The 144,179-nt window shown below is 35.6% G+C and overlaps 1 protein-coding gene and 1 pseudogene across 1 annotated transcript; one reads left to right on the forward strand and one right to left on the reverse strand.

The window, feature by feature from the left end:
* Positions 1 to 6,374: 6,374 nt before the first annotated feature.
* On the reverse strand, positions 6,375 to 119,295 carry HTR2C (5-hydroxytryptamine receptor 2C). The gene is made up of 4 exons (XM_019949409.3): positions 119,261 to 119,295; positions 114,619 to 114,932; positions 44,060 to 44,260; positions 6,375 to 7,198 (listed from the first exon to the last, which is right to left on the reverse strand). Exons 1-4 carry the CDS (start codon positions 119,293 to 119,295, stop codon positions 6,375 to 6,377), a joined length of 1,374 nt encoding a protein of 457 aa, XP_019804968.1.
* On the forward strand, positions 63,860 to 65,981 carry LOC101320281 (mitogen-activated protein kinase 6 pseudogene; annotated as a pseudogene).
* Positions 119,296 to 144,179: the final 24,884 nt, after the last annotated feature.

A 144,179-nucleotide genomic window follows, 5' to 3' on the forward strand; every position in this document is an offset into this window, starting at 1 on the left:
AAGACACTAGTCTTAGAATGAATCCCCTGTTGAAATAGTAATCGTATTTTCTTTGATGTTAGAATGTCATCGGCAACATTATCTTCATCATCAAAATTATTCTATTGTGTTTCAAGCACCCCTTTCATCTTAAGCATAAACAAGTCACTTCTGAGAGAGTTGTCTTTGTCACTATGAATCTCATGTTAGTCGTTGTTTGTTCAATCCTTGTCCCCTTTTCCAACCTATTCAGGGTAAAACTCTCTCATAATAGGGATTCACAGTGGACTATACATGGCCATCCTTATTAATTTTAACGGCAGGAGTGAATGAATTTTAAAAAGGCTATTCCTAACTTGCACTCATCTACTTCTTTACCCCATTTTGAAGTGGTAACACTTGGAAAGATGCACTTTAATATGGGTTGTGCTTCCTGCCCTGGGGAAGCCAGTTTTGCCTATGGGACAGTGAAGAGGAGTCATATGGTATATTGGGAACAGCACAGCCTTAGAAACCAGATAGTTCAGTCTCTGCTCTTTCCAGCAGTGTGATTTAGGGGAAGACCCTTTACCTCACTGACCTTGGTTTCCATTATAGCAAAGTGGAGATTTTTAAATGTATGAACCACCTGTTTACATAAAACAAAGCACGTCTGTGTTTGGCCCCTTGTGAGGTTTTAAGACAGAGAAGTACAAAAGGATCAAGCATAAAGTTTCCTTCTGTGTCTTCCAGTCCAGCTTCTCAGACTCTTAACAAAAAGAAATTTTTTTTAGAATAAAATAGAAATAATTAGAGCTAGACCTGGAGCTTAGATGTAAGGTTAGAAGAAAGTTTATAGTTAGCCCTAAGGGAGGGGTAAAGACAAAGGAAGCATTGGAGTTAATAGTAAGTGTGAGGTTAGAGTTTTGAGTAAGGTTAGAGTTCGCAGAAGGCAGGATCATAGTTAGAGTTAATTTAGAAACAAGAGTCAGGGTTAGAATTAATTATAAAGTTAAGAGCAGGACAGGATACACATAGAGATAGCTTTAAGGATAAAGTTAAGAACAGAAATAATGAGATAGCTTTAAGGATAAAGTTAAGAACAGAAATAATGTTATAGGTAAGACATGAGGGTATGGATAGAGTTAGGATTAAATGGAAAGTAAACGGTAGGGTTAGTTTTGGTTTAAGAAATAGGTTCACTAAATTTCTGTCCCTCTGCTACATGGAAGCAAGTGTGAAGGATGAAGCCTTTATCACCATTTTTTCCCAGAGTAACTATGATGAGAAGAGGTTTCCTGGCAACCCACGTTAGACATGGAGTGTGAGAGCAAAATGAGTGTTTGTTTTGTTAAGCCATTGAGACTTTGGGATTGTTTTTTACTGCAGCTTAGCCTGAGCTATCCAGATGGGTTCAGAAATCTGTTGATTGAGAACACCTTTAGCATGAAAAGAAATCTCATATAAAAACATATATTTATTTTCACCTCCATTTGCCTTGATTTTGGCTTAAGTAACAGGCAGCCAGGTTCTTTCATGTTATTTGTATAGGTGCTGAACTAGGTGGTGAATCTTTTTGAATTAGGTGGTGAATCTTTTCTACTCAATAAATGTACTATTTGTTATAGATGCTATGCTACACTGACCAGATCCTACCTTCAGGGCTGAAGGGTTTATTCCCCAGGTGATGGGAGACTGTGGACTTGACAACTTTCAGGTATAAGCCCTCTTGGGGAGTTGCCTCTGTTGGAGAGAGTGACCTGGCATAAAGTCATATATCTCTCTTGGGGACAGTGGTGCTATAGAGGATTGGACCCTTGCTTCAACTTGGGACAACTCTGAAGCTTCCCATGAGAGTCATCTAAGTGTGATATTGTTTTTGTTGTTCACACCTCTCAATTGTCTTTCCGCTGGTGTTATAGTCTTTGAATACATGCAGAATTAGTCAGGAAAGGTGATACTTTTTGGTTAAGTATGTCTTTTTGAACTTATTTTATAGAATTCAATTTAACTTTCAAAGAAAATGAGGTGAAGTGGCATATTTTCCCTACCAAAGATGCAGGGGGAGTAAGTCCTTATTGTAACTACATCACAGCCCAACTTTTCCCTCTGGCCAGTCATCCTTTTTTCCCTTTCCCCGTGCAGATGGGTCCCAAGATCACTTCCTAATAAACATCCTGCACACTTATTTCCATCTCAGAATTTATATCCCAGAGGACCCATCTTAGAGCTATTTATGTTTAAAAGTGTGTGCTATATGGGCTTCCCTGGTGGCGCAGTGGTTGAGAGTCCGCCTGCCGATGCAGGGGACATGGGTTCGTGCCCCGGTCCGGGAGGATCCCACATGCCGCGGAGCGGCTGGGCCCGTGAGCCATGGCCGCTGAGACTGCGCGTCCGGAGCCTGTGCTCCGCAACAGGAGAGGCCACAGCAGTGAGAGGCCCGCGTACCGCAAAAAAAAAAAAAAAAAAAAGTGTGTGCTATGGGTCACATAATATTTGAGAGCCACTATGCTGTCACCTACTCCTGTTGGCATTGCCTATAAAAATACCTCTTTCTAATATATTCACCTTTCTGTGTGATATGTTAATATATGTCTAGGGGAATATACAAGGAGAAATGGGCCTCAACCATGGAGATTGCATTGACTTAAGGGGGAGCTGATTAACTGTGTGGAAACTGTGTGTTTCTGCTGTAAGCAGAAATGTACTGCTGCCTGATGGCAAGGAGCATCTTTCTTTCCTCAGACCATGAAGACCTTCCTGTACAATGGGATGTGGCACTCCAGTCTTCCTCTGCCCCTCCTTCCCTTTCATTGGTAGTAACAACTCCAGGTCTGTGCCATCAGAAATTTCAACCTTTCTCCATTGCCTTGCTGTTGGGGAAGAGTAGTCCCTAGCTTCAGTGGTACAAGATATTTCTAGCCATGGGCAGCAGTGACGCTGTTGTTTCAAAGTGGCCGTTCAACCTTTATCCTTTGACCCATTCCTAGGACTCAACCTAGTCATGGTTGCAAAGGAATGAGGTATTCCTGCTTTCTTCTCAGGGAACTGAACTCATGCCAGTGGGCTCACTCAGCGTCAGGAAGGTACAAATGTTGAAAGAAAAGGCCAGTGTATTTTGTCACCCATGGCTTCAGGTATGGAGGAACAGAGCAGCTTAGTATGGTGACCCTGATGATTGCACAGGTATCCAAAGCCATTTGGGATAGGGGTCAGTTAAGGTGATCAAGTCACACCACATGACTGAATAGTGGGGAGTTGTAAGACTCCTTCTGGCAACAGGAACAGATAATACAATGCCCACAAATACTGACGCTCAATACGTGTCTGTTGAACATAGAGTGGCCGCTATCAACTGGGGATAAAACCATCAATAAGGTAAACATGGTCCTCTCTAGGGGAGCTTAGAGTTTGATGGGAATAAGATAGCAATGATACCTATAGCAAAGAGACCATATGAGCCACCCCAGGCCCCTGCTCAGGTTAAGGAAAGTAGGATAATTTGAGACTGCAGTTATTCTGCTTACCAGGCATCAGTGATGTTGTTATTAATATTGCGTTTGTTGTTTACACCTCTTGTCTTTCCTCAAGTGTCACAGTCTTTGAGTACATAGAGAAGAGTAATATTTTCTGGTTGTATTTGTCTTTATGAACTTATTTAACAGGTTACAATTTAATTTTCCAAGAAATGAAGTGGTGTATTTTTCCCTCAAAAGATGCAGGGGGAAAAAAGACAGGTGACATATTAGGCAACATTTAATAAATTTAATAAATTAATAGGAAGTATCACAAAAACCTGGAATGGATAACATACAGGAACCAGGAATAAGACAACACTTTGCAACCACTCACAAAAAGTACCACTTGATGAAAGAAGACTTACAGGAAATAATATAAGGCAGTCTGTTGCATGTGTCTTAAACAGATATACATACATAATAGGACATCAAAATGATCTGTTTGACAGTAAATTCACCACGTTTACACTTACCACATGGACTTTAAAACATTTATAAAAGGTGTAGGTTTAACATTGAACTGTAAGGTTTATATCCAAATGAGTATACTTGTTTCATACCGAACTGCACAGAACTTATGAATAGCACACAATTTGAGAATAATTACTGTGTTGGGTACTATTAAGTACTACTACTTGATGGCATAAGAATTATTAACAAATGTGCTGTAAGCTATTATCGTTCAACTTATTGCTAGTGCTTTTGAAAATCTGTGGTTTATATATTATTTCTTTGTAAAACATGTGCTATGAGCTTGCCCCGATAGTTCAGGAAAGAAATCAGATGTTTCCAATTTTCTCTAACACTCACCATACTTCAGATCTGATTGCGTGGTCTTTTTAAAGACTGCTGAAGGATTTGCTTCAGTTCTTCTTATATCACCTACTCTGCCTTACATTAATACAAATCGATGGATTTATGCATCATACACGGCATACATGCAGGACACCATCTGTATGTGCAGAACTCATGCTCAGTGCATGGTGTGTTTCTTCAGACATTTTCATTTCAGTAAGAATTAGATCTCACTCAATTTCATATAACTGTTTTAACATGCAGTTCAACAGAGCCAACAGGCAGGTAGACTTTACTTTCATGTCATAATTGGGCATGCTCAAGCAATTGACCGGCATTTGGCAGTGTTGCAAATCACGTAGGGACTGTATGAGTGTCCTCAAATACGTCCGTTGGCTCTCCCACCGCCCTTGTGGCAGACTGTTGGATTTATCTATGCTGTGTGTTGAGGACACACACCAGGGATTTTAGAAATTCAGATTCTGCCTTCACCAATTTCAAGATACTCTAAGGTGTGTAAGTAACTGTCAGGCATAAGAAATAGCATCATGAACTCTTCAGAAATGGATCCACAGTTGTGTGACATGGACACACATGGAAATACAGTTACTGGAAACCCTTGTACACTCTGCACACAGCATAGACTTAATGGTCTGACTTTAGCAATGTTTGAAAACCTTTCACGGTTAACAAACTAGTAAAATGGTACTGAACTCTTAGAGAGCAGCAGGCCCAAGAATGAAACAATGGCCAACACTTACTGTAACGCAACACTATATTTTAACAAAGATTTAAACTTCTGGTACATAATTGCAGTACAATGAAGAGCTTGCCACTTTTACAAATTAGCTGCAGCCTTGCCTGCACTACAGAGTTTGGAAGGATCTGTAAATGAGATACATTTTGTTTAAAATCCAAATGGAAACTCTGTATTTCTGTTTTTCCCAAAGTTCAGTAAAAGCTTCTTTTTAATTACTTTTTTTTCACATTCTAAGGGCCCAGTTCTGTAGTCCTTAATCAAGCAAAACTTCCAAGCTTTTGATCATCTATGCTTCCAATGCAAGTTTTACTCAAAAATGGACTGCTAAATTAGGTCCTATAGATAGAGGTACCATAATTAATATACTATTTTAATAAGGCTCAAAATGCTAATTTCATTTTGTGTGTAGCACACAAACTTCCAGGATCCTGAGATCAAAACCCAATTGATGATGAATCCTGGATTGGGAAATAACTCTGGGATTTTGTTTCCCAGTTTAATCATGGAATTAGGTATTTACTAAGGACCAGAATGAAAACACTAATTCCAGTTTGCTTGTCATTATAATCGGAATTTGAACATTGTCTGTAAGAAGTGAAAAGCTGTTATTGGTGTATATATCTTGTATCATCCTTCCACTTCTGTAGTCCTGGTTAACCAGCTGCTATGTTAAAATACCACTATGTCTGATGACAGACATTGCAGTAAAATATCAACAGAACATTCTGACAATGTCAAAATTTCCCCTATGTGTGACAACAAGGCTAAGTTCTGCCTTTGACTCACTAATAGTTATGATAGATTATCAGAAGGCAGAACCTATCTTACTGTGTTTATGTGTGTAGATGAGCTGAGCAAGAATTTAAAGTGTATATTTACTGTTAACCCAGAAAATAGATTTCACTGAATTTGTTCAATTTTGGCGTGGTTGAAGTGTAACCACTGTCCTGTGCATCATTCTGGTCTCCTGCAAATGTCACCTGAGATGAAGATCAACACTTCCGTATGTGAAAAAGAAAAAGAGAGAGAGAGAGAAGAGGGAAAGAAAGAAAGCAAGAAAGAGAGGGAGGGAAGGAGGAAGGAAGGAAGGAAGGGGGGAAAAATCAACATGTTTGCATCAAACAACCAAAGTAAATTATTCTCAATCTATTATAAACAGTAAATACAGAACCCTAAATCTCACTACTGTAAGCATGATTGTAAAGTACAGGATTGCAAAGCTATATATAAAAACAACTTTTTCAGACAGCAATATTTACATTAGGTTATGACCGACAGAAGAATTATAGAACAGTTTCCTACATTTGTAGCTTTACTGTAGGAAAAGACTGCACCGCTCTTTCTTACACACTACTAATCCTTTCACTAACCACATTGGAGGGATTAACTGGTACCTCCAAATTCTCCATTTGCATCTCTATACCGGCCTCCTGGTCGTCAGCTTTCTTAATCACTGGTTCATTGGTGTGCCGGTAAATGTTAACATTAAGCTCCCTCCCAGACAAAGCAGTGGCAGCAACTCTCGGTATTTGTCTGATCGGAGGCTTTTTATCTGCCTTATAATTGCAGCGCAAATAGTTGGAGAAAGCCCTTCGGTAAACTTTGTTGAAAAGAGTGTACACCAGAGGATTAATTCCTGAACAAACATAGCCAATCCAAACAAACACATTCAGAAGTTTTTCCATTAGCTTTTGATTACAAGCCTTCCCACAAAGAACCGACAGGATATTAGTAATAAAAAACGGGCACCACATGATCAGAAACACAAAGAAAACAATGCCAAGGACTTTCGAGGCTTTTCGTTCATTGTTGATAGCTTGCATGGTGCCCCTTGGCCGTCTTTCCTTCTTCTTCCTTCGGCGTGGGTTCAAATCTTGGTTAGGGTTTGCAGAGTTCTCTTCATCAGTATTCCTCTTGCAGCACTTCAGGAAATCCAGGCTAATTCCGGGCGGTTCCTCCGTGTGGCCGTGCAGTAACATCAGAGCTTGTCGGCGAAGGACGTGGATCGTTAGACAGTATGTAATCACCATGATCGTCAGCGGTATGAAGAAAGCTACGAAGGACCCAATAAGAACGAAATTTGGGTCATTCAGCACGCAGGTGGTGTTGTTGATGAACACCTTGTCTTCATCCCTCAGTCCAATCACTGGGATAGGAACTGATACACCTACAGGAACAGAAAAGAAGGTAGGACATTGTTACAACATATTGAAGGGTCGCACAGATTTGTACAGTGGGATGCATTTAATTGCATTTCACTGAAGAAAATTTAGATCTATCTGTTGAAGGCTATTCACAGCATAAATGGGTAGTCACATGAAAGAGTAGCAGTATGATATCAGAAAATGACAGCTTTTTTCAAGTTAGGAATGCCTTCTCGCCAAATTTCCTGTAGAAGATGTGGAATTATCATTATTGAGATAATTATAGGTATGGTTGTGCATAAGAGTGGTTCGTGTCTTTTTTGTTTTATCTCCAATTCCTAGAACTGTCCTGGCTCATAGAAAGCACTCAATAAATATTTGTTGAATGAGTGAATAACTTCACATCTATACTCAATGACGTCAATAAATTCAACTGTTCTTTTTTTTTTTTTTTAACATCTTTATTGGGGTATAATTGCTTTACAATGGTGTGTTAGTTTCTGCTTTATAACAAAGTGAATCAGTTATACATATACATATGTTCCCATATGTCTTCCCTCTTGCGTCTCCCTCCCTCCCACCCTCCCTATCCCACCCCTCCAGGCTGTCACAAAGCACCGAGCCAATATCCCTGTGCCATGCGGCTGCTTCCCACTAGCTATCTACCTTACTACGTTTGTTATCAACTGTTCATTTTTAAGCAGCTTCCAAATGCAATAAAAATGATGTGTATGCCACCTACAAGAGTAATTATAGCATATCAGGGTTGGCTGAGCTTTTAGCCAAGGACATCTTTTCCTGAGGAAAGTGGTCAAGAAGAGGAACTTCTGTGTGTGTGTCCTTTGGAGACAGGGCCTAGGAGCTCTGGAGTTACTGGAGATGGAGAGGATAGTATGTCCCCCAAACAGGAATTAGATCTGACCACAGTGTGGACATAATCTATGCAGAAACTGAAAGGATTGTCTTTTTAGTAAGCATTTTCCTGAGACTCTGTGCTTAAGCAGGGTCAAGAGACAGATAGAAATGCTGAGTTGGGAAAGATACAGTCCTCCCATTTCTGTGTGGAGTTTTGAACTCTTTTGTTTTTTAAGAATACTGAGAGGTAGTAATTTGGTAAGCACTTCCATTAATAAAGAAGCTCACAGGCAGAAGATATCAACAAGGAGGTGGGAGCAGAAGGTGCTCGTATGCCTGAGCATAAGTAAGAAACCTAGAAATTTTTAGAAATCATTATGGTAGATCTCGAAGAGGTCCTACATTAATAAGTAGGGATAACTTGCAAGTGAAATTCAGATTTTAATGTTAATTTATTCTCTCTTGTGTCCACAGGAACTTGAAGCCTGGGAAAATTCAGACTGCATTTTTAGGATTCCATCAGAGATTATTATGAGGAATCCTGAGCTGGTGGATATCTGCACTATGAACTGTGAGAGGGGATAGAAGCGCACTCTCAAAGATCATTGTTGGCTTTAGGGAACAGTGACAAATCTGAAACTGAAAGTCCCTATAGATTGTCTTTTTTTTTTTTTTTTGCCGCACAGCGTGGGTGATGGGATCTCAGTTTCCTGACCAGGGATTGAACCCAGAATCCCAACCGCTAGGCCATCAGGGAACTCCCCTACAGGAGTCTTAACACACTTTGTCAGGTATACAGTGTTTGGCTGGATGATCAAGAAGGAAATAAATGGTAAATGTTTCTTTGCCAAGAGCTCGCTGAGGATATTGATTGGTAATTAATTTCTAGGAAGACATGAGGAAGAAAGAGTCTTTGGAAAGTGATCTTTAAGCCTTCTAACTCAGACCCTGAATTTCTTAAATGACCGTTTTTTTTTTTGTTTGTTGTTTTTTCTAGAGAAAGAGGCCAAGTGATGGTATGAGAACCAGTGATAGATGTGACAAGACTTCTTGGGGTATTGGTATATGCCTGCAACCCTGAACCTGGGCATGCCATTCAAGAAAGTAAAAACGGCTGTGAAAACTAGGAGACACTGCAAACAGAAAGTGTCCTCAGGTAATACAGTGCAGGATCCGGTGAAAAGACCTTTGAACTCTGGATGGGAAGAGTGGCAAGTATCAGAAGGTAATATTCACCCAGTTTGATGAACCATGCAGATTACATTTCTTAAGAGTTATAAAATGACAGGTAAGAATGTGGTCGGTTTGTACTGTTAGGATCTTTATTCCAAAAGTTATAAATATGAGGGAATATCTAGAAAGAGTGTAGATCCAGCTTGCCTGAAAAAAGTCAGTGTTGGCTTTATCCTTCATGAAATGTTTTAGTGAGGATTAGGCTGCAGGAAGTTTTCTGGAGTTAAGGAAGCTAATATGAGATTAAGAAAAGAGGGACGGGTTACTTAAACACAAATCATTTACAAGAGAAAAAATTAGAGAGAGAACCTAAGATTAAGAGAGACTTAAAAGACCTATCAAGCATTATAATATGTGGACCTTCTTGGGATCTTGATGCAAATAAATTTTAAAAAATATTCATGACACAGGTGGAAATTTTGAACAATGGCCTTTTGATGATATTAAATAATTTTTGTTCATTAATTTTTAAAAGTGATGTTGATATTGTGGTTCTGTAGAAAAAATCTTATATTTTTAGATATAGAGACTGAAGTATTTAAGGATAAAGTATTACGATTCTGAGGTTTATTTCAAAATAATATGGGAGGGAGAAGTGGATGGAAGTATGGATGAAAGAAGGCAGTCCATAAACTGATAAATCTTGGAGCTGGGTAATGAGTACATGGGTCTTTACTATATAATTCTATCTAACTTTACAATCTTTGGAAGTGTCTCTAACAAAAGTTTAATATTTTAAAAATTGAAGAAATTAAAAGAAGACATAGAAGTCCTTTCTGGAACAGAGAAAGAAATGGCTATTAGACCTCAGATCATAAAAGTCTCTAAGATTTACTACCACTGCTAACTTTGGAAGTGATTATTTCTAGAGCAAAAGTCTTGGCCTCCTGAGTGGAAACGCTCAACATTTTCATATAAATATAGAGAAGAAGGCGGTTTTCTGACAAAATGTTGGTAGAAAACTATGTTATACTTTCTCAGGATCCTATAGCAAGACCAGAGGAGGGGTATAGTGGAATGGCTCCCCTTCCAAACTGCCCCCCTCCCCTGCCCTCTAGCAATGTGAGAACCAGAGCCTGAGGCTAGAAACTTGATCTGGGGAGTTTGCATTCATTCTGGAGGAATCCTGACAAGGGTAGACATATCTACACTCAGGAAACAAGTGCTGGAGTGGAGATTCAATTCCCAAGGAAATGCTGCACAATATTTTAGGTATTTCTAGATATCTGAAGTTTCTAGGGAAGGCCTCACACTCTGATCAGAAGGTCAGTGGAAGTCAGCATTACTCAGAGCCCAGCTCTGAACTGGTATTAGCTTATTTCTGTTAAAAGATTTATTCACTTTCCTAAAGGATTCTTGGGCCTAAAAGTAAGCCTGTTGAGAGACAACAAGAGAGGGTAGCAGAGTGATCCCAGATGAGCTAAAGGAGTTATTGGGTATGTGACGCCAATTTTATCCCTGGCATCTATTTGTATAATTTTATGTACATTGAACAAAGAGTGATTCTAAGGCTGCCTTTTATTGAGTCTATCTTGTATGCCAGGCATTGAGCCATGCATATTACTGACATTAAAGATATAAAATGTATTATCTCAATTTGGTTAAAACTCCTAAAATACAGATATTATTTGGTGAAGGAGCTTAACCGTTTTACCAAATCTATATCATCACTAGTTTTATTTGTTTTTGGTTTTTCAGAAACTGTGAATGCAGTCAACAAAACAAGAAACTTAAGTTCTTTTGTCAGTATCTGGAAATGAAATGTAAATAATAGCAGCTAAAGCAGCATTAATAGCAGTACCTATTGTACAGATTATCTTAATCAATACTTAAAAAACAATTAAAAGTATATGTCAGCAGTTTTCAAAGTGTGGTTCAAGGACCCTGGGGGGCCTCTGATACTCTTTTAGAGAGTTTGCTATGTTTCCCTTTTCCAGCTATTTATCTTTAAAACTGCATTTTCTTTATAAACTTCAACCTAATAACATAAAACAGGTTGAATGCAGATACATAAATGAGAATCCAACTATATTTCCCTAAAACTAAATATTAAAGAGATTTTAAAACTGTAAAACAATGTCGGCCTTCTCTCAATTATTTTTGGGAAATATAGTTTATTTTTATAAAAAGTATTTACATTGACATTAAATGGATTCATTACTATTATTTAAAATGAAATGATTCATAAATATGTTAAATATTTCTCAGTTTTAAGTTATATTATAATAAATATCAATAGATATAATCCACACAAACAAAAGCTCTTTGAGGTCTTCAATTATTTCGAAAAGTATAAATAGGTCCTGACACCAAAGAGTTTGAGAGCTGCTGTTCTATATTAATGGATGAAGTTACTTAAGCCCTGGAGAGTTAAATTCAGCAAATTTATGAAGTCTTTCTCAGTATTTTAAATTTGTCAGCTAGTAGAAATTCAGGTGATGTTATGTCAGGGTAAACATAAACAACATCAGTAATAGCAACTAAATATTTTACATGCATCATCTCACTCATTGTCGTAAAAATTATGAAAGGCGCATGTTATTTGGTGAAGTTAACTTCAGAAAAGTTAAATTAATTTAGCAAGTATAATGAAGCAGTCTTTGATATTTTTAAACCTTTGATATGTCCAAGGAGAAAAAGTGAAAATGAACTCCAAAGAAGATATACAGATTGCCAACAAACACATGAAAGAATGCTCAACATCATTAATCATTAGAGAAATGCAAATCAAAACTACAATGCGATATCATCTCACACCGGTCAGAATGGCCATCATCAAAAAATCTACAAACAGGGGCTTCCCTGGTGGCACAGTGGTTGAGAATCTGCCTGCTAATGCAGGGGACACGGGTTCACACCCTGGTCTATGAAGATCCCACATGCCGCGGAGCAACTAGGCCTGTGTGCCACAACTACTGAGCCTGCGCGTCTGGAGCCTGTGCTCTGCAACAAGAGAGGCTGCGATAGTGAGAGGCCTGTGCATCGCAATGAAGAGTGGCCCCCGCTTGCCACAACTAGAGAAAGCCCTCGCACAGAAACGAAGACCCAACACAGCCCAAAATAAATTAATTAATTAAAAAAAATCTACAAACAATAAATGCTGGAGAGGATGTGGAGAAAAGGGAACCCTCCGACACCGTTGGTGGGAATGTAAACTGATACAGCCACTATGGAGAACAGTATGGAGGTTCCTTAAAAAAGTAAAAATAAAACTACCATACGACCCAGCAACCCCACTACTGGGCATATACCCTGAGAAAACCATAATTCAAAAGGAGTCATGTACCACAACGTTCATTGCAGCTCTATTTACAATAGCCAGGACATGGAAGCAACCTAAGTGTCCATCGACAGATGAATGGATAAAGAAGATGTGGCACATATATAAATGGAATATTACTCAGCTATAAAAAGAAATGAAATTGAGTTATTTGTAGTGAGGTGGATGGACCTAGAGTCTGTCATACAGAGTGAACTAAGGCAGAAAGAGAAAAACAAATACCGTATATTAACACATATATATGGAATCTTAAAAAAAAAAAAAAAAAGGTCATGAAGAACCTAGGGGCAAGATGGGAATAAAGACGCAGACCTACTAGAGAATGGACTTGAGGACACCAGGAGGGGGAAGGATAAGCTGGGACAAAGTGAGAGAGTGGTAGTGTATATATGGATATATATACACTACCAAAAATAAAATAGGTAACTAGTGGGAAGCAGTTGCATAGCATAGGGAGATCAGCTCAGTGTTTTGTGACCAGCTAGAAGGGTGGGATAGGGAGGGTGGGAGGGAGGGAGATGCAAGAGGAAAGAGATATGGGAACATATGTATATGTATAACTGATTCACTTTGTTATAAAGCAGAAACTAACACACCATTGTAAAGCAATTATACTCCAATAAAAACGTTAAAAAAAAAAAGAAAGAAAATGCCAGGTATAAATAACAACAATTGCAATAATAATAACTACTTTTTACTGAGTGCTTTTTATTTGTCACACGCTGAGTCATGTGTTTTATAATTATTACATACTTTCATATATTATTTAATCCAGACAAAAAACATAAAAAGAAGGAATTATTAACTAGAATTACTAAGTCTTTCTGAAATTAACTTCAATTAATCTACATCATCTTTAGAATTTTAGAAAGAACAAAGATAAGTTATAATTCACATTCGGCTGAAAATATCAGGTACTACTTCAACCAATAAACAGTCAAATATTTTGCATGCATTATCTCATTTAGTTCTCAGAAAATCCTGTGAAAGTGATTATTATTCATTAAGGTTACTTAAACTCAGAGAGAAAAAAATACTTTCAATAAACATGTGGAGTCTTAGCATTTTAGGAACACTGAATTCAGTAATAGTTATAGTTCAAGTTTTTATTGAAAATATGTGTTACTATGACTACCACGACTACTATCATTTATTGAGTGCTTACTAACTTTGGTACTGTATCTGCAGTATATACTTTATATGCATTATTTTATTCTAGCCTCATAAAAGCCATAAAATAACTTGGTGCAGTTATTTTACTTCAGATAAGGCAAGTAAGTTCAGAGAATGTATAAAGATGTTCGCATTATTTCTTGAAGCCTTGAATTCAAGCAACACAGATCAATTCTCTTCAATCAGATAATAATACCATATGCCAATCATTCTTAGATGTACATTTCTTTTAGATTTTAACATCTTCTAATGTGTGATGCATCTTACAATTGATAGTATCTTACAATCAGTGTTGGCCAGACAGTAGTCATTACATAGCGTTACATTGTCAGCGTATGTGTGAGCCTGGTCTGATAAACTTCTTTTGACATCTTCTGGTAAGATCAAAATTACCAGTAGCAAAATTTGCAAAGTGGCTATCAGCAGCATGGTAATAGTTCACTGTGAACGAAAAATTATGTCATAACAGGCGAAAAGAGGGAGTGTTCTGAACAAGGCATCCTCAACAGCATCAAATGTCACAGAAGGGTCTAGAATTTGAAACATTTCCTCTGTCTTTGAAAATGAGGTCACTGGTGATTATAGAGAGAACAATTATAGTGGAGTAGTGAAGACAGGAAACAGATTGCCAAGAGATGAATAATAAATGGTAATTAGATAGAGGAAAGAGAGATTATAAAATACATTTCCTGGAGCAGATTGACCAACATCAAAATGAAAATATAGATTAAGGGAATTTTTTACTGAACTGCAGGGCTATCTCCTAGGTATCTATTTTCATGAGTTTTTCATGGAGAGGAATTTTTTCAAGGACACCTAGGAGGATGACACAATGTCAGGCTGATGGGAATGGTCCCTTGCCTCACAGAGTAATAAGTGAGTCCCTTGACAATGGGAATTGACAGCAGAAGATGAAGGAACTATTTTCAGAGAAGAACATAGAAGACAAAACAAACACAAGCAGTGCTGCCTTAGTTCTCAGGTGACAAAGTGTGACTGAGAGTTGGAGAAATATTTTGCATACTTTGGCAGATAAATCAGTATTGTGATGATGCAGTGGGAATTTTAAGGAAGTCAGAATCAGGTTGAGAGTCAACTTTGAACTTAAGGAGTTTTTAGCTTTGAGAAGAGTAGGAACCTAGGCATGCATGAATGAAGGATATCGAGTAAGGAAAAGACCTTAAATGACTTTGAGGGAAGTGGAACTAAAAGAAGAAGATTCTTCGTAAGCAGGAAAGCATGAGAAGACAGTTCATGAGGTGACAAAAGGAATGCCCAGGGTTTGTAAGATAAACCTGGGTAAGAGTTTCTGGACAGCTGGGTGTTAAAAAGAAATAGCAAGCACCAAATGGAGTCATCTGCCTCCATGACAGCAAACTAAGGCTTAATAGTCTCAACTTCTCCCAATAATGTGACTTTTAAGCAATCTGAAATTTCCTGGTCAGCACTAATGAGGTAATCTGCATAATGACCCCTTCCATTACCTTTTCCCTCAAAAGAAGATGACCTAACCTGAAATAATTATTTTCTTTTGCTAATAACTTCCTTGCCCCACTCTCCTTCTGCCTGTAAAAACCTTCCATTTTGTCCAGTCCTTTGAAGTCCTTATTTATTCACTAGAAGGGATGCTACCCAATTCATGAATCATTGAATAAAGCCAATTAGATCTTACAATTTACTCAGTTGAATTTTATTTTTTAAACAGTGAGGGAGGTCCTAGGGAGGTCCAACTATAATATGGCTGAGTGCATGAGGAAGTGAAATTTGAGATAACATCGAAATATGGCAACATTACTACTGATGGGTAGCAGAATATGCCACACCAAAATATGCGTCTTTGGCGTAAGGATTATTTTGAGTTATTTTGAGAAATGACAGACACAAGAGAAGCTCTGAAAACAGCCTAAGAGAAATTTGCATTTACAAAGGAAATCTCCATTCGTAAACATTTTCCTCTCTGTACCTGGAAGAGAAGGATGACTAAATCATAAGAGAATCTTATCAATGGAGAAGAAGCCCACTTAATTCTGCATAACAAACCTAACCCTTGTTTACCTAGCTTTTCCTGGTCACCTCTTATAACTGGTTTCCCCCACCCCACATCTTTATTTGTCTTTAGCTGAAGATGGTATTTAAGGTGATGGCTTACACCATTTGGGGTAGTTACTTAGTTTTTCTGGGTATCTCCCATGTATACATAACATATACATGTTAATAAACATATTTGTTTTCTCTTTTTAAACTGTGTTTTATTATAGGAGTCTAAGCCCAAAACTCAGAAGGGTAGAGGGAAAATTATTTTTCCTCCCCTACATTGCTCACAAGCTAATGAAGATTGAGGAAACTAAGATTATATTTAAGGTACAATAATATGCTTACACATTAAAGGTGAAGGCCAATAGAATGGAAGAGCTTAAAGATACAGAAAAGAAAGGTTAAGATGTTAGATAAAGGTCCCTGAGGAGGCAAAGTTGGAAACAGTTGGAAAAATTACACTAGGTCTAAAGACTGGTTGTTCCTTTCTATTAGAAGACATAGTAGTATGAATGGGTGGCAGAAATTATTGGGCCTTATACAAAAAGGTAGAAGAGAGATGAGAAGAAAGTGTTAAACGGCAAAAGAACAGAGTTGTTAACTGGATGCACAAAGTGATTTAAATGTATATCTGTTGATTCCACAAAGCAGTGAGAAATAAGGAGAGTAAATGCAGATAGATGAGTGTGGATAGTCAGCTTTCTTAAAGATAAAATCAGACAGTTGAACACCCTTACATGCTATTGGAAAAATATTCAGGAGAGGGAGTTTGAAGATGTGGAGAAAAAGACATTGAGTAATGGAGCCAGACCCTGAGAACTTGAGAAAAAATAGACTCATGGGTTCCAGGAAGAAAGTCAAGACTTGGGTAGAGGGTGGCCTCAATTCTCTTGTAACAGGTTAAAAAAAAAAAGATTATTATACAAGGGAAAGAATTAAGGGAAGAGTAGAGGGGATTGGGAGAATAGACAGATTTTTTGAGCCATTTAGAAGTTCCATTGATAGGATATGGTGATTGATAGGATGTGGCATGTGAGGGAGAGGCAAGAGTTAATAAGTAAATGAAAATTTCTGTTTTGTGTCATTAGGTAGATGGGGATGCCATTAAGCACAAGAACATAGATGAAGGAGCAGGATTTTGGCAGTGAAAGTAATGGACTCACTTTGGATTGTGTAAAGTTAGAGATGTTTGTGAGTATCAATATGGAATTCTCTGTGAATATAGTTGTTTAAAACTCAGGAGACAGGTGCGGTTGGGAACAGGATCTTTCTTATAAAGGGAAACTTCAAGGTCATGATCTTTTAGGGAGAACTTTGGTGAAAAGAAGTCATACAAAAATCTAGGGAAAGGGTTCCAAACCTTTTTGTACCTAAGGATCTCTTCTTAGAATAATTTTTTTTTTTAGAATAATGTTTTTAATATATAAAATAACATACAGGAGATTGCAAAGGAAATAAATTATTTTGACATTCTGCTATCAAAATATTAAAGATAAAATTTAGAAACAGTAATATATGCAGGTTTTAATTAGCACATTAAATAACAAAATCTAGTAATGGGCCTAACAGCTCCTGAAATTTGAAATAGTGATGAGCATCTATCATATGGCAAGATATCTGCCACAACCGAATATGATTTTCAAGTATTTGTAATGACTATTGGTGATACTCTTACAGATATTGCAAATTACTATTTTGGTTTATTGCTTACATTTGTAATTGAAGTAAATCCCAAATTTCAGTTATAAGTTAGTTAAAATAAAGATGCAGGGAGGGAGTGGCCAAGATGGTAAAGTAGAAAGACCCTGAGTTCACCTCCTCTCATAGGAACATCAAAATTACAACTATTTACAGAACAACCATCAATGAGGACAACCTGAAGAGTGATAGTAAAGATCTTTTACAACTAAAAATGTAAAGAAGGAACCAAAATGAGACAGGTTGGAGGGGTAGAGACACAATATAGTCAAGACCCATCCCCCTGGGTAGGTAACCCACAAATGAGAGGATATTACAATTGCAAGGGTTCTTCCTAAGGAATGAGTGGTCCAAGCCCCACGTTGGGCTCCTCGCCCAGGGGGCTTGCACCAGGAAGACAAGTCCCCAGAATGTTTGGCTTTGAAGGCCAGTGGGGCTTACTTTTGGGGAGGGCTGTAGGAAAAAGAGACTCTACTCTTGGCACACACAAAGCCTCACAAGCTCTGAGACCCAGGGCAGAGGCAGTAATATGAAAGGAGCCTGGGTCATAACCACTTGCTATCTTAGCCTCCTGGAGAGGCAGGAGAAAACTTGGATCCACCCTGGGGACATACATGCTAGCAGTAGCCATTTTGGGGAGCTCATTCTACCATGAGGACAATGGTGCTGGCAAGTGCCAATTCTAGCACCAGAGATCACAGGACCCTACCCTGCCCACCAGCAGGCCAGCATTAGCCTCAGGAACCCCTGGACTGTGCCACCAGACATGATGGGACACAGCCCTGCCCACCAGCAACCAGCAATCTTCACAATAGGCAGGGCCCAGCAGCCAACCAGACTGGGGGCCAGCCTTACCTACAAGCATGCCTATAGTAGTCAGCCCACCACAAAAGAAGGGCCCATGCAGCTCACATAGATGACACCACTAGAGCATGTAGCTCTGGTGACCAGAGGGGAGTGCACTGCTGAAAGGCATAGGAAGTCTCCTACATAAGGCCACTTCTCCAAGGTCAGGAAATGTAACCCATCTACCAGAAACATAGAAATAAAAACAGCAAATTAGGCAAAATGAGGCAGCAGAGAAATATGTGCTTAAAGGAGGAACAAGATAAAGCCCCAGAAGAACTAAATGGAGATAAACAGTCTATCTGATAAAGAGTTCAAGGTAATGATCATGAAGGTGCTCAAATAACTCAGGAGAAGGATGGATAAACACAGTTAGACGTTAGAAGTTTTTAAACAAAGAGTTAGAAAATATAAATAAGAACCAAGCAAAGCTGAAGAATACAATAACAAATAAAAAATAAACCAGAAGGAATCAACAGTAGATTAGATGATACAAAGGAAGAGATCAGGGAACTGGAAAGCAGAGCAGTGGAAATCACTCAGGCAGAACAGAAAATTTTTTTTTTTTAAATATCAGGACAGTTTAAGAGACCTCTGGGACAACATCAAGCCTATTAACACTTGCATTGTAGGGATCCCAGAAAGAGAAGAGAGAGAAAAATGTGCAGGGAACTTATTTGAAGTCATAATAGCTGAAAACTTTTCTAACCTGGGAAAGAAAACAGCCATCCAGGTCCAGGAATCACAGAGAGTCTCAAACAGGATAAACTCAAAGAGGAACAGGCCAAGACACATTGTAATTAAAATAGCAAAAATTAAAGATAAAAAGAGAATATTAAAAGCACCAAAGGAAAAGCAGCAAGTTATGTACGAGGGAACTCCCATGAGGCTATCAGTTGACTTTTCAGCAGAAACTCTGCAGGTCAGAAAGAGTGGCATGATATATTAAAAGTGATGAAAGGAAAAAACCTACTACCAAGAATACTCTACCTAACAGGGCTGTCACTCAGAATTAAAGGAGAGATCAAGAATTTTGCAGACGAGCAAAAGCTAAAAGAATTCAGAACCATGAAATCAGTTTCAGAAGAAATATTAAAGGTACTACTCTAATTGGAAAAGAAAGACCACAACTCCACAACCAGAAAAATGAAAATTACAAAAGAAAATCTCATTGCTAAAGACAAATATATAGTGAAGGTAGTAGATCAATCACTTATGAAATTAGTAAGAAGCTTAAAAGACAAAAGTAGTAAAATCATCTATATCCACAGTAAGTAGTTAAGGGATACACAAAACAAAAAGGTTGTAAACTATGATGTCCAAAACATTAAAAGTGGGGAAGGACATAAAAATTCAGGTTTGTTAAAATGCATTTGAACTTAAGAGATAGCAACTTAAAATAATCATATATTTATATAGATATATATAAAGTTCATTGTAACCACAAACAAAATCTATAATAGAAATACACACAAAAAGAGAAAGAAGTCCAAACATAACACTAAAGATAGTTATCAAATCACAAGGGAAGAGAACAAAAGAAGTATAAATGAAAAAATAGAACTACAAAACAGCCCCAAAACAATGACCAAAATGGCAATAAGTACATACCTATCAATAATTACTTAAATGTAAATGAATTAATGTTCCAATCAAAAGACATAGAGTGGCTGAACAGATACAAAAACAAGCCCTATCACTATGCTGCCTACAAGAGACTTACTTGAGATCTAAAGACAAGAGAATGAAACTGAGGGAATGGAAGAAGTTATTCCATGCAAATAGAAATGAAAAGAAAGCCAGCACAGAAATACTTATACCACAAAAAAATAAACTTTAAAATAAAAACTGTTACAAGAGACAAAGAAGGACATTACATAAGGATCAAGGGATCAATCCAAAAGAAGATATAACAATTGTAAATATGTATGCACCCGACATAGGAGCACCTAAATGTGTAAAGTGAATATTAACAGATAAAGGGAGGAATTGACAGGAACACAATAATAGTAGGGGATTTTAACACTCCACTTACATCAATGGACAGATCATCCAGACCAAAAATCAATAAGGAAACACTGGCCTTAAATGATACATTATACTGGATGGACCTAATAGATTTATATAGAACATTCCATCCAAAGCAGCAGAATACACATTCTTTTCAAGTGCACATGGAACATTCTCCAGAGTAGATCCCATGCTAAGCTACAAAACAAATCTTAGTAAATTGAAGAAGATTGAAATCATATTAAACATCACATTGCAACACTATGAGATCAGAAATCAACTGCAAGATAAAAACTTCAAAAATCATAAACACATGGAGGCTAAACAATATGCTGCTAAATAACCAATAGGTCTCTGAATAAATCAAAGAGGAGATCAAAAAATACATGGAGACAAATGAAAATGAAAGCACAATCATCCAAAATCTATGTGATGCAGCAAAAACAGTTCTAGAAGGGAAGTTTATAGTGATACAAGCCTGCCTCAGGAAACCAGAAAATCTCAAATATACAACCAAACCTTACACTAAATGAACTAGAAATAGAACAAAACCCCAAGTTAGTAGAAGGAAAGAAATCATAAATATCAGAGTAGAAATAAATAAAATAGAGACTAAAAAAATAGAAAACATCAATAAAACTAAGAGCTTGTTCTTTAAAAAGATAAACAAAATTGATGAACCTTTAGCCAGACTCATAAAGAAAAAAATGAGAGAGGGTTCAAAACTATAAATTCAGAAATGAAAAATGGGGAGTTAAGTCAACATCACAGAACTACAAAGGATCATAAAATATTACTATGAACAAGTCTATACCAATAAAATGGACAACTTAGAAGAACTGGACAAATTCCTAGAAATGTACCTCCCAAGACTGAATCAGGAAGAAATAGAAAATATGAACAGACCAATTTTGAGTAATAAAATTGAATCAGTAATAAAAAAAATTCCAGGAACAGATGGTGACAAAGGGGAATTCCACCAAATATTTAGAAAAGAGTTAATGTCTATCCTTCTCAGACTATTCCAGAAACTTGAAGAGGAAGGAATGTTTTCAAGTTCATTCCAAAAGGCCAGCATCGTCCTGCTGCCCAAACCAGAAAAGATATCACAAAAAAGAAAATTACAGACCAATAGTACTGATGAACATAGATACAAAAACATCCTTAACAAAATATTAGCAAGCTGAATTCAACAATACATTAAAAGAATAATAGACTGTGCTGAAATAGGGTTTATCCCAGGGATGCAAGGATGGTTCAATATTCAAACATCAATCATGTCATACACCATATTAACAAATTGAAGAATAAAAATCATATGATCCTCTCAATAGATACAGAAAAAGCTTTTGACAAAATTCAACATTGATTTATGATAAAAACTCTCCAGAAAGTGAGTATAGAGGGAACATAAGTCAACATAAAAGGCCATATATGACAAGCCCACAGCTAACAACATACTCAGTGGTTAAAAGCTGAAAGCATTTCCTCTAAGATCAGAAACAGAATGATGCCCCACTCTCACCACTTTTATTCAGCATAGTATTGGAATTCCTAGCCACAGCAATCAGACAAGAAAAATAAATAAAAGGAATCCAAATCGGAATGGAAAAGGTAAAACTGTCACTGTTTGCAGATGACATGATATTATATATAGATGCATAAAGATTTCTACAAAAACTACTAGAACTCATCAACGAATTTGGTAAAGTTGTGGGATACAAAATTAATATGCAGAAATCTGTTGCATTTCTATACACTAACAGCAAACTATCAGAAAGAGAAATTAAGGAAACAATTACATTTATAATAGCATCAAAAAGAATAAAATACCTAACATTAAGTCTAACTAAGGAGATAAAAGACCTGTATTGGAAAACTATAAGACACTGATGAAAGAAATTGAAGATGAAACAAACAGATGGAAAGATATACTGTCTTCATGAACTGGAGGAATTAATATTGTTAAAATGACCATACTACCCAAGGCAATCTACATATTCAATGCAATCCCTATAAAAATACCAAAAGGCATTTCCCACAGAACTAGAACAAAAAATTTCCCAATTTGTCTGGAAACACAAAAGACCCTGAAGAGCCAAAACTATCTTGAGAAAAAAGAACAAAGCTGGTGGTATCATGCTCCCTGATTTCTAACTACACTACAAATCTACAGTAATCAAAACAGTATGATACTGGCTCAAAAAACATACACTTAGGTCAATGGAAGAGAATAGAGAACCTAGGAATGAATTCACAGTTATATGGTCAATTTATCTATGATAGAGGAGGCAAGAATATACAATGGAGAAAAGACAGCCTCTTCAATAAATGGTGTCAGTAAAACTGGACAGCTACATGTAGAAGAATCAAACTGGACTACTTTCATACCTTGTATGAAAATAAACTCAAAATGGATTGAAGACTTAAATGTAAGACCTGAAACCATAAAACTCCTAGAAGGAAATGTATGCAGTGTGCTCCTTAACATTGGTCTTAGCAATATTTTTTTTGAATAAGTCTCCTCAGGCAAGGCCAACAAGGCAAAAATAAACAAATGGAACTACATCAAACTAAAAAGCTTTTGCAGAACAAAGGAAATTATCAACAAAGTGAAAAGGCTTCCTACTGAATGGGAGAAGATAAATGATGTAACTAATAAGGGGTTATCTGCAAAATACACAAAGAACTCACACAACTCACATAAAAAGTAAATAGCCCATTAAAATAATTGGCAGAGGACCTGAGTAGACATTTTTCCGAAGAAGATATACAGATGGCCAACAGGCACATGAAAAGATCCTCAATATCACTAATCACTAGGGAAATGCAAGCCAAAACCACAATGAGCTATCACCTCACACCTGTCAGAATGGCTGTTACCAAAATGACAACAAATAATTGTTGGTGAGGATGTGAAGAAAAGGGAACAATTGTGTACTGTTGGTGGGAATGTAAATTGGTGCAGCCACTATGGAAAACAGTATGGAGATTTCTCAAGAAATTTAAAAATAGAACTGTATAATCCAGCAATTCTACCCCTGGGTATTTATTCAAAGAAAACAAAAACACTAATTTGAAAAGATATATGCCCTCCCGGTTCATGGCAGTGTTATTTATAATAGCCAAGATATGGAAGCAACCCAACTGCCCATCAGTAAATGAAAGGATAAAGAAGATGTGGTATACACACACACACACACACACACACACACACACACACAAAAGAACATTACTCAGCCATAAAAAAGAATGAAATCTTGTCATTTATGACAACATGGATGGACATAGAGGGTATTTTGCTAAGTGAAATGTCAGAGAAAGACAAAATACTGTATGATTTCACTTACATGTGGAATCTAAAAAACAAAATGAACAAACATAGCAAAACAGAAACAGAGTCATAGATACAGAGACCAAACAGGTTGTATCCAGAGGGGAGGGGAGTAGGGAAGGAGAGGATTGGTGAGGGAGATTAAGAGGTACAAACTTCCAGTTACAAAATAAATGAATCATGAGTATAAAATGTACGGTGTGGTATATATAGTCAACAATTAAGTAATATCTTTGTATGGTGACATACTGTAACTAGACTTCTCATGGTGACCAATTTGAAATGTATAATGTATAAATAAACAAACTCATAGAAAAAGAGATCAGATTTGTGGTTACCAGAGGCGGGAGGTGGGAGGAGGGGGAATTGGATGAAGACAGTCAAAAGGTACAAACTTCCACTTATAAGACAAATAAGTACTAGGGGCACAATGTACAGCATGATAAATATAATTAACTCTGCTGTATGTTATATATGAAAGTTATTAAGAGGGAAGGGGTTCTCATCTCAAGGAAAAAAACTTTTATTTTTTAAATTTTGTATCTATATGAGATGATGGATATCCACTAAACTTATTTTGGTAATCTTTTCATGGTGCATGTAAGTCAAACCATTATGCTGTATACCTTAAATTTATACAGTGCTGTATGTCAATTATATCTCAATAAAACTAGAAGAAAAATGCAAATTTTTTTCACCATCAAAATGTACAGGGCTTCCCTGGTGGCGCAGCGGTTGAGAGTCCGCCTGCCGATGCAGGGGACACGGGTTCGTGCCCCAGTCCGGGAAGATCCCACATGCCGCGGAGCGGCTGGGCCTGTGAGCCATGGCCACTGTGCCTGGGCGTCCGGTGCCTGTGCTCTGCAACGGGAAAGGCCACAACAGTGAGAGGCCCGCGTACCGGGAAAAAAAAAAAAATTAAAAAAAAAATGTACAAACTCCCAGCTATAGTCATGATTCAATAGCTGGTATCAGAGTCAGATTTAACTTCCTGCCACAAAAATCTATAAGAACTTGTAAGTAAATACTATCATTTTCTAATAATGGTGGAATAGTTTATAGAAGACTAGGTCTCCTGCTGACAACAATCAAAAGCTTGAACAAAATTTAAAACACCCAACATGCGAAGATACTTGAGAGTGAACAAAAAGCAGGTAGAAACTACAGGGGACTGTGCAATCAGAAAGAGGACAAGCTATAGGCAGGAGGGGGTTTAAAATTTCTGTACAAACTTCCCTCACATTCTTGTTTGACACCTGAGTCCTTTATTTGTGACTCTCCAAGGAACTCATGGAGCAAGCAACATTTGAGAGGTTGAAAATATTTAATAGAGATCTCAACAGTTTTCTACTGAAAAGGAAACAGAGTTGGGAGTTTGCATCACACCAAGTCAGGAAAGCTTAGTAAACACCCTGGCCTTTTCATCTATACTCAGAAGGAGCATGCCTTAGGAAAAAAGCCAATTTCTTGAGAATAAAGGATTTGACCTAGGAATAAAAGCAAACCTGGAACCCACCATAACAAAGCAAAAACAAGGCCTCCATAGAGTATGTGTATAAAATTACTAAATATACAAAGAAACAGAAAAATGTGACCCATAATAAAGAAAAGAAAATAGCATGCCACCCCCAAATTGAACACTCTTTAAAAGAAACAACACATTCCAGACTCTTTTCAATGTATCATTTCCAGTGCCCTGCATAAAATTACAAAAATATAGATGATAGGCTAAGAAATAAAGATATTAATTACACAAAAAAGCAGTCAATGAAAAAAGATTCCCTGTACCACTTAATATTGGAATGATCAGATAAGGAATTTATAGCAACTGTTATAAAGATGTTCAAGGACTTAAAGGCAAATGTGGTCCTAATGGGTTAAGGGATGCTAACTCTCAGCAGAGAACTGTAAATTGTAAAATGAACAGGATGGAAGTTTTGGAATTACAAGGTTAAATATTTGAATGAAAAATAAACTGCATAAGTTTAACAGACAAGTGGAGATGGCAGAAGAAAGGAACCATGAACTTGAAGATATTTATACAAATTAATCAGAAGAACAAAAAGAAAAAAAATTTAAAAATAGAGTTTCAGTGACCTGTGGGACAATATAAAGCACTCTGACACACTCGTAAACTGGAGTCTAAGAAGAGGATAAATAATGGTGCAGGCAAACATTTGAAGAAATAGTGGTAAAAACTTCTCAAATTTGCTGAAAAGCATTAACCTATAGATCTATGAAGCTCAACAAATCTCTAGTAGAATAAACCCAAAGGAAACAAAACATAAGAATATTATAATCAAAGTACTTATAACCAATATAAATAAGAAATCTAAAAGGTAGCCAGAGAAAAATGACACATTTCATAGAGAAGATTAATATAGAAATATCCAAGGACTTTCACATCAGATTCCATAGAGAATGGAAGATAATAAAACTTTCTTTTAAGAGAATAAATATAAATGATACAAACTCACAGCCGTCAAACCAGAATTTTATGTTCAGTGAACAGATCCTTCAAAAATAAGGGTAAAATTAAGGCGTTTTTCAGCTAAACTAAAGCTGGAAGAATTTGTTGCTAATAGATCTTCATTAAAAGAAATGCTATAGGAAGGTCTTTAGAGGTTGATGGAAATGATACCAGGTGGAAGTTCAGATCTACAAAAGGAAAGAGGAGCATGTGAAATGGTAAATACATAAGTAAATGTGAAAGACTAACTTTTGTTTTATCCTAATTTCTTAGAATGTATAAATGAGGTTTTGAAGCAAAAATAATTTAAATTTAAGGTTATGTCAGTAATATATGTAGAAGTAGCATACACGAAAACAAGAACAAAAAGAAAAGGCTTGGTAAATGAAATTATACTATTTTAAATTTCTTACATTTCTGAAGTCTGATGTGGGAAAGTGGTATATTATTGAATTTAAGGATGGTTATGAGCTAAGAAAGCATGTGGTAATTCCTAGATTAACCTAGATCAACTAAATATAATTTAAAAGATGTATGGTTAAAAAAACAATATAGGAACTGAAATGTAATGTTAATAATATTTGGTAAACAGAAGAGAAAGCAAGAAAAGAAGAACAGAGGAACAAAAATCAAATGAAACAAATAGAAAGCAAAGAACAAGATGTCAGACTTAAATCCAGTCATATCAATAATTATATAAAATGTAATTGGACCAAATACTCCAGTTAGAAGACAGCACTTTTTATAGTAGGATAAAAAAGCAAGACTATCACTGTCTAAGAGATGAACTTTAAATATGAAGACACATACAGTCATATCTTGCTAAATTTATTTATTTATATTAGTAGTTTTCTTTTTAGTATAATAGATTCCTTAAGAGTTTCCACATAGACAATTGTTATCTTCAAGTTAAAAAGTTTTAACTTTTCCCCCAATCTTTTTCTTTTTTTAATAAATTTATTTATTTATTAACCTAAATGACTATGTTACCCCTTGCTCTTTAATGTATGGTCTGTGGCCGGTGGCATTGGCGTCACCTGGGAACATTTTATTTAATTTTATTTATTTTTGGCTGCTTTGGGTCTTTGTTGCTGCACGTGGGCTTTCTCTAGTTGTGGTGAGTGGGGGCTACTCTTCATTGCGGTGTGTGGGCTTCTCACTGCAGTGGCTTCTCTTGTTGTGGAGCACAGGCTGTAGGAGTGCAGGCTTCAGCAGTTGTGGCACATGGGCTCGGTAGTTGTGGCTCATGGGCCCTAGAGCACAGGCTCACTAGTTGTGGTGCACGGTCTTTGTTACTCCGCAGCATGTGGGATCTTCCCAGACCAGGCTCAGACCTATGTCCTCTGCATTGGCAGGCGGATTTTTAACCACTGCACCACCATTCTCCCAATCTTTGTTATCTCTATTATTTATATTTGCCTTATTCACTGGCTATGAACAAAAGTGAGTCAAAATGGAAAGAAATAGAAAATTGAAAATTCTCTTCATCTATTAAAGTAATTGAACTAATATTTAAAAACTTCTCCAAATCCAAATGGCTTCATTGATTAATTCTTTCAAACATTTAAGAGAGAAACATCAAATTTACACAAATGGAAAAGTAAGAAATACCCCTCCCTAATGTTATGAGGCCAGCATAACCCTGATCTGAAAACCTGATGACTTTATCTGATAGGACTTTTATAGAACAATATCATTTATATACATAGATGCAGAATTCCTCAATAACACCTGTAAATCTGTATATAAACTCTACCTCAATTATTGACTGATCTTTAAACTATGCAGGCACAGAAGAAATATAGGAGGAATACACTAAAAAAGTAGAAGCTGGAAGCCAAGAAAACTGAGCAGAGGCATTAGATGCTGCATAATGTGAAGGACACAAGTTTTATAGTTTGAGTACAGAAGGGTAACTGCCTACTATAAGACAAAAACAATAATCTTCACAAGAGAAAACAAACTCCAGAATATCACAAAGTATAAAAATGTCCAGTTTTAAATCAAAAGTTATTAGCTATCCAAAGGAACAGAAAGGTGGGAACAACAATCAGTGAAAAGAGAAGTCAATATAAGTAAACTATATTTATTGGTCACAGATATTGGATTTAGAAGGGGAGGGTGGGATGAACTGGGGGATTAGGATTGACACATATACACTACTATGTATAAACTAGATAACTAATGAGAACCTCCTGTATAGCACAGGGAACTCTACTCAGTGCTCTGTGGTGACCTAAATGGGAAGGAAATCCAAAAAAGAGGGGGAAAAAAAGAAATCAATTGCATTTCTATACACAAACAACAAAACATCTGAAAAAGAAATAAAACTATCCCATTCACAATAGCTTCAAAAACAATAAAATACTTAGGAATAAATTTAATCAAGTAAGTGAAAGATGTGTTCAATATAAACTATAAGACCTTGATGAAAGAAATTTAAAAGGACACAAACAAATGGAAAATTACCCCATGTTCATGGATTGGAAGAATTAATATTGCTAAAATGTCCATACTACCAAACCCATTTATAGATTCAATGTAATCCCTATAAAATTCCATTGGCATTTCTCACATAAATAGAAAAAGCAATCCTAAAATTTGTATGGATCCACAAAAGGCCCTAAATAGCCAAAGAATCATGAGAAAGAACAGAACTGGAGACATCACACTTCAAGATGTACTGCAAAGTAATTTAAATGGTATGGTACTGGCATAAAAATAGACACATAGACCAATGGAACAGGATAGAAAGCCCCCAAATTAACTCCTACATATATGGTCAACTAATATTTGATGTGGAGCCAAGAACACTCAATGGGGAAAGGATAGTCTCTTCAACAAATAGTGTTGGAAAAATTGCATAACCACATGCAGAAAAATAAAATTGCACCCCTATCTTACATCAATCAAAAAGTTAACTAGAAGTGAATTAAAGACTTAAACATAAGACTTGATACCATAAAACTCCTAGAAGAAAAGGAGGAAGAAGCTCCTTGACATTGGATTGGGCAATAATTTTTTTGATATGATACCAAAAACACAAACAACAAAAGCTAAAATCAACAACTAGGATTACATCAAACTAAAAAAAGATTCTGCACAGCAAAAAATAAATCATAAAATGAAAAGGCAACCTGTGAAATGGGAGAGAATATTTGCAAGCAATATATCAGATAAGGGGTTAATATTCAAAATATATAAAGAACTCATACAACTGAATTTTATGAAAACAACACAATAAAAAATGGGCTCAGGAACCAAGTAGACTTTTTTTTTCAAAAAAAGGCATATAAATAGCCGTTAGGTACATAAAAAGATGTTCAGCATTACTAATCATCAGGAAAATGTAAATCAAAACCACAATAAGAGGGACTTCCCTGGTGGTGCAGTGGATAACACTCCGTGCTCCCAATGCAGGGTTCCCGGGTTCAATCCCTGGTCAGGGAACTAGATCCCACATGCATGCTGCAACTAAGAGTTCTCATGCCACAACCAGGGAGCTGGTGAGCCACAACTAAGGAGCCCTGGAGACACAACTAAGGAGTCCACCTGCCACAACTAAGACCAGGTGCAACCTAATAAATAAATGTATATTAAAAAAAACACAAAATAAGATATTACCTCACACTTGTTAGAATGGCTATCATCAAGAAGGCAATAGATACTAAGTGTTGGAGAGGATGTGGTGAAAAGAGAACTCTTGCACATTGTTGGAGGAAATTTAAATTGTTGCAGCCACAATGGAAAACAATATGGAAGTTGTTCAAATAATTCAAAATAGAACTGTCATGTGATCCAGCAATTCCCCTTCTGGGTATATATATCCAAAGGAAATGAAAAGAGGATTTTAAAGAGATATATTCACTACAGTGTTTATTTTTGTATTATTCACAATAGCCAAAAAATGAGAACAACTTGTGTGTCCATCAATGGATGATATATATGATATAATGGAGTATTATTAAGCCATGAGAAAGAAGGAAATCCTGCCATTTGCAACAACATGGGTGGACCTAGAAGGCTTTAAGCTAAGTGAGGTAAGTAAGACAGAGAAAGACAAATATTATATCATGTCACTTATATGTGGGATCTAAAAAAGCCAAACCTGTAAAAACAGAGAGCAGAATGGTGATTACCAGAGGCTGGTGGGTGAGGGAATTGGGGATATGTTTTTTAAAGGTACAGACTTGGAGCTAGTAGCTACATATGTCCTGGAGAGCTAACATACAGCATTGTGATTATAGTCAACAATACTCTATTATAAACTTCAAAGTAGCTAAGAGACTAGATCTTAATTGTTCTTAAAATGAAAAAAGTAATGACTGTTATATGATGTGATAGAGGTGTTAGCTAACACTATAGTGGCAATCATACTGCAATATATAAATGTATCAAATCAACATGCTGTGCATCTTAAACAATTTTATACATCAATAATATTTCAATTTAAAAAAATGGACATTTCTTTTTCAAATGCTATTTATGCATATATTGAGATGATCATGTGTTTTTTGTTTTTATTCTATTGAGATTAAATCAATCTTTCATATCTGGGATAAATTCCACTTGATCATGGTATGTAATTTTTTAAAATGTTGCCACATTCAGTGTGCTATTATTTTGGTATTCAACTATATTTCTATACACTAGCAATGAACAATCCAATAAATGAAATTAAATAAACAATGCAACCAAAGGGAGAAAGCGGGCGGGGGGCAGTTGGTGGGATGAACTGGGAGACTGGACTTGATGTATATACACTAATATGTATAAAATAGATAACTAATAAGAACCTGTTGTATAAAAAAAATAAAATAAAATTCAAAGAAAAAACCCAATGCAATTTATAATAGCACTGAAAAGAATAAAGTACTTAGGAATAAATTTAACAAAAGAAATCTAAAACTTTTAAATTGAAGAGTACAAAACTGTTGAATGAAAGTAAAGAATTTAAATGAATGGAAAAAAGCATATGTCTATGGATTAGAAGATTTAAAATTGTTGAGATGGCAGTACTCTCCAAAGTGATCAAAAGAGTCAACGCAATTCCTTTCAGCATCCCAGCTGACTTCTTTGTATGTAGAAATTGACAAGCCAATTCTAAAATTCACATGGAATTGCAAAGGACCCAGAATAGCCAAAATAATTTTGAAATAGAACATTGTATGAGAACTCACACTTTCTGATTTTAAAACTTACTACAAAATAATGATAATCAAGACCATGAGGTACAGACGTAAAAATAGACATACAGATCACTGGAATAGAATTGAGAGTGCTCAAGTAGACCTATGTATCCATAATCAGCTAATTTTCAACAAAGGTGCCAGGACCATTGCTATGGTCTGAATGATGTGTCCCTCTCAAACTTCATATGTTGACATCCTAACCCCCAAGGTGCTATTAGGAGGTGGGGCTTTTGGGAAATGATTAAGTCACGAAAGCAGAGTGCTCATGAATGATATTAGTGCCCTATAAAAGAGGCTAGATAAAGCTCCCTTGCCTTTCTGAGATGTGAGGTCATAGTGAAAAGATGGCCATCTAGGAAGTGGGACTTCACCAGACACCCAATCTGTCAGTGCCATGATCTTGGACTTCCCAGCCTCCAGAACTGTGAGAAATAAATATTTTTTCGTTTATAAGTCACTTAGTTTATGGTATTTTGTTACAATAGCCTGTAAAAACTAAGACAACCATTCGAGGGGGAAAGAATAGTCTTTTTAAATGGTGCTGGGATAACTGGATGTCAACATACAGAAGGAGGAAATTGGATCTTTACCTTTCACCATTTACAAAAATTAACTCAAAATGAATCAAAGACCTAAATGTAAGAGGTAAAAATTATACAACTTTTAGAAGAAAACATAGGGATACACCCTTATAATTCTAGTGTTAAGAATGTTTTACTAAATGTGACACTAAGAGCACAAGCAACAAGAGAAAAATAGATAAATTGAACTTCATCAAAATTAAAAACTTTTGTACTGCAAATGATGCCATCAAGAAAGTGAAAGGACAACTCACACAGTGATAGAAAATACTTAGAAGTCATATGTCTTCTGTGTGCCTTTCATCCAGAATATATGAAAATGCTTGCAATTCAATAGTAACAGATAGATAACTCAATTAAAATTGGGCAAATGATATGAATATGTATCTTTCCAAAGAAGATATACAAATGACCAATATGTACATGAAAATATGTTCGTCATCATTAGCTATTAAGGAAGTGCAAATCAAAATCACAATGAGATACCACTTTATACATACTAGGACAGGTATAATCATATATATAAACAGCAAAAAATGTAGGTAACAATGTGAAGAAATTGGAGTCCTCCTATAAGGGTGATGGGAATTTAAAATGGTACATCAGCTTTGGAAATAATTTGGCAGTTACAATGTGATCAAGGAATTCCTTAGTTATATACGCAAGAGATTTAAAAACAGGTGTTCAAAGAAAAATTGCTCCATGAATGTTCACAGCAGCATTATTCATGATTAAAAAAGACTGGAAATAACCCAAATGCCCATCAGCGGAAGAGTGAAAAAATAAGTGGTAGTATATACATACAACAGAATCTTATTCACACTTAAAAGATTACTGAGTGAAAAAGCCAGTCACATAAGACCACATATTATATGATCATAACTACATGATATCCCATCTATTGCCAGAGTAGGCACACCTATAGAGACAGGTAATTGATTAGTTCTTGCCTAGGCATGGGGGATGGGTAGGTAGGGGTGGTGATACTTATAAGGCTTTTTTTTTTTTGTGGTGACAAAAGTGTTTTAAAACTAATAAAGGTGATGGTTGCACACATCTATGAAATATTAAAAAACATTGAATTGTATACTTTAACTAGGTGAATTATATCTGAATTATTTCTCAATCAACTGCTAAAATCTAACAAAGAAAGGAAAAAGGTAAACGAAGTACTAATGTATGCTACAACAAGGAAGAATTGAAAAACATTATGATATTTGAAAGAAGGCAGATAGAGAAGGTCACATATTGTATGACTCTATAGAAAATGTCCAGAGTAGGCCAATCCATAGAAATAAAAAGTAAATTAGTGATTTCTAAGGTCTGGGGTGAGAGGGATTGGGAAATGACTCTTTTAAATACTTTTTTTTTGGTGTCATGAAGATGCTCTATAATTAAATAATGGTGATGGTTGTACAACCTTGTGAATACACTAAAAACTATTGAGTTGTACACTTAAAATGGTAAATTTTAGGCATATTAACTATATCATGATAAGAAAAAAGTAAACAGAAAGGTGGAATGGAGCAACAATAAAGATAAAAGATGAATAGAAAACAAATGCCAAAAGCAATATCAATAATCACATTAAATGTAAATTGACTAAACCCTCTAATCAAAAGTTAAAGGTAATCAGATTGAATAAAAAGTTTTAAAAATAAAAGAGATTAAATTTTTTGCTGCTAACGAGATATATTTTGATTATGAACATACGTATAAGTTGAAAGTAAAGAATTGAAATATATACTACATGAAATGATATGCATAAAACACTATAGTACATATTAATTTCAGATAACATATACTTAATAATATGATTAGTATTAGAGGCAAAGAGGGAGGTTGCATAACTAAAAATGGGTTAATATAGCAGGATGATATAATAATTTAAAAAAATATATGCACCTAATAACACAGTTCCAAAATACATGAAGCAAAATCAACAGAATTGAAAGGAGAAGTAGATAAATTAAGACTTTTAGTTGGAGTTTCAATATCAAACTCTCAAAAATTAATAGGATGAATAGAAAAGTAGAAGGATATAGTAGACCTGAAAAGCACTATGAACCAATTCAACATAATTAAGATTTATACAACTTTCACACAACAGCAAGATACAAATTCTATTCAAGTGCCTATAGACTATAAACCAGGACACACTGGAACATATCCAGGGACATAAAGGAAGGTGCAAAAATTTCACGGTCTAAAGGTATTGAAATCATACAGGGTCTGTTCTCTTATTACTGTGGAATTTTGTTAGAAATCACTATCAAAAGGTATTTGGAAATAACCCACATATTTTCAAGTGCAATGTGACATTTACCAAGAGAGATCTTAGACTTAGCTATTGAAAGCGTCAATAAAGTTAAAAGACTGAAAAAAACACAGAGGGTGATTGCAGAGAAGAAAGCATTTAAATGAGAAATTAATATCAAAAGATACTTAACCCCCCCCATATATTTGGAAATTAAATGTCCACTTTTATATGATGGGTGTATCTAAGAAGCCATAACAAGGAAAATTAGAAAATATTTGGAACCGAATAAAAATGAAAAGAGAATTTATCAGAATTTGTTGGATGCAGCTGAAGCTGCTCAATGCAACTAAATACAATGTGGAATCCTGAATAAGGTATGAAAACAAATAATGGACAGTAGCAGAAAATGTGAAATTTGAACAAAATCTGTACTTTAGTTAATAATACTGTACGACATGATGATTTCCTGTTTTTGATCATTGTACTATGGGTATACAAAATGTTAATATTCAGTGAAATAGGATGAGGGATGTAAGGGAACTCTCTGTGCTATTCTGCAGCTTTTCTGTAAGTCTACAAATTAGCTAAAAAAATAATAAAAACTGGCATTACCAAGTGGCAATGAAATCATGGATCAACTAGAACTCACATATGTTGCTGGTGGGAATACAGAATAGTACTGCCACTTTGAAAACTGGTTTGGTAGTTTGTTTGTTTGTTTCTTCTAAATAAAGATAAACCTACAACTTTGTTTTGACCCAGCAATTCCATTCCTAAGTATTTACCCAAGAGAAATAAAAACAGAGAACCTAAAATAGACTTTGAAAAATAATTCTCATACCAATTTTATTCCTAATAGTCCCAAACTGAAAATAATGTAAATATCCATCTGGAGATAATTGAATAAACAACTGGTTGTATATTCATGCAATGATAGTTACTTAGCAATAAAAAAGAGCAAGTTAATGATAAGTGCAACAAATGGATGTATCTCAAAATCACTATATTGAAAAAAGATGATAGACACATAAAAGAATGCAATGTTTATTTTCATTTATTTGAATACCTGGGAAAGTTAAAACTAAATATTAGTAATAAAGAACAATGGTTGTCCCATTACAGGTGTATTGCCTGGAAAGTGAATGGGGACAATTATTGAGTGGTAGAATTACTTTAAATCTTGTTTTATTTCTGATGGTTACATAGAAATTATCATTTTTTCTTACTCATCAATCACTATGCATAAAAATCTGTACATTTTATTGTATGTAAATTATACCTTGGCAACAAAAAACAAGGCTGCACCAAATACATTATACAATTGTTTCTATTTACTGGATAAGCTAAAGTGCAAAGCTACAATCTTTAAGAGACAGGAAGCCCATGTTTGAGCTCCCATTTACACAAGCTTCCTCCTGATGAGCAATTTTGAAACTATGTTTTAAGGAAATAGAGCCCAGTCAAAGTGTAGCACTTTTGCTGGGAAGTTGAGACATAAATAACATTTCAGAGCTGAATGGAGACTTAAATTTGGGTGTTATGCCAGGAGAGAATGGACAGACACACAGGGGATTCTCTGAAACTTGCATAAAATTTCTTCTCATGATTTTGGCCAACTCCTGAGATGCAAATGACCTAGGTAAGCCTCTTGGGGTCCTAGCATATAACAGACACTGGAAGGCTGGAAAGCAAAGCTGAGATTTTAGAGATCGTATACGCATAGTGGACCGTCTTTGGAAAATACTCAGGGCCTTTAGTTGAGACTGAAGTAAGTCTATGCGCTAGGAATCTAATACAGTATCCAGGTGATATGCTGATAATTTAACTTTCAGTTAGAATAAAATTTAACACTTACGAGAGAAAGATGACAAAATCAAGGGCTTTTATAATATAATACCCACAATGCTGGGCATACAATTAAAAGTACTAGATATGCAAAGAACATTGAAGCAGTAACTGCTGATCAGAAGATTAAAGAGTTAATAAAAGAGACCCTGAGGTGATTGAGTATTGAAAAAAGAATAAGAAAAAAAAAAGACAGAAAATAACAACAATAAAAAAGGGACAAATAATAAACAGCAAAAGATTAGTTTTAAACCCAACTATACCAATAATCACATTAAATATAAAAGATATAAATATGAGCAGTGGAGATTGCAAGATTAGATAAATAAACAAGACAACTATATTTTATCTATAAGAAACCTAGCTTAATTATAAAGACAAAAGGAGGTTAAAGTAAAGAATGATGATACAACTGAAGGTGACATTAGTGGAAATGGTGATAAAGACATAAAAATGCTCTTATCTATAAAAACAATGAGAACACTGGAAAATATTGTCAAAATCAACCTATCAGAACTCCAGAAATATGCCAAAGTCTTTCAGTAATTCGGGGAGTATTTATTCAAGAAGAAAGCTCTGGCTCGGTGCTTTGTGACAGCCTGGAGGAGTGGGATAGGGAGGGTGGGAGGGAGGGAGACGCAAGAGGGAAGACATATGGGAACATATGTTTATGTATGACTGATTCACTTTGTTATAAAGCAGAAACTAACACACCATTGTAAAGCAATTATACCCCAATAAAGATGTTAAAAAAAAAAAGAAGAAAGCTCTACTTCCGTAAGAACAGTGTTTTGTGGAATTTGAACTTGCCTTATTCTCATTCTTTCATTCAAAATTTGTACCATTTTTTTTTAGAATCCACATATAAGTGATATCATATGATATTTGTCTTTGTCTGACTTACTTCACTCAGTAAGATAATCTCTAGGTCCAGCCATGTTGCTGCAAATGGAATTATTTCATTCTTTTTTATGGCTGAGTAATTTTCCATTGTATATATGTACCACATCTTCTTTATCCACTCCTCTGCCAATGGACATTTAGGTTGCTTCCATGTCTTGGCTATTGTAAATAGTGCTGTGATGAACATTGGAGTGGATGTATCCTTTTGAATTATTGTTTTCTCCAGATATATGCCCAAGAGTGGGATTGCTGGATCATATGGTAGCTCTATTTTTTGTATTTTAGGGAACCTCTATACTGTTCTCCATAATGGTTGTACCAATTTACATTCCCACCAACAGTGTAGGAAGGTTCCCTTTTCTCAACATTCTTTCCAGCATTTATTGTTTTCAGATTTTTTTATGATGGCCAGTCTGACTGGTGTAACATGTCAGACTGGTGTAACATGATACCTCATTGTAGTTTTGATTTGCATTTCTCTAATAATTAGTGATGTTGAGCATCTTTTCATGTACTTTTTGGCCACCTGTATGTCTTTATTGGAGAAATGTCTATTTAGATCTTCCACCCATTTTTGGACTGGGTTGTTTGTTTTTTGGATATTAAGCTGCATGAGCTATTTGTATATTTTGGAGATTAATCCCTTGTCAGTCGCTTCATTTGCCAATATCCTCTCCCATTCTATGGGTTGTCTTTTTGTTTTGTTTATGGTTTCCTTTTCTGTGCAAAAGCTTTTAAGTTTAATTAGGTCCCATTTATTTACTTTTGATTTTATTTTCTTTAGGAGATGGATCAAAAAAGATATTGCTGCAATTTATGTCAGAGTGTTCTGCCTATGCTAAGAGTTTTATAGTATCTGGCCTTACAGTTAGGCTTTTAATCCATTTTGAGTTTATTTTTGTGTATGGTGTTAGGGAATGTTCTAATTTCATTCTTTTACATGTAGCTCTCCAGTTTTCCCAGCACCACTTACTGAAGAGACTGTCTTTTCTACATTGTATATTCTTACCTCCTTTGTCATAGATTAGTTGACCATAGGTGTGTGGGTTTATTTCTGGACTCTCTATTCTGTTCCATTGATCTGTATGTCTGTTTTTCTGCCAATACCATGCTGTTTTGATTACTGTAGCTTTGTAGTATAGTCTGAAGTCAGGGAGCCTGATTCCTCCAGTTCCATTTTTCTTTCTCAAGATTGCTTTGGCTATTTGGGGTCGATGCAGAGATATACCATGTTCTTGGATTGGAAGAATCAAAATTGTCAAAATGACTATACTACCCAAAGCAATCTACAGATTCAATGCAATACCTATCAAATTACCAAGGCATTTTTTCACAGAATTAGAACAAAAACTTTACAATTTGTATGGAAATACATGAATTAAAAAAAATACACATGCTATGAAGACTAATTCACAAAGAAAAAGAAAATATGAATAGACCTGTTACAGTAAAGAGATTCCATTTGACATTAAAAAAACTCCACTAAGTACTGCTCAGGCCCAAATGGCTTCACTGGTGAATTCTATCAAATATCTAAAGAATTAAAACCAATCATTCAAAAACTCTTCCAAAAAATAGAAAAAGAAAGAATGTTTCTCATCTCATTTTATGGGGCTAGTATTACTCCTGATACCAAAAAAAAGACAAAGATGTCATATAAAAAAACCACAGACCAGTACTTTTTCTTAATATAAGTACAAAAGTCCTCAACAACATACTAGCCAACCAAATCCAGCAACATATAAAAATTAGTATACATCAAGACCCAGGGGAATTTATCCAAAGAATGCAAGGTTGTATCAGCATGTGAAAATCGATCAATGTAACGTGATATTAATAGAATAAAGGACAAAATGCAATGTGTTTTTATGATAAAATAGTGACCATACAAAAAATAGAAGGGAACTTCCTCAACCTCATAGAGGACATCTGTAAAACACCTACAGCTAACATCTTCTGCAGCATGTGGGATCTTCCCGGACCGGGGCACAAACCCATGTCCCTTGTATCAGCAGGCAGACTCTCAACCACTGCGCCACCAGGGAAGCCCTACAGCTAATATCTTACTTCATTATGAAAGACTGAAAGAGGAATTTTTGGTGAAATTAAACTTTCAAAAATATGAAACACACACACACACACAGAGTGAGAGAATGATTATTTCTGGTGGAATTATTGGTAATTACAAAATATTAGAAATAAATGCTCATACTACACAGGAGACTGGTTAAATAAATTACAATATATCTTTAAAATGCAGTACTAATGAGCATTTAAAAAAGGAATTTCTTTTAAACAGAGTGTTTAGGTCATTTACATGATATTTGGGTTTACATCTACCATCTTACTATGAATGGATAGAGAGGGATTCCCAGGACATATTACAAAGTAAAGAACAGCAAAGTGTTAACATGTATGTAGTATTTTATCTTTTATCTAAGAAAGGAGAAACAAGAATATATATAGTTTTTTGAAAAAATAAACTTCGAAGTGTAGTCTAGAAATTATTGAATGGGTTAACCAAGGGAGAGAAGAAAGAGTGACACTTCTCTGAGTATACTATTTGCATACTTTGGAACATAATATTAAGGTCTTACATATTAAAAAATAAAGGCAGCAAGGTAGGGTAAATCAATACTGAATGCATACAGAAACCAAAAAAATCCCTAACTTTAAAGAATTGGTAACAGAACCACACAGAAGAAAATATCCATATTAATTGTAATATTTTGAACAGAATGCTTTGACATATAACCTCAGTGGGAAACATTCTAAAGGCAAAAAAAAAACCAACCCAAAAACCAAAAAAACAATTGCAATACAATTTTAAACATAGCATTTTATTTATTTAGTGGTATGAGGATAGCAATTCTGAAATGAATTTTCATATTGTAGGATTTAGAAAATATAAATATTAAATAAATATCTTGATGCTTTTGAGGATCAGGTTACTCATTGTGAGAAAGGTGAGGAATAACAAGGAATTGGGAAGGTAGCAGAAGAATCCTGTGTTACTGGATTGGAATTAAAGGCATAGATATAGCAATGAGTGTACCTAGATACCATATCTGTCTGTAAAACCTCTGACCACTAAAAAAACCCAAGGGTTCCTTGTATGAAATAACTGATTTCAGAACTGGGACATGGAAAATAAAGGGTAAATCTGGCAAAATCAACGACAGAAAGTAAGAAAGTGCTTAATGTGCTGATGGGACATAACAAAAGGAGTTATTGGACAAATCTGGGACAATTTGAGCGTCAAAATAATTAAGGACAGTAATGAATTAAGTTATATTGATTACAAAAGAATTCAAGAGTATTTACTAATATGAATAAATGAATAACAAAGTGGGAGGGAAAACCTTCCTTACAGTACAATGCCAACTAATAAAGGAAGAAAGAATAATAAAGTGAGAAAAAATCATTAGTTTACAATCACATAATAATAAATGGTTCAGAGAAGAGTCATCAGTGGATTCTAAATCCATTGGGTCATAGTTTATTGGAAAATAATTTCTTAATTTCCAAATATATGTAGATTTTTCTAGTTACCTTTTGGTAAACATTTCTATTTCATTTGAATTTGAATTACTTTATGATTCCAACACTTGAAATTTATTGAGAATTAATTTATGGCCGAATATATGGTCAATTATGATAAATATTTCTTATGCAAATGATAGGAATATGTATTTTCACTTGTCCATTAGTTCAGCTTTTTTCATTGTCCTCATACGATCACTGAAAAGGGTGTGTTAAAATTTTACACCATTATTGTAGACTTGCCTATTTGTCCTTACAATTCTGTCCATGTTTAATTTAGTAATGTTGAGGCCATAATATTATATACATACATTCATTATTCTGTGTCTTCCAAATGAATTAACTCCTTCATAATCATGAAGTAACCTTCTTTCTTTAAAATAATTGATTTTGCTGAAAAATCTATTCTGATAGATTACTACTATAGCTATACAATCTTTCTGTTGGTTAGTGTTTGTGTGGAGTACCTTTTTAATCCCTTACTTTCCTTATGATATATATGTGTCTTATAAACACATAGTTGGATTATTTTTTCAAATCTTATCTGACAGTCTTAGAATATTTAGTCCCATTTACAATTAATATAATTATGGATATATTTGGTTTTAATTTTGCCATCTTAGTATGTGTTTCTATATTTTCCCACCTGATCTGTGTTACTATTTTTTATCTTTTATTGCCTCCTTTTGGATTTGTTATATTATTCTCTAATATTCTTCTAAAAATTTGGAAGGTAAACGTTTCCTTTCTATTAGTGATTACCGTTGAATGGACAGTTATACTTTATTCATCAAAGCTTAATACTAAATATCATTTTTATTTTTCTCCTGGACAATGATAAAAGTTTACTTTCAACCCTCTGTTCTTATATGCTATTGTGTTGTGCATTTTAGTTCCATTAATATACTGAATGCCATAAGACATTATCATTATTGTTTTATACAGTCAATGTTTATTTATATTTAACTACACATTTACCATTTTCATTGCACTTAATTGCTTCCTGCATCTCCAACCTTCCTTTTGTGGCCATTTTCCTTTGTTTGAAGAACACCCTTTAGTATTTTGTTAAGAAGGAGACTGCTTTTGTCACGTTCTCTTAGTTTTTGCTTGATAATGTCTTTATTTCACTTTGATTCTTGAGGTATAATTTTGCTGAATATATGATTCTAATTTAGCATTCACTTAAAAAAAATTTTTTTTTCACCACTCCCTGTGCCATGCGGGATCCTAGTTCCCAGACCAGGGATCGAACATGCGCCCTCTGCAGTGCAAGTGTGAGTCTTAACCACTGGACTGCCCAGGAAGTCCCAGCATTCACTTTTCATCAGCACACTGACACTATCATTTTAATATCTTCTAGTTTTCACTGTTGCTGTTGAGAAGGCATTCATCCATCTTATCGTTGCTCTACTGAACTAACTTGATCTTTTTTTTTTAAGGTTGATATATGTTTTCTCTTTTTCTGCAGTGTCACAATGATGGGTCTAAATGTTGATTGTTTTTTATTCATTCTGCTTGAGACTTGTTGAGCTCTTTAAATGAGAGAATCGGTGTTTTTCATCAATTTGAAAAGCCATTATTTCTTCAAATATTGCTTTTCTGCCATTCTTTTCTCACCTTATGGAATTCTTCTCACTTTGTACTGTATGTCCATTATCTTCTTATTTTCTCTTTTATATCCTTCTGATTTTCCTTGCTTCATTCATCACAGTTTCTTCTGACTGACCTCCAGTAATGCTCTCTTTAGCCATGTCTAATCTGTCTTTGAGTTCTAAGGTTTTCATATGTTTGAGCTCCAGGTTTTCTCGTTGTTTCTTATATCTTAAATGTCACCCTTTACAGCTTGCAGTTTCTTGCTGAAATATGTAAGTTCAGCTTGTAATTTCCATGTTCACACTACAAATAGTTGTTTAAAGTCTATGTCAGGTAATTCAACTATCTTGAGTGCCTGTGGATTCATTTGTATTATCTTTTATTGTGTTATATCTAGTTCATTTGTCTTGTTTCTTCATGTGTCTGTTTATCATTGTATTTCAGTTACAGGAATTGAAAATTATTGAAAGAAGTCATTTGAAGCCTAGGATGATAAGGATTTTTTTGTTTATACCAAGAAAATTGGAAAGGTGAAGACTATGAAATCACCTTAATCCAATTTCCAGGCTCAAGATTATTTTGCTTAGATGGGTGGCTTGAACCAGGCCTGAACTCCATGCCAAGGGTGGTTTAACCCTGGTTCATCCTTACTTCTAGTGTACAGTCCTTTGGGATCCCAAACTAAACCCAAGTTCGTTGACCCTTGCCAGGCTCGTGAGACTTGAATGAGCTTCTCAACCTGTCATCACATCTTCAGGTTTGCAAATGCCTCATTAGCAGACGTGACCCAAAAGTCATAATCATTTTTCCTGGATTTCTGTCTTTTTATGGATGTCTCACTATCTTTTTTTTTAACATCTTTATTGGAGTATAATTCCTTTACAGTGGTGTGTTAGTTTCTGCTTTATAACAAAGTGAATCAACTATACATATGCATATATCCCCATATCTTCTCCCTCTTGTGTCTTCATGATGGAGAGGGTAAAATGTATAAGTCCTTGAATATGTAGGTCAAATTGTGTATATAGATTCACTTTTTTTCTTGGAGAAATTTCATTGTTTTTTATCTGAAGGGATGTGTGTGTGTGTGTGTGTGTGTGTGTGTGTGTGTGTGTGTGCATTCACCTATAATAGAACAATCTTAAAACTTAAATTTATTTTATCAATGAACCCAGAGTCAAGATCTTTAGATGATATCAGTAAAGACATCTTGATATTGTAAAATTTATCAGAATCTTTTACAGAAACATAACTTTGAAGAGGAATTATTTAATGAGACACTAAATGTACGTTCCAACTGGAGGAGAAAAAAAAGGAAAATATGGATTGTAAAATCCCTTATATTCCAATTGGTTAAATTTTGTGACTTGAATATTAGTATTGTTGAGCATGAATATTTTAAATAAAAGCAGTAAGATGATCATTTCTCTCCCTTTAACCTCCCCGAAATCTTTAAAGAAACCAATAGATGTTTTTGTTTCTGTATAACCAGAATTCAAGGAGATATTTAAAAGTGAAGGGGAAATAGTATATTTTAGGTTGATTAACAGCATAAATTTTGACATGTTTACTTTGTGAAGATTCATCTTGCACTATAAAGTTTTCCACTGAAGATATAGAATTAGAATAAAAATATTAAGATTAATATTCTGGGATAGATTGATCTCTTCTAAGATTTAAAAGCTGCATTTTAAAAATTTAGATTTTACCATGTATCTTTGTCATCTTCAAATCATTTTAATTATCTCAAAGGTTATGTGTCTGTGTTGCAGAATTCATTGGCATTTTTGACACATAAAATAATTTAGCAGGATAAATGGAAACTTTACATTTGCATATTTATATACTTTACATTTCTTACATTATTGTTAACCTAAATATCAGATAAATAGGTTAAGAATAATTATTAAATAGAAGAATCCCGATTAAACGCAAATGTTACCAGTCGACGTCTGTACGTTGTTCACAGTACATAATCCGAAAGTATTGAGCATAGCCGCTGCAATTCTACTGGCCAAGAAAGTTAATTACCTAAAGAAATTGCCCAAACAATAGCAATCTTCATGATGGCCTTAGTCCGTGAATTGAAACGGCTATGCTCAATAGGATTACGTATTGCTACATACCGATCCAGCGAAATAGCGCAGAGGTGCATGATGGACGCTGTAGAAAATAAAACATCTAAAGAAATCCAGACGGGGCACAAATATCTAGGTAATGGCCAGACATAATCTGAAAGAGAACAGAGAGAAGACAAGAACATGTTATGTAAATTATACCAACTGTAGTTTTAAATTTAGTCTACGTATTTTTTCTTCTCATAATCTAAGTTTATAAAAGAAAGTAAAATTTGGTAAACATTGTTTTCCATAGTAATGATATGACGATGATGATGATAATGCATTCAGTGTTACATTATTTTTTATTGAGGTAAAATTTACATATTATAAAATTAATCACTTTAAAGTGTACAATCTAGAGGCATTTAGTCCATTCACAACATTATGCAACCATCACCTTTTTCTGGTTCCAAAACATTTCATCATTGCAAAAGGAAACCACTACCCATTAGGCAGTCACTCTCCATTTTTGCCACCGCCCTCAGCCCCTGACAATTTCTTATCTGCCTTTTGTCTCTTGAATTTAGCTAATCTGGTTATTTTATGTAAGTGGAATCATACAATAGGCGACCTTTTGTGTCTGGTTTCTTTCTTTTTGAGGTTCATCCATTTTGTAGCTTCTATCAGTACTTCATTCTTTTCTATGGCTGATGCTCTTATCAGTTGAAATTTTTTTGCATGCTCTCATAAATGAAATTTTCTTAATTTCCTTTATGGATTGCTCATTGCTCTTGTTTAGAACTATACCTAATTTTCATGTATTAATCTTGAAACCTTCAACTCTGCTGAATTCATTTATTAGATCTATATTTTTGTGTGTGGGTTCTTTAGGATATTCCATATGTAAGATCACATCATCTGCAAAGAGAGGTAATTTTATTTTTTCTTTTCCAGTTTTCCTCTGCCTTTAATTTTCTTTCACTTGATTTCTCTAGATAGAATTTCCAGTACAATGTTGAATATAAGTAGTGAAAGCAGATATCTTGTCTTTCTCCTTATCTTAAAGAATAATCTTTCATTATTTCATTATTGAATAGGATATGTTAGCTGTGGGTTTTTCATACATGCCTTTTATCATGTTGAGGAAGTTTCCTTTTATTCCTAGTATGTTCTGTGTTTTTAATGATGAAAGAGAGATATTGTTAAATGCTTTTTCTACATCATTTGAGATGATCACGTGGTTTTCTTACCTTCATTCTATTAATGTGATGCATTACATTAATTGATTTTTTATGTGCTGAACCACCTTTCATTCTTGGGATAAGTCACACTTGGTCACGGTGTATAATATGATGCCGAATTTAGTTTGCTAGCATTTTGTTGAGGATTTTTGCATCTATATTCATAAGTGATATTGGTCTATAATTGTCTTTTCCTATGATGTCATTATCTGGCTTTGGTATCTGGATAATGCTGGTCTCATAGAATGAGTTACAAATGTTCCCTAATCTTTTATTTTGTAGGAGTTTGAAAAGTCTTGGTATTAGTTCTTCTTTAAATAATTGATAAAATTTGACCAGTGAAGCCATCTGGTCCAGGACTTGTCTTGTTGGAAGGTTTTTTGATTACTGATGCAATGTCTTTACTTGTTATAAAGTCTAATCAGAGTCTTTATTTCTTCTTGAGTCACTTTAAAAAATATTAATTTATTTAATTTATTTACTTTGGCTGTGTTGGGTCTTCATTGCTGCGCACAGGCTTTCTCTAGTTGCAGCGAGTGGGGGCTACTCTTTGTTGTGGAGCATGGGCTCTAGGCACACGAACTTCAGTAGTTGTGGCACGCAGGCTCAGTAATTGTGGCTCGTGGGCTCTAGAGCACAGGCTCAATAGTTGTGGCACATGGATTTAGCTGCTCCGCAGCATGTGGGATCTTCCCAGATCAGGGCTCGAACCCGAGTCCCCTGTATTGGCAGGTGGATTCTTAACCACTGTGCCACCAGGGAAGTCCCTTGAGTCACTTTTAGTAGCTTGCATGCTTTTACGAATTTGTCATTTGTCCATTTTATTTAGGTTATGTGGTTTGTTGGAGTACAATTGTTCATTTATTCTTTTATAATCCTTTTAATTTCTGTAAGGTCAGTAATAATGCCCTTCCCCACTTTCATTTATAATTTTAGAAATTTGTGTCTTCTCTCTCTTTTTTTCTTAGTATTTCTAGCTAAACGTTTATCAACTTTGTTGACTTTATTGTGCCTTAAATCTCAATTTCTCCATTTTTTGAAGGATAGTTTAGAGTTTTGCCATATGCAGAATTCTTGGTTGACAGAATTGTTGTTGTTGCTGTTGCTGTTGAGCACTTTATTTATTTATTTTTTGTTTATTTATTTATTTTTGGCTGCGCTGGGTCTTCTTTGCTGCATGCGGGCTTTCTCTAGTTGTGGTGTGCGGGCTTCTCATTGTGGTGGCTTCTCTTGTTGCAGAGCATGGGCTCTAGGCACACAGGCTCAGTAGTTGTGGCTCTTGGGCTCTAGAGCACAGGCTCAGTAGTTGGGGTGCACGGACTTAGTTGCTCTGTGGCATGTGGGATATTCCCGGGCCAGTGCTCGAACCCATGTCCCCTGCATTGGCAGGCAGATTCTTAACCACTGTGCCACCAGGAAAGCCCCTGTTGAGCACTTTAAATATGTCATCCCACTGCCTTCTGACCTCCATGGTTTCTAAAGAAAATTCATTATTAATTTTTTAAAGATCCTTTGTAATTTTGACCATAATGTCTTGGTGTGGATCTCTTGGAGTAATATATGCTTAGCATTCATTGAGCTTAGTAAACTTGATAGTATCTTGTTTCTCTCAGGTGCTGTTCATTTTTCTTCATTTTTTTCTCTTTCTTCTCCTCAAACTGGATAATCTAAATTGACCTATCTCCAAGTTCCTTAATTCTTCCTTCTTTCTGCTCAATTCTGCAGTTGAATTGGTCTAGTAAATTTTTAATTGAATTTTTGTACGTTTCATCCCCCAAATTTCTATTTGATTTCTTTTTATAATTTATATCCCTTTATTGCTATTCTTGATTTGTTGAGACAAATTCTGGTTTCCTTTAGGTCTTTGTCCATGGTTTCCTTTGGCTATCTGAGCATTTTTGAGAGAGTTGATTTAAAGTCTTTTTCTAGTAAGTCTAATGCCTAGGCTTCCTCAGGATCATTTTCTATTAATTTTTTTTTCCTGTGAATGGGCCATACTTTCTAGTTTATTTGCATTCCTCTTACCTTTGATGAAACTTGAATATTTTGAATTTTATAATTTGGCAACTCAGGAAATTTGATTTTGCCCCAGACATGTATGGTTCAGAGGTTAGCTAGAGATTTAAGCCAAGTTTATGGTTCCCCAGAGAAGAATCTATGGTTCCCTCTATCTCTACCCTTTCCTATATGCTCCCTCAACTTTCAGCTTTGAGATTTCCTCAAACTCTGTCCTCAGTTTCTTTGGGCTACAATAACTGCAGATTTTTTGGAGGTTTAGGCACTTGACCTGACATAGACTGCATCTTCCTCTTCGACTGTAAGTCATGAAATTTGGAAACTCAACCAGTGCTGTTCTCTTCTTCCAAGTCTTGAGACCCTCCAGAATCTTTCTGTTTTAGGTTTTTCTCCAGTACCTTTAGATAGTTGTTTTTGTATTATGTTTAGAGTTAATAGAGTTAATAGTTTTTATCTGCAGAGGTGTAACTAACAACCATTGGAATTCAAGGAGCACAACAAAGAAATCAAAGATATTATTAAAAATTCTTCTAAACAAAAATGTTTATGAAAGTCCATTTCTGTTCATCATTATCTTGTAATCTCCTCAGATTGTATCCACCTAGAAGTTGATTGTGTTGAGGGTTTGGGTATTCTCGAACTGTTTGACGTTCAAAAATTATTTTTCAAATTGTGTTTCAAATACACAAATATTACCTCACTGCCATTATGTGGAAAATTTTGTTGCCATAACCACTGGAATATAAGATGCATTGGGTCAATATTGTTATCTGTTTTATTTTTCTACTGTTTTATTTATAATGCTTAGGTCAATGCATGGCACAAAGTAGGCACTAAATAAATATTTGTTAAAGGTATAAAAGAATACATCCCTCTCAACAGATCATAACCTCACTCTAAACCCAGCTTCACCATATGCCAATATATAGCCTCATGAGGATACATGTCTACTCTGCAAAGTCAATACACTATCTGGTCATTTCTCAGCAGTTGCATATTTAATAATGGCAAAAATGGCAATAGCTATTGTACAGTACCTGTCATATACCAAGCACAGTGTTAGTTAGGTACTTCATTTTTAGTTATATTCCATACAACACAAAAAATTCTGTAGTGTCAGTTCTGTTATCCTACAGTGTGAGGAAAATGTGTCTCAAAGTTTCAGACTTGTTCAAGTCTACAGTGTGAGTAAAGAATTTTGCTCCAAATCTGACACTTTTTCCTGAACACTAAGGTACCTCCTATCACCATACACTATTTCTTATTGAATAATAAATTCAATTGCTTTTATAATAGAGGACAATATTCCTTGTACAGGGTTTTCAAGAAATCTACTTCGAAACATACAAGATGTACAATTATGGCTGATCACAATTATCCTCTAAGATTCTTATTAAATATATTCCTTCCTGGATTTCACTACAGACCTGTTAATTCAAAATATTTAGAATTTAGTTTTCATATTTGTCTTGTTAAGAAGACAAATGGATTTTTCTAGTTGTCTCAATGGAATTAAAGTGTATTTTCTTTAGATAAATTTATGTGATCAGGCACATTCCAGACAAGAAATATGTGAAAAGTTTTGTGGAAGTTGCATAGCAAAAAGGCCATATAGCATAATTTCCATGGGGGAGGTCAATTAGTTGAATGAGATTAAATCTTGTTTTCAGAGGTAAAAATTGTTAGTGTTTCATAAGACATTTTCCTACATTCAGTCATTCATTTATTCATTCACAGATTACGTCAGCCTTAGTAACTCCAAAAATCACAGGCATCCCCACCAATATTGACAATAATGGCAAAGACTGAATAATAGACACTGTAAAATTTCAGTTCATTTGTGCAAATGAAAAAATACAAGGGCTTTATTTCTATGAAATAATGGAGACAAGTTTTGCCTTGCACAAAGTAGACACTCAAAAAATATTTGTTAAGTGTATAAAGGAATAACCCCACCCTGAAAATTATAATCCCATCACAGAAAAAATAATTTTCCAATATTCTGATAATATAATTAAGGAATGTGGAAATGTTGGACTGTAAAGCCATCCCAAAGCTAGAATGGAAATAAAGAAGTTATAATTGATGTCATTAAGTTAACATATATGAAAAGATGAATAACCACAAAAAAGTTTTAAAAATTCTCTAATTCATTTCATAAAATAATACAGTGTCAATATCAAAACTTACAAAATACTGAAAGAATAATACTAGAGACAAATAGCATTCATTGATATAGATTCAAAATTACAAACAAAATACTCACAAATAGAATCCAGCAAAGAGTAAAATGAAAAATGTATTACATTAAAACAAAACTTATTCCAGGAATGCAATGGTAATTTAATATTATAAAAATCTACCAATATAATCCCTTATATTATCATCTGTAAAGAACTTTTATGATCTTTTAATAGATTTTTAAGAATAACTTGATAAAATACAGGAGCCATTCCTAACTAAAACTTTAATTATATAGAGATAAAGGGAATCCCCTTAAATTTGATAACTTACAAAAACCAACAGCAATTATTGTAATCAGTAATGCATTAAATACATTTCAATTACATTAAATTTTAAAATTGGACAGTGCAGTCTTTACAAAGCCTTTGAAGCAGCTCCCATAACCACATTCAGTGAAGAAATGGTGGATGTTGTTGAAATTAACAGAAAGAGGACTTCTTGAATAAGACATAGAACTTATGAAAAGAACCAAATGAGGAGTTTAGAGCTGCAGAAAATATCTGAAGGAAAAAACTCACCAGGTGGGCTCAATAGAAGACTGGATATGGTAGATGAAGAGTCATTAAAACCAAATGCAGATCAATAGAAATTATCCAAACTGAACAAGAATGAGAAAAAATTAAAAATAAATGAACATAGTAGGGACCTATGGGACATATGTATGCATCTAACATTTGTGCCATTGGAATCTGAGAGGAGAGACTGATACAGAAACAAACTATTTGAAGAAATAACTAAAATATTCCATATTTGATGAAAAATAAATTTACAGATTTAAGAAGCTCTGCAGAACCCAAACAGTTAAACTCAAATAAGATCATGCCTAGACACATAATAATCTGGTGAAAACAAAAGATAAAGAAAAAACTTTTTAAGCAGCCGAGAAAAATAACTCTTTCATCAGAGGCCAGAAGGCAGTATAATCACAATTCAGAATTTTATATCCAGTGAAAATACCTTCAGAGAATGAATGTGAAAGAAAGAGATTTTCATAGGAGGGGAAACTAAGAGATTGGTTGCTAGGAGACTTACTTTAAATATTTTTAAGGAAGTTCTTCAGAAAGAAAGAAAACTTGTAAAAAAAATATACAAACAGCACATGCAGCTCAATATCAATAAAACAAACAACCCAATCAAAAAATGGGCACAAGACCTGAATAGACATTTCTCCAGGGAGACATACAGATGGCCAAGAAACTCATGAAAAGATGCTCAACATCACTAATTATTAGAGAAATGCAAATCAAAACTACACACAGGTCGGAATGGCCATCATCAAAATGTCTACACATAATAAATGCTGGAGAGGATGTGGAGAAAAGGGAACCCTCCCACAGTGCTGGTGGGAATGTAAATTGGTACAACCACTATGGAGAACAATATGGAGGTTCCTCAAAAATCTAAAAATGGAACTACCATATGTTCCAGCAATCCCAATCTGGGGCATATACCTGGAGTAAATGATAAATCAAAAAGATACGTGTACCCCTGAAGGCAGACAGCAGAAGCAAGAAGAACTACAATCCTGCAGCCTGTGGAATGAAAACCACATTCACAGAAAGACAGACAAAATGAAAAGGCCGAAGACTATGTACCCGATGAAAGAACAAGATAAAACCCCAGAAAAACAACTAAATGAAATGGAGATAGGCAACCTTCCAAAAAAAGAATTCAGAATAATGATAGTGAAGATGATCCAGGACCTTGGAAAAAAGAATGGAAGCAAAGATCGAGAAATGCAAGAAATGTTTAACAAAGACCTAGAAGAATTAAAGAACAAACACCTAGAAGAATTAAAGAACAAATAACTAGAAGAATTAAAGAACAAACAAACAGAGGTGAACAATACAATAACTGAAATGAAAAATACACTAGAAGGAATCAATAGCAGAATAAATGAGGCAGAAGAACGGTTAAGTGACCTGGAAAACAGAATGCTGGTATTCACTTCCACAGAACAGAATAAAGAAAAAAGAAAAGAAATGAAGATAGCTTAAGAGACCTCTGGGACAATAAACCTACCAACATTCACATCATAGGGGTCCCAGAAGGAGAAGAGAGAGAGAAAGGACCTGAGAAAATATTTGAAGAGTTTACAGTTGAAAATTTCCCTAACATGGGAAAGGAAATAACCACCCAAGTCGAGGAAGCACAGAGAGTCCCAGGCAGGATAAACCCAAAGAGAAATATGCCAAGACACAAAGTAATCAAATTGACAAAAATAAAGACAAAGAAAAATTATTAAAAACAACAAGGGAAAAACGACAAATAACATATAAGGGAACTCCCATAAGGTTAATGCTGATTTCTCAGCAGAAGTGCTGCAAGCCAGAAGGGAGCGGCACGATATATGTAAAATTATGAAAGGGAAGAAACTACAACCAAGATTACTCTACCCAGCAAGGATCTCATTCAGATTCAACAGAGAAGTCAAAAGCTTTACAGACAAGCAAAAGCTAAGAGAACTCAGCACCACCAAACCAGCTGTCCAACAAATGCTAAAGGAACTTCTCTAAGTGGGAAACACAAGAGAAGAAAAGGACTTACAAAAACAAACACAAAATAATTAAGAAAATGGTAATAGGAATATACATATTAATAATTACCTTAAATGTGAAAGGATTAAATGCTCCAATCAAAAGACACAGGTTTGCTGAATGGATACAAAAACAAGGCCCTTATATACGCTGTCTACAAGAGGCCCACTTCAGACCTACGGACACATACAGACTGAAAGTGAGGGGATGGAAAAAGATATTCCATGAAAATGGAAATCAAAAGAAAGCTGGAGTAGCAATACTCATATCAGACAAAACAGATTTTAAAATAAGGAATGTTACAAGAGACAAGGAAGGACACTACATAATGATCAAGGGATCAATCCAAGAAGAAGATATAGCAATTATAAATATATATGTACCCAGCATAGGAGCACCACAGTACATAAGGCAAATGCTAACAGCTATAAAAGAAGAAATTGATAGTAACACAATAATAGTGGGCAACTTTAACACCTCAATTACACCAATGGACAGATAATCCAGACAGAAAATTAATAAGGAAACACAAGCTTTATGACACAATAGACCAGATAGATTTAATTGATATTTATAGGACATTCCATCCAAAAACAGCAGATTACACTTTCTTCTCAAGTGCATACAGAACATTCTCCAGGATAAATCACATCTTGGGTCACAAATCAAGCCTCAGTAAATTTAAGAAAATTGAAATCATATCAAGCATCTTTTCTGATCACAACGCTATGAGATTAGAAATAAATTACAGGGAAAAAAGTAAAAAAAACACACATGGAAGCTAAATAATACATTACTAAATATGCAAGAGATCACTGAAAAAATCAAAGATGAAATCAGAAAATACCTAGAGACAAATGACAATGAAAACATGACGATCCAAAACCTATGGGATGCAGCAAAAACAGTTCTAAAAGGGAAGTTTATGGCAATAAAATCCTTCCTCAAGAAACAAGAAAAATCTCAAATAAACAATCTAACCTTACACCAAAAGGAACTAGAGAAAGGAGAACAAACAAAACCCAAAGTTAGCAGAAGGAAAGAAATCATAAAGATCAGAGCAGAAATAAATGAAATAGAAACAAAGAAAACAATAGCAAAGATCAATAAAACTCAAAGCTGGTTCTTTGAGAAGTTAAACAAAATTGATAAACCTTTAGCCAGACTCATCAAGAAAAAGAGGGAGAGGACTCAAACTAGTAAAATTGGAAATGAAAAAGGAGAAGTTACAACGAACACCACAGAAATACAAAGCATCATAAGAGTCTACTACAAGCAACTCTATGCCAAAAAAATGGACAACCTGGAAGAAATGGACAAATTCTTAGAAAGGTATAACCTCCAAGACTGAAACAGGAAGAAATAGAAAATATGAACAGACCAATTACAAGTAATGAAACTGAAACTGTGATTAAAATCTCCCAACAAACAAAAGTCCAGGACTAGATGGCTTCACAAGTGAATTCTATCAAACATTTAGAGAAGAGCTTACACCCATTGTTCTCAAACTCTTCCAAAAAATTGCAGATGAAGAAACATTCCCAAACTCATTCTGCAAGGCCACCATCACCTTGACACCAAAACCAGACAAAGATACTACAAAAAAAGAAAATTACACACCAATATCACTGATGAATATAGATGCAAAAATCCTCAACGTAATACTAGCAAACAGAATTCAAAAACACATTAAGGGCTTCACTGGTGGCACAGTGGTTGAGAGTCCGCCTGCCGATTCAGGGGACACGAGTTCATGCCCTGGTCCAGGAGGATCCCATGTGCCGCGGAGCGGCTGGGCCCGTGAGCCATGGCCGCTGAGCCTGCGAATCTGGCGCCTGTGCTCCACAACAGGAGAGACCACAACAGTGAGAGGCCCGCATACCGCAAAAAAAAAATATTAAAAAAAAAAATATATAAATAAAACACATTAAAAGGATCATACACCATGATCAAGTGGGATTTATCCCAGGGATGCAAGGATTCTTCAATATACACAAATCAATCAATGTGATACACCATATTAACAAATTGAAGAATAAAAACAATATGATCATCTCAATAGATGCAGAAAAAGCTTTTGACAAAATTCAACACCCATTAATGATAAAAACTCTCCAGAAAGTGGGCATAGAGGGAAGCTTCATCAACATAATAAAGGCTATATATGACAAACCCACAACAAACATCATTCTCAATGGTGAAAAACTGAAAGCATTTCCTCTAAGATCAGGAGCAAGACAAGGATGTCCACTCTGGCCACTATTATTCAACATAGTTCTGGAAGTCCTAGCCACGGCAATCAGAGAAGAAAAAGAAATAAAAGGAATACAAATTGGAAAAGAAGAAGTTAAACTGTCACTGTTTACAGGTGGTATCATTCTATACATAGAGAATCCGAAAGATGCCACCAGAAAACTACTAGAGCTAATCAATGAGTTTGGTAACGTTGCAGGATACAAAATTAATGCACAGAAATCTCTTGCATCACTATACACTAGCAACGAAAGATAAGAAACAGAAATTAAGGAAACAATCCCATTTACCAGTGCAACAAAAAGAATAAGATACCTAGGAATAAACCTACCTAAGGAGGTAAAAGACCTGTACTCAGAAAACTATAAGACACTGATGAAAGAAATCAAATATGACACAAAGAGATGGAGAGATATACCATGTTCTTGGATTGGAAGAATCAATATTGTGAAAATGACTGTACTACCCAAAGCGATCTACAGATTCAATGCAATCCCTATCAAAAGACCAATGGCATTTTTTACAGAACTAGAACAAAATATCTTAAAATTTGTATGGAGACACAAAAGACCCCGAATAGCCAGAGCAATCTTGAGGCAAAAAAACAGAGCTGGCAGAATCAGACTTCCTGACTTTACAGTATACTACAAGTCTACAGTAATTAAGACAATATGGTACTGGCAGAAAAACAGAAATATAGATCAATGGAACAGGATAGAAAGCCCAGAGATAAACCCACACATCTATGGTCAACTAATATATGACAAAGGAGGCAAGGATATGCAATGGAGAAAAGACAGCCTCTTCAGTAACTGGTGCTGGGAAAATTGGACAGCTACATGTAAAGAATGAAATTAGCACACTCCCTAACACCATGCACAAAAATAAACTCAAAATGGATTAGAGACCTAAATGTAAGACCGGAGACTATAAAACTCTTAGAGGAAAACATAGGAAGAACACTCTTTGACGTAAATCACAGCAAGATCTTTTTTGACCCACCTCCTAGAGTAATGGAAATAAAAACAAAAAGAAACAAATGGGACCTCATGAAACTTAAAAGCTTTTGCACAGCAAAGGAAACTATAAACAAGACGAAAAGACAACCCTCAGCTGCTGATGAGGGTGTGGAGAAAAGGGAACCCTCTTACACTGTTGGTGGGAATGTAAATTGATACAGCCACTATGGAGAACAGTATGGAGGTTCCTTAAAAAACTAAAATAGAATTACCATATGACCCCACAATCCCACTACTGGGCATATACCCAGAGAAAACCATATATCAAAAAGACACCTGCACCCCAATGTTCACTGCAGCACTATTTACAGTAGCTAGGTCATGGAAGTAACCTAAATGCCCATCGACGGATGGATAAAGATGATGTGGTACATATATACAATGGAATATTACTTAGCCATAAAAAGGAATGAAATTGGGTCATTTGTAGAGACGTGTATGGACCTAGAGACTGTCATACAGAGTGAAGTAAGTCAGAAAGGCAAAAACAAATATTGTGTATTAATGCATGTATGTGGAATATAGAAAAATGGTACAGATGAACTGGTTTGCAAGGCAGAAATGGAAACACAGATGTAGAGAAGAAACTTATGGATACCAAGGGGGGAAGGGGGGATGGGATGAATTGGGAGATTGGGACTGACATATATACACTACTATGAATAAAATAGATTACTGATGAGAACCTACTGTATAGCACAGGGAACTCTACTCAGTGGTCTGGGGTGACCTTAATGGGAAGGAAATCTAAAAAAGAGGGGATATGTGTATACGTATAACTGATTCACTTTGCTGTACAGTAGAAATTAACACAACATTGTAAAGCAACTATACTCCAATAAAAATTAATAAAAAATGAAGGTTCCTGATTTTAAAAAAAAGAATAAGTGAGGAACAACAGAAATGGTAAACAATCTGGGAAAATATAATAATTATTTTTCTTTTCTTAAATCTTTAAAATATATGTGACTGTCAAAAAGAAAAATTATAAAATCATCTGAAGGTTCTCAATGTATATAGATGTACTCCATATTGCAATTAAAACAAAAAGGGGAGGCGCCAAGGGGATGATATGGTTGTAAGTTTTTTATATTCACTTGAAGTGAATAAAGTACTAATTATAAGGAAATTTTGACAGATTAGGTATGTATATTTCAATCTAAGAGGCAATCACTAAAAAATTGTACAGAGAAATATAGTAAAACTTCAACAGATCAATAAAAATGGAATACTAAAATGAAATGTAGAACCCACCAAATAATTCAGAAATAGAAAAAAAGGAATGAAAAAGTGAAGGGATAAATAGAAAATAATAAAATAGCAGACATAATTACAAACAAATTAATAATTGCATTAAATGTAAATGGTATAAGGTGTAATTTGTATCAATTTAAAGAGATAGCCATGTTGGATTAAAAAGAAGAACAATAATACTATATGCTGTCTATAAGAAACCTACAAGTTTAAATACAATATGGATAGCTATATAGTAAGAGAATGGAAAAAGGTAAACTATGCAAACACTAATCAAAGAATGCTGGAGTTGCTATATTAATATTAGACAAAATAAATTTCAGATCAAAGAATATTACTAGGGATAACAGAAACCATTTTATAGTGATAAAAGTGTCAATTCCTCAAGGGAATATAACCATAGTGAACATTTATGCACCTAATAACAGAGATTCAAATTTCATGAAGCAAAAAAAAAAAAGAAAACAAAAGTACAATGTATATATATATATACACACACACACACACACACACACACACACACACACACACACACACATATATATGTACAATGGACCATTGCTTCATCTTTAAAATAATGAAATTAAGATACATGCTACAACATGGAGGAACCTTGAAGACATTATTCTTAGTGAAATAAGCCAGACACAGAATGATGACTCCACTTATATAAGGTTTGTAAAATAGTCAAATTCACAGAGACAGAAAGCAGAATGGTAGTTACCAGGGGCTGGGGGAAGGGAGCAAGAGGAGTTATTGTTTAATGGGTACAGAGTTTCAGTTTGGAATGATAAATTCTGGAAATGGATAGTGGTAACGGCTTCACAGCAGTGTGAATATACTTAATGTTACTGAACTGTATACTTAAAAATGGTTAAAATGATGAATTTTATGATATGTATCTTTTACCAAAAAAAGGAAATAGCACTTTTCCAGCCACCTTAGAAGCCCTTCCATGTGCTCTGACCCAATTGTAAACCCTTCTCCCCCCCAAATTAACCACAGTCCTGACATTTACAGTAACCAGTAACTTAACATTTCTTTATAGCTCTATCAATAAAGTGTGCATTCCCTAGGGGAAAAGAAGTACAATCACAATTATACTTTGAGATTTCAACATCTTTTCCTCAGTAATTAACATAACAAGTAGACAGAAAATTACCAACGATATGAAAGAACTGAACAGCACTAACAACAAACTACAACAAATTGGCATTTACAAAACACTCTAACCAACAATAGGAGTATACACATTCTTTTCAAGAGCTCATGGAAATTGATTGGGAAACAACACATCCTGAGCCATAAATTAAATCTTAAGGAATTAAAATAATTGATATCATATAATGTATATTCTCTGACCATAACAGAATTAACCTAAAAATCAGTAACAAAAAGATATCTTAAAAAAGTCAAAGCATCTGGCAATTAACACAGGTCTACACAATCCATGTTTCTAAAAGGAAGATAAATTAACTTAGAAAATAATTTGAACTAAATGAAAATTAAAACATCAAAATTTGTGTGACAGTGTTAAAGCAGTACTCAGAGGGAAATTACTAACATTAATGGTTTATTTTAGAAAAGAAAAAATATCTCAGATCCATGATCTAAGCTTCCATATTAAATGGACAAAGAAGGGTAAAAATTAAATCCAAAGTATCAGAAGAAAGGAGGTAATGAATACAAAAGCAGAAATCAATGAAATTGAGGAAAGACAATAACAGACAAAATTCAATGAAATGAAATATTGGTTATTTGAAAAGATTGATAAAATTGATAAACATCCAAACAGACTGAGGGAGAAAAATAAAACTAGAAGACACAAATTATCATTATCAGTGATGAAAGAAGAAATATCTCTGTAGACTCCATAGACAGGTATAAGGGAATTATAATTATAAACAATGGTTTGCGCATAAATTTTGTGGGATTTTGGGGTCCTTAGACATGAAATCACAAATTTCCTGAACCATGAACCGAGGCCAGAATTTCAGTGGAGAGTGTGCTGCTGAGAATAAAATAAAATAAAACAAAATTAAATTAAATTAAAAGGATACAAGAGCTCTGAATCCCCAAACCTGAGTCAGCCTTTTCCTTAGCCTAACATTGGCCCACTTGCACTCTTTGAAGACTGCCAAAGCCAGGGCAGTTTACTGGAAACTTAACCCAGATTTGAATGCATAGTGAATAAAGCCTTTTTAGAACTCCAATGTCTTTTGAGATGGCCAGGTTAATGTGGACCTTAATTAAAGTCTGGAAAACTCAATGGCATCCTAGGCTGTCACTCAGGTTGATGCTATCGACAGAATTGATTATCAGCAGCGTCTCCTATAGATCAGTAATTTTCATATACAGGTCCATAGTGAAATTTTCAGTCTATGGAGAAAACTGAGAAGGTAAGTATGACAGTGTATTTTTAATAAAGCTATATTTATTCCATTTAAATATATTTCAGTTAAATAAATTAGTCCAATAAATATATGGACTTATTTTTATTCTGAGATTATCTTCTCTAGAGAATCCAGAAGTAGAAGAGTCTAGGTCATAAAATTCAGTAAAGCTGGATTTTGCTTTACTATTTTATTCCTTATCCCATGTTTTTGAAGGGCTCAGCCCTGTTCTTGATGTTTCCTATCACCTTGCCTTTGATGGAGTCTCCTGGGTATCATTGGATACTGCATCTTACATCAATTATTTCTTCTAAATGTTTTCGGAGAATGCCACTAACTTTCTCCCTTGGAATCACACCCACTCCCTTGCAACTTGATTCTTCCCTGATACTAGACTGTGTTTGCACCCACTTGAACTTGATTTAGAATTACTGGATCTTCTCTGGGCCACTGCACCCAAATCTCCTGCTTCTGAAGTTGAGACATTTAAAAAAGTATTACCTTGACACTCAGACCTGAAATTCTGGGATGCTTTTTAGGCTATAACCTTCGCTTCTCTCTGCAGTAGGAATTAAATTCTCTCTCCCTCTATCTACTCTGTCTCTGAGCACCCTAAGTAAATATGTCCAACTACTAAACTCACCTACCTTGGTGTAGTGCTGAAAGGAGGAGGTGCAATTCTGGAGGCATTACTTGTATGGCTAGTGGAGTTGCTGGGAACTCTGCAGGTTCTTCATCTGGCTACTATTGTTCAATAATTTCCTACTGGCCCTGAGCTTACAGATCCACTCATACACCCACTGTGTCTCATGAGCCAAGGTCATAGAAAACAGTACTCTATCCTCTAATGAAGATTTGTCAGAATGCCTTTCTAGTGATGTAGCTTAGCATCTGTACTTCCTTGACACGTAGATTTTATGGTTCTTCAGTGAGGCAGAGTGGTGTTTCTGGTATATGTCCTGATGATGTGGGCGGTCTGGTATGTCTCGACGATGTGGGCGGGGAGATGGGACATCCTACATATGCAACCAGCCAGCCCCCTCTTAGTATAAAATAGGGATTTCCTGGCAGCACTATGCAGGATGTTCAACCTCCCCACCCATGTGACTGTTAACTGCTGCATCATGAAGTTCCTTCCAGTTTCTATCAAAGGGCTTGTCGCTTGATGTGTCTTTGTGTGAACCATTTCAGGGAGACCTCTTCCAAGCTGGTCTTCTGTTCCCGATGAACTGGCTGTGATTACTAATGGCCTACATGATCTAGAAGCCTGGTAACTAATAACCCACCTCTTACTCAAACTTAAACCCCGTATCTCTAACAATATACTTTTCCATCAACTTAAATAAAAAGAGAAAATTCTCTTGACATAGATGCCAAGATATATCATGGATTACAAACACTCTCCAGTTCCACTTCCAATTTTGTCGACCCTTACTAAATAAATACATAAACCTCTAAATTATATAAGCCACTCTAAATAATATAAACACAGACTTCTTATATTACAGTAGAGGCAATTTTATTGCTAGAAGAACCTAGATGGGCTGCATACATTTATCCCAGTTATCCCAGGTTATCCCAGTTGAAATTAACCATCTTATATGTATCACAAGTTATTTGCCAAAAACATAGGTCTAGAAGCATCATCCTGAGACTCGCTGCTCTGTGGCTATGCAGTCTGACTACCACATACTGAAATAAATAAGAAACTTAGCTAAAGACAGATTCTGTCGGCCTCGTTCTTTCAGCTGAATAAATTTTGCATTATGTACTTTCCTATCTCAAGCCTCTCAGCTCTGAGAACTTTTCTACCTGTAAAAATTCATGAACCTGAAGTTCCACCAGGACCAGACACCTGAAAGGCTCAATATGATGTATAATACCTTTTTGAATAACACCCTGGATTTGTTTCCCTGAAATAGTCCCACAACCCATCCACCCTGGAGCTTTCCTTATGATTTGCAATTGAGCTAGTTCCTTTCAAGTTGGCTTCAAGTCTTTCCCTATGGGAATATGGCAATGATTTCCATGCCTCTGTTTATATTTTCTCCAGAGAATGGAAGACTCAGCAATTTTATGGATCTTGGGTGGGAAAGGGAGAAAGACAAAGAAGAAATGATGAGTGTTTTCCTGGTGCTTTCTACCTAACCAAGTATACATTAATGAAAAATTCTGCTATTTGTACTATGTGGCTCTACCCTAGCACAGTAGTGTGGGAAAAAGAAAAGATAGAGGTAAGAGAATAAGATATTATTGTGGCTTTAAATTTATGCCTCTAGATTTTTTGGTTTTGGTTTCATTTTAATACATTAAGCACACCCATAATCTGGTACTTTATATTGAAAAGAAAAAGCCTATTTGACTGTGTCATTTATGTAAGGTGATTGCTAACTCAACAGGAGAAAATATATTTTTAAAAAAGTATCTGGTATTCATAATTTATCAAGTCTTGATGATACTAGCAGGATTAAATTTTGGTAATTCTCCTAGGTACTTGAATGATAAATATGATGACCACCCCATCATTCTAATGTTCACTAAAGACCAAAGTAAACCTAAAATGTTCTTTTGAATAATGCTTTTTTATAATAATCCTTTGAATCTCTAATAACATATTCATAAATACTAAAATGCACATTTTATTAAAGATTAGTATTCAAGTAATGAATAACTTATCCCTGACTGAACAATTTATCATTTGAAATTTTTGGATCAATGTTTCTAAATTTTTGGTGGCTACTAGTTAATTTACTATTTGGGAGGATACATTTTCTACAATATATTTAAACTAAAGATATAGGACAAAAACCTGTAAAATCAATTTACTTTTTTTTTTTTTTAAAAAAGATGTTGGGGGTAGGAGTTTATTAATTTATATATTTATTTTTGCTGTGTTGGGTCTTCGTTTCTGTGCGAGGGCTTTCTCTAGTTGTGGCATGTGGGGGCCACTCTTCATCGCCGTGCACAGGCCTCTCACTATCACGGCCTCTCTTGTTGCGGAGCACAGTCTCCAGACGCGCAGGCTCAGTAGTTGTGGCTCACGGGCCCAGTTGCTCCGCGGCATGTGGGATCCTCCCAGAGCAGGCCTCGAACCCGTGTCCCTTGCACTGGCAGGTGGATTCTCAACCACTGTGGCACCAGGGAAGCCCCTCAATTTACTTTTATCTTAAATTTATATACTAATATTTACTAAAAATCTAGTCAAGTCTAAATTAATAGCTACTGATACTAGTGTCAACAACATGCTGCCAGGTATCAGGCAGATTTCTTAAAGCATGGAGTAGCAATCATGATTTTAGAACACTCAAAGTAGCTACGTCAAAGAGACACCATCTACAGCCTTAATTAGAGCACCCTAGTAACTGCTGTTTGTGAATTTGTAACCCATACCCATATCTGCTTTCTCTAGTTAGTGATCCTTTTGATTACTTGCAGTAAATACCCAAGGCTTAAAAATATTCAATACATCTCCAAGTGAACTCCAGGTATTAACCTTGAATGCCCCCATGACCTCCCTTCTGTTACATCATAGGTTGAAACCAATACTTATTCACTGCCTTTCATATGCCCAATTTCAAACATCCCCACATCCTAAGTTTTAGTAAAGCTTTTTGGTTTTTATTTATTCCCTGTTCAAACAGTTTACTCTGCAGAATGAGAATAGATTAAAAGTTACTGTGGGGCTTCCCTGGTGGCGCAGTGGTTGAGAGTCCGCCTGCTGATGCAGGGGACACGGGTTCGTGCCCCGGTCCGGGAAGATCCCACATGCCGCGGAACGGCTGGGCCCGTGAGCCATGGCCGCTGAGCCTGCGCGTCCGGAGCCTGTGCTCCGCCACGGGAGAGGCCACAACACTGAGAGGCCCCTGTACCGGAAAAAAAAAAAAAAGTTACTGTGAAATTTTAATTAACAGAAAACGGAAACTCCTTCTAAAGCTTCTTAAAGGGGAAAGGAAAGCAATATTGACATCGAATTCCATAGCTAAAAACAAACTATATTTTACATATATATGACTTATAAAGTTGTGGTTTACAATTAAAATATTGCCATTTAAAAAATTTCCCTGAAACTTTCACAAATTTGCTTTAAAATAACAAAACCGTGCCTCGGAGACGCCACCGCCAGCACAGCCGGAGACCTGAGCCGACACTGGGGGCTGTCCGTGGGCCCCGCACTCCCTCGATGAATCGTAGAAGTCCCGTTGTATCAGAGTAAGATGGACGGTAGGTTTGATTGTGATTGTGGTGAGCTGGAGCCACCTGGTCACTAACGAAAGACATTTTGTTAACCAACCGCCCCCAGAGCTTCCTGTTGAAATATACAGCAACAAAGGAAGAAAAGAAGCAAAACGGAAATAGTGCTTGCCAGCTCCTTAGAATGATGCTGCTCAGGACCAGTCCAACACTGAATGTATCTGCACTGCGAGGAGGATGTTCATAGAAGCCTGTTGTATGCATATTTATTCACATTTTTGTTAAATGTTAAATCCTTCAGCACAGTAAATCTGAATGTCACTTCATTCCGTTTGAGTTTCTTGAGTGTTTTCTTTAAATGTCTGCAGAGTTGCTGCCCCTTTCTTCACCTATGAGTACTGCAATCTTTTTAATTCTCAGTATGAGTAGAGCTTTTTGAGCTTTAAATCTAAGGGGAACTCAACAGGCCTGGTTGGCATATGCAATGAAACCACCTTGCTGTGGAAGCAAAATTATTATTTTTTCTACCTTTTTGAAAGATCTTTCCTTTTGATGCCAATTTTCTTCCTTATTTACACAAGTTCAACAATTTGAAAGGAAGAGGCAATAGTAAGGGTTTCAAAATGGCAGAGAAATTTAAAAGTCTCATGAAATCTGGGCTCTAGTTATATGGACTTAAAACCATTGGGTTGTGGAGGCAATGGCTTGGTTTTTTCTGCTGTAGACAATGACTGTGACAAAAGAGTAGCCATCAAGAAAATTGTCCTTACTGATCCCCAGAGTGTCAAACATGCTCTACGTGAAATCAAAATTCTTAGACTTGACCATGATAACATTGTGAAGGTGTTTGAAATTCTTGGTCCTAGTGGTAGCCTGTTAACAGATGATGTGGGCTCTCTTACCAAATTGAACAGTGTTTACATTGTTCAGGAGTACATGGAGGCAGACTTGGCTAATGTGCTGGAGCAGGGCCCGTTACTGGAAGGGCATGCCAGGCCTTTCATGTATCAGCTGCTACGTGGGCTCAAATATATTCACTCAGCAAACGTACTGCACAGAGATCTGAAACCAGCTAATCTTTTCATTAATACTGAAGACTTGGTGCTGAAGATAGGTGACTTTGGTCTTGCATGGATCATGGATCCCCATTATTCCCATTAAGGTCATCTTTCTGAAGGATTGGTTCCTAAATGGTACAGATCCCCACCTCTTTTACTTTCTCCTAATACTTATACTAAAGCCATTGACATGTGGGCTGCAGGCTGCATCTTTGCTGAAATGCTGCCTGGTAAAACCCTCTTTGCAGGTGCACATGAACTTGAACAGATGCAGCTGATTTTAGAGTCTATTCCTATTGTACATGAGGAAGATTGACAGGAGCTTCTCAGCATAATTCCAGTTTACATTAGAAATGACATGACTGAGCCACACAAACCCTTAACTCAGCTGCTCCCCGGAATCAGTCGAGAAGCACTGGATTTCCTGGAACAAATTTTGACATTTAGCCCCATGGATTGGTTGACAGTAGAAGAAGTGCTTTCTCATCCTTACATGAGCATTTATTCTTTTCCAATGGATGAGCCAATTTCAGGTCATCCTTTTCATATTAAAGATGAAGTTGATGATATTTTGCTTATGGATGAAACTCATAGTCACATTTATAACTGGGAAAGGTACCATGATTGTCAATTTTCAGAGCATGATTGGCCTATACATAACAACTTTGATACTGATGAAGTTCAGCTTGACCCAAGAGCTCTGTCTGATGTCACTGATGAAGAAGAAGTACAAGTTGATCTCGAAAATATTTGGATGGGGATAGTGAAAAGTATTTGGAGGATCCTGCTTTTGAGACCAATTACTCTACTGAGCCTTGTTGGCAATACCCAGATCATCATGAAAACAAATATTGTGATCTGGAGTGTAGCCATACTGGTAACTACAAAACGAGGTCATCATCATACTTAGATAACTTGGTTTGGAGAGAGAGTGAAGTTAATCATTACTATGAACCCACACTTATTGGAAAGAACAAAGCAAAGAAAAATCTGATAAGAAAGGCAAGTCAAAATGTGAAAGGAATGGATTGGTTAAAGTCCAATAGCATCACAGCAACTTGCTGAAAAAGAAAGGGAAAAGAATCAGGGATTTGATTTTGATTCCTTTATTGCAGGAACTATTCAACTTAATTCACAACATGAGCCTACTGCTGTTGATGACAAACTGAATGACTTGAATAGCTCAGTGTCCCAACTAGAATTGAAAAGTTTGATATCAAAGTCAGTAAGCCGAGAAAAACAGGAAAAAAGAATGGCCAATTTGGCTCAGTTAGAAGGCTTGTACCAGTCTTCTTGGGATAGCCAGTTTGTGGGTGATGGGGAGGACTGTTTTCTCATAAGTCAGTTTTGTTGTGAGGTAAGGAAGGATGAGCAAATTGAAAAGGAAAACACTTACCCCAGTTACCTGGACAAGTTCTTTAGCAAAGAAGAAGATATTGAAATGCTAGAAACTGAGCCGGTAGAGGATGGGAAGCTTGAGGAGAGAGGAAGTGAGGAAGGATTTCTGAACAACAGTGGGGAGTTCCTCTTTAACAAGCAGCTTGAATCCATAGGCATCCCACAGTTTCACAGTCCAGCTGGATCACCACTTAAGTCAATGCAGGCCACATTAACACCTCCTGCTATGAAATCTTCCCCTCAGATTTCTCATAAAACATACAGCAGCATTCTGAAACATCTGAACTAAAACACTCAGCAGGCATTTCTTTTTGTATTCTTCATGAAATGTGTTTTGTCTTTGTTATTACTAGTGTTTAAGTCAGTTTTTTACTTGAATCAGATGGTGTCATTTAGAAAGCATTTTTTTCTTGGTTTTTAAAATCCAGACTTTTTTTCTACATGTGAGATGGTTTTCATTTTAACTGGCAGGTCATTTGCACACAAAAATAAAGAATAGAGCAAAATAATGCAATGCGGGAAGAGACAAAAGAAATGCACTAAGACAAGTAAAAAACATTCTCTCATAGAACAATGATCTGTTTTACAGGAAACAAAAATCTTGCCTTGAAATTTACACAGTGAGACTACATAATTGCATGAAAATATATATTTTTTTCTTAAAATATTTTTCATTCTTGAGTATTTCCAAGTTTTTCCTACTGTACACATTTCTTTAAAACACATGATACCAGCAGCAACTGAAAATGAATGACGAATTTGGTACACATGTGTTATCTACCTCAAGGTAACAGAAGTATGTGGCAAAACATATACTACCCATAGTGCTTCACAATATGCACTTCTATTTAGCCAGCGTTTATTGCAGTATTCTTAATAAGATTCACTCACCGTTTATAAATGTTCTGATATGCATTCTTTATAGTGAAGTGTTACTACATCACATCTTATTTATTTTAGCAAATCAATATATTTTCTGTATTTAATTCTAAAAAGTTAACTTAGTTTTTGAAATTTATTTGCAAATACACTTTTTCCATTTGGCACTATGGTTTGTTGTCTACTTAGCTGAATATATGTCAGCTTATCCTAAGGCTGTCCATGTACTTAATTTACTTAAGTATTCATTTTAAGTAAAGCGCTCACTGTGTATAGGAATTTGCATTTTGGAGGTACTTGATCTATCTACAAAGAAAAATTAGGAATTACTTTATTATAAAATGCTCCTAGAAGTCTTAATTGTGTTTATTTAAAAAGAAAACTGTAATGTTCGACATGTGTGCATGGAAGTAATTAAGGTACATAATTATTGTAGTTTAAAAGTTGTACATGATAAGACATATTTTGTTTCTATTGTATGTTTTTACTGAATGACCTATTCCCCATCCCAAGGCAAGCATGAATAAAATTAGTTTAAATGTAAAAATAAACAAAACAAAAAACCCCACAAAACCAGTGACAATATGTTTCAGGAGCCAAGTATTGAAGTAACTACTACATTGTATAATAGGCATGTTCTTTTCAGAGTAATACATTACTCAAATTATTAGTATGAATTGTTAATATGATAGAAATATATTGAAATGAATTTTAGGAGAATTGGTATATTTTATTAATTTATGGATTTATTCTCTTCCTTGTTCCAAAATAAGTTTAAGGTGTTTTACTGATGTGGCATTGATTTATGTATTTAATAAATATTAAGTTCTTAATATATAGTAGGTAGATGGAGATAATGATACAGAAGGCAAACATTATACTTGTTCTCATGATTTTATAGTATAGTGAGAAATATTATAAGATGAAAAACTAATTAAATAAATTAACTGGACAAAAGAAAAGCACACATGGAGTAGAAGGGCATTTTATTTTTTTTCACATGCAGCAATTAAGAAAGAAGAAAGCCAATGGAAAAACAAAACAAAACCAAAAAACAAACAAGGAAAAACTTGGGATTTTCAAACGGCATCTTAAACCAGAGAATGGCAAACATTTTCTGTAAAGGGCTAAGTAATATATATTTTAGTCTTCGCAGCTACTCAACTCTACTTTTGTAGGTTGAAAGCAGCCATAGGCGATCCTTGAAAGAATGGGTGTGACTGTATTCCGAGAAAACTTTATTTATCAATATCAGTAGTCACCAGGATTTGGCACATGGATGTAGTTAGCCAACACCTGACCTCAAGGGCTAGGAAGGGGGAACTGAGGTGTGGTTGAGGGTTGATGGAGATGATTCAGTATTTTTTTTTTTAGTAATACAACTTTATTCTTAAAATATCATTTTTTTGTTTCAGAGCTAAATACTTTTTTGAATTTTATTTTATTTTTTTATACAGCAGGTTCTTATTAGTTATGTATTTTATACGTGTTAGTGTATATATGTCAATCCCGATCTCCCAATTCATCCCATCAACGCTCCCCGCCCGTCCAGCTTTCCCCCCTTGGTGTCCATACATTTGTTCTCTACATCTGTGTCTCTATTTCTGCCTTGCAAACCGGTTCATCTGTACCATCATTCTAGATTCCACATATCTGTTTTTATCACAAAAGGGGTTGGATTTTGTCAAATGCTTTTTTGAGTCTATTAAGGTAATCAGGTAGTGTTTTTCCCTTTATTCTGTTAATAAGGGGCATTATATTGATTGATTTTCACAGGTTGAACCAACTTTGCTTTTTTTTTTTTTTTTGCTGCCAAAAGCTTTATTGTTTCCATTTGGTCCAAGGCTTGGGAGAGGGCCCCAGGGCGGTTACAAAGCCCTAGTGGCTGCAGAGACGGGCTTCAGGCAGAAGCCCTGACACCAGGGCGGCTCCTCAAAGGCTTCTGGGCTCTGGAGGCTCCTAGTTGTGCTTGAGGGTGATCCTTTCAAAGAGATACTGGCTGAGCCCAGCCTGGGACCAGCCAGCCTGTGGAGGTTAGTCGGGTGGTCGCCATCTGCTTGATGAGTTTCAGCTGCTCCTGCAGGAAGCGGCTCTCCAGGAAGTCACAGGGGTGCGTGTCTGCGCGGGCAGAACCCAGGGCCTGCGGGTCCGCAAGGGCCTGGCTCAGGTTCTTCTCCATGAGAATGGCGGTTTCCATAGCATCCTGGGTTTTACCCCACTCATCTTGGGACGGCTTCTGTGCTCCTGGAGGAGGGTGCGGCTGCTGCACTGGTTTTGCATCTTCAAGAGACGTTGGGCGCCCTCGTGCTTCTCCTTGGCCAATTCACAGAAAAAGTGGCCCACGTTCTCCAGAGCCACATCCTCGCGGTGGAAATAGAAGCCCAGAGAGAGGTAGGTGTAGGAGGACCCAGATGCATGTCAACTGGGCGGTTGATGGCAGCCTCTACCTCAGTGGAATAATTCTGAGGAATCTGGGAGCTCATGGTTGATCGGTAATACGGAGTTAAGCTCAAAAAATGGCGTTGGCTGGTCCCGAAAGCTGAGGGTGGCTGAGTGGCTGATTCCGAAAGTTGCGACTGGAAAAAAGGTTGGAGGGTGGTTGGAGGCTGGAGCAAGGGGCGTCCCTCGGTCTGTTTTGCCCCAACACTGTTGAAGCAAAAGACAGATCCGCAGGACCGCCTGAGCGGCTTGCCCCAACTTTGCATTTCTGGGATAATACCCATTATATTGGTGTTCAACCTTTTTCATATATTTGCTACTATTTCGTTAAGGATGTTTGCATCTATATTCATACAGGATATTGATTTATATATTTTTTCCCTTATGCTATTTTTGTCTGGTTTTGGTATCAGGATATTATCATTCTCATACAAAGAGTAGGGAAGAATTCCTCTTTTTAAAAAGTTTTTTGAAAAAGTTTTTGAAGAATTGGTGTTAATTCTTCCAGGGGACCACCAGACATGTCAAATAATGACAATTCTCTGGAAATGAGGCTCTGAAGGAGTGTGCTAACTCTGTTCCCTCTGGTAGGTATTGGGCTGCTAGTTTGCACTGAGATTGCAGGCTCTTGGTTTTCAAGGCTACCCCGGAGCCTGAGACGGGTAATGAAATAGGGCAAGTTAAAATGCTACAGAGACTGCTGCTCTTAGCAAAATTCAGTCATTTTTTTTGAATAAACACTCCCTGGATTGCTTTGAGCTTTTAAGTAACTTCCAGAGTCCTGAATTAGTTGATTCTGACAATTTTTGTAAAATTTCTTGTTGCTTTTAAGGAAGAGAGAATTTTGGAAGGACTAAAGACTTATATCCACATATAATTTTTGTGTTGTAAACACATCTTAAAATTTTATAATCTCACACAGTTTAGAAATTGTAGAAAATTTTGCACACTGAGATCGTATTACTAATATACAGAATGGAAATGGTGATTTTGAACAGAAGTATGAATGAGAATATGGAAACATCATGTTCATATTCATTTCCCAGTATCTAGGGGATGCATTATACACTGTTCTTCTAAATAAACCTATAGGTATATTTTATAATATAGTATTTTAACACAGTTGTTAAATATTTGAGACAAATATTTTATGTCAGTCATTGCTTTATCTTGTAATTTTGCTTATGTTTGTTTCTTGCTGCAATTATTTTATCCCAGTCTACTTTACGTTTTTTAAAAAATTTTATTGGAGTATAGTTGATTTACAATGTGTTAGTTTCAAATGTACAGCAAAGTGATTCAGTTATACATATATCCATTCTTTTTCATATTCTTTTCTCATATAGGTTATCACAATATTGAGTATAGTTCCTTGTGCTATACAGTAGCTCCTTGTTCCTTATCTATCTTATATAGTGGTGTGTGTATGTTAATCCCAAGCTCCTGATTTATCCCCCCCCCACGATGTTTCCCTTTTGGTAAGCCTAAGTTTGTTTTTGATATCTGTAAGTCTGTTTCTCTTTTGTAAATAAGTTCATTTGTATCATTTTTAAAATTAGATTCCACATATGATTGATATATATTTGCCATTCTCTGACTTCACTTAATATGATAATCTCTAGGTCTATCTATGTTGCTGCAAATGGCATTATTCTGTTCTTTTTTTATGGCTGAGGAATATTCAATTGTATATATATATATATATATATATATATATATATACACCACATCTTTATCCGTTCCTCTGGCAAAGGACATTTAGTTTGCTACCATGCCTTGGCTATTGTAAATAGTGCTGCAGTGAACATTGGGGTGCATGTATCTTTTCGATTTATGGTTTCTCCGGATATCTGCCCAGGATTGGGATTGCTGGGTCATATGGTAGTTCTATTTTTAGTTTTTAAAGGAACCTCCATACTGTTCTCCCTAGTGGTTGTACCAATTTACATTCCCAGCAACAGTGCAAGAGGGTTCCCTTTTCTCCACACCCTCTCCAGCATTTATTGTTTGTAGTCTTTTTGATGATAGCCATTCTGACCAGTGTGAGGTGATACCTGCTTGTAGTTTTGATTTGCATTTCTCTGATAATTAGTTATGTTCTACTTTACATATTAAAAAAATGTTTCTGTAGTCAGAAATGTTATATTTTTATGTAGCCAAATCTCTCAGTCTTCTCATTTGTGTAATCACCTATGGTTTCTTCATCTTAGATGTTAGGTAAATATCCAATAGTTGGCTAAATATCCTTTTCAATTTCTTCTTGTGTTTACTTGGATAGGTTTTAAATAGTCAACTTTTTAATCTTCCTAGAATTTATTTTCGTGTGTGAAATGAGGCCAAGAGTCTAAATTTATCTAACATGTTTTCTTTTATCATTGATTTTGATGTCTCATCTATCATAAATAGTATGACCTATTGCTGTACTTTTAACTTTTTAAAAAATGTTTTTATATGTTTAATCCTACATCCACACATTGTTATTATACTGGCTGTTGACTTAGAATATATTAAGAAATGACTTTTCTATTTCCGTCTTTGAAAAATGTTTATTAGAAATATGCATTGAAGTTTATTAAATGATTTTCAGGCTCTACCAGGATTAATTATAGTTTATTGTGTTTAACCTATCACAATGCCATATTTATATATTTCATAATATGTTTAAAAATCCTTAAATTCATTAGATAAAAAGAAACTAGCATTAGTTAGGTATATTTTTTTTCCAGGAAACTTTACAGATTATGTCATTTATGCATCACAGTAACCTCATAAATTAGTTACAGATCAAAGCCCAAAACCCCTGAAGTTTGGTGATATTAACACTGAAAGTGATGCAGTTGATAATTTGGATTTGAATATACATATTAAAAGCCATGACTTCACCCTGTTAATTCAATTTGTATTGTGTTTCATTGAAAATTTTTCTATGTTAATAACTAGGGATTCACTGTATAATGGAGAGACAAACATGCAAACAAAAATTTCCCTACAATGAGTTAAGTGCCATGACAGAGGTAGTGCACATGATATTCTGGAAATACTGAGTATGATAAACTTAACTCTCCCCAGGTTTATAAGATAAGTCTTCTCAGAGAAAGCTGGAAAGGGAAGAAAGTAAAGTTTGGAGGAAGCAAGAGAGTTGGACAAAAGTCAAGGAGATCTGCAATGATGTCATAGAACACAATATTTGTGAATGAAGGAGTTAAAGGGCTGGAAGGAAGAACTTTATATTGAGATGTAGGAAGTTGATTACAGTAGACCCGCTCTTAATTTTTGTCAAATTATAAGAGTAGCTATAAAAATTATGTGGCTCTGTGAATTTACAGTAACATGCTTTAAAAAATGTTTATTCCCACATTTGGCGTATATACGCCAACTATATAGTATTCTATACTTTCTCTACTGCCAGTTTTTTAGATTAATGCAGATTTTCTAGTCTTCCAGCTTCCCTTGTCATATCAGGAAGTTGGAAAGCAAGACTGAGAGTGAGTCAAGATCTCCTTTTACCACTTTTCCATCCTAACCGAGGAGATAGAACTTAGGTTGAACATGTGAAAGGAGCAAGGTCAGTAATGACTGAGACGTGCCCTGAGGACCTCCATGTTCACTGCTTGTGCTGAACTTTTGCTGAACAGTCTAAATAAAACTGCTGAATAGTTGCTGAGTTGCCAAAAGGAAAAAAAAAATGCTGAGAACTGTACTTTTTCTGAACTAGAGAAAACATACCTTTCCGTAGTAACAGATGAGATATGCTCAATAACCCAATTGTATTTATAGAACAAATTTATCCTCCAATCCAAATTCTTGGGAAACAACTTTTCTAAGCCTGCATGAGCTTCCCGCTTTTTCCCGTAAAAACCCCTATCCATTTCCTCTGATGGGACACTATTCTGTGTTCCTCTGGAATCTGTGTTCCCAGAATAGCAATTCTAAGACCCCAAATAAACTACCTTTTGGACTCTTTATAGTTTGTGGTCCTTTGGGTTGACAAACTTTAGTATTGTTTCTCATTCTAGTCACATCATTCTGGTTTTTATAAACATTTAAAAGTTCTACCATGCATCCAATACTCTTTATTAATTTCTGCTGGGGTTTTAGATTTCTTTTTGTTTGATTTTATAGGACTTGTGTGAAATGCTAAGACCAGTTTCCAGCATTTTTACATATTCTGATACTTTAAGGTACTTTAAGGTAAAAGCTATTCTTTTAGTTTTAGCTTAGGGTTGAGGAAAAGTATCAAGGGGAAAGGTGAGCCTGATTGTCTGATGTAGAATATCTTTTTCAAGTCATCATCCGAATATCTCTTTAGCCCTCCTAAACATTACATATTGATTTTGAAAGGAGACAGAATGGAAATTTATGGTCAAATAGCCCAAAATAGGGCAGTGCTATTAAGTAGAAGCAGATAAAAATGAAAGACTTATAGAAAAACACTCTGCTAGTTAACACAGTCATCCCTCGGTATTGGGGGTGGGGTTCAGATTGGTTCCAGGACTCTGGGTAGATGCTCAAGTCCTTTACATAAAATGGTGTAGTGTTTGCATATAATCCTCCCGAATGCATAAATCATATCTAGTTTACTTATAATACCTAGTACAATGTAATTGCTATGTAAATAGTTATAAGTACAATGTAATTGCTATGTAACTAGTTGCAGCTGTGTGGCAAATTCAAGTTTTGCTTTTTGGAATTTTCTGGAATTTTTTTTTTTTTTAATTTTTGACCTGTGGTTGGTTGAATCTGTAGATGAAGAACCTGCAGATACAAAAGGCTGACTGTATTCTCTGGAAAACCTGGCAAGGATAAGTAAAACTTTATTTTAGTTAGGGAAAGGACTGTTTACAAAACAATACTATTTATTATATAATTTTCTGTGTGGAACTGTATATATACTGTATATACTGTATAATAATATATATTATAATATATATATATTTATAAAATGATATATATATATATATATATATATATATATGTATAATAATCCCAGGAATAACCTAGCTAGCATTTCCCACAAAACTGGAAGAGGCATTTTTTAAGTTATAGAACTTCTACTTCCTAGCAGCTTTCTTTTTACCTCCTAGTTTCAAGTGACTATTTTCCATGCTTCCCCTAGGTTTATGCTATTGTGTGCTGCTCTAAAGTGTCAGCCCTGGGAGAGAGTGGTAAGAAAGGAACAAAGCAATAGCTCACGACTATCAGGAATCCTATATTTGAAAATATTCAGGGGATGAGTTAGAGTGAACGATGATGATGAGTTAGGGTAATGGGCTTCCTGTGGGGGGGAAATTAATACACAACAAACCTCTCTTGTTCCTTTTAAAGTGCCACTGACACAAACCAGGCCCTAGCATCTTCTTTTGGTACCCTGAGTTCCCTGGTCGGGGTGGACATGAAATGGGGGAGGGTGTTGAGGATGACCGTTTCATGCTGAAGTCACAGAGCTCAGGTTCAAGGTAAAGCCTGCAAGACTGAATGGTTGCAGAACTGAAGGCTGCATCTTAGAAAGTGGAAGTACGGAACTGAATATGGACATGTGCACACATGTATCTCTTCCTTGTATAAAGTAATCAGTCTCTTGAACGATCACTTTCACCATGATAAGTTTGTCACAGAGGAAGGCAGTGACCATAGCTGCCTGGTATTCTGGGCTGGTTCGAGGGGATAGATGCTGTGGTGAATGCAGGTATGTTCCAAAAATAAAAGGAAAACAGAGAAAGAGAATGAGCAAAATGAAAAAATAGGAGAAAGAGGAGAAGGAGAAACCAAAAATGAACAACAAAGAAAGAGTATGAGGTGGCCCTGCAGGTGTTCAGATGAAATATTCCCGCTTACACTCGCTCACTGTGTTTTGAAAATCAGTGTCACTTCTAAAGGAACTGTCCAAATTTTCCGGATATTCCTTGTCCTTCATCTGGTTGGTATGATGTGACTGCTTATGCTGGTAAAGGAAGCAGCTCATGGTGCCGATGATGGAGAAGATGATGAATATCACCACTGCTATTACTCCTCCGATGAGAGCCGAGTCACTTTGCACTGCATTGGTGGTTCATCTGTCTTCTCAAAAAGATCTGATGAAGAATGCACCATGGTCACTGCATTCACATCCGAATCCATCATTGAGCCACAGCTGGATTCTGTCAAGATCCCTTGGATGGTTACAGGTGCGGTGGTGGCATGGCACAGGGCTGCCTTCAGTGGTGCTATGTGGTTGTATTGGACTGAAGCCAGACAGCCAACAAAACCCAGGGTGTTTGCTTTAGCAACTTCAGAATCCAATCGAAGATTCTCTGTGACTTTGCCCAAGGTGAGGGACCTGATAGCCCTGAACTCAACCTCTGAGGAGAAGTTATAACTGAGTCAGAGTTGCTGATCCATCTGAATGGTAAGCCCTCTGCCCTCTCAGTTAATCTTCAGGTGGTGCAGTCTTCTCTTGGCAAAGTTCTCTGTATAAATGGTGAATACATGGGTTTCTTCCTTGCTTAGCTGGTAGTGAACTTGTAAGCTTCCTGCTAGTGTTGGAGGGTCTGCAGAGGCGGGGGGGTGGGGTGGCTGTGTCCCACCGCGAGGACAAGGACACTAGCAGCAGAAGCTCTGGGAAGCACCCCCTGGCGCGAGCCCTCTCGAAATCCTTATTTCTTGAGTCTGTTTCTGACATTATTTAATCATTGAGGTTGTAGTTTTAATGTTTGCATGCATTAATAAAGGAGATCGTGAAATATATTTTGGATGTGTATGATGGATTTTGGGTAGATTTTCATCTACGGGGTGGCATGACTTTTTATGAGTGCAAAGAATTTAATTAGATGAAACTATAAAGACCTTTTTGACTACCTAAGTCTGCAGTATGTTTAAAAAAGTTAATCATAAACTTAAATATCAAAGGACATTTTGTCTGGTAAAAATATTCAAATACTTACTATACTGTTCATTGTTTTTTACTTTTATTTAACAAAATATCCACTCTTTAGCATAATAATTCAATTTATAAGCCAGCATTACTTGGGAAGTTTGGAAATTAGTATCAGCTACTTCAATTCACTAACAGTTTATTTGAGTTTAAGATGGCATTTTCATCATTCTCTTTAAACATTCTGGATCCATCTTAGCTACTAGACAATGTCTTCATAGAATATGGCCCGGTTTTCATAATGTAGGTTTGTTAAGTGTATAACCCATATAAGGGATGGAGAACAAAATTGGGGTAACCAAGGAAGGAGTCATAGAGTTTCGGGGTGGCTACCACTCTAGATAATGATTTCTACAGAAAAGCAGTTTAGGTGAGTAAATAACCATTCACAGAATACTAAGGGACATAAGAGAAGGTAGTGGGACTAAAAATATCTCCAAAATTGTGGCTGCATAGAGACAGTAGGAAAAAAAGTGACCCTAGGAAGAAATGGTTGTTTTGCCATGAGGAACCTTGAATGTTTGGAGCATGAACCGGTGGTTGTTAATAAATAGATTCCATGTAAATGACTAATGAAGGCTCATGCTGGGAGCAAGTAGTAGCTTTCCAGAAAGCAAAAATGTTCCCATGAAGAAGCTTCCTGCAATAGCTCCTCTCCTATCTTCTATTCAGACTATGCATTTAGAAATATAGTGACATAAAACATTTAGCCTTGAGAGACAAACTGTAGATTTAATATGCTAATATATTTCTCAGTGAATTAAGTCTTCGTAATGAATGCCTGCAATGGGAATATTATCATGACTTTTTTTTCCATAAGGCAGATATTGTCATGATTAAAGTGACGAGAAATGTCATGTAAAGGTAAAGAGGAAATATGTAAGGTTTTCCCCAGTATGAGTATTCCATATTTATATGTGACATCTGTATGTTCTTTGGATATTTTGCTATATTTCTATTGTCATTGTACTACTTAAATATATGTCATTATCCAAAGACTTTAAAGGATTCTATAAACATTAGCATATTAATCCTCTAAAAAATATGTAGTGGGGGGGTCTGGGGAAAATTATGAAAAGATGAAATTGGTCCTTGGACACTTTCATTACTTTCAAACCTCTTTTTCCCATTTATAGTACCTATATTTTAATTAAGCAATTTGAATATAAATTAGATTTCTATGATTGGAATTGTAGGGAAGGCAAAGTGACAGGGAACAATTTTGGCTGGTGTGGGAGGACAAAGCAACTTTCGCAGTGTCCCTCAAATTACACCTGATAAGAGGCTTACTCTGAAGTTCTAAGAATTCCAAGAACACACTTAGCCATTCTATCTATGATATAAGCAGTTTGTTAGTCTAACTATGTCACATTTTATCTGTTACTGATTAATATTCAATATAATATATAAAATATTTTTATAAATTGGTTTTTAAAAACAGAAACTATACATTTTAGCTGAACCATCACTATCATATAATCACTTTGGGGTGAAGTATAAGAATTTTTCTTTTTTTGTGTGTGTGATGAAAGTCTTGGTTCAAAATTGAAATTGAAGACATGAAATGGCAAAAGAAAAGGTGTTGAGACAGTTACAGGGATGAAAATAGTGGATGGATGGTGAAACCATATGACAAGAGAAGGCCCTGAGCCCTGGTTAAGGAGGCAACAAAGGTTAATCAGGAAATGAAGCTGTTATGTCTACACCTTGAGGAATAGATGAATCTTTTAAAGTATGAAAATCAGATAGGCAGGGGGAAAAAAAGGGAAAAAAGGCAAGAAGAAATGGCTGGAAAGTAAAATGGAGCAATTGCGGCACCCCATGGGACTCAGCAGGATAAACAGGGAAAAGTCTCCTTTAACCCATTGGTGAATCCCAGTTCTTGTCCTGCCTGTTTCCCTCAGATTAAATGTACTATCTGGCTACATTCCTAACTTTCAACCTTTATGTTTTATTCCCTGGATTCTGATCAGCTTCCTTTTGCTTTGGCATGGCTTTTTCACAAACAGATAAGCTTTCCTCTTGGCATAAAAATATTCATAAGATCTGAAGATAAAAAGCTCAAAGTGGTGAAAAAGCTTGCGGCCTGGATTTTAGATTTGGGTGTCATCGGCAGATGGTAGCTGAGAATATGAAAGTAGATGTGTTGTCCAGGGAAAGACTGTAGGGGAAGTAGACACCGGACCAAAGACTTTGATAGCTTTTTGAATTACTTTTTACCTGAAATTATGGTACTGCAACAAGTCCCTAGAAATACCAGTTGCAGGCTGATTTTCTCCTTCTAAAATGTAGATTACAAAAGCTTACTCCAGAATCCATATACTAAAGCTGAAGGCTTCTAAATTTTTATTTTATTCCTTTTGATCACTTTAATGTCTTTTGGATATTGCAAAGTTTTACAAAATCAGAAAGTTATTATATACAATTTTAACATTACATCATTTTGGCAGCAATTATTTCTTAATGATTTTTATTCTTCTTATCTCAACAACCTTATATAAAATAAAAGCATGCTACTCTTAGATTCAGCAACATTTAATTGCTAGTTCAGCATTGTACAACCTCTGCTCTTACACTATCGTGAAATGAACACAGACTTTGAAACTAGACAAACCTGAGTGTGAGACACAATTTCACTAGCTTAGGTGTCACCACCTCCATGAAGCCATTAGCTAGTTTCTTTTTGTCTTCTCAAGAAACTGACATAGATCTAACTTGACATTTATACCACCGTGTATTAAAATTATCAGCTGCTGTGTCAGTTTCCTTCATTACGACTCCTAACAGGCAAAGGAATATGTTTATTCAACATAGAGCTCAGCACGTGTAGGTGCTCCTTTTAATGTTTGAAAAGACAGATGAATAGACAATACTCAAGTGGCTTGATTTATCTTCTTCTTACAGGAAGAATGAAAAGAGAAGGATGGTAACCTTTTTTCAGCTATGTAGATAAAAAGAACCTAAGCACACTGTGTCAGTAAAATAAGACCAGAAAATGTAAAGCTAAAAGGCATTATCCTGAGCAAAACTCGATGAAGTAAGTAGAGACCCTTATCAACAAAATCTCTGATTGTCATCATGGGCTACATAATAATTGTCATCTGGTTAGGGAGACAGAGGAGTTTCTAGAAATTAATTTGGCTCTTTGGAAATAATGGAGCATATTTCTGAGAAGAAGGTAAATTGTGAAACTCTATGGCACATTCTAAGATGACTGCCCCCCTTTTGTATTTAATTAGCTCATATTCCTAATGGAGGTGTCAGGAAATAGCACAGAAACTCCGTGCAAAAGCTCCTGACCTCACTCTATGATTTCCCATCTCTGTGTTTAATAGTATCATTAGACCAGACTTTGAAGTTGGCTTCCATAGAGACTCCTATTTGCTCAAGTAAAAGGGATAGATGAGAAAGCTCATTATCTTGTATTTGGAACTTTATGCAGCTCCGTAAAATTGTATATGAATACCTCATAGCTGGTGCTAAATATTCACTAGATAGCTCCCATAATTCTACTGCAGAATCCCTGATTGCTGATTCCAAAATTACAATGCCTCAATTTAAAATAAGTTATTAGGCTCTCAGGAATATGGTAAAAGTTTCATAAATGGACCTTTTTGGAATAGGGGAAATTCTTTATTGTCTCTATACCTCATTGCACTACTACTTTCATCAAAGATGCTTTGTGACTTAGAAAATGCATCCAAATTTAGGGAAACTGCAGTAGTCTTTTAAAATTAAAATCATTCATTTGAATATATATATATATATATATATATATATATATATATATATATGTATGTATACAACCAGGTTTTCCTGATGATAAAGTTCTTTGCACAGTTAGAACTTGTCAAAGGGGTTATAGTTGTCCATAAATGCTCAGATTCTATCAGAGAGTGGATGTTTAACTTGGTAGGAACTAACTCATAAAATTAGGCGAATCTAAGTAAAGTATGCCTTGCTAGCATGGAGGCAAATATGTCACCATGATGGTAAAGAACAGGGCAGAAAAGCTAATCTTGATTGGAGCTCATCTTACTGCATCTAGGCATCACATCTATCCATAGCAACAAATGATCTTGCATTCCTTTCTATCCTAGATTCCATGTAAATTGCTTTTTCTTGGATGCATTGATGATGAACTTTGGGGAGAGCCTGTATGATTCTGAGTGGAATCTCTACTGTGATCTAGGCAGATGTCTTCAAATGCTTATTGGTTAATGTTGTATGTCTGGGCAACATAGGAAAGCCAGAGGAAAAAATTAACACTGGAAATGACACTTGACGGAAAAAAATCATAAATTAGGGCTTGGTATCTGTGTTAATGTGTAGGTCTGCTCTTCTCTTCTCCACTGCCTAATAAAGACAGCTGAACATTCTCAACTACCTAATAGGCGCTCCCTGTGTTCTTTACTGTTGCATTATGTTCCCCACTGCTTGAAAGGCTGCCTTGAGTCCCTCTGTGACTAGCATGAGCTGACACACACACGGAAAGGCTTATTGAGCCATATCTTATAATGAAGTGAGAGTTGCCTCAGTCATAGGAGGGCTAAATAAACTGCCACAAAAACTTGTTCCTATGGAATGGGTGCTTTTCTAGCTTACTCTAATGTTGACACACCCAGTATTCTTACCACACAGGGTTAATTTCCCTGATCACATCATGTATTCTTATTTACCACTCATTTTTATGTCATTCCCACTACTTACAATGTCAAGCCCTACTCCTTCTCTGCCTGTCAAAATCCCATATTTTAAGAACTCTCTTGGCCAGCATATGGAATAGTGCTTCATACACAGTAGATCCTAAGTGAATACTAGTCATTGAATAAATGAATGAATTAATGAATGAATTAGCGAATGAAACTTCTGAGCTGATATATTCCTATCGGAAGTTTGTATATACTTCTAATTTAGCATCTATCAAATATTATCATAGTGGAATGTATATAAACATATGGATATATTTATAAATATATAAATATATACTTTTCCTAGTACTTGTGTATTTCAACATGGCTCTTCAATGACTAAAAACTTCATTGCATATTATAATTTTATTAAATGGGAATGTGAACAGAAGGATGCATAACTTAAGGGATTTGACTGATGTGTCAGAACAGTAGTATGTTGCCTACACACAAAAAACTTTCACGTAGTGCATATATAAATATGTCCAGGTGTGTGTGTGTGTGTGTGTGTGTGTGTATATATATATATATATAAAATACAAAGTAAGTGTCATACTTGGTATTAACTTGTTTAATGACTGATAAATTCAAGTCTATAATACTTGTTATATCTTTTCATTTAATGAATTTTTTGTAGTCTATTTTTAGATATTGAAGAGTTCATTTTTCTGCCCATTGTGGGAAAGAATATGTACTAAAATTTCCAAATATCCCTCAAAAAAAGAAAGAATCTTTGTAATTAAAATAAATCTTTTTATTCTTAAGGGAGGAGGGATTTTGAGTGACTCTTGACCTTATGGCTCCTGCCAACCATTTGTAACTCACGAGTGGTGATGTAAATCATGCTAATAAATGCCAAAGAATGCATAATATTTCAATTTGCCTTATTGTCACTTTATTATTCTGAGTGGCATTCCTTACTAGAGAGCTGTGCGGAGACTGTTTACCTGAAAAATATCATCTTTTTTTTTATTGAAGTATAGTTGATTTACAATGTTGTGTTAGTTTCTGGTGTACAGCAAAGTGACTGATATATATATATATATATATATATATATATATATAAAAATAACTGAATAATATATATATTCTTTTTCAGATTCTTTTGCATTATAGGTTATTGCAAGATATTGAGTATAGTTCTCTGTGCTATACAGTAGGACCTTGTTGTTTATTTAATATATAGTATTTTGTATCTGACAATCCCAAACTCCTACTTTATCCCTCTCCCCCTCTCCTCCCCGATTCCCCTTTGGTAACCATAAGTTTGTTTTCTATATCTGTTTTGTAAGTAAGTTTCTGTTTTGTAAATAAGTTCATTTGTATCATTTTTTAGATTCCACATATAAGTGATACCATATGATATTTGTCTTTCTCTGTCTGACTTACTTCACTTGATATGATAATCTCTAGATTCATCCATGTTGCTGCAAATGGCATTATTTCATTCTTCTTTATAGCTGAGTAACATTCCATTGTATATATATATATACCATATCTTCTTTATCCAAGAATATCGTCTTGGAGAAATTAACACATTGAAACTAAAGTTTTCTAGCCCTTGAAATTCACTAATAGTAACTTTGAGGTTCAAGAAAATATCATTTGAGTTTGATATTGTCTCAATGAGTCCCTCTCTGACTGTTAATCCTTAGTCATCCCTCCCTTTTCTCACCTCACATGACACATTGTGTATGTGTCACTTGGTCTAAACTGCTTTGCATTGTTTTTTATCTCTTTCTATAAACATCAAGGGTAGAGATCATGTCTTGTATCTCTTTGTCACTTGAGCCTAGGTACATAAACATTTGAAGGGGAGGAGAATGAAAATAATTGGGGGGGCTCTCTCTCTGTCTCTCTGTTGTGTTTTTAATAGCAAGGAAATAGTCATAAACTGGTATGGTCAAAGTTTAAGTAAAATTTAGACTATATAGACAATATTGAAATTTAGAATGGAGAGATAATTTTAAATATAATTAATTCAATGCTATATAGTGCTGAAGACTTGAGCAATGTTCTCCTTTTGTGGGGAGAAATACATATATACTGTATATAATATATATATTTACACACTACTATGGGCTATTTAATTTTATGTAAATAACTCTCAAAATAGTTTGTTCAATAATTAACCATGGAACTCACAGGAGATGTTTCTTAATGTTTTCAGAGTCAAGGATTTAGAAATAAAAGGTAAATATATACAGTGAGAAAGTTGTTTTTAGTGCTATGATAATACACTGTCTTTACTATGACCAACAACAGCATATTACGGTTAAGCAGTGTTTTTATGTGATAACTAATGCCGCAACATATTTAACTTTGTATAGAAAATATGATGGGTTTTAACTGTAATCTGAAGAATATAAGCATTACTTGAAAGTTCTTTGTGTGTCGGCAACATACTACTGTTCTGACACATCAGTCAAATTCCTTAAGTTATGCATCCTTCTGTTCACATTCCCATTTAATAAAATTATAATATGCAGTGAAGTTTTTAGTCATTGAAGGGCCATGTTGAAATACACAAATACTAGGAAAAGTAAAGAATTAGGTCATTTCCTGACATTAAAACCCCAAGCACTGTGACTGGGTCAGATTAATCAGTTCCTGGTGTAACCAAGGCCAGGTATGCCTGGGAAGCTCTAAGTGCCTAGGGCTCTCTTGGTTTTAAAGGACTGCAGTCTGGTTCAATAGACTCTACTACTGCCTCTGAAACTACTTACCTTTGTGTCTAGAGTAATCAGTTAACCACACTGAACCTTAGTTTCCAAGTCAGTAAAAGGAGGGAAGCTGAGATGTTTGAATTTTAAGGTCTCTTTTAGTCCTCAGACTCTGGGTATAAACTAGTAGGTTGTCTTCCTAATTATCTGGGGAATATAGAGATGGCCAAGCCATTCTTTCAGGCTTATTGAAATCATATTAACAGGACAATGTTAATACTAATATAATTAATTTACAGCAAGATTAACACTCAGAGCTGTGTGAAATCACATGAAGGAAGCAAATATTCTTACTGAAATTTGGCTATTTCATATATGTGATTTCCAAAGACCCCTATCTTAGCACATGCATACCATAACATCTCATATAGGTGACAAGTACAAGGTTAATCTTACTACTGTGTCTCAATGGGACATTGCTTGTTCCCTTTCTCTAACTGATGATGATTCAGTCCCCATATCCCAGAAATAAATCCCTTTTCATATATGCTGTTCTGGGCTACAGCCAGATGCTCCATTTATGAGAACAGACCTCATCCAGTCTGACTAGGGGTATTTCAGCTACACAGTGTCCGCCTTGGCAAAATTTTCTTTAGTTTGATTAAGCCTTATTGCCAACTTCCCAAGTGAGAACACTTATGGAACAATGGGATCTTTTATAGCCACTAACACTACTTAATCCTGGTAGCACAACAACTAATTGCTTCTTTAATTAATTTAAGGGTGAGAAGTAAAATCTGTAGGCACTTTTATGCCCATGGATGGTTAACTTATATATACTATAGCTTAGGTTAAAAACTCAAAACACAGTGTTGCCTAATCAGTGAAACTGAACTCTTAATAATTAGAAAACCTTACATTAAATGGCCTTCACCAGAATTTACCTTAGGCCAACTACAGGTGGATTGGAGTTAAGAGGGCCACAATTTGGCAGAAAGAATGGTATAGTGGAAAGAAAACAGGGTCAAGGGTGACACATGATTTGTGGTTCCAGTGTTAACAATTACTGTCATAAGCATATCACCTTCTCTGGTTGTCAATGGAATGAAAAAAAAAAAACACACTTGGTTGCAGACGTGGCACTCAATTCTCCACCATATCTTGATACATGAGAATAATGATAGTGCTTCAGCCATCTACCTCTTTGTGTCACTGTGCTTATGAAATGGCGTAAAGAGCTCACGCTTTGGAGTCAGACAGAGCTGAGCTCTGTAGTACAGCCAGACCTGGAACCTAAATCTCCTGACTTTCAATCCTGTACTCTCTTTATTACACCATGCTTGAGACTGATCAATAGAGGAGAAAGATAACTATGAAAATCCATAATGTCCCCTTACAGAAAGGTGAACATGGGTAGTACAGGTAATGTGTGTAATGAAAAGATTATTCTTTGAAGATTATTTGAAGACTATTGATTTATAAAGTAACTTTTCCTATCAAACGTTAATTGTCCTAAGTCCAAGGGACAATGAGAAGCCAGTGATACCTAGCTTCAATATTTGGAAGTGTAAAGATTAGGTCAGTTAAACATCACTATCTTCCGGGGCTTCCCTGGTGGCGCGGTGGTTGAGAGTCCACCTGCCGATGCAGGGGACACGGGTTCATGCCCCGGTCCGGGATGATCCCACATGCCACAGAGCGGCTGGGCCCGTGAGCCATGGCCGCTGCACCTGCACGTCCGGAGCCTGTGCTCCGCGACAGGAGAGGCCACAGCAGTGAGAGGCCCGCGTACCGCAAAAAAAAACAAAACAAAACAGAAAAAAACAAAAAAACAAAAAATCACTATCTTCCTAAGAGACTCACTGTTAAATAATAAGTTTTTTTTTAAAGATTGTGCAAATACTCTCTCTCCCTCTGCATTGGCTGAGGTCAATATATTATTGTATGGGACTTTGGTCAAGAAGATAAAAAGGCAGAATGACCCTTAGAAAATTATTGTGCTGCTGCTCTCATATGTCTCAACGGCCCACAGGGCTTAGTAGCAGAAACTGTCTTTCTGAAAGAAAGATCTTGATAGAGAACAGTGAGAGAGATCTTTTTTTTCCGTTGAGTTGGGTGTTTGTTGCTGTGCGCAGGCTTTCTCTAGTTGCGGCGAGTGGGGGCTACTCTTTGCTGTGGTGTGTGGGCTTCTCATTGCGGTGGCTTCTCTTGTTGCAAAGCACGGGCTCTAGGTGCGCGGGCTTCAGTAGTTGTGGTGCGTGGGCTCAGTAGTTGTGGCTTGCGGGCTCTAGAGCACAGGCTCAGTAGTTGTGGTGCACGGGCTTAGTTGCTCTGTGGCATGTGGGATCTTCCCAGACCAGGGCTTGAACCCACGTCCCCTGCATTGGCAGGCGGATTCTTAACTACTGCACTGCTGGGGAAGTCCCGAGAACAGTGAGCTCTTGATAGAGAACAATATATTTATGGGAAGGTGAGCAGTGCTATATTCTAAGTTGGAGAAAGGAAAGGGTTATCATTTTCTACTCTATATCTCTAATAAAAATGTATATTGGTTTGAGTGCTTATTTTTCAACTTAGCTTCTAAAATGAAATTTTATAAGTACAGTGGAATATCTATCTATCTATCTTTTATGTATCTTATCACAATGAATTCCCATAAAATAGAAAATTATTTTTTCTATAAAGAACTGATATTGTCTAACCTAAGTGGTTCATTGGCTGGGATTCAGAAATCATTTTGTTTTTGTAAAACATTTCAACATAATGGTACTTTTGGACTTTATTTGCCTCAAACAGTTAATTCAGTACTTATGGAGATTCATGCTACTAAACATATCCATTTGATAGGGAAGCAATTGCATCTCAAATAGATTATTAAGACAGTAGAACCAGTGGAAAAAATAAGGGCTTGGAAAGACATAGAAGTAAATATTCACATTTACACCTATTGTGGAAATTTTTTTTGAATATCATGAGGGCTTTGATTATCCTGAAAAAGAATAGTAGGATCTTTGTTCCTAGATATCTTGAAGAATGGGACAGACATCTAACTATATGTACTATATAGATATTTTTAGATATTTTTTTAAACATGACTAAAGAACAAAAAAAATGCAGTAATGTCCTTCACAGACCAACCAATCTGTTATTGTCTATTTAGAATAAACAAAGCAATTTATTTTATGCAAAATGTAGCCAAAATATAAGTACTTAGATGCACAAACATAACTCAGCATTGTTCAAAAGATACTCTAAGGGCCTATAGATAATATAAAGACTTGGTAGGAAGCAAAATCCTTAGAATACTAAACATATTATTTACAGCAATAGTAAGTAATATATGTTGCTTACTATGCACCAGGCCCTATTCTAGGAGTTTTATTTATTACCTTACTTAGTCCTCAAATCATGTAAAGTACTTACTATTATCATCCCCATTTTATGGATAAGGAATTTGGAGTATATCTGAGCCATTTTCTCATCCTCCAAACTCTTGTCTAAACATAAGAGAAGACTTTCTTACTTTTTCCCCTTCTTATCAATATTGTCCTTGGTTGTGCATGTGTTAGCAGTATTTCCCATTTGTGGCCTCCATGCTTTTGCTAAGCTCAAAGCTCACTTTTCGAGTTATTAGAGGTCCTTGGCAATTTTCTTTTTACCTTAATATTTAGGATAACTTCTAATTAAGATCACTAGTAATTATAATTACTGGTAATTATTTTCTTTCTGAGAAAGGCCTGTAAAAGGTTAGCTTACTTTCAGGAATCAACTGAGAAAGAATTAAATGACTTTTTTTTTTTTTTGCGGTACGCGGGCCTCTCACTGTTGTGGCCTCTCCCATTGCAGAGCACGGGCTCCAGACGCGCAGGCTCAGCGGTCATGGCTCACGGGCCCAGCCTCTCCGCGGCATGTGGGATCTTCCCGGACCGGGGCTCGAACCCGTGTCCCCTGCATTGGCAGGCGGACTCTCAACCACTGCGCCACCACGGAAGCCTTAAGTGACATTTTTAAAGGCTTTAATTTCCAATGAGAAGCTGCAGCACTGGGAGGATTTGACTCAACATTGTATAGCGTGTATGCCTGAAATTAATGAGAAATGCTGGGGTATTTGGTTCCTTGTAAGTGTAAAGTAAGATAAAGCATGAATCATAATTCTCTTGTACAGTAACAAAATAATGACTACACCAAAATACTTGGCATTCTGCGACACAATTAGAATCTCAAACAGTTTTCCATTCTGATTACCACAAAAGGGTAATTAAACTGTTTCAAAATCTTTCCTTCAAAACTCTCCCTGGGCCAAAAGTTTGAAGCAAATTATTTTTCTTCTTGAGCTGGTATCACTAAGTGGGGGGGAGGTCTCAGCTTTCTTGAGAACTGCAGTTTTTCTAATGCTTCTTCTAAGAATAGACCAGAGCAAGTGTACTTTGAGGAGACTGACATTAATAAAGTCATTTCCTCCCCAGACATAAGTTAAAGTAGGAAGACAAAAACTTGGATTTGAGATATAACAACAAATTTCCCAAAATGTCCCTGACACTGTCCTAATTTCTGAACCTGATTTCATCTGAATTGGGAAGGTTATATTGATGAAGCATAAAACCTCATTAGAATCTGAAATTTATCTAGTTAATAAAGACTTACAGCTAGTCTGGAGGTAGGGGCAAAGGGGTGGAAGGGCAGAGACAGGGAATTCCTTAGTTTTTCCTAGTTTTATTAATACTATTGGATGAATAATGCAGGACTAATCCCTGAACTTCAACAGAGTGTTCTCATCCTCCTAAACACAAAATATATATAAAAATGAATTTCCTCATTATTGTAGGGAATATTTGGGGATTTTAAAATTTAGCTTTGGTGTGTTTATTTCTGCATGAAAAGAAAACCCCAGCTTTGAATCATTAGAAAAAGGTCTACCTTTTAGGCCAAAGTTACATTGTCATTTTATAGCTTTCTTTTTCCAGATTATTTAATTTAATTCAATCTCTTATACTTAAGACAAGTTGTCTCAAGCATTTGTGAATTTTAATTCATTTTTTCCATAACCAACAAATAGATATTTCTGGTCTGTGAAATCATAAAGACTTTCTTGTGACCAAATTTTTCATGACTTGCTTGTCATCTTCCTTTATCTTCTGCTGTCTTCTTAAAACCTTGAACTATAATTCTGAGAGAAATTTCTCTGTGTGTATAAATTGATGCATTATGTTTTCTTATTTGCTTCCATGAAATTTTGGAAGGATATTTCAAACTTGGTGGGCTTGTGTTGTATAGACTCCTCTAGGGGACGAGGTGCAGGGACAGATGGTTTACTCTCATTCTGTGTATAGGGTGACCCAGAAAAAGATTCTTACGAGTTTTTAAGTTAGGAAAGACTCTGTTGCCCAGAAGTGGATGACTAGTACAAATGTATGCCAAAGACTGTTTTTCTCGGCAGATGTTGACAGTTGTTATTGCTTTCATCATTTCCATCCCCCATGGTTAATCAGATTGTTTTGCCCCACAGTCACTTAACAAAATGAGAACTGGAAGAAAGAATCAACCACAGCCCTTTAGCAATGAAGGCTTTTAGAGGAAAAGAACAAAGGAAACTTTTTTCACGGATAAACGACAGCTTAGAAAGTCATTTTGAGTGACAGAGCTAAGGAGACGTAGGCTGATACATCGAGCAAGGTGATTTCAGGCCAACTGGGCTTAGAATTTAGGAGAGCTATTAGGCTGAACCATATGAATTTGCTAATACTCAACTCTTGACTTGCAAAAATGCCAGTTTCATATAGTTCAACCTAATAGTATTCATTTCCTGCAAAACAAATTTAACAGAGGCAGCATAGTGTAATAGCTGAAGACTTTAGGGTTAGATTGCGTGGAGGCAAACCCCAACTCTGTCACTTAAAATTTGTGTGATTTGGGGTAAATAGCTGCACCTCTCTGTGCCTAAGCTTCCTCATCTGTATAGTATTTGGTTATATTACCAAAGGCAGCAACTTAAGTATCCATTTTATTATTGCTTATACAATTTAGTTCCTTTTAGTTTGGGGTAATTACAAGCAATGCTGCTACAAATAATTCTTTTACACATATCTTGATGCTCAGGAGTAAGCCTCTCTCTATACTATATACCCAGCAATGGACCTTCTGGATCATAGGGTACACACTTTTCTAGTATTGCTATATAATGCTATATTGTTTTTAATTATAGTTGTGTCAATTTACATTCCCATCACAAGTGTATGACTTCATGTTGTTCCATATGCTTGCCAGCACAAGTATAGTCACACTTTAATTTTTGCCGATCTGGTGAGTATTTACCAGTACTTAATTGTAGTTTTAATTTCCCTGATTACTGATAAGTCTGAGCATCTTTACATATGTTTATTGGCCATTTGGACTTCTTTTGTGAAGTACCTCCTCAATTTTGTCTTTTTGTCAATTGCATTGTTTGCTATTTCCTTATTGATGCACAGGGGCACTATATTCCAAGAATATTATCAGCTAAATTTATAGCTTGAATTTTTTGGACCACTGAAAATGTGAGTTCTGGCTTATGGTTAAAAATTATCAGGGACAGGTTCCCTCTGCCCCTCAATTCCAAGTCACTTTTCCTGGCAGACCGTAGGGGTGAGGGTGTGGTTCTGGTTTACCTCTGGATCACCCTTATATTAAGGTATAGTCATTTAGGGTGCCAGCTTAAAATGGGAATGATCTTCTGCTTGAGTTCTTGTCTGCATACTCTCAAGCTTCCTTTTTAAGCAGATTTCTGCAGAGTAAACATCCTGAGCCGATGTCTGGGTTCCACTCTTGACTAAAATTTTGCCTTGATAATTCCTTACTTATATTTGCTTGGTAGTGTTGTTCAAACAAACTTAGACTGCCATATTTCAGAAAACAGAACTCATTGCTAAATAATCTTATAAAGTCTCATCTTGTACCTAATGCCTTCACTTCCCCTACAAATAAGTTGAGGTCCCACAAAGGGAAACTAAGCTCTGAACTAGAGAGATTTTTATTGAAATGTAGAGTTATCATTTGAGATAGCTGCTAATCTTTGAGTATGACACCCCCGCCTCTCCAGTGGCTTTCCAGAGTAGTGCATTGTGAGTCTGAAAGAGCTCAGGGCCCCACTGTCCATGTGAAGCAGTGATCCTGCTTGAGTTTAAAGGATTTTTGCCTAAAATAAGAAGCTGCATTGGAGATATTATACATTACTGTTAATAGGTGCTTAACTCTCCTTCCAACCTGCAGGGCACAGGAGAAAACATTCTATGGTTCTAATGAGTATGGTTCTAATGAGGAAGGGAGGAAGAAGATTTGCTTTGTCACATACTATCTATAAGTGTGTATCCACTTTGGGATTTAGTTGGATTTTTTTCCCTTCTGAAAACTCAAGAAAATTACCTGTTTTATCTACTTTGTAAGTTGTTTGAGAATAAATAAAAATGTGTATGAATGGGTTAAATATTTAAGATAGCAACTATAGTCTTCCACCCAAGGTAACATACCTCTGCTGCTTATGCTTCAATAGTCCTCATAAGTTACCCAAAGCACTGAGCCAGTGTTGGGCCTGTGCACTCTTCGAGTCTACCTCAAAGGCCTATGTAGACAATTGGAAATTAATGTTGCAACAGGAGGCAATTTTATCTTCTATCAAATGTCTTTGGAAATGGAATGCTGGGGAGGTTAGTCAGTCTGTGATTAAGGATATAGGATTTATACACAAAACTTTTAATATTCTCTTTGATTATTTAGCCCTGTATATTTTTTATTCTCCATTTTTCTTTTTTTTGTTTATGTGGAGTTTGAAGAGATAGTAAAGAGAATCTGGATGGGAACTGGATGACCAGCCTGGAAGTTAAAGTTTTCCATGCCTGACGTGGGAGAGCAAAGATTCCTTATTATACAGCCAACCCTCCATCTATGTCCCAGACGGTCCGTCACTGTCTCTTATATAGGAAGCTTCATCTAGGTGGCTCTGTTTTCATAATGACAGATACAAACTTTTTTTTTTAAACATGGAAATGGCAACAAAGATATATATATGAATGGGAAAACAAAGTATGTATGATCATTTCCCACTCCACCAAGACATATATGCTGCACACAAAAGCGCTAATCAAATCCTACTCACAAAGCTGTAGGGCACTTCCACTTGTAAGCTGACTTGTGAGATATTGTATTCTTAAACAAAGGCACAGAACTAACCTAAAAGACATTCATTCAAAAACAACCTACTTACATTTGGTAAGAACAGTGGCATCTGTGTTTCCCTTGAGGTTGCTCCTATTCTTCTCCCAGCTCAACAGTGGAGCACAGTAGCCATGAAGAGCAGCTGCCAGTGGAATGGGGCCTTACTTGTTTTGGAGTTCCTTGTAAATTTCCATCCCCATAGCACTATACATATTTTTATAATATTTACAGTAGTTTCCTTGAAACACTCTATTCCCAGGGCATGTGGCTATTTGATATGACTCTGAATTCAGTCCCTCAGAAAAAGTCCTATACCTTGGGTATTATTGAAACAATAGCAATAAGTTGGATTCAATAACACTGTAGTTGTGTAAGGCTGTGAATTCAGTTGGAACAAATAAGAACCTGGCTAAAAGTTTAGAAGGAATGCCTTTGTAATAGGAATATGACAAATATAAAGGACTTTAAAAAGCTCCAACATATTCTAGGAGACCTAAAGAGGCTGCATACATGCATGGCTGTGCATATGTCCAAGAAAGCCTGGAGAGGACCCCTGCTAGTTCATCTCTTGCTTTCCTTGATTCTCTTCTCAAGTAAGAAGTAAAAGTAAAAGTCTTAACTGACTTGTAACCCCCCAGAAATTTGAAGGTATGACTTCACACACAAAAAATCCCCATGGAAAAGGGTGGAAGTATAACTGGCTTAAAACATTTAATGAAATATTCTGACCAATCATTGACTGATCAGACACTATGCAGATTCAGGGGTGACTCCTAAGAAGCCAGGCTTAAAAATAACAACAAGAATTAAAAAAAAAAACCCACCAGAAAAAATAGCGACCATACATTGCAAGGAATATAGAATCTATAAGATTAATCTAGGAAAGTCACTAAAGCAAGCAGGAATGAGAAAAAAAACAGCAACAACAGAAAACACCAGAAGGCAAGGGGTCTAATTCCAAAGTTGTTACAATATATTATTTAAAATGTCCAGTTTTCAAAAAGAAAATACAAGATAGCAAAGAAACAGGAAGGTATGGCCCATAGGCAGGAATAAAAGCAGTCATTTTCTAGTATCCAGGAGGGGGTTCAGTTGTTGGACTTATTGGACAAAGTGTTTAAATCAACTATAAAAATACATTTAAAGAAGTAAAGGAGACTATACTTAAAGAATTAAAGGAAACTATGATGATAATGTCTCACCAAATAGAGAAAATCAATAGAGGGATACAAATTAGTCTAATATTTAAAACAAAACCAAAAACAAATAGAAATTCTGGAGTTGAAAGGTATAATAACTGAAATTATAAATTCATTAGATGGATTTAACAGTGAATTTTAGCAGGCAGAAGAAAAGATCAGTGGACTTGAAGATAAGTCAAAAGAGATTATCCAGTCTGAAGAACAGAAAGAAAAAAGAATAAGAAAAATGAACAGAGCCTGTGGGACACCATCAAATGTATGCATAATGGGAATATGTATGCAGAAGGAGAGGATGGAGAGAAAGGCAGAAAAAAATTTTGAAGAAATAATGGCTGAAAATTTGATGGAAAACATTAATTTACACATCTAAGAAGCTCAAGGAACACCAGTTAGGATAAACTTAGAGAAAGACATCTAGACACTTCATAGTCGAAATCAAAAGACAAAGACAAGGAGCGAATTCTAAATACAGCAAGAAGTAAATGACTCAACATATGTAAAATGACCCAAAAAAGATAAACAGCTGACTTCTCATTGGAAACCAACAAGTCCAGAAGGCATTGGGATGACATATTCAAAGTGTTGACAGAAAAAGACTGTCAACCAAGAATTCTATATCCAGTAAAACTATCCTTCAAATATGAAGGAAAAATAAAGACATTTCTAGATAAACAGAAATTGAATTTGTCATCAGCATATTTGACTTACAATACCTATTAAAGTGAATCCTCCAGGTGAATTGAAAGGCTAGATGGTAACTTGAATTCATATGAATTAAAACACTTTTCTCCTAAATGTGAAAGACATGAAAAATTATGTAAAAGACAACTACATAAAACAATAACTACAAAACTATTTTGATGTGTTGTAATGTATAAGATGCAATATGTATGACAATAATAGCACAAAGAAGGGGGAAGGAATGGAAGTATATTGGCACAAAGTTTCTATATACTATTGAAATTCAATATTAATCTTAACAAGATTGCTTTGAGCTAAAATGCATATTATAGAGAGTGACTGCTAATTTGTATGGGGCATCTTTTTGAGGTGATGAAAATATTCTGGAATTAGATAATGATGAATGCCCAATTTTGTGAATATACTAAAAACCACTGAATTGTATACTTTCAAAAGGTGAATTTTATGGCATATGAATTATATCTCAATTTTTTAAGAGGAATGAAAATAAAGAGATGCATATTATAAGACTTGGAGCAACTTCTAAGAAAATTCAAAAAACATAGTAGAAAAATTCAACGAAGTAAGTTAAATGATACAATACAAAATATCTCTATCATTTCCATTTAGTTGACAAGGGTAAAAGATAATTAAGAATCTTTTGTGACTAGCAGTAGTTGGTCTTTCAAAATCCAGAAAAATATTGTCATAGTGGTAAGAAATTGAGCAGAAAAATAATGACCTGGACATTTTTCCATATGTGTCATTCCTTATGTGGTATATGTGAGGGGGTTGGCTGCTTCTTTAAGGGAAAAAATGATTAAACCACTTGTATAATTTTTACTTATTAGCACACTGTTTTGAAATCACTACAAACTCATTTTTTTCCTCCCCAGCTTTAAGTATAGATAATGATACCTGTAACAAAAGACTGTTTTGATGTTTTAGTGAATAATATAAGTAGAAATATTAAATCTGAGAAACTATTATTTGTGTGACACAGCAAAGCAGACTGAAAAGAGCATAAACTTTGAGGTTGAATCAGTTGTTCAACCTGAACCTAGATTTCCTCATCTGTAAAAGATGAATTGTAACACCTACATTATGTAATATTTTTAGGTTAAATCATAAGATTTGAGTAAAGTGCTTGGCATATAGCTGGGCCCCAATATAGACATAGCTATCACTATTATTGGTCTTACTTGTGTTATTGTTTTGTTAGCATATAATAATTTCCTTAGGCCATAGCTCTGCCCTACTAGGCATGAATTAAAAAAAAGCAATAGGTAAGAAAGCAACGTGAGTCTACCTACCACTTTTACTTTCTGTATTCTTTTATTTTTTCTACTATCACCTTTGTGTACTGTTTAAATTGTCTCTTTTTTTTCAAGTAATCCTAACACGTCTGAAAAACAAATTCTAAGAGAATATCAGGTAGGCTACAAGTGTAATATTTTTACTCATTTTTTGTTTGTTTCACAGTAAAAATAGGGTAGTTCTTAATTACAGTGTTACAATATTTTACATCAGAATTAAATACAGTCAGATTCTCTCACTATATTTCCCCTCTTTTGTTCAGTCATTTATATAACTAATTTAATTAGAGTTCACTAATCGTGTAAAATAATATTGTGACTAACCTAAAATTAAACTTTTAGGTGAGTAAGCCATGGTAAAAGTTAATTGAGTAATTTGTCATAGTATTGCATGCTAAAAAAATTATTTATGAAATATTGGTCTTCAAAATTTGCCTTGTATTTTTTTTTTTTTTTGCGATACACGGACCTCTCACCGCTGTGGCCTCTCCTGTTGCAGAGCACAGGCTCCAGACGCACAGGCTCAGCAGCCATGGCTCACGGGCCCAGCCGCCCCGTGGCACGCGGGATCCTCCTGGACCGGGGCACGAACCCGCGTCCCCTACATCGGCAGGCGGACCCCCAACCACTGCGCCACCAGGGAAGCCCTGCCTTGTATTTTTTTTTTTTTTTTTTTTTTTGCGGTACGCGGGCCTCTCACTGTTGTGGCCTCTCCTGTTGCGGAGCACAGGCTCCGGACGCGCAGGCTCAGCGGCCACGGCTCACGGGCCCAGCTGCTCCGCGTCATGTGGGATCTTCCCGGACCGGGGCACGAACCCGGGTCCCCTGCATCGGCAGGCGGACTCTCAACCACCGCGCCACCAGGGAAGCCCCTGCCTTGTATTTTTTAATGAAGTAAGTTTTGGCTAACTGATCCTTTAATTTTCCTACTCTAATTAAACTACAAGAAGCTTACTTACTTCATTATAATTAAACAGAAAATTTATATTTTATATTATATTATAGTTAAACCAAGAAAATACTTCCAGAACATTTGTTTTGGTAGATGTGGAAATACATAGTTTATATTTTCATATGCACATTATATTTAAATTTAGATAGAGACTTGGTTTAAGGTAATACTAAAAATAATAATATCTTAAAATCCTGTAGAGGCTTACAGTTCACTAAATAATTTCACTTTCGGTCTTTAATAGTCATAAGTACCTGTAAAGTATATGCTAAGTGACGTAATGTAGGTTAAAATACTTAGCATGATAGGTACACAATAAAAACTAATCATTCATAAAGGAGAATCTAATTCTTAGAGATATCCACTGATTTGCTCATAGTCACAATATTAATATGGCATTATTGGAGTCATTTGATCAAAAAGATATAGTTAAAACACAATATTTCTTAGGCAGAATTGGAGCTAAGGATATAAAACTATCAAAATTCAAATACGTATATGATTATCTTATATTCATGTTCGGCTTTTGTATAATTTTTCTATTAAACCGTTTCCTTTTTATTGGTAACTAAGCAAAATATAATTCAAATCTTTGAAATAATTATCTTTATTTTTTACTCCAATTTCCCTCCTAGAGAACACCCTGGTTGATTACAATGGTTTATATGCCACCCACTGGTGAAATTCATGTATATACAGAGATTATAATCCTAGGTTTTTGAGGAATTGAAAATTAGAGACTTCATTCTCTCCCATCATGAGAAATACTTCAAAGAACATAAGGATTTTACTTTTCATTATTTATCTGTGCTCTGTTTTGAGTATATTTTCCATTTGAAATGAAATACATGAAAGTTAGCTTCATCTATATTAGTCCAATAGCGCACATTTAACTTCCTCTTCTGTACTTGTTCCTAAAATAGGAAACTCAGAAAAGTCCTTTCTGCCTACAAATATGGAAATTTTAAGCTGAGAGTATATAAGATGGGGTTAAAATAAAATAGAAAAATGAATAAGTGCCTAATAAATATTAAATGCCTTTCTTTTAGTTCCCCTTCAAGGTTTTTGCTACATAATTTTGAGGAGAAACTTTTTTTTTTATTAGCTAGTGAATTCTTTTGGGCTCTAGAATAAGGAATACTTTTGCTCTACAGAAAGTGTCCTGATGTAGTTATCTCATGTGTACCTACTAATTCAGAATACTTCCTTTCCTGCTTCATTCTGAATAGAGTTAAAAATCCACAGTAGCTTTGATCTTATAATTATATAGTAAACAGTGATAAATAATCTACAATGGTTTGGGCTCATTTGAAATTGTATACTTCCATAAAGACCCTCAAATATCTCTTGCCATGTAATTAAAGAATAAAAATAAAGATACATAGGCTGGTAATTAAAATTCTGCTTTCACTACCTATTTTATGAAATATTTCTCAGTGAGAAGATCCATACTAGAAAAAAATCTCATTTAACCTTGACTGTCTTGGTGATATTCTTATTAAAAAGAAACAGTGGCATCAAGTCATGGAAAAACAATTTATGAAGTATATTTTTGGAACTTAGTGTTATGTGAATAATGGGTGAGTAGCTTGCATTTGCTATATTTTGAATGCAGAAAAATTAGAGTGCAGGGCTTCCCTGGTGGCACAGTGGTTGAGGGTCTGCCTGCCGATGCAGGGACAAGGGTTCGTGCCCCGGTCCGGGAGGATCCCACATGCCGCGGAGCGGCTGGGCCCGTGAGCCATGGCCGCTGAGCCTGCGCATCCGGAGCCTGTGCTCCGCAACGGGAGAGGCCACAGCAGTGAGAGGCCCACGTACCGCAAAAAAAAAAAAAAAAGAAAATTAGAGTGCAAAGATTTTATATTTCTGATATCTTTTACTTGGAACATGAAACAAATTTTAGCACTTGCAGAATATAGAAATTTAGTTTGACTAAGGAGGAAAAGAAAGAAATCAACTTTTAACAATTAGTCCAAGAACCCGGATACTACACAGTTCAAGCACTGTGTTAGGAATACATAGATATAAATGAGAACAATTCAGATTCATCGTTGTAAGCGATTCTATTTAACATATGAAAGACAGCTTTCAAGATTGAATTACTGCCCTTTGAGATAAAGGCTAAGTAGGCTATTCTTATTCATCTCATAATGTTTAAAAGTGAGGGTTTTGGATATACAGTCCATTCATTCTTAGCAAATTTTCTTTTATGTTCACTTAGATGGCAACAAGAGATAAAATGTCTTCTGAGTTGTTAAAATAATATATAATTAATGAGTAGGTTTTTCATCCAGGGTCTCTTAAAAGCACATGTGAAATGTAACCCTATTGTATGAAATAGTAATTCTTCTTTTCATCTCCCTGTCATTCCTTCTACTTCCGTAATGATAATTTCAGACTCCAAGTAACTCATTCAAAGTGACATCAGTAGGAAACTTAATGATACAATCTGAAAACATAGGAGGAAACACAGGAAGTATCTAGTGTAACTTCCTATTCAAAGCAGAAGTTCCTTATATAACCTCGGTAATGGAGTGGTTCCTTTCTTTGAAAGATAGAACTTTTCATTGATAAAGAACATTTTAATGAACTCTAATCTGCTTCTTTCTGTATCTTTTACCATTTATTTTGGTTTTACCTTTTGGAGCCATGAAGAGCCTTCAACTATTTGAAGATATATTATGCCCCTCCCCCACACCCCCTTAATTCTATTTTCTAATCACATGGCAACAAAGGTATTGAAACCTGGGCCTTCAAACTCTGTGTCTGAAGGGGATGTTAATAGAGTCTAAAATGTACTGAACAGAAATTACTTTGAGCAAAGCTATGTTTCTAAAAGAGTGTCTATCAGCTAAAATGGTGTATAGCACTGATATGTGTAAAAGAACTGTGAACTATTGTTATCATTGTAGGGCTTGGAGAAATTACTCCTGGATATACAAGAGATTATTTTCTTAGTTATGGTACTCTGTGTGTCTAAAGCTGTATCAAGACAGAAGCAAGAATCAGCATTTGGTTTTTCAGGAAGATATAGCAAGTTCCACATTTCCATGGATGAGTGGCAAAAATATCAGTCTGAGTAGCAGGGGGAATGGGGCCCTTAATGTCATTGATCTAAGTGAGAATGGATATTAGCCTTTCGTGGCCCTAAAATCAGGTAAATTGTGTGCTTTAGTTTTCCTCATCTGTAAAGTGGCGAAAATGTAAAGTTCTACCTATACCATCCCCCAAATATGCTGCTTTGGCATAAGGATTCTTTTGAGCTGAAGGCAAATGAGAAACAGCCAATATAGGAAAAGCTCCTGACCCTCCCCGTTTCTGCCTAAAGTCAGGTTATAAATTTCCCTTTGTGAAGGTGTCCGCATCCCCACCTCTACCAGGAAGAGGAGAATGACTCAATCACTGGAGACACACTTATCACCCCATACTACACAAGATTGAGGCTTCATAACAAACCTTACAAACGTAACCCTTATCTTCCATTAGTTTTCCACATATATTTACCTTCCCACAATTTACCACCCCTAGAAGCCTAAACTGCTTTTCCTTTGTCTTGTCACTTCTCCACAATTTATTGCTCTTTGTTAAAATGATACATACACCCTTGGAGTCTAACTGCTTCTTTGGGTTTTCACTTCTTTTCTATGAAGAACTCAGTATGCATAAGTAATAAACCCTTTCTCCTGTTAAACTGTCTTTTGTCAATTTAATTTGCAGGACCCCAGACAAGTTTTCCTTCCCATACAGTGCTCAATTAAAGTTAGCTATAATAATTATTGTTATCATCATCTTCTTTAACATCATCATGGAACCAAGTTAAAAGGCTCTTGGATCACACATACCAGATTAGGGGAAAGAGTCTTTGGAAATAAGAGCTGAGAATTTAGCTTTCTAGGAATTGGCACATCATAACATGATATAAAGCCAGTGAACGTTTCCATGAAAAACAATGAGATTTTCCAAACTCAAAAAATACCTATATCAGGAATTGTGTTTGGGATTAGCCAAATAGAAGTAAAGGATAAAATGAAGTGAATCTTCAGAACATCAGCAATGGGTACTCTACCAGGAAACCCAAACCCAACTTGAGAAGATAGAAGAGAGTTTCCTGTTAATGTAGAAAATATAGGGGGATTTTTCCCAACTTGGCAATAGATCATTGGTAGTACTTAAATTCTTGGTGCTTTGATCTCCCTACCTGTTAAATGGGGTTAGTAAATGTATAGCACTTAGAATAGGGGCCAACACTGAGCCAGCACTCAGGTGTTACTTATTAGTGAGCTTAGTGCTGCCTATCTGTCTGTAAGTGAAGTGATTTTTGCAAGTAGAACTGGAATGTTAACTAAAACTACATTATGAATTTGTTGGAGAATAAAAGAAGTAATCTGCAAAAGTTGTTCTAAGGAGGAAAGAAGAAAGTACAAAGAATTACTAGAGATAGCAGACTCTAGAGGTAAGAACAACAATCAGGACCTCTGGACTGTGTTCTTTAATATATGTCACTGTAATTTTCTGTAAATATACTGAATGCCATTCTTCCCGTTTACACTTGGAATTAAAATTTACTTGGTAAAGAAAATTTTCACCCCAGGATAAAGAGCCTGTAGTGAAATGACTATGTGGATTGGGACAGGGGATATTGGGAGTAGACATTTAAACCAAAAAGTAAAGATTCACAGTTCTAGATGTGTAGGGCTGGGCTATCCCAAGTATCTAACCTCATGAATTAATTTGCAAGAGGGAAAGAAACCTTCATTTATCCATTAAAAAATACCAGATACAGGGATAAATGCTGGGTTACAAGACTGAGAAGATCACTGCTTAGCCTTTCAGGGAGAAGTTTTTATGTGGATGCTTGAGGACAGAAATTAAGGCATCAGCAAATATACTCTAGATCAGTCCTATAGAATGTAAGCCCTGAGGAAACTACAGTAAGTAAAAAAGAAAAAAAAAGAGTTGTTTTACAGAGGGATTTTGTGAAGAGGGCAAGGACAAGCATTGCTTTTTCCATGTTTAGATAACGAAGTGTGCTACATATTCCTAATTTTTGCAGGGAACACTAATACTGAAGCAAATGCAGCACCATGTGGTATCTTGAGGGTTTGTAGGTTTGGCTATACCAGGTGACAGTACCCAAGACAGGTAAAGCAGCATTCTCATGGAGGTCACGGGTGGTGAAATGGCAGAGCATCAGCAGAGACCACAATGCCTGGTGGGAGATTGTGGATTCCCAACAGACAGGGCGGTACTCAGCAGATGCCCAGCAAATGATGATGGATGCCCAGTGGGCGATGATGGATGATCAGTGAGAGATGTTGGATTATCAGCAGATATAGTGAATGGTGGCAGGTGACGGTGGATACATACGTGCTCGATGAAAGCCCAGAACGGTTGCAACAGTGAGTGATGCAAATTGATTTATTCATGATCACATGTGAGATAACTCTTGGGGACTTATAGAAGTATTTGGAGGGAAGGTGTGTATCTTTCTAGGGGATTGGAGTAACTTTGTTAGCACATGGGGATAACAAGCCAGTGAATTTAGGGTATTGATATCAAGGTTGTTTCTTTTGTGCCCACAAGCTGTGAGTCCTGTCACAAACTTAAATGCTTTTAGGGACCAGGTAGGTTTATAATCAGTGAGTAAGGCAGCGAGGTGTAAGAAAATGGGGAGTAGTAGAAACACAGCAAAGTTGGAACACATACACAATTGAATAAAAGATATTCAATTTACAAAGTTCAAAAATCATTGGTTAGGGGCTTCCTTAGTGGCGCAGTGGTTGAGAGTCCACCTGCCGATGCAGGGGACACGGGTTCGTGCCCCGGTCCGGGAAGATCCCACATGCCGCAGAGCGGCTGGGCCCGTGAGCCATGGCCGCTGAGCCTGCGCGTCCGGAGCCTGTGCTCCGCAACGGGAAAGGCCACAACAGTGAGAGGCCCGCGAACCGCAAAAAAAAAAAAAAAAAAAAAAAAAAAAAAATCATTGGTTAGGGTACAACAAAACTCACCTGCAGGCAGAAGTCAGATAAAGAGCTACAAGATAGTGGCATCTGGTTTCGGTGAACACTAAGTACCAATGTCCTAGAGCCTAGTACATCATTTATCTAGGAATGTGGTACCACCTTTACACAAATAAGAAAATTGTTTCATTTTGAGAATGAACTCCAGGTATGCAAATTTTGGATATATGTTAGGTACATGAGAAGATTATCTTCTACTATTTGTTAACCAATTCAAAGAAATCAGAAAGATTCTATTTATCACATGTTTATTTCCATTAACTCTAGCTTTTCTAGAATGTTTTAGGATAAAGGCTTTTTCACTCAACGTCTTTAGAGCTAAATCACATACTTTAAAAATTATATTTTAATGTTAATGTTATAAATATAATGCTGTGCTAATATTATAATTGTATCAATATTGATAATATTTTTACCTTTAACTATTAATAAATATTAATTAGTAATAATGTTGATATTATATATTAATATGTTTTATTAAGTGATTCCCTAATATAGGGCCAACATAGTGTTACTGGAATTAATCCCAGTTCATCGTATAATATTTTTTAATGTGACATTGGATTCTGTTTGCCAATTGTTTATAAAGAATTTTTGTCATAAGTGATGTTAGTCTATAATATTCCTTCTTTGTGCTTTGTCTTTATTTGGTTTATGTGTTAAACCTATGCTTGCTTTGTATAAGAATTAGGAAGGTTTTTAAAAAATTATTCAATGGTCTTAAACAATTTATGGAATATTACAACTATCTGGTCTTCAAACGTTTTAAAGAATTCCCCAGTGAAACTATCTGTATCTGATGGTTTTTTTGTGTGGTAGGTCCTTGATAACTTTATTTCTTCTACTGAAATTGTTCTCTTTCTTTCTATATCTAATGAGGTTAATTTTGCTAACCTGATTTTCCCTGGGAAACTACCTGTTTTTTTTTAATGTTCTCAATTGATTTGCGTATAAACCTACAAAGTAATCTAATTTTTAAAATTTACTTTGCTTCAATGGTTATTTTCCTTGTTATTTCTTATTTTGAATATTTTTGTTTCTTCCTTTTTCCTTGTTTCAGTTAGCTAGTGCTTTTATTTTGTTTAAAAGTTGCTTTTTAAAAATGCAGGATTTTGATTTATTAATTAGGTATATTGTTTTTCTATTCTCTACCTAATTAATTTCTGCTTTTATCTTTAGTTTGTTTCTTTGTGCTTTCTTTTGAGTTACTTTGCACTTCTTTTTCAAGGTTGCTTTCTAGGAATTTAATTCATTTGTATACCTTCATTTTTACTTATAAAGGTGATGAGGGCTATGAATTTTCCTTTGATCATTGCTTAAGTATCTTCTATAGATTTTGATATGTAGTGTGTATTCTATCATATTTCTAAAGTAGTCTGTAATTTCAGTTTGCATTTGTCCTTTTGACCAACAGTTGTTTAAAATTTGTTATAACTTCAAGATCAGATGGTCTTTAAACTTTTGTTGTTAATACTTTCAAGCGTTATTGTGTTCTTATCAGAAAGTATTTTTCATAATAGTTTTACTTTTCTAACATTTTCTTTGTGGCCTAATGGATAATTAATTTTTGTGAGTGTTCCATGAACTCGTGAAGAAAATATACTTTCTATGATAAGGGTATAAAGTTTAATATACATCCATAAAACCTACATGTCCAATTTTTTTGTACTGAGTATGATATTTAAAGTCTCCCATTAGTAGAATGTATCCATAAATGTATCCTTCCATGTTCTTTAGTTTTTGCTTTTAAAAGAGCATTGCTGTGTTATTGGGGGCATAGATATTCTTAACTGCTATATACTTGTTAATTACAGCTTTTAATCATAAATAAACATCCTTTTTGGGGAAAAAAAAGCATCATTTTTTTTTTACTCTTACTGTTTTTTTAATTTTTTATTTAAAATTTACTTTGTCAGATATCAACATCACAATTTCTGTTTTCTTAGTGTTTCTATTTGCTTACTATACCTTTGCCCATCCCTTTATTTTAACCATTGTGATTCACTGGGTTATGAGTTCCACTAAATATAGAGAGTATAGTTGGGTAATTTGTTGTAAGCCAACTTGAAAATCTTTTATTTTTAATGGTAAGTTAGGTTCATACAAGTGTATTGCTATTACTGGTATGTTTGTTTTCAACTCTGTTATTGTATCACGGTATAATGTTGAGAGTATTGTTTTATTTTCTTGTGTTTCTTCCTCTACTTGACTTTTTTTTTTTTTTACTCTTCTATTAATTGCATTTCTTTTGGTTTTAGATAGATTTGTCTTTTTGTTCTAGTGGTTAACTTTATATCATGTTTATATCATGTTTTCTTTACATCCTGTTTAATACTCTTAGACCTCTGTTTTCTTATGAAATCTAGTTTTTCTGGCTTGCCATTTTTTGGAGTCATATAAATTAACACCCATCTTTTGTTTATAGAAAAATCAATGAAATTATTCTACTTTCTTCTTTCTCTTTCCCTTTCTCTTTTCTTCCCAATTTTTAGTTGCATTGCTTCTAAGTTGTTAGACTATATAACAAATAATATATATCATATAAGATATGACAGTATTCTTATGCCCTTATACCACCTTTATTTCTGTCTTAGCTCTAAAATTAAATATATTAAACACTCATGATCCATCTTTTTGAGGAAAAGTTCCCAATCATCCCTTTGTTAGATGAATCTTATCCATTATTCAATTTCTTAAGAAGGGCTATGGGTTCAGAATTCTCTGGGTTTAAAAAATATTAAACTTTTTACAGCTTGATGGCCAACTTGTCTGGATACAAAATCTTGGTTTGAAACTTTATTTGAGTATTTTTCTTTTTTAAATTTCAGGTATAACTTACATACAGTAAAATTCACCCTTTTAAAACTGCATACTAGAATATATAGTTTTTAAAATTTTGAGAAATATATATACAACCACTACCACCATCAAGATATAGAACAGTGCCATACTACCAAAGTAAATGCTCCTTTGGAGTCAGCATTGCTTGTTCAGACCCTGGAAACTAATGATCTGTTTTCTGTCTTTATAGATTTACTTTTGAAAGAATATCATATAAGAGGTTGACTTTTATAAAAATATTGCTTCAGTGTTGCTTTGTTTTGTTATTTTTTAAAATTATGAAGCCAGTCTAATTCTCTTGCTTTTGTAAATTATTTCTTATTTTTGCCTGAAGATTTTTCTTTCTATTTAACACCTAATGTCTCAGATATATCTCAGAGTTGACTGTTCCAGGTCAATTTTTGGTACTGGGTTGGCCCTATCAATATGTACATTGAGACCCTCTTTTATTTCTGGAAAACTTTCCAGGATTATAGTTCTAAATATTAATTCTGTTCCATTATATTTTTTTCTTTTCAAGGATTCTCATTATACACACATTGGCTCTTTTATTTGATGGTCTTCCATCTCAAACACTTTCTTTTTGACCTCTTTTACTTCTTTCTCCATCTCATTTTCATTCTTTCTGTTGTTTCCGTGTTTTTCTTTAGTGCCCCTTATTAAGTTTTCATATTAATCTATTCTTCTTTAGGCACTTTTAATTTAATGTTCATTCCAATATGATTTTATCTTTTTCTCCTATTTTATTCTCCTGGGTTCAATCAACTTTTGCTTTATGTTGACCAATTTTTTTATCCATTTCTTTTCTTAGTTTTTAGATTTCTACTTCAAGGTGTTTTTTTTTATAGATATATCTTTAAATGTTTGAGAAAATTTAGTTTATCTTGAAGTATTTTGTTACAGCTTTTTTGTTTTTTGATCATTCTTTATTTGTGGGAACTTTCATCAAATGGCTTTTTTTATTCTCATGTTCTGCTTTCTTTTTATAGTAGCTTGGTATAGATGAAAGTTGGTTGCATCTTTGAATTTGTATGAACATGGCTAGCAGTTTGTGGGTGGTTTCCATGGCTAGTGGTTTGTGGGTAGTTTCCAAGATTCCAAGCTCTGGAGCACCCTTTTCTCTTCATGTAACAAAGTATGATTTCTTTATTGGAGGACTTTTGGGGTACAGTGGAGGGCAGTGGGGGGAGGGTTGATGGGTTCTTACATGTTGACATTTTTTTGTCTTGTAAGTTGATGAAATTTCCCCTCTTGTTTCTTTTTCCCTTCACTGTGCATTTTTTTTCAAAAGTCACCTCTCCCTTTTAACCCTTTTCTACCTCCAAAGAGTTCCTCTCCAACACTGCTTTCTTGAGTCCTATATACACTTCTAAGTCAATTCTCTAAAGGATGAGCTTCCAGAGAAGTTTCTCAGAATTTTCATACTTGGGGTAGACTTTCTTTCTTATGATGATTTTAGCTCAATCTTAGGCTTCCTACTAGCTTTCCTCCTCTCTCTTTCATCTAGTATTTACTGGACTGCCCTTCCTCTTCACAACAGCACATGGTGGGAGCCTAATAGAAAGCTCATTGTGATCTCTTATTTATTTTCTGCTTACAGATTATTTGGAATTTGAATGTTCTCCAAATTAGGTGGTGGTATTGTGTAGTTTTATTTGTTTTGTTTTGTTGTTCTTTATTGCTTGGGGGTGTGGTGATGGATGTGTTAGGACATTTGGATTTAGGCTGATGCCATTTTTTGACCACTCATATATTTTTAAGGGAGAAACTGGCAAAATGAAATAGACACCACAAGACGAAGTATACCTTCTAAAGCATATTCATTCCAGTGACCTTTTCTTACATAATTTGGAGCTATAGTGTGGTAAAATGCTCACAGAGAAGGTAAAATACTTATACTTTGAAATTAATGCATCATTCAAACTCAGTAAATATAAGGAAAGCATATTTCCTGAGAACACTATTTATAAAATGCCTATTGAGACAATCTATTACCACTGTGTATTTAGAACAGGATAATTAATTTGTAAGTTCCATGAGAGATTATTTTCTAGATGCAGTAATCTTCTTTTAGGACTTGAGAACTAGATACACTTTCAGTATTAGTCCTTCCAGTCTAATTCCATTATACACTCCAGGGAGAAGGGAGTCTATTTCACTGCCTTGTGAGATGAGCATATCGGCAATGAAATTCAAACTGGGTTCTCCAACTCCCTAGGAAAGAAACTTTGCAGTGTAGTATAAGTGGTTTTGATTGTTCTTAATAAATATTAGCTAGAAACAAAAGTTAGGTTAAAACGAATATGGCAAAGATATGGGAGAAAATCAAAAGAAAAAATTTTTATCACTGTCTCCTTTTAAAAACATGAATTATAGACTCTAGGAAGAAGAATAGCTGTTATTGAGTGCTTATTATGTGCCAAGCACTTAGTTTGTCAATATTTAGGAAGATTACTTAAAATATGTTTTTAAAGATGATGAGCCTTGGGGACCTTCAAGATGGCAGAGGAGTAAGATGAGAAGATCACCTTCCTCCCCACAAATACATCAAAAATACAGCTACATGTGGAACACCTCCTACAGAACACCTACTGAACGCTGGCAGAAGACCTCAGACTTCCCAAAAGGCAAGAAACTCCCCGTGTACCTGCGTAGGGCAAAAGAAAAAAGAAAAAACAGAGACAAAAGAATAGGGATGGGACCTGCACCTCTGGGAGGGAGCTGTGAAGGAGGAAAAGCTTCCACACACTAGGAAGCCCCTTCACTGGGAGACACAGGGGGTGGGCAGGGGGAAGCTTTGGAGCCATGGAGGAGAGCACAGCAACAGGGGTGCAGAGGGCAAAGTGGAGAGATTCCTGCACAGAGGATCGGTGCTGACCAACATACACCAGACTGAGAGGCTTTTCTGCTCACCTGCTGGGGCGGGTGGGGGCTGGGAGCTGAGGCTCAGGTTTAGGAGGTCAGATCCCAGGGAGAGGACAGGGGTTTGCTGCATGAAGACAGCCTGAAGGGGGCTAGTGCACCACAGCTAGCCGGGAGGGAGTCCGGGAAAAAGTCTGGACCTGCCTAAGAGGCAAGAGACTATTGTTTCAGGATGTGTGAGGAGAGGGGATTCTTTCCCTTTCTGCCCACAGAAGGCAGAGCACCACCTAAACGAGCTCCAGAGACAGGTGCAAGCCATGGGTATCAGCTTGGACCCCAGAGACCAGCATGAAACGTTAATGCTGCTGCTGCAGCGAACAAGAATCCTGTGTACAAACACAGGTCACTATCCATAGCCCCCTGGGAGCCTGTGCAGCCCACCACTGCCAGGGTCCTCTGATCCAAGGAGAACTTCCCTGGGAGAACACACGGTATGCCTCAGGCTGTTGCAACGTCATGTCAGCCTCTGCTGCCACAGGCTTGCCCCACATTCCAATTATAACTACTGTACCCCTCCCACCCCCCGGCATGAGTGAGCCAGAGCCCCCTAATAGGCTGCTGCTTTAACCCCGTCCTGTCTGGGCCAGAACAGATGCTGAGGGCAACCTACATGCAGAGGTGGAGCCAAAACCAAAGCTAAACCCCAGGAGCTGTGCGAACAAAGAAGAGAAAGGGAAATTTCTCTGTACAACCTCAGGAGCAGTGGATTAAATCTCCACAATCAACTTGATGTACCCTGCATCTGTGGAATACCTGAATGGACAATGAATCATCCCAAAATTGAGGCGGTGGACTTTGGGAGCAATTGTAGACTTCGGGTTTGCTGGCTGTGACTGATTTGTTTCTGATTTCTTATGTTTATCGTAGTATAGTTCTGAGTGCTTGTTATCATTGGTGGATTTGTTTAGTGGTTAGGTTGCTCTCTTTTTTTAAATTATTATTTTATTTTAATATTTATTTATTTATTTTTTCTTTTTTTCTCCCTTTTCTTCTGAGCTGTGTGTCTGACAGGGTCTTGGTGGTCTGGCCTGGTGTCAGGCCTGAGCCTCTGAGCGGGGACAGCCGAGTTCAGGGCATTGGACCACCAGAGATGTCCCAGCCCCACATAATATCAGTTGGCGAGAGTTCTCCCAGAGGTCTCCATCTCAACACTAAGACCCAGCTCACCCCAAGGGCCAGCAAGCTCCAGTGCTTTATGCGCCATGCCAAAAAACTAGCAAGACAGGAACACAACCACACCCATTAGCAAAGAGGCTGCCTAAAATCATACTAAGTTCACAGACACCCCAAAACACACTGCCAGATGCAGCCCTGACCACCAGAAAGACAAGATCCAGCCCCACCCACCAGAACACAGGCACCAGTCCCCTCCACCAGGAAGCCTACACAAGCCACTGAAACAACCTCACCCACTGGGCGCAGACAACAAAAACAGTGGGAACTATGAACCTGGAGCCTGCAAAAAAGAGACCCCAAACACAGTATTTTAAAAAAAATGAGAAGACAGAGAAATATGCAGCATGAAGGAGCAAGGTAAAAACCCAATAGACCAAACAAATGAAGAGGAAATAGGCAGTCTACCTGAAAAAGAATTCAGAGTAATGATAGTAAAGATGATCCAAAGTCTTAGAAATAGAATGGAGAAAATGCAAGCAACGTTTAACAAGGACCTACAAGAACTAAAGATGAAACAATGATGAACAACATAGTAAATGAAATTAAAAATTCTCTAGAAGGAATCAATAGCAGAATAAATGAGGCAGAAGAACGGATAAGTGACCTGGAAGATAAAAAAGTGGAAATAACTACTGCAGAGCAGAATAAAGAAAAAAGAATGAAAAGAATTGAGGATAGTCTCAGAGACTTCTGGGACAATATTAAAGGCAACAACATTCAAATCATAAGGGTTCCAGAAGAAAAGAGAAAAAAAGGGACTGAGAAAATATTTGAAGAGATTATAGTTGAAAACTTCCCTGACATGGGAAAGGAAACAGTCAATCACATCCAGGAAGCACAGAGAATCCCATACAGGATAAATCCAAGGAGAAACATGCCAAGACACATATTAATCAAACTATCAAAAATTAAGTACAAAGAAAAAATTTTCAAAGCAGCAAGGGAAAAGCAACAAATAATATACAGGAGAATTCCCATAAGGTTAACAGCTGAACTTTCAGCAGAAACTCTGCAAGCCAGAAAGGAGTGGCAGGCCATAGTTAAAGTGACGAAAGGGAAAAACCTACAACCAAGATTACTCTACCCACCAAGGATCTCATTCAGAATTGATGGAGAAATTAAAATCATTAAAGACAAGCAAAAGTTAAGAGAATTCAGCACCACCAAATTGGCTTTACAACAAATGCTAAAGGAATTTCTCTAGGCAGGAAACACAAGAGAAGGAAAAGACCTACAAAAACAAACCCAAAACAATTAAGAAAATGGTAATAGGAACATACATATCAATAATGACCTTAAATGTAAATGGTTTAAATGCTCCAACCAAACGATATAGACTGGCTGAATGGATACAAAACAAGACTCGTATATAAGCTGTCTACAAGGGACTCACTTCAGACTTGGGTACACATACAGACTGAAAGTGAGGGGGTGGAAAAAGATATTCCATACAAATGGAAATCAAAAGAAGGCTGGAGTAGCAATTCTTATATCAGACAAAATAGACTTTAAAATAAAGACTATTACAAGAGACAAAGAAGGACACTACATAATGATCAAGGGATCAATCCAAGAAGAAATAGAATTGTAAATATTTATGCACCCAACATAGGAGTACCTCAATTCATAAGGCAATGCTAAAAGCCATAAAATGGGAAATCAACAGTAACACAATAATAGTAGGGGACTTTAACACCCCACTTTCATCAATGAACAGATTATCCAAAATGAAAATAAATAAGGAAGCACAAGCTTTAAATGACACATTAAACAAGATAGACTTAATTGATATTTATAGGACATTCCATCCAAAAACAACAGAATATACTTTCTTCTCAAGTGCTTATGGAACATTCTCCAGGAAAGATTATATCTTGGGTCACAAATCAAGCCTTGTTAAATTTAAGAAAACTGAGATCATATCAAGCATCTTTTCCAACCACAACGCTATGAGACTAGATATAAATTACAGGGAAAAAACTGTAAAAAATACAAACACGTGGAGTCTAAACAGTATGCTACTAAATAACCAAGAGATCACTGAAGAAATCAAAGAAGAAATCAAAAAATACCTAGAAACAAATGACAATGAAAACACAGTGACCCAAAACCTATGAGATGCAGCAAAAGCAGTTCTAAGAGGGATGTTTATAGCAATACAGTCCTACCTCAAGAAACAAGAAACATCTCAAATAAACAACCTAACCTTACACCTAAAGCAATTAGAGAAAGAAGAACAAAAAACTCCAAAGTTAGCAGAAGGAAAGAAATCATAAAGATCAAATCAGAAATAAATGTAAAAGAAATGAAGGAAACAATACAAAGATCAATAAAACCAAAAGCTTGTTCTTTGAGAAGATAAACAAAACTGATAAACAATTAACCAGACTCGTCAAGAAAAAATGGGAGAAGACTCAAATCAACAGAATTAGAAATGAAAAAGGAGAAGTAAAAACTGACACTGCAGAAATATAAAGGATCATGAGAGATTGCTACAAGCAATTATATGCCAAAAAATGCACAACCTGGAAGAAATGGAAAAATTCTTAGAAAAACACAACATTCTGAGACTGAACCAGGAAGAAACAGAAAATGTAAACAGACCAATCACAAGCACTGAAATTGAGACTGATTAAAAATCTTCCAACAGGGCTTCCCTGGTGGCGCAGTGGTTGAGAGTCTGCCTGCCGATGCAGGGGACAGGGGTTCGTGCCCCGGTCCGGGAAGATCCCACATGCCGCGGAGCGGCTGCGCCCGTGAGCCATGGCCGCTGAGCCTGCGCGTCCGGAGCCATTGCTCCGCAATGGGAGAGGCCACAACAGTGAGAGGCCCGCATAACGCAAAAAAAAAAAAAAAAAAAATCTTCCAACAAACAAAAGCCCAGGACCAGATGGCTTCACAGGAGAATTCTATCAAGCATTTAGATAAGAGCAAACACCTACTTCTCAGACTCTTCCAAAAAGTTGCAGAGGAAGGAACACTCCCAAACTCATTCTATGAGGCCACCATCACCCTGATACCAAAACCAGACAAAGATACCATAAAAAATGAAAGCTACAGGTCAACATCACTGATGAATATAGATGCAAAAATCCTCAACAAAATACTAGCAAAAAGAATCCAACAGCACATTAAAAGGCTCATACACCACGATCAAGTGGAGTTTATCCCAGGAATGCAAGGATTCTTCATTATACACAATTCAATCAATGTGATATACCGTATTAACAAATTGAAGGATAAAAAACATATGATAATCTCGGTAGATGCAGAAAAAGCTTTTGACAAAATTCAACACCCATTTATGATAAAAACTCTCCAGAAAGTAGACATAGAGGGAACTTACCTTAACAGAATAAAGCCCATATATGACAAACCCACAGCCAACATTGTTCTCAAAGGTGAAAAACTGAAACCATTTCCTCTAAGATCAGGAACAAGACAAGGTTGCCTGCTCTCACTGCTATTATTCATCATAGTTTTGGAAGTTTTAGCCACAACACTCAGAGAAGAAAAAGAAATAAAAGGAATCCAAGTTGGAAAAGAAGTAAAACTGTCACTGTTTGCAGTTTACATGATACTATACATAGAGAATCCTAAGATGCTACCAGAAAACTACTAGAGCTAATCAATGAATTTGGTAAAGTAGCAGGATACAAAATTAATGCACAGAAATCTGTTGCCTTCCTATACACTAATGATGAAAAATCTGAAAGAGAAAAAGAGGGAAACACTCACATTTACTCTTGCAACAAAAAGAATAAAATACCTAGGAATAAACCTACCTAAGGAGGCAAAAGACCTGTATGCAGAAAAGTATAAGACACTGATGAAAAAATCAAAGATGATACAAACAAATGGAGAAATATACCATGTTCTTGGATTGGAAGAATCAACATTGTGAAAATGACCATACTACCCAAAGCAATCTACAGATTCAGTGCAATCCCTATCAATTTACCAATGGCATTTTTCACAGAACTGGAACAAAAATTTTACAATTTGTATGGAAACAGAAAAGACCCCTAATAGCCAAAGCAATCTTGGGAAAGAAAAACGGAGCTGGAGGAATCAGTCTCCCGCACTTCAGACTATACTACAAAGCTACAGTAATCAATACAGTATGGTACTGGCACAAAAACAGAAATATAGATCAATGGAACAGGATAGACCTCCCAGAGATAAACCCACGCACATATGGCCACCTTATCTTTGTTAAAGGAGGCAAGAATATACAATTGAGAAAAGACAGTGTCTTCAATAAGTGGCACTGGGAAAACTGGACAGCTACATGTTAAAGAATGATATTAGAACACTTACTAAGACCGTATACAAAAATAAACTCAAAATGGATTAAAGACCTAAATGTAAGGACAGACACTATAAAACTCTTAGAGGAAAACATTAGGCAGAACACTCTATGACATAAATCACAGCAAGATCCATTGAGAAATGGAAATATAAACAAAAATATACTAATGGGACCTAAGGAAACCTAAAAGCTTTTGCACAGCAAAGGAAACCATAAACAAGATGAAAAGGCAACTGTCAGAATGGGAGAAAATATTTGCAGGTGAAGCAACTGACAAAGGATTAATCTCCAAAATATACAGTCAACTCATGCAGCTCAATATCAAAAAACAACCCAATCCAAAAATGGGCAGAAGACCTAAATAGACATTTCTCCAAAGAAGGTATACAGATTACCAACAAACACATGCAAAGATGCTCAGCATTACTAATCATTAGAGAAATGTAAGTCAAAACTACAATGAGGTATCACCTCATACCAGTCAGAATGGCCATCATCAAAAAATCTAGAAACAATAAATGCTGGAGAGGGTGTGGATAAAAGGGAACACTCTTGCACTGTTGGTGGGAATGTAAATTGATACAGCCACTATGGAGAACAGTATGGGGGTTCCTTAAAAATCTAAAAATAGAACTAGCATATGACCCAGCAATCCCACTACTGGGCGTATACCCTGAGAAAACCATAATTCAAAAAAGTGTCATGTACCACAATGTTCATGCAGTTCTATTTACAATAGCCAGGACATGGAAGTAACCTAAGTATCCATCAACAGATGAATGGATAAAGATGTGACACATATATACAATGGAATATTATGCAGCCATAAAAGGAACAAAATTGAGTTATTTGTAGTGAGTTGAATGGACCTAGAGTCTGTCATACAGAGTGAAGTAAGTCAGAAAGAGAAAAACAAATACTCTATCCTAACACATATATATGGAATCTAAAAAAACAAAAAGTTCTGATGAACCTAGGGGCAGGACAGGAATAAAGACACAGATGTAGTGAATGGACTTGAGGACACAGTGAGGGAGAAGGGTAAGCTGGGGCGAAGTGAGAGTAGCATTGACATATATACATGTAAAATAGATAACTATCTATTTTACATGTATATATCTACCACATGTAAAATAGAAAGCTAGTGGGAAGCAGCTGCATAGCACAGGGAGATCAGCTCAGTGCTTTTTGACCGAGGGGTGGGATAGGGAGAGTGGGAGGGAGACACAAGAGGGAGGGGATATGGGGATATATTATACATATATCTGATTCACTTTGTTATACAGCAGAAACTAACACACCATTGTAAATCAATTATACTCCAATAAAGATGTTAAAAAAAAATGAAGATGATGAACTTCTTTCATCTTCTTTGTATAAAAGCTGGTACTATGTATGTGTACTGCCCAGAACATAGGGGTAGGCACATGTTTCTTTCACTGTCACAATCTGTATATTGGAAGGCAATTGTCATTGTTTACAAATGACACTGAGCAATAGAGTATCTATATATGATTTTAATATATTATAAAACATTTGTTTTGCTTTTTCAAGAGTCTGCTACTGATTTATTTAATAAATATACACACATCCAATTTCGTCTGTCACACAATTTTCTTTTCTGTTTATTTTCCAAATGATACAAGTAGAATAATTAACTTTCTGATTTTTTACGATACCTGCCACAGATTTATGACATGATCTGAGATCAAAATACTAATAAATTTGTACTTACCATAAAGGATTGCAAGCAGAGACAGTGGCATGACAAGTAGTCCCACTAGCATATCAGCAATGGCTAGGGACATTAAGAAATAATTGGTGGCATTGTGCAGTTTCTTTTCCAAGCTTACTGCCATGATAACGAGAATGTTGCCACCTATTGTCAAGATTATTATTATGACGATTGAAAGTGCTGGCCAGTTTTGTACCCCGTCTGGGAATTTGAAGCGTCCACCATCGGAGGTATTGAAAATGTCAGTTACTATGGCTGCTACTGGGCTCACAGAAATATCACATTGCCAAACCAATAGGCCAATCAGGTGCACACTGAAAATTAAGAAAAAAATAATCAGGTATATATTATATTGCTTGTACCTAATAAATTACTTACATAAATCAACTGCTTTTCCTTTAACAATCATTATCATCATCATCATCATTTCTACTCTCAATTAAACTTCAGTATCTCTTCTTTCTCTCCCCCAAATACTTTTATTGAATGCTTAATATGAGTCAGGCACTTAGTTTACTGAAATATATATGTGTAATCTCATTTGATCTCATATAACATCCTCATGAAGTCAGTACTGATTTATATCTATTATGTATAAGGAGAGACTGAGGTTCAGAGAAGTTAAGTAACTTTCTCAAGGAAATATAGGCAGTAAGTAGCAGGGGCAGGGTCCGTACTCAAGTCCCGTTGAATTCAAAGCCTGTGTTTTAGACTTTTACTCTCTATACTCAATCTGAAACCACAGTATTGTTTGACTTGCTGAGTGACTTTATGCTGGCCCATAATTTCTTAATATCTGTCCTGTAAATTTTCCTTCTACCTGACACTCTCCCCATTTCTGTCCTATGTTTTCTGGTGTTGTTCTAGGTTAGAAAATGATTTGTGGTGATAATTAACTCCTGTGGGTTTGCTACTTTCCTATGCTGGAAAAGAAATCTCTTAAGTCATTTAAAATGTACACCTCTCATGATGGTACTTATGTAGATTTTTACTGGTAGGAATTTCAGGCCAAGTGGCAGACTAATGCAAAAGAGACAGACGTGGTTATGTTTTGTACATTCCAAATTAATTTCCCCTGATGGTGATATGAGATTTATTCAGGTTTCATACATTAATGTAAGTCCGTAAATTGTCTCATGAAACTAATATTTATTTTCCTTAATAAGATAAACAAGAATAAGTATATTCAATATTTCCTGCTTAAAAGCAAGAATTATTATCTGTGAATGACTGTCTTATGTGTATTCTATGTTCAGTAATAGTTATTTAATGAATACTAAGCAACAACTATACTATATGTACTAGTTGTTAAACCCTGATATTATTTATAGAGAAGAAAATTTCCTCTACTGGTACAATATGTGCTAACCAATTCTCTATGCAAGAAAATTGTATGGGGGATGGAACACATGACATTACAAAATCCAGAGTCTATGAGTTCTCCATGTAAAAGTTTTGATTTCATTATCTCATTCACTTGTTCTTTGAGCTAAAAATATTATTTCTACAGGGAAAATATATGTGTGATTAAATTGACTATCACTTATTATCAATCATCAGAGAAACTTGCAGTAGTAACACTAGATGATTATGATTATCATAATTGTATCTATAATATTATACACACACACACACACACACACACACACACACACACACACACACACACACCATACTTTCTGAACCAGAACTGGAACACTGAACCTGAAAAATTATTGGCCTTATTTAAACTTAAGTAAAATATTATAATAATTTTCTACCACGTTTAAAAATTATTTCTCTTAATATCTTGTTAATATACTTTATGTATTTTAACGTAATGAAGAAATCATGAAAATATTTTGACTTTCTCATTCTACAAGGGGTGAAAACTAGTACTTCGGACATTTAGCTTAAAACTACTTCCTCATTAGTCAAAGCTGCCTGATATCCTAAGCATCATGTCGGTGGGAGACATACATAATAATTTTCTTCAAATCATGAGAAGTAATCATTAAATTCTTTCCAATGCTGGATGTATTCTTTTTTCCTGAGACATAAAAAATAAGCTAAAATAATATGTGATTCAAAAAATCTGTATCATAATTAATTTGTGATTAAAGTGAATAGAAATTATTGAAATAAAGGACCAAATAAATAGAAGCAAGGTATTTGCTTTCAGCTTTGATTACTCTGTCACTGTATTTGTTGTATTTGGCATGTGGCTAATGTCCTGGCTACCTGACCTAAATGATTTTTTTTGACCAGTCACTTAACCTCTCAGAAGATCAATTTCCTCATCTTTACAATGAGGATGATCACATTATTGTTGTGAAAATTAAATGATACATGTAAAGTCTCAAAATAATACCTTTGTTGTAATAGGCCCTCAGTAAATGTTGGAGCTTACCTTCTTTCTGCCTTCAAAGTTAAACAAAAGTATTTTGTGGTAGCTATACCCTAAATGTACTTCAAAATTTGTCAAGAATTTAAGTCCTGGTTTTATTTTAAGAAGGTACTTATTTATGCAGAACTGGCTCAGATAGTAATTTTAAATCCAAGGTCTTTTCTGGCCTAGCTGTTGAAAAACATGTTCTGAAATTTAAAAAAATTCTGGTTTAAATTAGTTGATGATCATTTCAAGTAGTCCCACAAGACTTTATGCTCACAGTGATATGCTGCATCTTCAATTTTCAGTTGCAGAATCACAAATATATTTATTCTTAAGCCTAGATAATATGGTCCTAACAGGATATGCAATGCAACTTCAAATTTTCTCAGTAAATTGTGAAAACATCTAAATCCTTTCACATTTCTGTAAAAATAGTAGAAGAATACAAAATAAAATTGTATATAACAAAAGTACAGGAAAAACTATGTCCAATTATGAATTTTATGATTTGAGTATCTTAGAACTTTGGGGTACAAAACCACTTAAAACATTCATCTTGCCTACCTCTGCTGGTCAAATATATTTTTACTTTTTATTAAAGAGTCCATGAAACAAATACTGAATTATTGAGGAAGCTTGTAGAATCTAACTATATCTTTTGTGAATTATTAAATAAAATAATGGTGTTGGGAAAAATCCTGACAGAGTTTTTACTTCAGTTTCCTGGTTTCAATTCAATTCAATTTAATAAATTCTTATTGAGCACTACTTATGAGCAAATTATTATGATTTTTACTGCAGTCAGTCCTATTTTCTACAGTATTATAATCAAGAATTGGCTGTATTCTAATTAAACCTCATTTGTAACATTTACTTGTTCAGTGAAAAACATACAGTCCTTTTACAGAAGAGGAGTAATCTAGGTCTTGTTTCTAAAGCTTATGCTGATTGCTATTAAGCCCACAGAAGTCTCATAAAATACGTGCACAAAAATCACAATTTCTATCTGAACAATTGAAATAACTTATTAATTGCTACTAAGTTTTGAATGAAAATATCTGACATTTTTAGTCGATAAACAAAATTATAATTTGATTTAAAAGTCTGAGTACATTTTAAATCTACTGAGTTTTTGCATGGCATATGACAATGGGCATTATTAGAAGAGATGAATGATCCCTTGTTTCTCTTAATGTAATGGAAAAAATTCTATGTGAATTCTTTAATTCCATAGCAGAATAATTTGGTACTCTTTAAGGTAGCCCTGCATTTGGTATATGGATCAAGGCCTATATACTAAGTTGTCCTTTCATTTTCCCAGACCTGGCTCTTTTTTTCCCTTCTTTATCACTGTCCCTCACCCTTTCCTTTTCCTCTCTGCTCTAGTTTTCTTGGAACCACGTATCCTTGAGACTATCATCACTACAATGTACAATGACATCCAAGATGGACTATAATGGTGCATATTGCAGAGGATCCAGTGTTGATGTACTTTATATCTACACTGCTCTGTAAACTGTTTCCTCAGTGAGCACTTTTATAGAAATCACAGAGGAGATTGTGCAGGAGCAAGGTGATTCAAGGCTTCTCAGTTGTACTGATCAGAGTTTACAGAGCCCTGGATCTTGTTTTCCATGCCCCCATTCCTCAAAGAGTAGGTTTAGAAGAAAGCAACCCAACCTTTTACTAAGTTAAAAAGAAGATATACCTGGATTAGATCATGTTTTGAATTGCTTAGTGCTTGAATTCAACGCTTTCCTTATCACTTTTATGTTATGTTCTATTGACTTTAACTACTGGTTCATTGTTTCAAGGCTACATCCTGTCCAGCTACATCCTCCAGCCCCTATTCCCTGACCTCTCGCTCATTCTTTTGCAACCTTAACTATTTTTCATAGAACCAGAGACTTGTAAAGACATTTATTCTCTTGGCTGTTTAGTTCATGCAGGAAGGAAGAGGAAAGAACCTTTCTTATTTCTACATTTTAACCATACAGAAAGGAACCACAAGTATCAGAATTATTTTTGAATGATATTACTTGTTTGAACATATGAGTGGTTGTGTTTAATTGGAGTTCAAGTTATTGTTTTTTTTCCCATTTATTGTTTTTGAATAGAAAACACCAGTAATATTAGTCTATTGGAATGCAAGTCATTTATACAGATTGAGGCAAATATAGCTGAATAATCATATAAAAACCTTTTTAACATTTTTGAGCAAACTACTATGAAAAGTTATTTTAAAAAAATAATAGGTAATAACATCCTTACAGGAACGAGTGCACTGCCTTCCTCAGGTTCACCATAATTGCTTCAGTCTTAAGCAACCAAAGTTTAAAATTGAGAAGAGGAAATTTAACAGACTGGATTCATTATGCCATCCTTTCTGGGGAGAGAAAAAAGAAAAAGAGAATTAGTTAAAAGTTTAAATAACTTTAATAACCTTTGATTAAATAAAAATAAATATATTTATTAAGTGATAAGAATCAATACTAAATTTAGCAAACAAGCAAGCATATTATATAAGTGATAAAAAATGGTAAGGAGAATAGATTTTTCATTTATTTACCAATATACAACCATCATAATTTTTCTAAAATTTCTTGTATATACTTTCTTTATATGGGGCTTCTACTAAATCTCCCCCTGCTGGAGTACAAAGCAGTGTTTTGAAAAAGAAATTAAGAATATATGCTTCTTAATTTGCAAACTATTGGGGGAAAGTTTGTGATCTAATAATTAAGTAGCATGTATAAAGTAAAAAGGTTTCATCTTATAGAGCAATGAAAAACTAAAACAAGTTTTAAGCATTTTTATAAAGTGAACATACTTTGTACAACATTTCTAACTTTTTTTCCAGTGAAGCAATCTGCTTTTTCGTAGATAGCTTTCTTTATACTTTTGCATGAACCAACAATATTATCCAGAGGGTAGCCACAGGTTTATACCAAAATAAATGAGTTGATTAAGTTTACCTAATTAAATATAGCAACAACCCTATGAACCAACTAGTTAGTATCCAACAGATAATATGCTGCAGTCAGAGCACATGGGATAATGTTGAAAATTGCAAACAAAAGGTCAGTTGCACTCGATGATTGAAAAACAAAATTTAGTTTCATTTATTGATTAAGAACTGACAGTGCATCTTCAGAGGAATTAGGAAGGAAACATGAACACTCTACAAACATCAAAGAATTTCAGAGTGAGTACCTTTGATTTCTGTAGGCTATTTTTGAAGGAGTTATTGGTTGCAATGCAAAACCCCACCAAATATTTACATAAGAGATTATTCACCACTTAGCCCTCACTATATTCAGTGTGCTAAAATGTTGGCCAAGAGTAGACTGGATGCAAATTTGCTGAGGATCTCTGCTGTGCTCCTTGTGGAAATAATATCTTTACACGGAGTAAAACGTGTCACTGTGAATTTTTACATTGATATTGAAGAAATACCCAGAGTGAATTCTAATGATTAACATAGAGACCCCTTGGTTTTTCTGCATAGCAATTCTTAACTGGGAATAGAGTAGGTAAACCTCTCTGTTTTTCATGTTGCCTTCTCTATATCCTCTTTTTTTGGATTTTGATTTTACTCTCTTCTCATACCAAACATGTAACTGTATTCTTTTTGGGGATCACAAGCTATTATGAGAGTCAAGATTGTGATGTTAAGTTTGCAAGTAGTGGGCTGTCAATGAGAAAAATTTAGTTGTGTATGTTTGTGGGTGGGGAGAGAGAGAAAGGGAGAGAGAAAGGGAGAAAGAGAGAGTTGAATAGCTTGAGAACATGGAATATTGAAAGGTCATCGCTTTTGTTTAATTTGTAAGTATTTTCAAGGAATATGATAAAAATTTGTCAGTAATCTTTTTTAATGTTTTCTAGTTCCTTTTAGAAATTTGGAAATAAAATTTTACCAAAAAAACTTGCACCTTCCTATGTTTCCCATCTTATTCAACAGCACTCTTCTAGTCAGTCAAGCTACAAATTTAATTTTTTCTCACTTCTTATCCCTCAACTCTCACTTGTGAGTTCTCTTAGTGCTACCTACACAAAAATTTATCCCCAAATCATCCCCTTAACTACAGTATGAGAAATGTTCTGTGAGTAATTCTACAAAAAGGGGAGGGGATGCAAAATCTCTTAAAGCCTTGGATAAGAAATTAAGAAGAGAAACAAACAAACAAAAACAACTCTAATTGAACACTGATCTGCATACCTCTCAGATTCCACCAATCTTTCATAACGGAATTCTCATGATTGTGTGAACACAAACACAAAAATATATGTGAGTTCAAGTATTCAAATTTGGGAGGACTTGTGTTTTATAAAATAAATTTAAAAATCACATGGGATAACTGACAGAGTAATTGATTAATTTTTAATGAGAATTTGTGATTCTTATAGAAACTATGATCATGTAGCAACATAATAAGAATATATATACACATTTATATGTGTGTACGTATGTATATATGTATTTGTGTTTGTGTATATATATAAATATATATATAAAATTTTGTGTAGAGAAAAGTATTGATTAACCTGAAATTGTCTCAAGCATGCAGAGAAAATTACAGATTAAGTCACAGAAATAAGTAAAGGATCAGTAAATACACATTCAGACCAATCTCTCATTTCTTTCTGCAACATAAATCACAAATCTTTTCATGCTCTCTCTAAAGTTCTGTAAGATCTTCAGGCATCACTAACAGTAACTACGTTTGCTAAGGCAAAAAAGGGGACAAATATTAGTTTTCATATAGTTCTTTTTTTTCATATAGTTCTTAATAGTACACAAGATATTGCAGAATAACTTCAGTTAATGTGGAATTTCAACTAAGCAAAACTCATATCCTGAGCATTATATTTAATTGATGCCTATGAAATCTGTGCCCATATGTCAACATATGTCACCTGTCATATAGCATACATCATCAAAAATAGTGTGAGCACTTGAAAATAATTGGCCCCAAATAGGATCTCCACTCTATATTCAGAACTAAATTTCAAACTATCAGAATCAGTATCACTCATAGAAATACTTAAAAGCCATTATTAATAATCATCTTGGAAGTGAAATTTTTTTAAAAAAAGCAAAAAAACACTGTGGGGAAGAAAGGCTGGCATGAATTAAAAAGAACAAAAGCTATTTTTGACTCTTCCAACATGGTTGCAGGCTAGACTTGGGAATTTGTTAGTTTAATAGCTAATTGGTGTGATTCTCATTTAGCTCTAAATTTAAGAATGACTATGATGGGACCTGGCTAAGATTTCTTCAGCACACAGCTTTGATTTTGACTTCTTCTTAGTGACCTTATAAGGGTTTTTCATGGTCATGAGTTTAGTCATGCTATGCCTCTTGCCTTCATTGGGCAATAATGTGATGATTCACTTGGAAGACCAGTACCATGCTCTCTCTAAGAGATACCTAGTTTTCCATGCCAATTTGCCATCCAAGTGGTGGGAGATATATGACCATCCTTGTGGTCCATAGAATACTTATTAAATTCATTTGTGAAAACTACAAAGATGAGGAAGGGAAATCAGTTTTGCACATTATCTCAGTTTTACACACATTTAGCTGATAAAAGAGCATCTACATTGCTCTCTTTTCGAAGTAATAACAAGAACAACAAGGGGAAAAAAACCCATGATTTTGGTCTCCAGTAAAGTCATAATTGAGGATTAGGTTTAAGAGTCAACTGTTAAACCAGTAGAGAGTAGACATTAGAGAAAAAAAATAAAGGGAGAGGGCAGCAAATAAAATGGAAAGAATAGGCAAAAGGGAAAATGTCAAGGGAATGTATTTTGAGAAGGAACAGAGTGCATACGGTGTGATTTGTCTAAAAGGAGATTGATTGCTGGTGAGCTTAGCACCATTTCAATAAAGTAGTGTAGAAAGGATCTAGAATGTAGTTGGATGAAGGGAAGAGAAGAGGACTAGCCAGATGAGAGGAGGTGGTTGGTGAGGAAATGGAAAATGTTCAAAGGGTTTTGTCCGATGCAGCAGAGGCAGATGTGTACTAAATGTGTACTAAAGACAACTTTTTGAGAGGAAGAACCATCTAAGTGTACTTTCCAGGTAACTCCCACATTCCTTAGTGAAGTGCTGGGTACAAAGTAATTGGCTGATTGAAGGAAAGAGAAAGGGAGAGAATTGAAATGATTTAAGGTGTGACATCAAAATATCCTAAGAATAAAGGGAGAGCTGTGGTTCTGTCCAAATTGTGTTTGGAGATGATAAAAGTCTACAACTTTATTGAAAACCGTGGACATTTCCTTGCACCTTCTAAGCTAACCATTTATAGTTCATTTTTACTATTACCTTTTCCACCTTTGACACTGAAGAAAGATTGTTCATGTTTCAATCGCATTTTCTGTCCTCAAACTGTTTCTTATTCTTTCTTTCCCAGACAAGGTCAAACATAATATTGATGAGGCTAAAAAGAAAATGCCAGTGTTTCTACTTGACGTTTTAACAAAATTTGGGGGGTATACAGTAACCCATAAAAAGATGTAGTTTACATTAGATTTCTGGAAATTCCACGAGCTCATCATGGTGATGCAGCAGATTGGTTTCTCTCATACCGAAGAGCCTACATCTGACACTAAATGTTGTTAAAAATTATTGAGTAGACAGTTAACTGAGATCATTCTTCTCTGATTTTTTATAATAAAGCATTTAAGAATTGAATGATAATATACGAAGAGGTTTAATTTTTGTCAGTTTTCTCTGTTCAGAAATTATGGACTCATAATCTTAAAATATAAATCTTCCTTCTGGTTACTATAGCCTCTGAGCTTTCAGCAGATGGCTAGATCAAAAGTGAATTAGTCAGGGCTTCCCTGGTGGCGCAGTGGTTGAGAGTCCACCTGCCGATGCAGGGGACACGGGTTCGTGCCCCGGTCCGGGAGGATCCCACATGCCGCGGAGCGGCTGGGCCCGTGAGCCGTGGCTGCTGGGACTGTGCGTCCGGAGCCTGTGCTCCGCAACGGGAGAGGCCACAGCAGTGAGAGGCCCGCGTGCAGAATTAAAAAAAAAAAAAAAAAGTGAATTAGTCACAAATGTTTAAATTAGTCCTGGGAAGACTATATTAATGTGGCACAGATTTACAACGTTTTGAGGGGAAATCTTTTAATTCAAAAATTGTTCTTAGGACTAATGAATGTTGTAGGAATTTTCTTCCAACTTCAAATGTGCTGTAGAGATTTTCTAATAAAATATACAGTTGTCATACGAAAAATTCACCTTTGCTAACTACAGTCAAATCAGATAATAACTATTTATGGTTTTAATAAAAATTGCTAAGTTATCCAGTTATAATCAGTGTGATTAAAAACTCTTCTACAATAAAAGAAACCCTGCCGTTCCATCAGTCAATCCAGGATTTTCAAGCATGTTAGGCTCACTTAGAAATTTATTCTAGGAAGTTAAATAAATTCAAAACTTCTGTATTCAAGTAAGGTCTTAATTTCTTCTACAATTATGAATTCACAGAACTCCTAGGGCTGAAAAAATTATGAGTGATCACATAATCCAGTTGTCTGCCTTCAGACAGGCCTATATTTAATCTACTTTAAGAAATTTGATAATTGATGTTCTTTAGAACAACCTTTGGGAAAGGCAATTTCATGACCTTCGAATGTTTAGCAATCTGCTTTGCCAGAAAATGTTACTTTATATTAGGCAAAAAGCCTCAAGCTAACAGTCTTCAATGGGAGTGATTAGTTCCTTACTAAATTGAGTATCTATATCACAGGATAATATGATACTAGCAACTTGCTTACTGCATCTTTCTTTGGTTTGCCTGAGAATGCAGCCGTTCAGACACAGAAATGGACATTTCCTCATAAAATGCCATTGAGAACTCTAACTTTTCTGAATATGCAATTATATATGTTGGGTGATTTTATAATCTCTTCTCTAAACTGAGATACTTTTGTAAGTGAAGGTTGGGGGCCGGGAGCATTAACTGGATGAGACTCTGGGTCTCTCTTGGGCATTTCATTAGATCTGGTAATAAGGTGATTATTCTATCTGAATGCAGATCTAGTGTCATTACTGTCATTTCCTTCCCCCACCCCCTCAAGATAATGTTAAGTGGTTGTTTAAGCAAATTCAACTGTTCCTCTTGTACTTGAAATTAAAATGAAACATGAAAGAGTTTCTCCTTATTTGTATTTACTGAATGCTTCTGCTTGCATTTTACATATTTCATGAGAATGATTACTGTTTAATTTAGTAAGACATTACAAGATAGTTAACTCCTAAAATCTACAGTATATAAAATCCTGTTTTTCACAGCTAGACCTATTCCATTTACCTAAAATAATACTTCAAAAACAAAATAGCCTCCAAATTGATAGAGTTAAAATAGCTATCAAACTCACTTCGTGATAGTAGTGTTGGGTCCCAGGTCAGGCTGCCCCCAAATATGCTTCAATGGCATATTGATTATTTTCAATTAAAATTAAGAAACAGCCAATGCAAGAGGGACACTCTGACCCTCCTTTCTGTCTCCCTGAAAGCAGGAAATAAATATCATATGCACTCCTTGCATTTGGAAGTAGGACATCCTTATTGCCAGAGATAGGGAATTTGGGACCAAGAAGTCTGTATAAACAAACCTTGTTACTTCTTTAATTTACTATCTTAAGCTCAAACTCTGTTTAGATTCCTCACTAGTTAAGCACCCAAAGCCTAAGTTTCTTTGTCCTGTCAACTCCTCACGAATTTATTGTCTCCTTGTCTAAAAATTATACAAGCTGCCTGCTTTAGCCACTTCTTAGGTCCTATTTCTATGAGTGCTTCACATGCGTGAATTAAAATTTGTTTCTTTTTCTCCTGTTAGTCTGTCTTGTGACAATTTTATTAGTCCAGCCACAAGAACTCAAGAAGGGTAGAAGGGTAAATGGAAGTAAACTACTTCCTGACAGTAGTAACAGACATTGAGAGAATCTGGCTTTGTGGGCAGTGTGCTCAGCGATTGGAAGCTGCTTTCTCCACAGGTGGCAGCAGAACTCTCCCTGAATTATCTCAACATAAGTATCCACATAGCAGAGTAAATTGAAGGCTTTTAAACAGGGGAGCTCGCGGAGCAAACCACATGCTAAATCTCTGTGTTGGAGACCAATTCCGACTGATTTGCAGGACTGAAAACTCTGTATAACAGCACTTTCATGAATTCAGATATTTATTGATTGCCTATTATATGGTAGGCACTCTTCCAGGTGCTGTAGCAAACAAAGTAGAACAGGTCCCTGCTCTCCAGGAGCTTATATTCTAGTAGGAGATACAGACAATAAACATCTAAACAAATAAGTAGGATAATTTCAGATGGTAAGAATTGATATGAGTAAAATGGAGTGGCATAATGGGATAAAGAGTGACTGGGGGAAATACTTTAGATGGACTTGGGTATGTAGCCATAGCTTGAGGTTAGATATTTTAAAAATATTATAGTATACTAATAATATGAGCCAGCATTTGCTGGGCCTTCTCAATCACAATAAAAAATCCAGTCCTTTTACACTGGTGAGTTAAGCACACAAGTGTCATTGGTGGGAACAGTTCAACATTTTCTGTTAGTTTGATTTTAATCTTGCAAACTAGGGTGGGAAACTCTCCTTCATCTTTTGCTAAGATACTTAAAATTCAATTGAGCTGCAAACTAAAATGTTTTCCCACTTATATTTACATTGTTGTCTCCTCCCCAATAAGCCACTCCCACATCCCATATCATTAGGTTAAGAGATCACAAACTTTTTGCTATATAGCAGGCCCTTCTGGCTGTAGAGGATTCCAGTCGAGTCGTGAAAAGCGAAAAATTCAATCAGTTGCCCAGATGTATTTATTGCCAAGTATCGGGGTACTTGGATACATCTGGACAGCTGAATGAACTCTTAACTTCTCCTCTTTCCAATAGCTATTCATTTCACAGCTTCAGAATCACCTATATAAAGGGAAGAGAAACAAACAAACAAAAAGCCACTTTGGAGTGGAAGGATCCATCTAGTGCTGGTTCTGCTGCCCCAGCTACAAAAAGCAACTCCTACTATTGTTTTATAAGTTATTATTATACAATGCATATAAATCCCTAAAATTGGGCAATACTATTAAATAACAAATTAATAATGTGAAAATAAAATATATCACAAATTCAAAAAATTGAGCCCAAATTGAAATTAATTGTATAACTGATAAGCTATATAATGTATACATCATTCTAATACTATTCAGTCACCTAGGTGTTAAATATGTGAGATATAGCAAAAAGGACATGAGGCTGAGAGGTAGGAGACCTCGGTTCTAGTCTTGATTTTATCACTTAGTTGATGTGTGATTTAGGATAAGTCACTGGACCAATTTGGGCCTCAGCTTTTTCAACCATGACATGAAAGGGTTGTGATAAAGGATCTCTATCCCTTGTGACTCCAAAAGGCTGTGATTCCGGTTTTCTTCATAAATGTTGAACATTATTCTATGCTATTTTACAAGTAAGACGCTTCTAAATAGCTAAGTTTGGTTACAATTAGATTCTACTTCTATTTATTGCCAATGAAATGTAGGACATGACATTCATCTGAGAAAGCCTCTTGATTTGAAAGGAAGGTGAAAGTGGTTTTTACCTTGATTTTTCTTGTGATGCAGCCTGCAAATTAATGTGCATGTATTCTGTCCCATCTCTTCTTTATGCTTCCTTAAATGATTCTTAAATATGTATTTCATTCTCAAGGAATTAGGAGACTACCCAGATGCACACAAATTTTAAAACAAAATTATTTGTGATTTTCTGATTTTAAAACGTCTTTATGCCTAGGATACTTTACAGAAAAGTGAAGTATAAGAAGTACTGGCCAGTTTCGTGGTTATCTAAAGTTTCACTTCTGCTGGTCTAATGCTCAACTAAAACCTGTTTACTGCTTTGTGTACTCTTCTTCCTTTTTATTTATTTATGAAGAAAAATGGTACTGCAATTCGACAACTTTGAAAATACTGTTTCTTGCACCAATTCTGTGAACTTTATATCAGATGGTGTTAATATTTAGAGAAACAGAGCTGCCTATTTTATAACTCCTTTCAGTGACATTAAAGCGAAAGTATCAGACCACAAATGATATGTGATATGTTTTCACTTTTTTCCTAACTAGACGCATGAAGAATTCTTCTAATTGCCCTCCCAGAGTACATCCTGTACAACTCAGTTTACAAAAATACAATCTGTCAAGAAGTTCAAACCAACATAAATCCTCAAACCCTTTTGCTCATGATTTCAAAGTGTGTACGTGTGTGTGTGTGTGTGTGTGTGTGTGTGTGTGTGTATTTTGGAGCTGGGGAATGAAAAGAAAGGTGCTATGAATATACAAATTTTATCATCCTCCATAACACCATAATCTCATAAGTTGAAATCATTTCATGATGATTCAAAGCCCCTTTGAGTGGTTGAATATTTTCATTCATGTTTTTCAAGCAGGAGAATTAACTTACCTAATTTTAAAAGTCTATGAAATATTGATTACTGCACATTTGACAGAAATAAGCAATTTGTGAAATAACAGATGCTTCATAACAGCAACACCGGTTTTTACATCTCATTGAAAGATTATTCTATATATAGGCAGTCACGACTGTTCCACACACTCATGTACAGTAGAGACAGTTTTCTATCACATAGATTCATAGTGTAATATAGACCAACTGTAGGCAACTTTGGTAAAATATCACCATGTTATTCTACAGTTTCATCCAAAGTTAAAGTAAATTTAAGAAGAAAAATATAAAAAGGTATTTCTGAGACAATTGAGAAAATGTGAATATGGACTGAAATAGTAGATGGTACCAATGGATTATTCTTAAAATTGTTAGGTATGATAATTACATCATGGTTATATAAGAATATACCCACAATTTTAGAAATGCATGCTGAAGTAAAGCAAAATCATTTAAAATAATTCAACAAAGAGAGTGGGAGAGAAAGAAAAAGGGATAGATGAATCAAGCATTGAAAAACCTTATTAATTATTAAATCTGGGTGATGGGTACATGAAGGATCATTATACTATTGTCTCTACTACTGTGTATGTTTGAAAGTTTTTCAAAGGAAATTGTAACTACAAATGAGATATGCTTTCAGGTTATATAGCATGAAAAATATTTAGTTTTCTCAAAGATGACAGAATTCATTGTTTTATGCCCAACCCAGTTTTTATTTTTAGCACCGTAATATGCCACCAGTCCAGTTGTTAAAAAGAAAAACAAAACACAAAACATTATTTTAGCCATCTCTAATATGATGAAGACAATGTATTTCTCTAGAAAAAAATTGATCTTTCTAGATACTGTAAACTTATCTAGGCCTCTTTCTTCTTTGATAGCTTTCTTCCCAGTGGATATTATGACAGTGTATTTTGAGAAAAGTAGCCTCCTTGAGTGAACCACATTTCAAATACCAATTCATTAAAGTCTTTTCATCAGTACACCCTCTCCACTTCAACAACAGCTTACAACAACTTGAACTCTCTCATTTAAGCTATCGAGGGAGACGCAATCATGGTGATTCATTAAATACAGGGCATGGCTCTAATTTGGTAAAGGTCTTAAAATTCTTGCAGGACAGAAATGTGATCATTTAGAGGAGGGTGACTGACTGTAAATAAGGTTTTCTGACAGCTTCACATGCAATATGCATATTACAATATTTAAATTTGCTATGAATTTCTCTAGTAGCTGTAAATTCAAAAGTGGTTCCATTGTGCATGACTGGGCATAATTTTTTTTTTTTTTTTGCGGTACGCAGGCCTCTCACTGCTGTGGCCTCTCCCATTGCGGACACAGGTTCCGGACACGCAGGCTCAGCGGCCATGGCTCACGGGCCCAGCCGCTCTGCGGCATGTGGGATCTTCCCGGACCGGGGCACGAACCCGTGTCTCCTGCCTTGGCAGGCGGACTCTCAACCGCTGCGCCACCAGGGAAGCCCGACTGGGCATAATTTTTAACAGTGACTAAATATATTGAAAATTTGCATTGATTAAATGTATTAATTTCTCATTGGAAACCTCTGTTCACTCAGCAAATTTATAAAGGAAAATGTATTTTGTGCTAATCCTCACTGAGGTACGGTGTGACCCCTTTGCCTCATATGTGATTTTATAGACCTTTGAAATTATGCTGGGAAATAGGTTAATGAGAGTACTTTATTCTTTTTTCTCATTTCAGGGGCTCAGTATTTCATGATATCACAGAAATGGCATTTAAATAATGCTTTATTTTTCCAAACGGCATATGATGCTGACTAAATTATGCATTTGTTTAACAAAAATATATGCATCAACATGGACATTTGTTCTTCTTAAGTAGTAAATCATAGGCAGTGTTGTTACTTCTATTGTTACATTCAAAAACTGTCACAGGAGTCCTATTTTCTTATTTTACAAATAGCAATTTCTAGGTTAAAGTTCTAGGGGTCTATTTTTTTTCAAAATGCAGGTACAGTGCTAATAAAACAAAATCCACAAACATTTAATGACCACCTATTGTGTGCCAGGCACTATGACAATTAGTTTCACCTAATTTGAAGTTCCACAACTCATTTTACAGAAAAAGAAATTGCTAGATTCAAAGAGGTTAAGCAGTTTTTCCTAGTAAATAACAAGTCAAGATTCTAAAACATTATTTTACGGATTAAAAAACCAACACATTTAGAAAGACAGTATAAGCAGAGAGCTTAAGTGCTCATCAGGGCATTGTTCAGTTATTCAACACATTTATTTAATGCCTAGTATATGCTCGACAATATTCTAGACACTTGGAATACACAGTAAATAAAGCAAAGACCCCTGCCCATGTAGAGATTACATTCTTGTTCTTTCCACTGATTATCAATTATTTCTTAATGGAGAATACATGATAAAATAAATTGGTATAATTTCTAAATGTTTTCAAGATTTTACTCATCTCTTCTACAAATAAAAGAATAAAAGTTCTGCAAGCTACTTTTGCCAAATTACCTCAATCCTTAAGGTTACCGAATAACATATTTGTGATTTTATATTCACTGCTGTTCTCTATTGAAACAATTTTTCCCACCATCTGCTGGTATTGGAGTTCTGAAATAAAACCAGTTGTCACCACATTACTTGTTATTGAAAGAAAGATTCCTTGAGTTTTACAACCTTATTTTAAATTACTAAAATATTTTGGTCCAAATTAAATCCATCTGTATAGAAAAGCAACTTAAAAAAATAAAAGCCAAAGATAGAAGAGTTGGCAATATAGTGCCTCCATAGCCGATCATATTACATCACATATATATATATATATAGGTTTGAAAAATTCTACAGATTCCAGAGAACACCTGCTACTCAGAGAAAGCCAGAAATTATCTAAATGGTCATTGCAATTAACTTGCCAAAAACTGAGAATTTACATTCATAAAACAAGTACTCAGCTCTTGCCAATATTTGTGTAAATTTATTCATCAGCTTCCCACGTACCTTTTGGCTTGATATTTTGCATCTGGCAGTAGAGAAAATCTCAGTACAGGACTTTATAAAGTTCATGCCACTGAATCTGTCATTGTGATATACCCTGGGAAATGTTAGTATCTAAGTCACCATTTGTCACCCTAAGATATGTAGAGAGAATAAAGGATCTTCCTGATGGGGTAATCCCTGCAGAAATTTCTCAACGTGAAAAGAATATGAGGGACTTCCCTGGTGGCGCAGTGGTTAAGAATCTGCCTGACAATGCATGGGACACGGGTTAGATCCTTGGGCTGGGAGGATCCCACATGCCGCGGAGCAACTAAGCCCACGTGCCACAACTACTGAGCCCACGTGCCACAACTACTGAAGGCCGCGTGCCTAGGGCCCATGCTCCGCAACAAGAGAATCCACCGCAATGAGAAGCACGTGCACCACAATGAAAAGTAGCCCTTGCTCCCAGCAACTAGAGAAAGCCCACGTGCGGCAACAGACCCAAAGCAGCCAAAAATAAGTAAATAAAATATAAATTCATTTATAAAAAAAGAATATGAAAAGGGGATGCATAATAATTGTTTCCATTTACTAATTTTTTATTGTATGCCAAATTCTGTGAGAAATACTTCATATAGTTTTTCTCACTTAATCTTGGCCATGATAACAATGCAATACCAAATTAAAAAATAAATTGAGATGTTAAAATATCACATATAGATAGTAAGTGGTAGAGATGGATTCAATTTCAAAATTGTTCATTCCAATGTCTATACTCTTTCACTTTGTACCACCAACCCTTACAGTGGTTCTTTGATTCCTATAAGAAACTATAACATTCTCCAAGTTGAACATCATACCTGTCAATTTCTATGTCTAATAAGTATGCTATCCGGAAAGGTATTGAAGGAAACACTCAAAGACCATCCAACTTCCTGTTTTGACGATTGAAGCAACTGATACAGAAGAGATAAATGACTTATCCAATGTCCTTATGTTAATTTTTGTCGGTGCCAAGATTAGAAGCAAGTCTATTCTCTTTCTAGTCCTTTGATGCTGAGCCTTACCAAGAGCAAAGGGCCTCTAAAAGTCACAGATGTTTAAAGTCTCACTAGTTTATGCATAATGTTTAGTACCAATTCTCATATCCTCCCTTTAAATAAAAGAAGTGAAGGAAATGTCATAGACTACACAAATGCAGTAGAAAGCTACTTTGGAATGCATTCCTGAACACCTCACTCTTTAAATATTCAAAAAAAGGAAGTCAGGCAGAAAGGCAGAAAGAAAAAAGGAAGAAAGGAAGGAGAGGAAGAAAAAGAGAAGGGAGAAAGGGGAGGAGGGAGGGAGGAAGAGAGAGAGGAAGGGAACAGAAGGAAGAAGGGGAAAGAAAATTGTTTTCAAATCTGTATTAATTCCTGGATGTCTGGAAGCCCCACATGGTTGTGTTATGCATACTGTTCCAGGGACTAACTTTTCAGGAATAGCTGGCAGGGCTATTCTCAAACATAAGTTAGTGTTTATGTAAAACTTTGTTAAATCTCACAGTTGCTTTCTTGATCATTTAATTTACTGATAACAATAGCAAGGGGACAAAGTGATTTTTAGATACAATTAACACTTCCATGACTAGAGTAAAAATGTAAAGAAGGCAATTTTGTTCTGTTGGAAAACACACTAGTTTATGTATTCAAACAAGTAGTATGGAGATAATCCCACCAACCAACAGTCCTAGATTATTAGTTTAATACAGTTTGTGAATTTAGCATAATTGACACAATTATAGGCAAAATAAAACTCCACTAGGAAGGTTTTAAATAGCAAGAAAGATAGCTTTTAGCTTTGGTGCACTAGGATTAACCCAAGTGATTCACATGATGACACTGCCTTTCATCTTATAAAACTAATTGCACTAGTAGTTTTGAAAGCAGAGACTCCTTTCAAGCAATAAAGTGTTCTATTATAGTTTAAGAGATGCCAAATAATGCCTTCTCCCTCTGGGTCACATAGTTAAGTACGCATAGAAAGTTTTTTGTCCATTTCACGTGAAACTGAATAATACTAAAATTTTTGAGTCAGGTAACCAACTTTTGGAGGACATTATGTCTCTAAACCTTTAAGATAAGGTGCATAAAATACTGGGATAAGCTGACTTTAACTGTACTAAAGGAAGACAGAAGTATGCTGCATTTGAATGAGCATTGAGTTTTGCGGTCCAAAGATAGAAAGTTGAGTACAACTTTTACATCTGAACTTTATAACTTTGGGCAACTCATTTAATCCTTCTGTGCCTTTTTAAATCTAGTGTGTAGCCAAAAAGCTGGTAAATGTGAAATTGCTCTGTAAAAAGCTAAATGATTGGCAGATATTAAAGAGATATGTGGATTTAGTGAGTAAATGCATTTTCTGAAATTAGTCAATAGAATCATCTAATTATTTTAAAATCGTGGTCAGAATAACATGATTAGGTACCAAACTATTTTAGTTAACGTTGATTGATTTCCTAATATGCAACTCTAATACAATAGATTCGTAATGAAACAACTCACAATAAACATTTATTTCATCTAGAGTTTTTTCTTTGTCTTCAAAGATTGGGAGGCATGCCACTTAGAAATGGTTATAATACATTTATGTATAAGTAGTCTTACTTTCAAAAAAAGGGCAAAGTTGACAGAAAGACTGAATTAACTGTATTCAAGCCTGACTAGAACTGAAATCAACAGGGTTTCCATGATACTCAAATGAGGAGATACACAAACACTCTGAGAATTTACACGGGTAGGGAAAGAAAGTCACTCACATAAGCCATGAATTGAAATATGGGAATAAGTGGACCGTCAGAAGGAGAAATTATTTCTGATAGTGAAAAAAATCACTCTTTAGTAGCAGATTCAGCATAAATACGCTCTTCAGTCAGCTTCATCTTCTTTATAATCCTCTGGATTATAGTACCATCCTGAGCTGAAATCGTTAGCTTTCGGCAATCCATTCAAGGGAAAGTGGTAACTGAACAATCATGATGGTTTACTATAAAAGCACATGCTTTCAAACTGATGGGCCTTTTCTGCAGGTTTTTAAAGTGATGTTTAGATCTTTAGGTTTATAGTCCCATTGAAACAATGCACTATTAATACATCTTTATAAAATATGATAGATATATGTTTTTAATCTAAATGTCTGTAATAATATTTTGAGTAAAAATTCCTTTAAGAAGTTTCTATCACTTCATCTTTTTTTTTTTTTTTTTGCGGTATGCGGGCCTCTCTGTGTTGTGGCCTCTACCGTTGCGGAGCACAGGCTCCAGACGCGCAGGCTCAGCGGCCATGGCTCACGGGCCCAGCCGCTCCGCGGCATGTGGGATCTTCCCGGACCGGGGCACGACCCCGTGTTCCCTGCATCGGCAGGCGGACTCTCAACCACTGCGCTACCAGGGAAGCCCACTTCATCATTTTTTAAGCATACATATAGTAAGCACTCAAAAATAGTCTTGAGCTTTTTGAGTTGAAGTTTTAAGGATAACAAGTTCTTGGAGATTTTTTTCTGATTTAAGTTAGGGTGGCTGGCTGGTATTCATTGACAGTTTGTATCTTCTCTATATATACAACAGCAGTTGAAATCTTTTTTGTTTTGTTTGGTTGTTTTTAATAAATTCTAGAAAAAAACAGCCTGGACAAATCTTAAAATCTTATTTTTTTAAAGCACTCATTGATTACATTTCAATTTATTACCATATAATAATTTTTAAAATAAATTATACGTGATCATTTGGTTACTACTTTTCTTTTGACTGGATTACCAAAAACTATAGATTTCAGCATGAGATGGTACTATAATCCAGCCTATTTTATTTTATTTATTTATTTTTGCGGTATGCGGGCCTCTCACTGTTGTGGCCTCTCCCGTTGAGGAGCACAGGCTCCGGACGCGCGGGCTCAGCGTCCATGGCTCACGGGCCCAGTCGCTCCGCGGCATGTGGGATCCTCCCGGACCGGGGCACGAACCTGCGCCTCCTGCATTGGCAGGCGGACTCTCAACCACTGTGCCACGAGGGAAGCCCCAGCCTATTTTAAAGAGGATTAAGCCAACTGGAGAGTGTATTTATGCAAACCGATTTTAACAGATCACAATTCTTTTTTGCTCTTAAATCTTGTAATGAGCATAAAAGAGTCAAATAACTGGGTTATTTTTACTTTCAAGTTCAAAAAAATCAGGGCAAGCAGGTGTAGAAAAAATGAGCATGTCCAATCTATTTGAAGTCTTTATATGGATTCAAAGCTCATCAGCAAAACATTCTTGAGGCCTCTATTTCAGCAGGGCATTTGTTATTCTAATAAAACAACAATAATAAAATGAAGAGCCAGTGAATTAGGGAAGGTGTATTATGTCCATCAAACTTTAAAATATGACAGAATGCATTTTTTTATTGACAAAGGCAGGTACAATCACATGCCTTCACATCTATTCGTAATGATTTAGAGTAGCATGTCAGTCCTATTTACACTCAGCATAATTCATATTCCACTTCAAGGAATAATTTAATGCTTCATTATATTACTTATGTTATTAGAAAAGAAGAAGAATTATGAATGAGTACAAAATCACCTGCCAGTATAAACTGCTAGAGTGAAATGAAGAGAAACATTTATTATGCTAATATTATATATACTTTCAAATCTGTAGACTCATGCTTTCCTTGCCAAGAAATTCATATTGAATCATAAGAAATGCAACAGACTAATATCTGTGGCAGTAACCTTTGATGTTAATGAGGGAACTGGCAGTCATATAAAATCAGATGGATCACAGAAAATACAGTTTCAAGAAAGTACACATTGGCTAGCAGTTTGATATTTCTTCTCTTCCTCCATGAAAATTATATGCATGAAAGGATTTTTTAAAAAGTCAACATTTTAATTAAAAAGTTGCACAGGCAGACTTTTGAAACTATACCTTAAAGTAGTTGCCTTCTTTTTGCAATGACAGTAAAAGTGATTCACTTTAGCCTTGGTACTCCCTGAGAAAAAGCAAGGTCTCTAACAAAAAAGCACTTCATGAGGAAAAAAGAAAAGAATCCACACTCATATCCATCATTAATTTATTGCATAAGCCTTAACTGAGGGCCTTTTATGTGTCAGGCACTATGCTAGGTGCTGGTGACATGGTGACAGGCAGAATAGACATCCTTTTTTTGTATGGAGAAGAAAGTCTATTGCATATAACAGAGTTTGTATGAAAAATCACACCAATTCCATATCACTGGATGTTGTGATTGGTGCTAAGAAAGGAAAGGATAGGGTGCTAGGAGAGAGTTTAATTTATATTGGTTGGTCAAATATGCCTTTTAAAGAAGTAACAATTAACTGGGATCTGAAGGATTCATGCCATGCCAGTTTTTCATTTGGTTACAAGGTTATTGGAAAAAAATTGTATGTCAGTCTCAAGTTTAGCAGATCCAAATCCATTTATAGTGCTGGGGTTGTAAGATGAGTATATTAAAAAGCCATAGCTTAAAATAAAAGAAAAAGCTATTATAAATATTTCTCAAAGAAAACTAGACGACATTAAATTATACCATGTTAGGGCTTGCTTTATTGTTGAACAATCTCAAGATTCCATAGAATGTCTGAGGTACAATTCTAATACTTAATAAATAGACTCCCTTCTGTGGGCACCATTTATTTTTATTTTTTAATTTTTTTTAACATCTTTATTGGAGTATAATTGCCTTACAATGGTGTGTTAGTTTCTGCTTTACAACAAAATGAATCAGTTATATATATACATATGTTCCCATATCTCTTCCCTCTTGCGTCTCCCTCCCTCCCACCCCTCCAGGCGGTCACAAAGTACCAAGCTGATCTCCCTGTGCTATGCGGCTGCTTCCCACTAGCTATCTATTTTACATTTGGTAGTGTATATATGTCCATGCCTCTCTCTCGCTTTGTCACAGCTTACCATTCCCCCTCCCCATATCCTCAAGTCCATTCTCTAGTAGATCTGTGTTTTTATTCCTGTTTTACCCCTAGGTTCTTCATGACATTTTTTTTCTTAAATTCCATATATATGTGTTAGCATACGGTATTTGTCTCTCTCTTTCTGACTTACTTCACTCTGTATGACAGACTCTAGGTCTATCCACCTCATTACAATACAATAGCTCAATTTCGTTTCTTTTTATGGCTGAGTAATATTCCATTGTATATATGTGCCACATCTTCTTTATCCATTCAGCCGATGATGGACACTTAGGTTGTTTCCATCTCCGGGCTATTGTAAATAGTGCTGCAATGAGCATTTTGGTACATGACACTTCTTGAATTATGGTTTTCTCAGGGTATATGCCCAGTAGTGGGATTGCTGGGTCATATGGCAGTTCTATTTGGAGTTTTTTAAGGAAACTCCATACTGTTCTCCACAGTGGCTGTATCAATTTACATTCCCACCAACAGTGCAAGAGGGTTCCCTTTTCTCCACACCCTCTCCAGCATTTATTGTTTCTAGATTTTTTGATGATGGCCATTCTGACTGGTGTGAGATGATATCTCATTGTAGTTTTGATTTGCATTTCTCTAATGATTAGTGATGTTGGGCATTCTTTCATGTGTTTGTTGGCAGTCTGTATATCTTCTTTGGAGAAAGTCTATTTAGATCTTCTGCCCATTTTTGGATTGGGTTGTTTGTTTTCTTGTTATTAAGCTGCATGAGCTGCTTATAAATTTTGGAGATTAATCCTTTGTCAGTTGCTTCATTTGAAAATATTTTCTCCCATTCTGAGGGTTGTCTTTTCGTCTTGTTTATGGTTTCCTTTGCTGTGCAAAAGCTTTGAAGTTTCATTAGGTCCCATTTGTTTATTTTTGTTTTTATTTCCATATCTCTAGGATGTGGGTCAAAAAGGATCTTGCTGTGATTTATGTCATAGAGTGTCCTGCCTATGTTTTCCTCTAAGAGTTTGATAGTTTCTGGCCTTACATTTAGGTCTTTAATCCATTTTGAGCTTATTTTTGTGTATGGTGTTAGGGAGTGATCTAATCTCATACTTTTACATGTACCTGTCCAGTTTTCCCAGCACCACTTATTGAAGAGGCTGTCCTTTCTCCACTGTACATTCCTGCATCCTTTATCAAAGATAAGGTGACCATATGTGTGTGGGTTTATCTCTGGGCTTTCTATCCTGTTCCATTGATCTATCTTTCTGTTTTTGTGTCAGTACCGTACTGTCTTGATTAGTGTAGCTTTGTAGTATAGTCTGAAGTCAGGGAGCCTGATTCCTTCAGCTCCGTTTTTTGTTCTCAAGATTGCTTTGGCTATTCGGGGCCTTTTGTGTTTCCATACAAATTGTGAAATTTTTTGTTCTAGTTCTGTGAAAAATGCCAGTGGTAGTTTGATAGGGATTGCATTGAATTTGTAGATTGCTTTGGGTAGTAGAGTCATTTTCACAATGTTGATTCTTCCAATCCAAGAACGTGGTACATCTCTCCATCTACTTGTATCATCTTTAATTTCTTTCATCAGTGTCTTATAATTTTCTGCACACAGGTCTTTTGTCTCCTTAGGTAGATTTATTCCTAGATTTTTTTATTCTTTTTGTTGCAATGGTAAATGGGAGTGTTTTCTTGATTTCACTTTCTGATTTTTCATCATTAGTGTATAGGAATACCAGCGATTTCTGTGCATTAATTTTGTATCCTGCTACTTTTCCAAATTCATTGATTAGCTCCAGTAGTTTTCTGGTAGCATCTTTAGGATTCTCTATGTATAGTATCATGTCGTCTGCAAATAGTGACAGCTTTACTTCTTCTTTTCCGATTTGGATTCCTTTTATTTCCTTTTCTTCTCTGATTGCTGTGGCTAAAACTTCCAAATCTATGTTGAATAAGAGTGGTGAGAGTGGGCAACCTTGTCTTATTCCTGATCTTGGTGGAAATGCTATCAGTTTTTCACCATTGAGGACAATGTTGGCTGTGGGTTTGTCATATATGGCCTTTATTATGTTGAGGAAAGTTCCCTCTATGCCTACTTTCTGCAGGGTTTTTATCATAAATGGGTGTTGAATTTTTTCAAAAGCTTTTTCTGCATCTATTGAGATGATTATATGGTTTTTCTCCTTAAATTTGTTAATATGGTTTATCACATTGATTGATTTGCATATATTGAAGAATCCTTGCATTCCTGGGATAAACCCCACTTGATCATGGTGTATGATCCGTTTAATGTTCTGTTGGATTCTGTTTGCTAGTATTTTCTTGAGGATTTTTGAATCTATGTTCATCAGTGATATTGGCCTGTAGTTTTCTTTCTTTGTGACATCCTTGTCTGGTTTTGGTATCAGGGTGACGGTGGCCTCGTAGAATGAGTTTGGGAATATTCCTCCCTCTGCTATATTTTGGAAGAGTTTGAGAAGGATAGGTGTTAGCTCTTTTCTAAATGTTTGATAGAATTTGCCTGTGAAGCCATCTGGTCCTGGGCTTTTGTTTGTTGGAAGATTTTTAATCACAGTTTCAATTTCAGTGCTTGTGATTGGTCTGTTCATATTTTCTATTTCTTCCTGATTCAGTCTTGGCAGTTGTGCCTTTCTAAGAATTTGTCCATTCCTTCCATGTTGTCCATTTTATTGGCATAGAGGTGCTTGTAGTAATCTCTCATGATCTTTTGTATTTCTGCAGTGTCTGTTGTTACTTCTCCTTTTTCATTTCTAATTCTACTGTTTTGAGTCTTCTCCCTTTTTTTCTTGATGAGTCTGGCTAATGGTTTATCAATTTTGTTTATCTTCTCAAAGAACCAGCTTTTAGTTTTATTGATCTTTACTATCGTTTCCTTCATTTCTTTTTCATTTATTTCTGATCTGATTTTTATGATTTCTTTCCTTCTGCTAACTTTGGGGTTTTTTTGTTCTTCTTTCTCTAATTGCTTTAGGTGCAAGGTTAGGTTGTTTATTCAAGATGTTTCCTGTTTCTTAAGGTGAGCTTGTATTGCTATAATTTTCCCTCTTAGAACTGCTTTTGCTGCATCCTATAGGTTTTGGGTTGTCGTGTCTCCATTGTCATTTGTTTCTAGGTAATTTTTTATTTCCTCTTTGATTTCTTCAGTGATCACTTTGTTATTAAGTAGTGTGTTGTTTAGCCTCCATGTGTTTGTATTTCTCATAGGTCTTTTTCTGTAATTGATATCTAGTCTCATAGCGTTGTGGTTGGAAAAGGTACTTGATACAATTACAATTTTCTTAAATTTACCAAGGCTTGATTTATGACCCAAGACATATCTATCCTGGAGAATGTTCCATGAGCACTAGAGAAAAATGTGTATTCTGTTGTTTTTGGATGGAATGTCCTATAAATATCAATTAAGTCCATCTTGTTTAATGTATCATTTAAAGCTTGTGTTTCCTTATTTAGTTTAATTTTGGGTGATCTGTCCATTGCTGAAAGTGAGGTGTTAAATTCCCCTACTATGAATGTGTTACTGTCGATTTCCCCTTTTATGGCTGTTAGTATTTGCCTTATGTATTGTGGTGCTTCTATGTTGGGTGCATAAATATTTACAATTGTTATATCTTCTTCTTGGATCGATCCCTTGATCATTATGTAGTGTCCTTCTTTGTCTCTTATAATAGTCTTTGTTTTAAAGTCTATTTTGTCTGATATGAGAATTGCTACTCCAGCTTTCTTTTGGTTTCCGTTTGCATGAAATATCTTTTTCCATCCCCTTACTTTCAGTCTGTATGTGTCTCTAGGTCTGAAGTGGGTGTCTTGTAGACAGCAAATATATGGGTCCTTTTTTTGTATGCATTCAGCCAATCTGTGTCTTTTGGTAGGAGCATTTAGTCCATTTACATTTAAGGTAAATATCGATATGTATGTTCCTATTCCCATTTTCTTAATTGTTTTGGGTTCGTTATTGTAGATCTTTTCCTTCTCTTGTGTTTCTTGCCTAGAAAAGTTCCTTTAGCAGTTGTTGTAAAGCTGGTTTGGTGGTGCTGAACTCTCTCAGCTTTTGCTTGTCTGTAAAGCTTTTAATTTCTCCATCAAATCTGAATGAGATCCTTGCTGGCTTGTGGGCACCTTTTATTTTGGGCAATACACATCTGCCGTCTAGTGACTACCACAATAACTACTAAAAACGTCATTTATATTGGTAGGCCATATGGTGGTTTTTACACAGAATAAAATGCTCCCACCTAAATACAACAATCTACGTATTGAATTCCTAATCCTCTTTCTTTACATGAAAAGTAATTCCATGTGCACATGGCAAAAATACTAATATAAAAGGAGAATAGGATAAGTTACTATTAAAAATAAAAGAGCTCACTTCAAATGTTATCTCATCCCAATTTTCATAGATCAATTTTGCAGATCACCAAAATTACAAATGGGTTTCCAAAAATGGAAACAGAAGTGACTGGTTTTCCCAATTTGGCTAAAAAAAGTTTTGCCCTAAATTTAGTAGGTTAAAGCAATCTTTTCTTTTTATGAAATAGAAAATAACATCATTTATTGCACATAGTAAGAATTCTCTTTTGTGAAACTGTGTATGTGTGTGTTCCGAGTTTCACACGACAATGTATTTCAATACTATGGATATCAATCAAAAATTTTTGAAAGGCACTAGAAGGCTTTCCATGATAATGGGTTTGCATGGTAGGCAAATCTTTTAGAATGACCTCAGTGACACTCACCCTTGCATAATCCCCTCCTTTTTAGTGTGACCTGAACATGTAAATATGAGATATTACTTCCATGAGTTTGTTGCTTTATACGGCAAGAGATATTATCCAGGTGGACCTAATCTCATCCTATTAGTGCTTTATAAGTTGATAATTTTCTCTAGTTTGTAAGTGAAGAGAATTGAAGCATGAAAAGGATTCTATATGCAGTTGCTGGCTTTGAAGATAGAGAGGGCCATGTGAAAATGAATGTGGGTTTCCTCGAGGAGCAGAGAGTGGCTTACAGTTGGCAGCCAGCAAGAAAATAGGGATTACAGTCGTACAGCCCTAAGGAACTGGATTCTGCCAACAACCTGAATGAGTCTGGAAGCAGATTCTTCTCCAGAGCTTCCCGATAAGAGCTCATCCCAGCAGACACATGGACTTCAGCCTTTTGAGAACTTAAGCAGAGAATACAGGGGAGGTCCCTGGACTTCTGCCCTACAAAGCTGTGAACTAATAAATGGGTATGGTTTTAAACCACTAGGTTTTTGGTAATTTGTTACACAGCAATAGAAAACATACAATTAATCAATACAGTTAATATAAGAGGCATGGGGAAAATGTTCAGTTATTATAGGGGCAGAGACATGAGCAAATAGAATCAAAGTGTGAGGAGTAGGAATGATTGTGATATATCAGGAAAGGTAGAAGAGTGAGGGCGATGGCATGGGCAAAAAGTAGAGTCTCAGAAAACTGACTAGAAGAGAATAGAGGCAAGGAACAGAATAATCACAAGATGTAGCAGGCGAAGTCTTGTTCTCCTTGTTGGGTAAATGGGTTTAAAACCTTTACATTTTAATTTATTTAACTCATTTTTTCTGGCATTCTCCTTGATAGAAATGGGAAAATCAGGCTCAAAATGGGAAAAAATTAGAAGTTGTACATTGTCACAATCCATCTTAATAGAGAAGCTTTATTAGATTTGAACAAGCATGAATAAGAATTGAATTAAATTTATGCCAAAAAAAGCAGAAGGCACTTTATTTGGATTGATGTGGACTAAGAAATCAAGTGATCAAGTCAGTACATTGTTAGATTAGTGGCACAAAAGGAAATGGAAACATTGAAAAGCTTTGCTTGCTTAATATACAGAATCAGGTAAAAGACTGATGGCTCCAAAGCAAGTAAATGGGAAATTGATCGCATATTGCATAGAGTGATATTCCTCTGAGACTTTGGATAACAAATATAACCTACTTCAGGAAAGATTCCCAGAATTTAAAACTCAGGGCTGTCAGATCATGAAAAGAAAAATTCCGAATAGGCTGTAATTGTTATTGAAACACTGAGGCAATTAAAATCTTAAATGTGAGGAAAGGCAAAGAGATGATGGCTTCCCAGGAGAATGCCATAAAACTTTAACTATCTCCTGTGCTCTAAACTGCTCAGAGAACTAGCAGGATTATTAAGTTTTTAATTCCTTTCCCCACAGTGAAACCTCATAGAAATCCATTAATAAGCAACTACTATGAACAAGACATTATTTTCTTCTCCTTAGGGTTTATATAATAAGAGGGCAAATGCTAAGCCCACAGAGAATTCATGCTCTAAGGAAACAGAAGAACGATGAACAAGAAGAATGATCAACACTGTATAGTTTTATCAGTAATCATCAAATCCTTTTCCTCTTGTGTCACAAATCTTTAAGAGTCCAAAACAATGAAAATAAAACCACTCTCAACTTGAACTTAAGATAAATGAAAAAAAAAACCTGTTATGGATGTACTTTCATTCAGTTTTGCACCTGTAACTGCTATTACAGTCCATCTTTATGGATTCTTGGCATTGTATCAGTGTTTCTAAACTTATTTTCCACCCGCAAATGGTATAGGTAAATGCTACACTTAATTTCATGATTTTCAGTAGCATATGTAAGATTCCTTTTTTCTTCTGCAAATACTTACTGGTTTCTCAGTAAATTAGAAACGTCATCTTAGTAGGTGCTATTGATTAGATACAGATTTTATTTCCAAGTACGGGTGAAAAGAAGAAGGGTAAAGCAGATAC

This window comes from Tursiops truncatus, chromosome X (assembly GCF_011762595.2).
Source record: "Tursiops truncatus isolate mTurTru1 chromosome X, mTurTru1.mat.Y, whole genome shotgun sequence".
Taxonomy (NCBI): domain Eukaryota; kingdom Metazoa; phylum Chordata; class Mammalia; order Artiodactyla; family Delphinidae; genus Tursiops; species Tursiops truncatus.

Coding starts and splice junctions, on each gene's coding strand:
- HTR2C (XM_019949409.3), bottom strand. CDS start 119,295: ATGGTGAACCTGAGGAAGGCAGTGCACTCGTTCCT. Junction 114,933..119,260: donor AAGGCAGTGCACTCGTTCCT/GTAAGGATGTTA, acceptor CTTAATTTTCAG/TGTGCACCTGATTGGCCTAT. Junction 44,261..114,618: donor TCTGCTTGCAATCCTTTATG/GTAAGTACAAAT, acceptor GTTCTCTTTCAG/ATTATGTCTGGCCATTACCT.